The following is a 140,776-nucleotide window of genomic DNA, read 5'->3' on the forward strand; positions in this document are numbered from 1 at the left end:
TTCTCATCAACAACAACAACAACATGGGCTGTTAAAGTGTTTATTTCACACTAAGTATTAATACTTTTAGGTAAAAAAAAGCATCTTTAAATGTAGAATTAAACTTGTTTGCCACAGTTTGCTCTTGTTTTACCACCACAACTCGTTTGTCTCCTTCCAGTTATACAAAAAAAACAACTATTAGGGACGTTTCCTGAAACAGATATAAAACTGTCTGTCCTCATGATTAAGGTCTGGATAAGAACAAGAAGGAGTAGAATTTCCAGAGATGTGCTGCCCTCTCGTCTCTCGTCTCTCGTCTCTCGTCTCTCGTCTCTCGTCCATTTTTCTGATGCATGATGGTCTATATCTTTTGTTTGGGATACGATGAGTCCAGTAGGATTGTAAAAAATTCACTCACTCGCTCTACAAAACGATGAATTCACTGTTAGTTTGTCAGTTTGGACACAGCCTTTAATTCCAGAGATTGAATCCACACACATGAAGGATTCTTTTGCTTCTCCTTCACTAGCGTATTATATTCTTCATATCTGTGTAGCTCAATGGAGAAAAACAAGTAATAAGCCACTGGACGATCTGAGAGATGAATTTTCGCTGAGGCTACAGACACTGAAGGTTCTTTACAAATCACATTAACCTGCAGCAGCTTGAACCTTTGTTCAAAACCGTCTTTAATTACAGCTCATACGCACAAGCTGAGCTAAAGTGTTTATTATCATAATTTCTTTGTCCTTTCCCGTCTTCGGCATCATCTGCCGTATCATCTGTGTCAAAAAGTTTGGACTTCAGAGGTGACAAAACACACAATAACACGAAAAGGCACGGAGACGAACAACGAAGCTCAGTCGAGCTAAAGCGGCGTGTCAGCAGCCCTCACCTCGAAATAAGAGCGCCGGGTAAATTATGTGTTTTGAGCCGACGGGGGTTGGAGTTAAAATGCCGTGAGTGAAGCTACAGTAGCTCGACCTCTGGTCCCCGTGAATCAGGAAGAAGATCACACGTGTCAACAAGCGCCATCGCACGGCGGCGAGTCCTCGTCCGGGCACGCAGGTGTGTATTTTCATCTAAAAGCAAAGCAATTTGCAGGGTTCCTCCCCTTTAAAAGCTGACTTGACATTTCCTGCCATTATGACTACAATGTGCTCTATTATAGAATGAATGGCAATTAAGTATAAGGGAAAATGTCAGGTGAATTCCGGCTCGCGGGGGAGGACCCGGTGACACGAGGCCACCGGCGCCCACTTTGACCCTCGCTCACCGAAACACATCAGCTCCTCAAAACCACCTGACAGCAGCACGGTTATCTTTCAGAATAAAGTTTCTGAAGGAAGAAAACCTCGTGAATACACTTTCTAATACTTAATATCGTGTCTGACGTATAATTTGCCTGTTTCATGTGTGGATACAAGAACTCAAATCAAATTAAATTGAAATATTTAGTTTTTTTGGCGCCAATTTGTCGCTGACTTTGGGATAAAATGTGCTTTAAATAAAGATGGACGACATGACAGCTCCCTTAAGGTTCATTCAAATCATCCTGCTGTCCCCCTGGTGGCTCACAGCAGTACAGGTCATGTATCCTACCTCCTCCATGGTAGTGGATGGGACATGGACCAAACTAGAAAACTAACTGACACTGATAATTTTTCTGATTTAGTTTTTGATTGACAGCTGAGACAGACACGGGCTCCAGATGACGTCACCAGTAAGATGGCAGCGTCAGGATCCAGGACTTTATTCATCCTTAAGAATGAACAGTTTTTCAGGAGGTAGAGCGAGTCATACACTAACTAGAAGGTTGGTGGTTCGATCCCTGTTTCGTCCAATCTGCATTCTGAAGTGTCCTTGGGCAAGGTGCTGAACCCCAAGTTGCCCCTTTATGAATGGTGATGGAAACATAAAGCGCTGTGTGAATGTGACATATTTTTAAAGGTGCTTTATGAATAATTTTTTATTACTGGACGATCCTGGACACTTTTTACTGTGTTTACGTACACAACACACACCTTCGTCTTCTTGTTTGGTTTTTATGTCTGTTGTATGTTTGTGTGTCGATTTTAGGCCTTTGAGACACAACGTTTCATTCAGCTGTTGGATTTCTATGAGGATGAATGACAGTAAAAGTAAACTTGAAACTCTCCGGCACGAATACGATCTTTCCCGACATGTCAAACTCTTCCTTGAACACAAGGAAGCAGCGAGCGCTCGACCGGCTTCGACTGATCCTCAGATGTGAGTCCAGGCTCATCTCAGGTCTGCTTCATGTCCTAGTATAGACTCAGACAGAAACTGATCAGGAATCAGGTTTATCACTTGTTGTCTCTGACGGCCTCAACAAAAATCTCCTCTCTTCTTCTTCTTCCTCTCACTTTCCCCGTCTCCTCTGGCGTCTGACCCTCAGGGGCCGGCTCGTGGCGTCCCTCTGCCGCCGGTGTAGTGCCGGGTAAAGTTTTTCAGCCTTAGCAACAGTAACCGAGTGGAGCAGAGAAGTGAGGAATGCCAAATCTCTCGGCTGGAGAAGCTCGCTGCCGTTGGTCTGTGCAGATCCCCCCCACCCCCCCCCCACCCCCCCGCTCTGCTGCAGCCTCCTTTGTTCAGAACGACACGTCATGCAGAGCGAAGAATACCTGCACCGCGTTCAGGGCGGAATTCTGACTGATGTTTTTAAATGTGTCTGACAACTACTGCTCCAAAATAACCGGAAGTCAGTGAGCGCAAAACTTCATGTTTATACGTCAATCATTTTTAGTCTTCAGTAATAATTTCTACATATATTTTGTTATGTATTCTAGATGTTTCCTGTTTCATGTGTGAATGTGTAAGATCAAATTGTCCGTTTTGGGATCTGCCGTCAAAAATCCAGTGGCAAAAATAAGTGTGGGTCTAATTTTAAATCCCATTAGAATCTGTGTGTGGATCAAAACACACAAATCAGCAAAAACATTTTTAAATCAAGGGAGTAAAAATTGGAGAATTGGACCAAAGTGTGAATAAGACTAAGAGTCTGCGGACACAGTGGTGCTCTGAGCTACATGCTAACATGCTGCTTACATGTATGATCGTAGTGTCATGTATGAGCATGCAAGCATGTGCAAATGAGCACGGAAGCGCAGCTGCAGTTGATTAATTATGCGAGCATCTAATCAAACTAATTAAAACATTGGGCCTGATGATGGCGCCGGGACAAAAGGTGAAAGGGAGCAGGCGACGCTACAAGGTTTCATCTCGTGTCTGTTTCATGACAATCAATCAAATTCCAACAGTCCTGCTGCAGAGATGATTCATTCTGAACTGACGTTAAACGTCCACGAAGCAGCTGACGTCACGTCTTCGTCCACACCACAAGTAAATCAAATGTTTCTCAAATTTACTGCTAAAGTTGCATTTCGTTTTTTTATGAAATATGCTTCTAAATAACAAAGAGAACCATATACTGTATGTACGTATGTATAATCTATCGAACAGAATTACACAGGGGCAATTGTAAGGAGGCTAAGGCAGACTGAACACACACACACACACACACACACACACACACACACACGCACGCACGCACACACACACACACACACACACACACACACACGCACACGCACACACACACACACACCACTCCTAAAAATAGGCGATGCCTTCATCCCTGCCTACTTACCTCAGACTAACTCACTCATCATCAGCGGCGGATTTCCAATGCAATCTGCCCGAGGTCATGCCTCTTTAATTATCCAAACAGGTCAGAGGTCACAGACACTTATCATGTGGCGAGGGGTCAAAGGGCAGCCGGGGGGGTCACGGGGGTCAAGGCAGTAGCAGGGCACGGAGAGACCGTGGCAGCAGATCCTGCCTACTAACCAGACGTGATTAGTGTCGGCCGTCAGGGAGTCGCTCGCTGAATCCACTGACGGACCAGAGGAGTGACGGTGAAGGGAAACAGTTTCTGGTTCATTGTTTTATACAGTTCACTTTTCTCAGTGCACATGCAGGCGTGTCTTGATTTAATTGAACCAATCAATATGTTCAATATATGTACCGTAAAGTACATTCACAATAAATAATCATTCAATGTTTTAACACATGTATAATTTATGAGATTTGTATAATGTGAACTTACTGAATTATTCAATTTCAGGAATGATGTCACCCACACCCGTGTACAAATATTTTGAAACTTCGAATTAATGCACGTTTGCATCCACTGCTGTTATTTGAAGATTTGAATTTTTTCAGCATTAGGTGGGTTGAGTCTCCAGTCAGGTGCTTTTATTATTCCCCTGCAGAAGTGGAACAAGATGACGTGAATAAACGAGGACCAATCAAAGCTCAAAGAAAGGAAAAGCATTTAAATGTGATGGAAAGCGCAACATGTTCTCATGTGCATCTCTAACGATGGCCCGTCGGTCCGCTGGCGTATTCGCCTCGACATTTCTGGCATCATCACAAAGTTAGAATTGGCCAAAATGTTGAACAAAACTCAAACTGGTTCTAATAAAGATACACAGACAGATACAGAAGGTGTGTGTTAAATGAAAGAAAGAAAATTAAACGTACGAAACACATTTACAAGTGAAAGTAATACTATGTAGAACAAACTAGATAAAATATTCTTTTATTTTAAGCATTTATCACAAAAGCTTCTGTTTCTATTTAAAACAAAATTTGTCTTTTGCATTAATCACATCATCTGTATGTGTTTTAACTGTTAAAGGTTCGAGCTACAGTGGATTCTCACACAGGCACTTGAACACCGGAGGAGGAGTGTGTGTGTGTGTGTGTGTGTGTGTGTGTGTGTGTGTGTGTTTCACTGTCTCATGTTTAAGCCGTCAACAGATCTAAACAGACCAAAATGTAAGCAGGCAATTATTAGTGCGTGTTTCTTTATTCTGTCTGCTGTCAGAGAGATTACGGGAATAATCGGTTTAATGAGCTCAGAACTAAAGATGGGATCCAGATTCCCCAAAGGAAGGGGGTGCACGGTGGTGGTGGGGGAGGATGGGGGGTGGTGGTGGGGGGGGGGAGCTATTGTACAAAGGCCACAGCCTCTGCATGGCTGCTGTGTCAAACAGCCCCGCTGCTCAAATACCATTTACTGCTACAGCCATCACTGCAGTTCTCTTTGTTGTTTGTGTGTGTGTGTGTGTGTGTGTGTGTGTGTGTGTGTGTGTGTGTGTGTGTGTGTGTGTGTGTGTGTGTGTCTGTGTGATGACAGTGTGATCCTCAGAGGTAACACCCACTGTGGTTTCCGTCCTCTTCAAAGACCGGTGTGTGAATAACGTACCTGAACCGTGCTCTGCGAGGATTTTCTGAATAATCCACATTTTAAACACATTTCATGTTATGATCCCTGATATTTTTATTACATTTCAGCAAATAGCAGTTTAGAACATTTTCTGCCCCACGTTGCAGAATTGTTTTGGCCGAGATTGACGCACATGCGGCAAAGATGTCACTTTGATGGTCTGCTCCTGTTTGTCAGATCTGGGACACAAGTAACTCACTTCCTGACTTCTCTGTCATTCCTATATGATCATTGATTGATATTCAATTCAATATAACCTTCAATTAAATGTCTACAGTCCCACAAAATGCAGTGATACTGAATAAAATACACTTGTGAACTATGCATGACATCATTGTCTAACTCACTGTCTCTCAAGCCCCATTTATTTCGACAGATATCTTGCAACTTGTGTTTTTTTTTGGACCATATTTCTGTTGACCTTTATCTGATCAACTCCAAAAGTTAATCATCTGGACATTCTCACTGGAGTAACATCCCCACAAAGTTTGGTGAACGTCCAACCGTGTGTTTTGGAGTTGTTTTGTACATACACACACAGACTGGGGTGAAAACAACACCCAACTTGTGTGCTCACGCATTTACGCAGGGTAACGAATCAGAGATAAACGTTTTATTTGAGTCCTCTGTGGCAGCAGGGAAGCTGTCTCATGATAATGGACAGTATGAAAGTCTTATGAGGATTCATGATAAATCTCAGCAGTCTGCATGGGTCTCCATTCGGGGGCTGCATCCTCTGGAGGCTGCGTTTGGAGACCGATTGTGTCCCAGCTGACGTGGTCCATGCAGCCCGTGAAGGATGCAGCCTGTGTAGACCAGGTGCTCTGAAGGATGTGGCCCCTGAATCCAGTCACAGCTAATGACCTGAGTCCATTGAGCTGCAGCGGCCTCAGGGTCCTGGTATCGTGTTCGGGGGATCTATGAGGCTTTATGATGTCACACTGGCATAGAACAGAGCCATTGATCACAGCATTAGTGTAATCTGTATCCGCTGTGATTGAAGAACATCTGACCTGTGCACCTCCAGCAGCTCCGGCACCAAAAAGGCACCAAGTAGGAAACGGCTTCGTGTGCCGCCGGCCGCTGTGATCTCCGGCTCCTCTGACAGAGCTGTCAGGAGCAGCTGCATCCAGGCCCACAGCTCCGCACTGCATTGGCATGTTATCGCGGGCAACTCGGATTACAGCGGACCTTTTATTTTCTTTGATAGTTGTGACAGTCTTGTGACATTTCCCCTTCACAGCTGAGAGACGCCGGCACACGAGCCCAAACCTGAGTCTCCTGGGGGGGGGGAAAACACGAGACTCAGATATGAGGTTGCAGTTTCTCCTCAGGACAGGTGGCTTTTAAACATGACGACACCGACGCTGTTTCCTAGAAGAATTTCCACGACCGGTGGGCGTCTAGAAAATGTAGAAACTTCAGGATCAAGACGAGGTTCATCTAATGAAGGGCTGGATATGGTTAATGTGCAAAGTTAGGGACAGAGTTGAAAACGGTTGTGGTAGGTGTTCATTTATATTAAATTAACAAAATACCAATAAAAGACCACCTCTATTTCTGGTTAGAAATCCCTGAATATTAAAATACCCATGAGCCTCAGCTGCTGTTAGCGTGAAGAAGAGTCCGGCTCCAATGCTCGTCAACACAGGAGTGTATCTCTCCACTCGTGGTTTTCATCTTGTCCACTTTCCGCTCATCTGACAGATGATACGCTTCAATTTTCATCATTTGAAAATATCCAGCAACGAGGCGAAGCTGGAGACCACCTCGTGAGGTAGTGAGACGTTTCATGATCTACGCCGGCTAATCACCTGTTTCACCGCGGGTCAAAGGTCACAGCTCACTTCAATACTTGGTGCTTTACAATATACTGATGTGTCCCGATGATGTCATCTGACCCTCTGACCCGCTCAGTGTTTTAGAGCTCTAATTAGCCGTTGACCTCGTCTCCTCCCACGTCTCCTCCCACGTCTCCTCCCACGTCTCCTCCCACGTCTCCTCCCACTTCAACCCTTACTCCCAGCGCGACCCGGCCGACCTCGGTGGTGAGGTCATGCGCCTGTTGACATCAGCAGTTATCGCTCTTGTCTTCTGTGCGTCTCTGAGTGGTGGACGTCATCGAGACAAACCCGGGACTTTTCCCAAAGTTCCTGAGAGTTCAGAAAAGACGACAGGACGACAGAACTGATTTGATCTCTCTTTCTTTTTTTTTTTTAAAGAAAGAATAAAGAAGACCCAAGAAAAGAAGAAGCAAAGACCATTCATTAAATATTTTTTCAAGTTGTGATCTTTAAGATTTTAGTGGTAACAACAAGTGCAGTTTGACACGACACAGACACTGACACAGACACAGACACAGACACTGACACAGACACAGACACAGACACAGACACGGACACAGACACTGACACGGACACGGACACAGACACAGACACAGACACTGACACAGACACAGACACAGACACTGACACTGACACAGACACAGACACTGACACTGACACAGACACAGACACAGACACAGACACGTGACAGGTGCAGATCTCCGCCTTGGCACATTCATAGAATCACTTCCCCTGAGGTAAAAGCACAACATCTGTTTGTTTTGCTGGAATGCTTTATACTGGGCGGAATTACAGAGCTTTTATTTTGAAAAGTTGCGAACTTGGGTCTGAAGAATGTGTCGGTTGTTTAATGTTTGAAGACGTAACATCAGTAAATCATTCAAACGTTTATATAAACCACACGTGAACAGTAATAAAGTAAATTATGTTTCATTTCACTAAAAACATTTTAAAGGGTCAGTGCAGATTAACCAGGCAGGATGAACACAAAGTTTTTTAATGTCACTCTGCACCATCGACTTTTGTTTTGATTTTCACTAATTTCCCAGAGAATAATTCACGGATCTTGATTTAAATAATAATCGGACACATTTAGAAGACTGGTGTCTGTGAGTGTGTGGAACGTGCTGCAGCTTGATTGAATTTGAGGGACTGTTTGGACTTGGCAGAGGTATAAACTCTATTTAACGCTAAGTTATAATGAATCATTTTCCTTTCTTGACTTCTGATAAACCAGACTTATCAGCTCAGATGTTTTATGGGGGGTTAATACTGTACATCTTAAGAATAAAATATAAAAACACACAGCAGAATGACGTATATAAACATTTTTACAAGTCACGTACCAGCACATACCAGCACCATCACTGAACAGTTGTTTTCCTGGGCACAGGAAGCCAGCGCCCCCCCCCCCCCCCCCCCGCTAGACAGCGAGATATAACTCGACAAAGGCGAGTCTGTTTCCCCTTCGTAGCCGGTCCGACAGGAAGATGGGGACGGACTGACAGTGAGCTGCCTGTGCATGTAAGACGATCGCCTGGTATTCAATGAGAGGAGATGGGCAGATGGGTCGTCCATCTTCGCCCTGACATTACAGAGCCAGACCCCAGCAGAGAGGAAACGTTGGATTAGAAATACAAGTTCTCTGTCTGGCTGTCGGGGGGGTTTGATGGCTGGAGATGTGGCGGAGGGTGACAACATCAAAGCAAAAACTGTGGATAGAGTCATTTAAAAAGAAATTCATGGTGTTTTAACATCATTTAAAGAAACCAAATATTCCACCTGTGTGAGTGATGTTCCTGTTCAAGTGGAAACTAGATTTCTATTGTTTTTATCTTTTTTAACTTTTCTCACTGTTTTTCGAAAAAGAAAGTGATGTCATACATAAACACGCACCAGCAGAAGTTTACCAGAGTTTTAAAGTCATAAATACTTGTTTTTATCCTAAACTGATGTTTGCTTTAAGATCTAATCTGCAACAACTCTTCATTAAACTTTTGTTGACTTCTCCAACAATATTCAAACCCAAAGAATTTGGCCAATTTTATTCAAGGTAAAACATTTTGTTCACTTTTAATTGCATCATCACCTCTTTACCTGTGGCTCGGTCCGTCTGGGTTTTAACTCCCAGTGCAAACTGTGTATGACCAAGTAGCCGGTCAGCTGTTTATTCCCTCCACTGTTTGAATCCATCACCTATTGTGGATTACGATAACGAATCACAATTATTCATTATCGTTTGCTGCGTAACGTGAATAAAACTTTGATACGTTACCTCATCCGTGAACATGTTTTGCATCTGAGTCGCGTCAGGTGGTAAAGACAACGACTCAAAGCCTCTTGTCAGTCGTGCTCCTCTTGTTCTTGTGTGTGAAGAGTTTACATGTTTGACGTTCTAACCTTCAAACTCCTCTAATGTGTCTCCTGAATGCTGAGATCACTCCAACACATTAAAAAACGAACTGGGAGCAGGGAGCACGTTGAGGGGATTCGGGCTCTTCATAACGACCTGTGCAGTCGTTTCTCTGCACGTCCAAGTGAAAAACGACCCGTGCGACAGGCAAACATGTTGGAAAGATTACACCGTATATATCCCTGTGAACAGCTGACGTTCCCCCCAAGAGATCCTGGGAAGAAGCGGCAGAGGAGGAGAACGTTTGGGCGTCTCTGCTTCATCCCAGCTCTGTGATTATCAGGTTTTTATTATTACATGACAGAGTCGGAACAGTTCAGAGACTCAGAGAGAGTTTAAACTGGAAACGTGGGCAGGAGCACGGGGACTCGTTCTGTGGTGGAACCCAGTTACTAATGAAAACCGTTGACTGGACTGGAGAGGCTCCGCAGACTCAGCACATAAAAACAAAAGTAAGTGAGGAGCCGACTTTTCAAATGAGACTTTCACACGACGACAGAGTGAGACACATTGGAACAGCACGAGTAAACCCTGTGTAGACATATTTATTTAAAGGCTTCTGCATGAGTGTGAACGTCATTCGAGAAGCTCAATGAGAGTAAATGTGCGTCTCCACTTCCTCACACTCTCCAGAAATGAGGCCATCAGCTGCCATCTTGTGTCTTTAACATCATCAGGAGCCAGATTCTGTGCAGTAGCGATTAAGGGGGAGGAGCCACGGTGTTAAAGTCCCAAGGATGAACCCTCCCGACCAATCATGAGTCAGTCTCTGCTGTCAATCAAAGACTTTTAACCACATTTTTGTATCATCAAATAACAAATTAAGACCAAAAGAAATCTACAATCTACATGGCGTCCGTCTTCGTTTACAGTCTTTGCACACACACACACACACACACACACACACACACACACACACACACACTCACACACACACACACACACACACACACACACTCTGCCCCACCTGCCCTGCATGCCCCCTGTGACCTGAAGCCCCGATAGAGCGCCAAAGTTTGGGAACCGTGCACTGCACTGTGCGTGTGTGTGTGTGTGTGTGTGTGTGTGTGTGTGTGTGTGTGTGTGTGTGTGTGTGTGTGTTGGGAGGTGAGGGGGGTGCTGAGTTACACTGTCAGGGTCACCTCTGCAGCCCCTCGTGAACACCCCTCACAATTCGCCACCTTGAGGTAACAATGACTCCATTGTTCGTCCAGACAATGCTGTCTGAAGGACAGGGTTAGAGGGGCGGAGGGGAGAGGAGGGGTGACGGAGCAGAGGGGACAGTGGGGGGGGCTCAGCACCTGGTAAGAGTGTATGGATGGGAACTGGAAGTGTGTGTGTGTGGGGGGGGGGGGGGGTCGGACACAGTCCATCGGTCAGCTATGGCAGTGCTCAGGACGGGAACACGCAGCACTGATGTCGGGCAGGACCACTGACCTGGGGAGAGGATTCCTCCAATCTGTGGTCTGGGAGCCAGCGGGGGGGCCTGAGGAGGGCGGAGTCAGAACCACGGTAGGTAGGTTTGAAGAAATCATGAAGCCAAACACAGACAGAGACGCCATATGTTCCTCCAAGTGGAAGTTTGGAGACAGGGAGGGATGGGGGATGTTGCTGCAACATGGTGGACATCCCAAAGCCGAACACCTTCCTTCGACAATGTGCAGGAACTTTCATGTGTGTGTTTGTTTCTGCAGAAGATTCTTTCACCACAACACCCACTGCAAACCACCGTTGCTGTTTCCCTCCCAAGCCACAAGGGGCAGAAGTCAAATACAGGGTTCAAACCAAACTTCAGAAAAGATGTTCAGGGCGGACGTTACAGAATATTGTGTGTGTGAAGATGTGTGCTTCAGAAGAATCTACGTACAGTTGATGAAAAAACAAAGCCTTCGTTTTCCTTTTCAAAGGCTGACGCAGCCTGTGGGTGTTGTGCTAAATGAAATGTGTTCCTGTGTTTCTGTGATGAAAACACTCATCCAACTCTCTGACTGCAGATATTCCCTTAAAACATAAAGTCTCACTATTACATTCCAGGTTTAACTGAGCAATGCAAACAATGATTCCATTCAGTCTTCAATCGATATCAACGCGCTACAAAGCCGTGAACACGCAATCAATTACGTTGTGTATGTGACTCACTAACACACTCACACACACACACACACACAGACACAAACAGACACAGATGCATACAAACCCACTGCCGCTACACTCAGGGCCAAAAAACAAATACATCCCATTATTGCTGGGATATAATGGGACCATTTTCCTCTCCCACAGTGGTCTTTATGAATAGTGTATAAACCCAGCCACGCGTTGGGTCCTTGGGGGTGAGGGGGGGGGGGGGGGGGGGGGGGGGGGGGGGCGGGGGTGACACTGCCATAGGAGGTGGGAAGAGCTTGAACACATCTCCGCCTTTTAACCCCCTCCATAAAGAACTCCCAGACACACACGGCGAACACACACGCGCACACACACGTGCACGCAGGACATGAGAGTGCTTAAAAGCTCTGTCCAAACAGAGACCCAAGGCCAACAGTGAGTGCTGCGCTGAATAGAGCTCCGCCATCGCTGCACTCTGCCGCCTGCGTGGCAGAGGAATCGGCCACAGTAGCCGTTCTGTGTGCAGGAGGAAAAGCCGCCATCGTGCACTTCCTTGCATTTTTTTAGATCAGCCAATAGTTTTATCATCAAAACGAAACCAAAAAAAGGCACAAATTCCATCATGTGTTATTGCGTCTCGTCGGTCAAAATGCCGTCTGACAAGTAAGATGAACGCACTGCAGGTCTCAGGGTTTCTCGCTCCGCGTCTTGTCCGCCGTGTTGTAAAAAAAAGGCCTTTGTTGTGCTCTGCAGTATAAATCATTTATGGGCTTTGCATAAATTTGTGTAATCTCCTTCATGGGGACTGGGCAGCCTATCGGATTCACTGGAAACCAGGGAGACAGAGTTGGTGGTGACAGCGTGTGCATGTGTGGAGAGAGAGAGAGTCTGAATTCACTTAGTTGCGTTATATCACACGTTTTACACGCAACATGTGTGAGGAGACACAAAACCAGTGCATCTCAATACAAACATCGAAATGCAGCATGTGGCCTGATTCCAACTGCATTAAATATACATCATCTCAAAATGTCATCAAAGGAGAAATCCACCAAACAAAGAAGAACTTGCATCGTGTACGATATGTTATAAAACAATAACACACATAACTGTACGTTTATTAAATTCATTTAGTCACTGGATTCATCAAAATATCCAAACATAAGTAAATAACTTAGTTTTAAAGCACTTTTCAAAAGTTAAGTTAGGTTAGGGTTAGGATTAGAACTAGCGATAACCATCTTCGGGAAAAACATTGTTAGGTCCCACCTGCTAACGTGGAGTTTACACGGCCTTCACTGTCGCCAGCCACCAGGGGGCGATGAAGATAGTTTGGGCTTTACCGCCATGTGGTCCATCTTTATATGATTCAGGCTTCTGGGTGAATTAAACCCAACTGAACCCACTGGCTGATATCACCGTCCCCACACACACGTCCCCCCTCAATTCCGTCCAAGTGAGTTTTATTTGAATGGATCCCAGTAAAAACCACATCGGCTGCTGTCACCGTGCCCTTGTTCCCCCCCCCCCCCCCCCCGCCCCTCGAGCATGGAGGAGCTCCAGGATTTTTGTGTGTGGATGACATCATCGGTCGCCACAATCCGTCCCCTCTGTCCTCAAACATCTTAAATTCAGTAATTATACAGTAACAGATTCAAAACTATATTCTAGAACTGAGCCGAGGAGTCTCCGTGAGGGAGGATCTCCTTCTGTAACAGCATGAAACTAAAACTCTAAGTTTATCCAGAGTCGTACGAGAGAGTGAATGTTTTATAGATGTCGATTGAGTGAACTTTTTTTTGGTTACATAATTAGTTTTTCCTGGACAGACACGTTGTACATCATTCGATTCCCATGTATCTCACACCATCAATTTCTGCTATGGCACACACACACACACACACACACACACACACACACACACACCACACAGACACACACACACACCACACACACACACACACACACACTCCCCCTGTGCAGTGACGAGGCTGCTGTATGACAGTAAATCATTGAAAGGCGGAGCGCAGCACTGAAAGCTCGGTGACAGAAGATAAAACACGGAGCGGCGGGCGGACTCTGCACACCTCCACCACTTCTCCCTCTCCCCTCCGCATTAAGTCAAACGAAAAAAACACCATCCACTCCATCGAGGGACAGTTATTTCATCCTAATCACCTCAAGCAAACACCTCATAGCACAAGCGCGTGCACAGTGTATGAAGTGAACTGGACTCCCCCCCCCCCACTCCTGTAACCAAGAGCAGAATCCAGCAGGGTCCAAACTGACTGGATCAATCTGGTCTATGTCATATTTAACTCTTTGATTATTTGTAGTATTCATAACATGGACGAAACTGATGATTCTTGAAATAAAGACACAACAAAGCTCAACATTTTACACCTGACAATCTAAACTTTTAAGGCTGCATCCATCTCCACAGTCTTCATCCCCCCCCCCCCCGTTTTAGAGATGCTAAAACAAAGTTTGGAAACACTGTTGGCCCCGTTTTAATCTGGATGTGCCGACACGAAGATGTTTGGAAACCATGACACTCACGACCTCTTGCTGATTGGATCTCCTCAGTCCTTCGCCGATCACATGACCCCCACCCTCAGGAAGAAAACAACCAGCACCAGGCTCGGCCACCAGTGCAGAACACGACACGGAGAATCAAAGTGTTACTGACCCAGTTGTCTTTGCTGACAAATGTTGTGCAGTTGAATTCCCTGTTTACACGTGTAGGAGATGAGATGTTATTAGAGCTCTTCCAGTTTACAGTCCAGTGCGTGTAAGTGGTCACGCTTATGGATGGGGATTAAAGCTGAGACTGTTTTCATTTCATCGTAGTAAAGTACGGATGTAGCCTGAGTTTTCACTGGTGGATAAACTGGTGCAGGAGCATTTCAATGACCTGACTTGCCCCAAGCAGGAGAAAGGGACCTTGGCGACACTTCTATGCACCAAATCTCCCAGATCAGACGCTGCATCACATGATACAGACGCCACGGTTTCTTCTCAGGTTTCTGCCTCTTCTGCTCGAGACTCTCTCCTGTTTGCTCTGCCTCAGATTGTCGCCCGAGGATTTCCTGGCTTCCTGCCGCGCGCTCGGCTCCGTTTGTATCCTGAATTACCTGAAGATTCAATATCTCTCCGGAGAGCTGCCATAATTCACTCCCGGCTCAGCGGCCCGTGCCCCTGCCTGCCCCGCTCCGCCAACAAGGATTCACTACCTGCACAACTTTTTACAGTAAATCATCTTCTTAAAACTTTTCCTTGTTAGAACCCTCGGGGTCCAGTGAAAAGAAAATATACATTAACGATCTGCTAAAGGACAAACTAACGTATTTACATGTGTGCCGGGAATCAAAGTTTATCAAGCTGCAACTTCTATAGACTATAATTTATAGATTTTTAATTTCATTTAGAAATATGTTTCCATTTGAAATTAAAAATATTAATTTGTGTCTATGTGCACAAATATATATCATTGATATTGGTACTGAGTGATTAGAAAGTTAAAATAATATAATGTATAATATTATAATACAAAAGATTGTAACATTATAGTAAAATGCAGAGTCTGCATCCTTTGGACGCTTGATAGAGATCGTCCCATTTCTGTGGCTCCTTCAAATGCGTCATCACATCCCGAATAAATCAAGGCTGCACTCCCCCCCCCCCCCGTCCCCCCCCCCCCCCCCCCCCCCCCCCCCCCCCCCGTCCCAACCTTTCCCAGGATTCATTGCACTTCGCAGATTGACCGTTTTTTCAAAGAGGTTGCGGCGCCAGGAAGCGACGAGATCTGGCTTCAGCTCAACTGAACAGCGAATTGTACACGTTGGAAATCCAAGGGGGCATTCAAACTTTGTCGTCGTGTCCAACTGCAGTTCTGTTGCTAGGAAACAGCAATAATAATAATAATAATAATAATAATAATAAGGGACAAGCTGGTGACATGGAAAGTCTCCGTCCCCCAGACCGTGTCGTTTGGGTTTGGCCTTCGCGGTCTTGTGTGCCGGGTAGACTGCATCCTCTGCAGGAGACAGCGCCTGAATTGGGACACAGCCATTGTTTACTCATTTTACAGCATCACTGATGAACATTTCATGTCTCCACGTGTGTTCAAGGATTTTAAACCCCCTCCCCCACATTGTATTTATTTGCCCTTCGACACGTGACTCCCTGCATGTGTTAAATATGTGCTTGAGCTCTTTTTGGCCCATTTGCATACGTTTATGTCAGTTGCAGCGCGAGCCACCTCCCGACAGGACGGCGTGAGAGATGTCTGACCGGAGGAAAGTAGAGTTTAGAAAATTGACAGACCCTGAATGGAGTCACACAGCAGCAATCAAATGGGTTTCCAAGAAGTTGTGAGGTAAAATGAGAGCCGCAGCGTGAGGCCGCACCGCCGGGTTTTCAATCAGACTCGCCTCCTATCTCACCTGCTCGAGCATAATTGTAACACACACATAATGTCAGACTACACACTATAGTCTGCTCTCTCTCTCTCACACACACACACACACACACACACACACACACACACACACACACACACACACACACACACACACACACACACACACACACACACACACACACACACACACACAAATCACTTGCCAGGATCATTTCGCACGTCCTCGGTGGGAAACCCCATCAACTTTCACAGCAGGGAACAGAGCAATGATACGCATCCTAGACTGCTGTACGAGGCTCACACACACACACACACACACACACACACACACACACACACACACACACACTGCGGATACATTTACTCAGAGAAGTTGTGGCATATCCGAGCCCAACATGGCGGCCACATTCATGCACGCCACACAGAGACGTGGCGTCCTGCAGGAGGTTAAGCGCTGCGCTCTTCTGAATCAAGGCCTGAATCAAGCACAACCAACGGCTCCTGCAGGTAAATGCTCATTCAGGCTCTGGTGGAAGATACTGACATGGACAGTTTGCTGTGTTTATAAATATCGATGCTGACAACGATGTTCAGTTTACTTTCTTTGAGATGAGAGTCAGATAACGATGTATCCTGTCTCCCAGAACGTCTTGGCAGCAGAGGGGGGGGGACGTCTGGTTCGATATTTGAAAGTTTTGTCAGAATAAAATGTGCACTTGTTTTCCAAATCATAGCACATATAAATCATACATGCACATGAAGAGCCTGACTCTGCAGAAATGTGTTTGTTGGTACAACTTGCCTGAAACTGGACTCAAACCATGACTTGTATCATGCAAAGGGGAAACACAATGAGAAATTGGAAACACATCCCAATGGGGGAAAACAAATATATGTATTAGTCCATATCTGTATTTATATAAATGTGTGTGTGTGCCCAGGCTTTGCAGTAGCCCCGAGAAGTCACAGATGAATATGAGCTGCGATTGGAAATGCTTTTCGGAGGAAATGCTGTTTCTGAGCGAAGAACCACTGAGTCAGAAGTGGAAGCAAATGTTTCCCTGATGTGGTTTCCAGTCGACAGGAAAAGTGATAAGTTTCTCATCCTGTCCAAAAAAAAATCATTGAAGCAGTTAAAAAGTCGGATGCAGCAAAACAAACATAGGTTCCTTGCAAAATGTCCCTAGTGGGAAAAAAAGGGAATTGTAACTGATAGATTTCCTCATAGACCAAATAAATCCCACTGTTATAATTCCTTTTATTGTGAAATTGGAAAATCTTTCTAAGAAAAACCCCACATTTAATGATTTTTAAGGTCTTGTGCGACACTGAAGTAAGAGTTCAGGGTTAATAATGAACAAAGCACAGGACGTCTCCGATCAGGACCCAGAGGTCGTGCACACATCCCATCGAGTGTCGAGCTTCTCAACCTTTAACTGGGTTTTCTCACTCAAGTCACTTTTTCAATATTAAACCAAAACCACAATCTTTCTGTGGCCACGGTCAACGCAGCCATTTAAACAACAATTAACCATCAATCAACATTACATCACCACAAATTAATTAACATCGTAATTAACTGGAGCGCCGTCTTCCTGATTCGTCCCGTAGTAACATTTGTGCAACTCGCCAGACGTCTTGATTAAACGTATCCTCATTATGGAAGAAGTTGTCCCGACAGTTCTGTGCTTCCTTTTAGAATTTATTCAGACTGTTCTCCAGACTGTGGCTGCAGCTCCCACATGTGAGTGTGTGAGTGAGAATATGAAGTTCTTTCAAAAGAACACGTTGTTCTCAATGAAACTTAAAGGACGCACCGAGGTTTGGGAAATAATCGATGACATCACTTTGCATTGGCTATTATATATTATCTTTAGACAATATTTGATTTGTTTCTATGGTCTTTATGTGACATGTATGAAGCTGCAACAGCCTTTTTGGTTCATGTGAAGTATTTGTCTGTCTGCAGTTTACAAGAGTTTCTGTGTATTTAAGTGTTAATTACACAGAGTACAGAGCACTGAAGTGTGTAACCATGGGACTGAGTTCAGACACAACGCACACTCGTCAGTGGTCTCAAGGCTAATGAGGTGTTTTTTTTTGTTAATGCTCATTTTTCTTCTTTAAAATTCACAGAGAAAGTCAGACTATTTGCACTGAAAAGCCCAAAATACAACAAATCCCAAAATGCACAGTTCATGTCCAGTATCTGACTTGAACTGGGCGGCTCGTTCCTGTTCTCCAGTTTGAAATGTGCACGTTTCCTCTCTTCTCCACCGAGTGTCTTCTCCTTCTCGTCTTCTCTCTCTCTGCCCGTGTGTGGTTCTCTGTCTTCTATGTGATGTGTTCTGCTCGCTTTCTGTCGCTCTCTCTTCTGGGTGAGTGTCTGGGTCCGGAACTGACCTCCTCACACACACACACACACACACACACACACACACACACACACACACACACACACACACACACACGCACACACAGACACACACACACACACACACACACACACACTCTCTCTCTCTCTGTCCTTGCCTAAACCCTTTCCTTAAAAAATGTCTCCACCTGAAAATGTAATGAATTGCATTATGGGACTAGCCCTGTGTGACACTTCTCAGTGTTGTGTCTAAGATGAACTAACTCCTGCCAATAGAACGTGTGAATTAAGAACTTGAATTATCTTGATTTTAATCCTAAAAGATGGAAACACAGTTGGGGTATTGAGCGAGGAAATGTAGAGCAGTAGTATAAATATTGATAGAATTTATAAATTCAGCTGAATTCGTCCTGCACCTTCTACACTACATCATTTCCACAAATTCTTCTCATGTGTATTTTTTATGCTGTTGAAATTAAGGGCATAGCTGCATCCCATTTCCATAATACACGTTGTACCACCTAGAAATACTACCCCCACTGTATACATTCAATATTCTACATACTAAACGAACACTATAGCCAGGTAGTATGAGAGAAATCCAAATAATCAGCATTTTGCACAAAAAGGAAATGTATAAAGTTGTGATGTGGCAACAAATATCAATCAAACTGTAGCTTTGTACAAGGAAAATGAAACTAAATTATTTTTCTTTAATTTTATATTAATTTATATTAAGTTTATATATCTACTGCCAATTGAATCCCTGTGGATTCGCTCTGCCACGGGAGGTGAATGTTTTATTCACCCGCCTCACTGGCACGTGCACAATGGAGGTGTGTCAATGCCCTGAAATCAACGAGGTCAGGTCAGAGTATCAGAGCGACCAAAGAAAACAAGGTGCACTTCCTGATGATGCAATTTAACTTTCATTTTGAAAGAGCAATGGCCAATGGGAAAGCCCGATACTCAGCCAGTCGACCAATAGCGTAACTCAGTCAGTCACAGACATTTGCAGATGGTGCCTGGAAGTTAAAAATCAAGTACAGTTAATTTTTCTCTGACTTTCTCTGAACTCACACGCTTGGAGCTGTTGCCCTGCAGGTGGTGATTCCTGCAAACACAAGCAGAGGACAGAGAAAGTTACCAGAGCAATAAAAAGCACCGACAGTGTATTAATGGTGTCGTCGGCGTCCAGGTCGTCACCTGAAACGAGCTGGAGCCACTTTAACAGAGCAGCAGAGGACTGAGTGCAATCCAGTGTTGTCCTCCTCTGAACTTCAGCTAATCAATTAACATGATTTAATGCACGGGCACTCGGCATCGGAGGCCGGCGCGGCTCGGCGTTCGCCTAATTTATACTGTTTCGACCGTTCCACACACGTGCAGGGAGAGAGGGAGGAAGTGGAGGTGGGCAGGCTGTGCTGAGCAGAGCCGGATCTCAGGGGAAAAGGAAGTGATTGTTTTATTTTTACAGTTTAACATTGGCAAAGTTTAAAGAGCTTGGGGGGGGGATAAGAGAGAGAGGCAGAGAGAGCCTGACTCAGTCCTCTCCTGTGAGCCTCCGTCTCGCCTTTGGCATAAAAAGTGAGCCTGCATATTACTCAGTCTATCACAACACAGCAGGAGAATGGGAGGAGAATTAATACACTCTGGTGCCAGTGTGGTCTCTCTCTGCCTTTCTTCTCTCCTGCACTCCTGCTCTCTCCTTCTCTTCAAGCTCCACTGGACAAAAGCACTTTATGTGCTAATAAAATTAACTTGTATATTGCTTTGATTTTTTTTTTTTCTTCCTCCTCGCCGATAACAACCAGGCTGAGGGGGAGAAGTGAAGGAGGGGAGGGCTGGAGGAGATCTCCTTGGATCTTCTCCTGGATTGTGTTCATTTTTCCGTTGGGTTCCCGACGTGCGCCCGGAGCGAGCGGCGGCTCGGGCGTCGGAGTGCTGCCGTGGCTCGGGGCGAACACTTTTTCTGTCTGTGTGCATTTCAATGACATAAACAGCATCGAGCGCTCCTCACCCTCAGCAACCGTCTATCTGCCTCTCATAAATCTGAATGACATTAACATTTAAAAAACCCAACTCCTGCCTGTCTGTGGCTGGGCCTCTCAGACAGACAGGCCTCCATTTTATTTATCCACTGCACGGCGGGCAGGGGAGACAGGCATCGCCGCAGACAGGCATAAATCTGTGCAGGTTAGAGCCTCAGCCGGCGGGTTAAGTGAATATCAGCCTCTGCCTCCTGAAGCAGCTCACACTCCTATTTCACACTCCTATTAAATATGTGTTTCATTTCTGCCTTATTTGGATGGAAAGTAATTTTGCTCTTTTATAGAAGGTCATAAAATATATAGTGTTTTTTAATACTCTGCATAACATTTACATTTTCTATTGTATAAATGTGATCGCCGCGACACGGGGCTGAATAAAACATTCATGGCAAAAGCCATTTCTTCTCTGACATTTGGTCCCCTATCTATCATCAGTTTCCTATATGCAGCCAGGAGAACAAACGCTGGTCAAATGTTTAAACGTGGCCTCTCCACATAAAATTTAAACCCTGCCTTCACATTAACAGCCGCCGGCGAGTAGATGGAAATGCCTTTTTTTTTTTTGGCGCAGATAAGAGAAAAGTCAAATGGAAATGACTCGTAGGGCTGTTGTGGCATCGGGGAGCGCGCCGATGGCCCTGGGAAATTGAAGCATGTCAGTAAAATTAGACAGAAAAAGAAAAAGCTGGCGCTGCCTCGACCAGCAGACATGTAAATGTGGCAGAGCCCCTCAGATGAGTCCATTATGGAGCCTTTTCTCATCAGAAATCCCATCAGTGTATTAAAAGGTATAGCCTTGGCACTGACAAATTAATTCTTTCATTCCCCCCCCCCCACCCCCCGACTGATTTGAATCGCTGCTGAACTCGGGGACGGGCGGCAATTCAACATTATCATTCATCTTCATTCAGCAGAAAGTGGTGCAAAAGAAAAACACGGAAATGATTCATCATGATACACAACTGTGTTTTCTAAATTAATGATATTATGTAAATGTTGTACAGGGCACGTCTCACAAATTAGTTTCATCACACTTTATTTAGTGTGTGAGTTGATGCTGTTGATGTCAACGTGATTATTTTGCACATTTATTTATTCTTTATGCCTCTGAACACTCCTGTATTTAAGACTTTATACTGGAGTCAGCCAAGGCCACAAAAAAACACAAAAACACGCAGCGATATTTAGTAACAGGTTTTACAGGATTAAGAGATTACAGCCGAGTGGAGGGAAACAAGCTCCGTGTGTATGAACTAATGAACAGAGTCAGTTTACATCTGAGTGTTAACTGAAGGTGATAGAATATGAAAAGGACGTTAAGGTGTGGATGAAGAGAACAAGCGGTACTTCCTGTTTACAATCGATTCTTTTCTATATCGACTCACACTGATAATGACGGTAACTCTTGAGAGAAAGGCTGAGGCAATATTCACATCGGGTTTGTCTGTAGCGACGAGGATTTCTCCAGAAAACTGTCCATGAATAGTTCTTCGAAGATTCTTAACTTAACTGTACTTTAATGTTTCCTGCTTCTTACCTTCCGGTTTCTTTGAGTTCCTGTGCCACAGTCAATGCAGGTCGTTTTTGTCTCTATCAAACTGCTTCCTTCACTAAGAGGGTAACAGTCAATTAACCAATTAACCAATTAACCAATTAAATACTTAAATAACCTATTAACCTATTAATCACTTATATTTGTGTAGCTCATAATCACAGATCACAGTTTGCACAACCCCGTGATGCACTGAAAACTATATTCCGCTCACATAGTTGATACCAAAATACAACAGCTAACTGAGACTAAAACTGAAGCTGTGCTTCAACATAGTAATATAAAGTTCAATGAAGACATTTACATGGCAGCTGTAAATCCTTATGAACAATAATGGGAACACAAGCCCGTTGTGTAAATATCCAGACACGTCCAACCTGATAATTGACACAACGAAACAAAAGACACGTGAGACACATGAGTTCAGGTGTGTTTGCTTGTTTGTTCTTCGTTATAATTCAGTGAATTGATAATCAGCGACTTAAACCTTATGATCAGGACACGTTTTTTTTACATCCAATCATCCGATTTGCTGGATTCTCCCAGTTTGGAATCCGTGTTGCCCCAGTTCAGGTTGTGTGAAGCTCTCCCACAGGTACTCATTAGTATTGTTTACTTGCGAACCCAAAGGGGCAGTGCTTTCCTCTAATCAGAGATTTCACAACACCTTCTACACTCTGCCACCATTTTCCCACACATCTGTGATCTCACGGAGAAATATTCCAGGTCAACGATTTGCACCAAACAGTTTCCTACAGAGGAGCATGCATGTTACCTTGTGCTCGAACAGAGAGTGTGGCCTCCAGGTGTCACAGTTATCCAAGGTCCAATTTACTAGTAAAAAACACATCCCCCGTTACTGTCTATTATCATCGAGACGATCAATTGGTTCCAGTGCATGTGAACGCTGGTTTACAAACAAGGCGGTGTGTGCATAGTTCAAGGTGCAGCAACCACATTATTGAATTCTGCATAAGATTTCATGGGATGGAATCAATACGCTTCTTTTTACGCCATTGACATGAAGCCTTGCAGCCTGAAGTCAACCTGTCACAGTGACACCTTTTCTTCGGGGCCGGCAGAGACACACACAGAGAAAACAATCGATTCAAAAGCATGTAGGTGGATGTTCCTGTTCCCCGTGTCTCCAGGAGGTGGAGGAGGAGCAGGGCGACGGAGGCTGGGCTTTGTTTTCCAATCGGAGAGAATTCAAAACCTCATGAATGCGACCAGCTAACTTTTTGAACAAAGTGCAAATGAGGCCAGTTAGAAATGTTTGAACCGATTTGGTACAATGTGAATGAAGATGGACGACATGACGGCTCCCCGTAAGTAAAACATCTCCATTGTTCCCCTGGTGGCCGGCTGCAGTATAGGTTGTAAATCCTGTCTCCTCCATGTCAGTGGATGGGACGTGGACCGAACTAAAAACTGAACGTCAAATACATGTATTTTAAAGATGGTTTCTGTCATTTGAGGTGGTTCTTATAACACCGATGGCAGCTGAGGTCGGCGCAAGATGGCAGTGTTCGTATCTGAGATGTTTTGGGCTTCATGTCTTTGAAGCTCTGGATCACTAGGAGGATGATATCAGAGGATATTTAGGTTCCGAAACACGGCGTCAATGAGGCCGTTTCAAGTCGAATGTGAACGTTGGTTCCTCCGGACACTTGGATGACACAACACGAGCGGCACAGAGGCATTTTGTGTGTTTTTCTTTTCTGTTGTTTTTACTACGTGTGAAGAATCGGTCACCGTTTACTCCATCGGCATAATGGTGAGTAGATAAAGAGGGAATTCTCATTTTTGGGTGAACTTTCCCCTTTAAATGAACGTGTGGAATTAAACTGTTTTGGTAAAACTAAAATCATCCCTGGACGGTTTCCTGCCTGTGACTGTGACACTTTAACTTCCTGTGGCAAATAACTGAACTTTGCAAAAATCCAGTCTCTTGTGTTTATAGTATTTTCATATGTTTTATACTTATACTTGCAAAACAGCAAATTCCTTGTAGGCGTAAACCTGCTCGGGCAATAAAACCTGATTATGATTCTGTATATAATGTACATGCTCAGCACTTTTAATTTGTATTCTATTGCCTTTTTATAAGGTCATATCTTATCTTCTGATTCTGAAATGTTGACGTGGTAAAATATAGAAATATAAAGTGGATTCCATTAATACGTGAATATAATTATTATTTATATTAATTCTATACATTTCTGCTTTGGCATTATTTCCTGCATGTTGAATACTGAAGCATTTATTAGTGTGTGTGTGTGTGTGTGTGTGTGCGTGCGTGTGAGGTGCATGTTATTATTTCCCACAGCACGTGAACGCTGCACGAACTCCTCCTCCTCCTCCTCCCGCGCCTCCTCGCCGTGCGTGTGCCCGCCGGTGAAGGCGCGCGCACGGGGAGGTGGCGGGGGGTTGTGCTCGCTCCCGGCTCCCGGTGCTCTCTGACCCCAGCGGCGGCTCCGTCTCACTGCACCGAGCCTCGCTCTCCTTCTCCCCGCTGTCCGCCTGCGTCTCTCTGCCTCCTCTCCGGTTCTCGTTCTCCCTCTCTCTCTCTCTCTCTCTCTCTCTCTCTGCCTCCCCCCCTCCTCCTCCTCCTCCTCCGCTCTCTTGTCTGGTTCCTACCCACAGGAGAGAGGTCCCGCCGGGTCGAAGGTTCTGCCCTGCCCGCCCAGACTGCCGCAACCTCCGGCTTCTGCTGCCGCCGCCGCCGCCGCCGCCGCATGGACCCGCGTCCCTCCGCCTCCACCGCCGCGTAGAGGGCGACCCCGACCCGACACTCCACCTCCGGGCAGATTCAAACAAAAAAAACACCCGCTCTGAAAAAGCAACCACCAAAGGTAGAGCAACCTTTCCGCCTTGCTTGCTTGTTGGGGTGGGGGGGAGCACCGGGGAGCACCGGGGAGCACCGGGGCCGGGAGGGAGCGGACCCGGGAGGAGAAGGAGGGATCCCTGACACAAAGCCGTCGGTTGAAAGGTGGCTTGTCATCCGGGAGGGAGAGCAGGAGGTTAGCCTCCCCGGCGCTGCGCTGCATTTCACCGGGGGAGGAGGGAGAGCATCGCGCGGATCTTTCTCTTTTTCCATCCTGGGGTTTTTTTTTTTTTATAAATCTTTTTATTATTATTATTATTTTTAATTTTTTTTTGATTTGTGCAGGCGCGCGGCGCGTCGCTCTCGCACCGTGTAGCCGACATGCACGCTACCAGACGGGGTCAATCTATTTCGCCTTCGCCCCCTCTGCTGCACCGGAGTGATCCCTCCGCGCGAAGTTAGCTACACGGTGTGGAGATGCAGCCACAGCACTGCCTGTGTGTGCGTGTGTGCGTGCGTGTGTGTGCAGCCTGGTTGTGTTACAGCAGCTAACCCGTGCATAGCAATAAAAAAAACTATGATAATAAAAAAATTAAAAAAAATCTATTATTGCCAGGGCAGGTTTAGCAGCAGGCTAAGCTAGAGAGCTAGTTGCTGCTACTGTAGCCATAAGGTAGGTGCAAACAGACACACACACACAGACACACACGTGCACACACACAGACACACACACACACACACACACAGTGAGGCATGCTGCACACAAATCCGTCCTCAGCTCTTTTTTCGGCCTGCATGTGCAAATAAACTGCACATTTTCCAGGATCCGCAGCAGTTGCACTCCAGATTTTTTTAGGGTTTTTTCCTCAGTAGTGAAGTGATCCAGGGACAAGTGTGTGCAGGGGGGGAGGGGGGTTAAATTATTGTTTTTATTAATTTCTAGAAGGCCCCAGGAAGGATTCACAAGAGCTGGACACATGTCATTGGAACTTTTCAGGACTGTTGTGTTGTGTTGTGCAGCTGCTTAACACTCACTTTGTTCTGTGTGTGTGTGTGTGTGTGTGTTGGAAATGAGTTTACCTACCTTTCTATCTCGGCTGGCATAAATCTTTCACACTATAATTCATAGCACACGTCACAGAGAGCAGCAACCGGTTGACCCAGAAAACATGAATCAATTTTCTTTTTCGGTGGAAATAGGACATTTTCTTTAGCTCCACGTTTGGGGGGGCGGTTGTTCAAGATATTCATCCGGAGGTCAGAGCTGTTTTTTTTTTTTTACTCAGCTCGTCTCAATGAACTCTGGAGCTTGCAGATTTCCCTCCAAAAAGAGAGAGATGACAGATTTGTAAATTTAAAGTGCATTTTCTTCCTCTTCTTCTTCCTCCTCCTCCTCGTGTGGTGGCTGTGGCGGCATCAGGAGGTCTGGTATATAAAGCTTGTCAAAGCCCACAGTGGCCACTTTGCTATCAGTCAGGGAGGTCAGACAGGAGGAGGCTCAGGGAGCAAACAGCCAAGTCCGGTGAGTGAGCAGCCTGGAAATGCAAAACCTACACAGCTGCTTTTCCTTTTTCTTTAACATTTTTTTTTTACTGCTTCTCCTGAATTTAAAATTTTTTAAAAGTGCATCGTATTCTATTTATTGCGAGCGCAGTTCAGTTGGGGGATTTATTGCGGCTGCACCAGGCCTGGAAGGAACGCAGCACATCCTTTTGTTTTTCTGTTTTTTTGTTTTTTTTGCGTGTTAGAGGTAAATTGTCAGCAGGGAGGCAGAAGCTGTTTCATGCATGGGTTGTGGAGAATTTCATGTTTTATTGAAAGGCTTTGCAACAATTTGATCACCAGCAGAGACGCTACCTGCAGCGCCTCTTTCTAGGTTTGTTTTAATTCCAACAGGCTGATGCCCCAGAGGACATGCCTGCAGTGGGGGTTTTTAATTTTAATTTTTACATTTATTAGTTTGCATTAAAAAAAACCAAAGCAGGTTATGAGCAGCAATTTAAAAAAAAAAAACGTGCCTTGGAGATTGTAATCTGACGCCTGAGCAATCTTAGTGTGAAGTTGTTCTGAAAGAAGACGATTGCAAACCTTTTAACAAGCTTTTAAATCCTTTTTAAATGAGCAGAATATTGTTTGGAAAGGTTGAGTAAATGTGCTAATTATGCTTTAGCTCACTTTACTGCATTTCGTATTAATTAGGGTTTCACCAAGAATGGTTAGAGGTTTTGTTTAAGGTGCTGCAGGGATGTCTTGCAAATTGAAATGGTGGCACGACATGAAAAGGAACTTTGTGTTCTCTGAAGCCAAATAAGAAATGTGTAGATGCATATTTACAGAACACATGTTGTGCTTATTGATTATTAGAAAAAGATCCCCTCCTTCACTTGACATCTGCTCTGTCTGTGTCTCTGCCGCAGCCTCAGGGTCGTTTTCCTCCTGGTTTTTTATTTTGTGAACAGTTTAAATGTGTGTTAGTGGGTTGACCCGCTCAGTGCATGCCTCCTGTTTAAAAGCAGCTGATGACTGTGTGTGTGTGTGTGTCTCCCTCCTTTCGGTGCAGACTGCAGCTTGTCGTGGTCGAGTCGGTCGGCCGGGTGGCTGCTGCTGCTGCTGCTGGGAGACTCTCCCTGGGCTCGTTGAGCGGCGCTGAAGGATGACTGCTGCACGGCTCGCTGCTGAATCCCGGTGAACGAACGGCGTCTCATGTCCAAACGGCGGAAGGATGGCTCATGGCAAAGTGACCATCGCGGTGGACGAGTACAGCTCCAACCCCACACAGGCCTTCACACACTATAACATCAACCAGAGCCGCTTCCAACCTCCACATGTCCACATGTAAGTACACACACACACACACACACACACACACACACACACACACACACACACACACACACACTGTGGATCACCTACGACGAACTTGTCAACTAAAATCAAGTTTACCTGACTTTCCATTCATTGCATTCTGCCTATTTTCAATTTAAAAACACATTTGATTTATATTTTAATTCAACTTTTAGGGGGTTTTATATGAAGTTTTATCCAGAACATCCGGACACTGAAAAAAAAAAAAAAAAGCAGCTTTGCAGAAATTATGCACTGCGACAGGAAGCCAATCAGGAGCCTCTTTGATGCAGAGTCTTTGTTTATACTTGAATTTAATTGGCTCAAGCTCAGAGAGGGTAAGGTGGCTCAGAGAGGACAAAACAAAGTTACAAATGCTATTGTTGAAATTGAATATTACTGTTTAAAAAGTTTGTGGCAAGTGAAACATGTCGTTTGAAAGACAAAGAGTGAAAGCTCTTCAGAATGTTTCTCCTCCCTGCTGCGCCTCACGGACGGCGTGCTGCCGCTTGTCGTGGTCGTATTACGAGGCCGTTATCATTTGTGCCATGTTGTTGCACGGATACTTTTTTCGCATTAGGCCGCTCTTGTTATTTATTTATAAGACCAGTTGCTTAGTGTTGCTCTTGTCTGATGTGGTTATGCTCTGCCTCTCATTAGTGGGTCAGAGCGCTGTGACCCATCAGCCCTCGACATGCAAACACTCATCAGAGCGCCGGGTGTTTTTTATCTCTGGACCGATTTCTAACTCGGAGCTGCCGCTCGCTTTGTGTCTTCTCACAGTTACGGCGGTTTTGAGCTTTTGATGAAAGGCCTGTGACTGCTTGTTGTTGTGGTTGTGGTTACATGTGCAGGTTGTTTGAGAGCTTTTATATGCACTGAGAGCGACGAGTAAAAAGTTAACCTGCAGCGGTGTGTAGTGTAGTGTCGTGTTGTGTAGCTTGATTGAACTTTTATTCTTTGTTGTGTAACTTTGGTTGGATTGGACTCTTCTAGATGCTTGTTCATTTGTTTTTGATCACCTCTACTGTCTTCTCACTTCCTCTTTGGCATTTTCCAAATTGCAGCTGCAACAAATCAGGAATCGATAAAATCTTTGGCCTAAATAAATGAAATATGAAGCTTATTTGAGCAGATTTTATGCATCAGAGCAACTTGAACTTAAGTTGTGCGAAGTAGACGCTGGATGTGAAAATGGAGCCCGAGCAAACACTGTGCACTAATTACGTGAGTGCCATTGTTCTCTTTGTTATGGATTTGACACTAAGATAAATACAAATCTGCCATCCTGACATATAATTAAATTGTTAAGGGGAAAATCACAGTTAGGCTCATTCCCATTTATCCCCCTTTTAACAAAAGGCCAAATGGGAATATCACAGCGTGTCAAGTCTCAAGAAGAGATGCAAACTGTTTTAGAATTCACTAAAATAGTCATTTTTCTCAACTATATGTTTTTTTGAACTCCCGTCAGTTTCTTCTGAGATCTTTCCTCAAAACAGCAGAATTATCAAAAACCTTAACCTTAGGTCTTGTTGCATAAATTCTGGTCGGACTGAAGTTAAAGATGAGATTCAAGTAAAGACAACGTCACGAATGACGTTGGAAAGACTCTGAAGTCGGGTTGAACATGTGCTCAGTCACCGTGTTGCGTTCAGGTGCAGGGAATTTGCAATCCGCACCATGGTTGAACCAAGATGGCAGCTATAGCAGGGAGAGTGACGTGATGCAGGGACAGAAGCATCGGGAATTGTTGGAGAAAGGCCGGATGAATCCGAGCTGTAGAGGAGGATTCGGGCAGCGGGGCGAGATCTCTCGAGAGCTGCAGACACCACACACACACACACACACTGCTTCGCTCTGGAGACTCGACGACATCTGCCAAACAAGTTGTTGTTGTTGTTGTTGTTGTTGTTGTTTCATCTTATTTACCTCAGACACTCTGATTCCCACAATTCTCTCTGGATGATCACATTCATGTAAACAGGATTATTTTGGAGGTGACAGTCAAATCGTGGACTTGTGTAAACAGCTAAATGGGACACTCACCTCCCTCCCGGTGTTGGCAGCGTTCACATTATTGTACCGCCGTGTTGTTTTGGGATTCCTCAGCTGTGAGCGGCCGGGCTGCCAGCGCAGCGAGCGTCGGCGCCACGGATGTGGAAAGAGAGACAAGGTCACCTCGCACTTTGTGTTACGTCAGTCTGTTTTAATGGTTGACAAAGGCGGCAATAAATCAGGCCAAATGCTTCAATATGAATCAGGGTAGACACAGCGCCCGGTTCATCTGAACAGATTCTAGTTTGAAGAGGCTCCCTCGGTTTTTCTCTTTTTTGATAATGAAAATACGAGACGGTACAAAAAAAGCTTTCAAATAAAACGTCCTCCATAAAGTTGTTTTTCTATTTCTTACTATATAATCCTGCTCTGAGGGACATTGGTGGCTTTTATTTTCAGTTCCCTGGAAAGTCCTCTTTATTCTGAAGTGCTGCACCAGTTGACCATAAGCAAAGTTCAGCGGATTAACATTGCATAAAAGAAACATTACGTCGGGAAGTGGAGGAAACAAGCAGAGTGGGAATGAATGGATCTACCTGCTGCTTTGGAGGAAAACCCCTGAAAATGAAAGTCTCATATAAGTGGATCCTCATCTGGAGACGCTTTAGTTTTATTCCAGGTGTCGACAAACAAAAACATCGCCGATGATTTCTGCCTCTGTAGCTATAAAAAGCAGCTGTTTATTTAGTAAGAAGGAGTCGGAGCAGGAGGAGTCTTCTAGCATCTGCTGCTCCAGCAAATGCAGCCATGACAGAGTGACTGTGTTTAAGGTGCAGAAATGCAGTCAAATGTCCTGAAACGTGGAACAAATAATCCAAACGTTCGTCCAGCTCATCGGTATAAACGCTTTTTGCCCGTAATGTGCGGCCCTGCTGATTTTCCCATCTTCACTGTGGTAGTTCGTGGAGGTGAAGCCCCTGTAGGAAGGGGATGTGTTGGAGCCGCGGGGCCTCTCAGCAGATATGTGTTTGGATAAATACATTAGGCTGTTTCCTGGCTTCCACAGAGCCTGCAGTGTTTTACTTTGTCATTCTTAAACTCAGACTGGGAACCCTGGGATCGCACACACACACATACACACGCATACACACGCACACACACGCACACACACACTCTCTCTCCCATCCCCCCACTATGTTGAAGTGCTTATAGAATACAAGCTCTGTTCTGGGAAAGTAAAGGCTTGTTTAGATTGGAGAGATAATGATCCGACTTGTTCTAGGTTCCTCTCTCACTGCATCCACAGTATTTGGGCATAAATAAAGTTGTTGCTTCTCTGAAAGCAACGCAGGAGAGGGAGGAAAAAAATAAGTCAAGTGAGGCGGTCGCTGCGCCGTTTGAAATACTATCCGTGCCTTAATGGTTCTTCCCCCCCCCCCCCCCTGCCCTTACACAGATTATTTAGATTTGTGTGATGGAGTACAGCAGTACCTTTTGTGCGGTGTGGAAGGTTTTGCTCTCTGAACCACATCTGAAAACATTCTTGTAGAGCGTGTACACACTCCAGACTGACACACACACACACACACACACACACACACACACACACACACACAGACACACACACACAGTGGCAGTTACAGGCTAATGCTGTGGAACGTGACCCTGGAGTCAAAGTGGCCCTTCTTCAGAGCATGGGACGTCTCACTCTTGTCTGTGAGTGAGCGACAGACTCAGTCCAGCCCTGTTTATGTCTGGTTTATTTTTCTGCTCCGTCTGTGTGTGTTTTTTTTTTTTTTTCTGTCTTTCTCTTCATTCGTTCTTTCTTCAGCCAGCTCGTCGTCGTCACGTGAAACGAAACGCTCAGCAACTTGGAACAGATGCTTCGAGTTGGGACTCCTAATGGCTTCGAATCCAATTTGAGCCGGATCGAGGCCAGACTGTGGGAAGGCCCGACGCTCGCATGCAGACGGACAAACCGACAAGAGCTGAAACTAGAAGGACTTTGAGAGCGTTTAAATAGTTCGAAGACGTCTTGACTGAAGACGCTTTAAAAGGCCTCAATTGCCGTTATCGGTCTCAGGAAGAAGGTTCGCGACGATTCGCTCGAACCATATTTTGATCTCAACAGTTGAACTTTGCTTCTTCCTAACATTTAATCTCCGGGGGGGCCGTGTACAATCCCAGTACGGCTGCAAGTTGTGGTTATTTTCATTATCAGTTTCTCTGCCGATTCGTTTTTTCCAGTTTGGAGACATTTTGTGATTATGGACCTTGGTGTCGTCTGTTTTTGCCTTTTTATTTTTTTGGGGGGGTTTTGGCTTTAAAATTGATCTGAATTTCAAATCCAAGTTTTGTCGACATGGTAACGAAAATCACTTGAACACCTCTCCGTGCTAATGCCAGGATGCTGTAACCCAGTAATGCTTTAAGTGCCACACTTTCAAACTATTGTGAGATTGTTAATCCCAATTTTCCTTTTATTACCTATAGAAAAGGGAACTTACTACTTCTCATAATAACATAAAATTATGCACTCGTACTTGCCACATAAGTGGGCCGGTGGATTTCTTTTTTTTACTAGGAGTGTATCATACAATAACCAGCCACCTCAGGATGTGTGGTGTTTTAATTTGTATTCTTTTGTATTCAGATGAACCAGTTTTTCTAAAATGAATTTCACCTCTGGGAGTAAACTGGAAACATTGCACCGAGAGAGAGAAGTGCAGTTGTTGTGGTTACCTGATTTATTAAGGTAAAAAAAACAACAACCGTCTTTACACTTGTAAACAAAGAGGAGACGCCTCCTGAAAACACTGTTAAATAATCTATTCCTTTTTATATATGGTTATTTATTTAAAAACATAATTCATCCCAGACACCTGAGCTCAATACATTAATTTTACTCCTGGTAAATGAAAATTCTTTAACAACCCCCCCTTCTCCCTCCACAAAAAAAAAAATCCACATTTAACAAACTCCTCCAGATGCCTTGTTAATTATTCCCGCCTTCTGAATAATTGAGGAGCTCATAAATATGAATCATTTAAAGACTCCGCCGCCTGCATCCATACACGTGGATGTTCTGACACGAGCTGGCGAGGAAACGGCACCAGAATCACACATTCATCTTAACAGCGTCCTGGTTTTTATTAATGAACTCCTTCAGGACTTTTTATGTGCCTTATTTCCATGTCTTGGTACATTGCAATAATGCTGTAAAAGTGGTAAAGGAAATAGTTTGGAATTATGATTTTTATTGGACGTGTTTCTGCACAGCGAGAGGAACAGATCCAGTTTCACAGCTCACAATGATACATGTTCATTTTTGGCACAGAAATCTGCATTTTCTTGCATCTTGTTGTGGAAAACAAGTTAAAACTTGTGTAGTCAAACTCCTCCGCAGCTGTTTTAGAGATAAAATATTGCTCAGATCGTTAAGTTGTTGAAAACATGAGTTAAAGCTCCCCGTGTCAGTTTCTCACCCTCCACTCGCTGCATCGAGCCTCTGATGGAAACATGAACAAGGGAACGCTCAAAGTTTCATTTAGCTTTTCGTGATTTTTGGAGGGAGAACCAGTCATCTTGTGCCGACGACGCTCTGCTGCGTCTCCACCTCCTCCACTTCTCCTTCTGCTGAACGTTGTCATCGTAACGACAGATAACACACATTTGTCTTGGCTTTTAGAAATATATATAACTGTCACATTTCACGTTTGAGCCTGAACATTTGTTTTTACTTTTCTCTTTTTGCAGTTTTCCAAGTAGCAGCGGGTACGAGGCCTGTGTCTGGCTTTTACTGTTCTGCTGTAATCGTTACAATACAGTTGTTTTATTAGTTTGTGGTGCGGCGAAAAAAAATCTGAGAGTGAACTCCATCTAGGGTCTGTTCTTGTTTGTGGTCGTGTCTCCAGAAGACAGACGATGAGATGACGATGCACTTTCACAAACCAAAACGTGCTGAGGGGCCTTTGACTGATCTGTGCGTGTGTTGCATGTGGCCCTGATTTTCCACTGTGAGTTTTCTCTGCTGCTTCTGCACCTCCTTATGTGTCAAGCCGTCAGGATTGGTCAGTTGCACGTTGTTGCAGGGACTTTTAAATCTCGACCCACATCTTCGATCCCTTTTTATTGATTCAAACGGGTCCAATAGGTTGAAAAAACAAGCGATGCAGTCGACTTTTTGAGCCGGATTAAGGTTCCTGTGCTCCAGTGCCAGGATACACACACCGAACAGAAAAGGGTGGTGGATGATTTGGGGCGTTTTCTGAGCTGAAAGTCTGAAACAAGCCCGATTGTGTTCGTCCAGTTCTTTCCATTTGATCTGGTTACTTTGGGTTTGATGTTGTAATTTAGGGAGCGCACGGAATAGTTTTGTCTGTGGGCTGCGTCTACCTGGACCTGACTGGTTTTATTCTTTCTGTTTGAGTCGATACCACGAGTGATCCTGGTCATTTAGTTAATTTCGTTGCCATGGTAACATGATGGTATTACTATCAGCATCGCCGAATTCAGTCGCAGTAGTTCAAATGAACGTCCTCGTGGCTCAAACATATCGTCGGAGGGGAAGACTCCTTCCTCTTGTTTTTCTTCTTCTTTTGTTTAATGCTGTCTCTACTTCCTGCGATTGATCGGAAGGTCTGAGCCGAACCATGGTTCAGTCGGATCCAGGGTCGAACTCAATTGAAACTCTTAAATCTACATGTGTTCTTGGTAAAAAATAAGTAACGCGAAGTAAACAGAGCATTTTTTTGGGGGGGGGGGACTGAAAACACCTCAGTAGCCTGGAAATCAGTGATTAGTGGTGCATAAGAAAAGAGTGTCCAATCAGTGCAGCCTCATGTTCACCTCGCACTTCGCCTTTCCCTTCCTTTATTTACTGGCACACAGTTAATGGAGGCGCAGCAGTCAGACCTTCTCTCTTGAGAACAAAGAACCAGTCCCATGTTGTGGCCTTTTCTTTCTGTCGGCCTGCTGCTGCTCGTCGGCAGGAGTGAAGGGGCTTTTGTAACAGGAGAACCCTTGATTAAGTTCCCTCTCCACCCCTGACCTGCCGGTGGAGCCCGTCGGGATGGCGGTGGCGGTGTTGGTAGTGAGAGTGGAGTGGGGGGGGGCGGTTAAGTGACAGTTGACATTGGACAGGTCTGCTGTTTTTCAGATTGAAGCCCTTTTGATGTCTTTGGGATTTTGGGCCTCTCAGCCTCCAGAGCCTGGCATCGCAGGGCACGATCTCCCGATGATGTAATTTCCTCCCTCGTCTTGTATAGCCGGGCGTATCTCCACCGCGCTGTGTCAGGGACGGAGAAGGGTCTGGCTGCTCCTGTTATCATTATGCCATTGGGGGGGGGGGGGGGGTATGCTGTGGCGTGTTTGTGTTTCCTTAAGCCACGTCGTCCCGGGCCCTGGATGCAGTGGTGACACCCCTGCTAAGTGGTGCTGGTGGAGGAAGTGATCACTGACTTTAAAATGACGACAGAAAACTTAGTTGGATTGCACAATCTGAATCTTTGTCAGAACCTGCCGTATCCAGCGTGTAGTTTTCCAACTTGGAGGTTGTTGTTTCTCGTAGCGAGGGGGCTTTTAAAACAGTAGCGGGCGGAGGACTTCCCCTTTGACATGAACTAGAGGTGGAGTGATCTGATTCTGCAACTTCTTCATGCCGCAAGTCCTGGTTTATGCTTTTTAAAGAAGTTTTGTGTGCAAATAGACACGAATCATTTCTTAGCTTAACTCCTGATGGAAGCTTGAACACTGAGACGCTCCTTTTTCCTTTCTGCTAGAATGCACCCCCCATCTTTAGAAAATGGAAAACAAGTAGTTTAATTCCTCTGCGAGTAAATCGGTGGACAGAACAGCGTTGAAGTACAAAACGTGTCCATCAAGAGATCGATGAGCTTCGCCTGCCGCGGTGCTGTAAAGTGCAGATGCCGTGGTTTCTTTGTTTATAGCCGTGTTGTCTGTGCAGGTGAACATTACTCTGCCAGGTAGTTTTTCTTCCTCCTCTGGAGCCACTTGGTGCCCATCTCCCCACTCTTCCTCCCATCAGCCCTGCAGCCAGGCAGACTGTCAGCAGCACAATTAAGGGCTGAGCCATAATGAAAGGGGCATTAGCAGAAGCAATTTATTTCTCAGCGCAGCGCCGGAAGGTTTCTCCGCCGCAGATATTCCAGCGCAGGCTTTGTGTGCTCGTAGCCGTAATGAAAGAAGTAACAGGACGAGGACGCGCCCTCCCCGAACAAATGGGGGAGTGGTGTTGGGGGGGGTTTGGATTAAGACAAAAGGGCGTCATATTTTCTTTTAAATCAATTAAATCACCTTTTTTTTTATTTCTGAATTCTTGTGTTTCCGCCTCCTTTTAATTTTCTGTAGCATTCTACATTCTGTGTGCCCCACTTGTTCCTGTTGGGTTTTCTTGTCTCCCACCTTTGCCTCGCTCTCCGCTCCCATGTGCCCCCCCTTCCCTGCCACCACCACCACCACCACAAACCCCCTCTCCGTTATTCCTGTGTTCATTTTGTTCCTCTGAAGTTTATTGAATTAGCGCAGACAGCTGAAACGCAGAAGATAAGAGAGGCGCTCGCTCTCTGCTCCTCTCAGAGAAATGGTATTGCACTGTGTGTGTGTGTGTGTGTGTGTGTGTGTGTGTGTGTGTGTGTGTGTGTGTGTGTGTGTGTGTGTGTGTGTGTGTGTGTGTGTGTGTGTGTGTGTGTGTGTGTGTGTGTGTGTGTGTGTGTGTGTCAGTCTATAGGAGGGGGAGGGGAACCGATGCAGAGGTTATAGAAAGAGGAAACGAGGAGCATTGTGTTTTGATGTTCCTCCTGAAAGAGCGTTGAAAAGAATCCGTGAGCTCAGTATTTTATATTTTGTCTTCAGTTCGGCTGTGATTAGCTTTGGAATTTGTCTCTTAGTGTTGTGGACGCACAAACATCACATTTTCTCTGACACTCTTTGTTGTGTATTTCAACGCTGAGGGAGGCGTTGACGCACACTGGTGCATTTACAGTTATTTATCAGCGGTTGAGATTTTAGTTCTGATCATCGAAGGCACGTTTTGTCTGGAAACGGCTCAACAGTCCAACAAGACCGATTCAAAACCAGGAAACTTGCTTTAACTTTTTAACGGATTGTCTGAATTATGATATTTGCCATTAACTATTAACTTGAAGAGCACAAATAGTTTCAGGAAAACTTGCTGCAGCAAATGTTTTATAATGAACAGATCAATCTGTCAGACGATCTCTTTGAAAGTAGTTTAACGCAGTAAAAGTACATGAATAAAAGTACCTTTCTAGCTGTAACACTGCAGTTCAGCTCTAGTTGATTAGCCGGCTCTTTCCACATTCCCCCTTTGACCCCGGAGGTTTGAGGTGGATGTGCCCTCGCTGACGTCCTCATTGATGAGAAATCATTAGCGGGAACTCTCCATTAACAAAGAAGGAGCAGGAGGAGGAAGAGGAGGAAGATGATGAGGAGGAGGAGGAGGAGGAGCTGGTGGCTAATCCTCTGGCAGCAGGTATAAAACGTATAGACACACAGACCAAACTGTGATTGACGTGTATTTCTGTCTGAGACAAGTGGGCAGCTGAGAGGTCGTTGACCTCATTAACCCTGTCAGGACTGAGGTTGGGGGGGGGCTTTAATTAGCTATATTAAACTACAAGTAATGTCGGGACATCGCTGTTCTTAGGGTGGAGAGGGGAATCTTAATAGTTGACCACTCTAATATGAATAAGGTTCATAGTTAAGGTTTCAACAGTTTGCTCAACCACGTTTTTTTTTCCAACATGATGCACAAAACCTGCTCCATAAAGAGTTCATGTCTAGTTTGTTGAGGTGGAACTTGACCGTCCTGCACGGAGCCCACAACCCGACTCACGTCCGGCCCCTCGGGATGAACTGGAACAACAAACACAACGCCATCACCCGGAATCAGCCACCCGACCGCGGTGACGCTCGCGTGGCTGAACGGGAACAAACTGCCAGGTTCAACATCTCGTAGAAAACGTGCAGGCAGGTGAAGCAGCGGATTGATGCTCATGTTTTTGGTCGTGTGGGGAACACTCAGACACATAGGAAACCTGTGACCTTAAATATACTTCATGGAACAACGTGTCTCAGACGAAATCTAGGTTTTGTCTTTCCCAAGAAGAGACGAGTGAGAAAAAACGATTTAACAACTGTCCGAATCAATCACATTCTGCCAAGTTAATAGTTTTATTATTCATATGAAGTAATTAACAGCAGAATAAATGAATCTTAAAACATACTGTTGATTGTACAGTCATCCCAACGCTGGTCATTAATGACATTCAAGTTATGAATGGGTTCGAATCTTTAGAGGTTTTTCTTTTCTAACAGTCACATTTGGAAAGCGGTGACGTCACAAGCTTTGAGGGACGTCCAGCCTCACCTGACGATTCTCTCTATTGGCTTTAATCCTTTACTCTAATAAAATCTTACATTTCAGTTATGCACAGATTCCTGTTCTGCAGTGATTCCTGTAGCCAGCCCTAGTTATACATGTATCTCTCCCGGAGTGATTGGATGACTGAGTTTTTCTACGAACACTGAAGAGCTCTGTAGTTTTTGTTTTTTCCCGGTACGAGGGTTTTTTTTCTTGAGGGAAAAAAGAAACTTGCAATCAATCACGGTGATTATGTGGCGTCCTCAAAGAGCTCGACGAGTCCGAGAGTGACGGCGACGGCAAACCTTCTTATCTGCTGCGAGTTAAGTGTCGTGTTTGAAGAAGCAAGCTCGGGGTTGAACTTTGACCCCATTTGCTTGTGTGTTTTTCCAAAAGGCCACGGAGCCAAGTGTGCTCCGTCAAACGGAATATCCTCCCACAGACATCACACAGCACTCCTCTCTCCCACACTGGGCTCTGCTCCTCGACACATGTAACCAGCAGCTGTGTGTGTGTGTGTGTGTGTGTGTGTGTGTGTGTGTGTGTGTGTGTGTGTGTGTGTGTGTGTGTGTGTGTGTGTGTGTGTGTGTGTGTGTGTGTGTGTGTGTGTGTGTGTGTGTGTGTGTGTGTGTGTGTGTGGGTTAAACACACACTGCTGGGGGATTTTCATATTTACCTTTTGTAGTTTTCAGATCTGCAAGCGTTTTTTTTCAGCCGAATCGACTCGAGCTCGTCAGGCTTATTTTGACATGGATGTTAGAAATGTGCTATTTGTGTGAGTTGTGGAGGATGCAGGTTTTTTTTAATTTTTTTATTGTGTAGCTGCAGGCTGTCGTGTTTATCATCACAACATAGCATCATAATGAAGCGTTAAGTTTCCAGTTGCAATAAAAAAATCCCTGTTGACTTTGCCCTGTAACATTCAGTGACTTGAGTAAAGCAGGAGTTCAGGTGTTCGGGCTGCGGAGACGCTTCCCCCGAACAAATGAAAGAACAAATTGGATTTGTTTTGAATTTTCATTTTCATTCCCGAACGCAGAACGTCCTCTGCCATCTGTGGATTCTTATAATGGGAACACAGGATTTCCTGGCTGTTGTAAGCTTAAGAACTACTGCACCTCATTATAGTGGTTATTATTATATTATAGGGTATATTATGTGACGTTTAATAATGATATTTTTTTATCTTATTCTTTTTTTAATGGTGATAGCAACAGTATTAAATCATATCCTATTGGTTTATTATAACCATTATCGTGATATTACATCATATATTTATTATCACTGTGGTATTAACGCCACATCTTTTCCTCTCTCTCCGCTTCCTCAGACATTAACTTGTCCAAGGCCACTAAAGATGGACACGTATCATTGTCTCACCTCTCACCCATTATCCTACATCATTATCATATACATCATTCTGACTGCTTTATGTTTTATGTCATCTCATTATATGCGTATTTCTCTCTTTGACACTATTTTCACACAAGAAAAAGAATGAATGTGAAGTTGCACCAATGCAGAAACATCATTTTTTTGTTTCCCTAAAATGGCTGCAGATAAAAGTGACTAACAACCATAGGGTCTGCAGAGTTCCTGGAGGGGGGGGGGGGGGGGGGGTTTGAAGTGGACGCTCTGAGGTTTTCTCCGCTGAATGATCACAGACGTTTCTTCATCGAGCAGATATTTCTGCAGCCACAGACTTGGTTTTTGTGTCAGCTCCAATGTCATGGCGGATTTGAGAGTGTGCTGCTGCCCTCTTCGAGCGCATTAGCATTTCTCCTCCCCCCCCCCCCGCTGCACTCTTCTCCCTCTGCAGTCTTCCTTCTGATGTCACGCCGGAGCTCAGACATGTTAACACGAACCTTCATGCTAGCGCAGATCAGGCCGTCGCTGGAGAATATTCTTTTACCTGCTGCCGCAGCACAGGAAGACTTTTTCATTTTCACCGTCTCCGTTTACAATAGATCAGAGGCGTCTGCTGCACGGCTGAACTCCTGAACCCCTGTATACATTACTAATGAACCTCTAGATTGTTATACAGTCGTATGTTAACAGGAAAGACAGGGGCCCTCTGTCTCTGTGTGTGTGTGAGAAGAAACCGACGCAGCACCGTTGTGAAGGCTTCTTGGCCCGGGCCTGCTCTAATTGATAGGGGCTGCTGGTATTTACTTACATTCTCTGGGCGGATTAAATCTCAAAGGAATGAGGTGGAGATGGAGATTGTTTGTTTTTCTCTCGACTTCGTTTTTAATATGCATGAATATATCTGTGTGTGTGTGTGTGTGTGTGTGTGTGTGTGTGTGTGTGTGTGTGTGTGTGTGTGTGTGTGTGTGTGTGTGTGTGTGTGTGTGTGTGTGTGTGTGTGTGTGTGTGTGTGTGTGTGTGTGTGTGTGTGTTTTGTCATCCTATGCGTCTCCTCATTTGTCCGTCCTCCCTGACGAGAGATGTCCATGCAGCAACAAATCAAATCAGCAGCTGCACTGCAATGTATGTGCTGCTCTGCTGGCTTGGGTTAAAGTGTGTGTGTCTGTGTGTGTGTGTGTGTCCATATTTGCTGCACACAGTCAATAGTAAATATTATTACCTCTGTAGCTCCTCTTTCATTCAGTCCAGTTTGTTTTAATACGGAGGCCAGGACGTTCTGCTGAGATCTCCCTGCTGAAGCTGTGAAAGAGCTTCGGAGGAGAAACCGAACCAGTGATCAACAACTACCGATTACTGACCGACCGCAGGCGGCAGGCGAGACGATGCGTTGTTGGAAATGACCGGAAGACCGAAGGCCACAGACACAAAACTGAAAGCTCATGATTACACTCACCAATGTGAAGACGGGGGGGGGATACACTCACCACAGTATGAGATTACAAATCCTGTCTAGTTACCATGCTCCGGCCGATTGGAGGCTCATCTATACAACCAGTGTTCAGGAACTTATTTTTTTTCACTTGCTTTCATGTTTTAAGATGGGGAATTTGACATATTTACCAATTTTCCCAGGAAATAATTCATGGATTTTGATCTTGATTCAATCAAAGAAATCAGACCTGTTCAGGGTTTCTTTGAGAGTGTGCAGTTTGCTGCAGCCTGTTAGGCCTCGATGAAGCCACGTGCTCTAAGTGCCTGATGCCGAGCTAGTTTGGTCAATTAATCAAATTTGTCGTTTGCCAGAAACCAGTAGAAATTTCCCATCCAAGCACTGGAGGTGACAACTTCAAACACGTGATTTTTACACCACCGACAGTCAAATGCCCAAAGACGTTCAAGTCACTGTCGTAGAAAACAAAGAAACCCAGAAAGTATTGTTTTCTAAATTGATGAAGGGGTTGTGTAGTTTTTTCTCTGGCTGTGCCGCTGTCTCCCTGAACGCAGCGACGCAGCCAGTGTGTCAGTCAGATTTCCAGCTTCCTCTCGCTCGCTGTTTCAGATTCGTCCGTTTTTTTTGCAGAGGCAGAAACAACAGCCCCCCCCCCCCCCGGGGACTGAGATGCAGCGCGTGTGCAGCTGCTTCACAGGCTGCAGACAGCGGCTACCGATCACAGATGGTGACTTACAAATGGTGGTTAGACTTCGGAGTTGTGGGACACGCACGGCAAGACGACACTAATTTGTCAGTTTAATTTTGCATGGCCGTTTTTACTGAAATGCGCCATCAAGCCCTTTTTAATATCTCAGGGCGTGAGGCGTTCGGTGTCAGGGTCGTAAATCAGTGAATTTGAGTTTTATGCGGCAAAAATTTCATTTACACGATTTTTGCAACTGTGACTTTTTAAGGGTGTAATCCTGGATTGATCAGAAACAGACACTGACGTCTGGTTATTTATCTCTAGAAAGCGTCTCTCAGTTTGTCCGAAATTATTCTGTTAATTACGACATAAAGACGGGCGACAAAACAAGAAGAAATGCAACTTCCAGATTCCTCAATAATGTGAATCGTGTGGCACCAGATCCGAACCCAGTTGAAAAACCTGTGGAGGATTTCTTTTGACGTGTTGGGAGGCGCTCTCCACCCGCAGCGTCCAAACTGAGACCAAATGTGGGACCGTCCTCAGAAGAAGGATGTTCGTCCCTCCAGTAGAGTTCAGAGACGCACTGAGGCTCACGGTGGATTAACATTTTACTTACACTCTTCACTGCGGCTTCTCCTTTCATTTCTCTCCCAATTGTGAAACATAATTAAAGATGTTATCCTTATTGCCCACCCCTACTCCAGACTTCTGGCCACAGTGAGCACAGATGCTGGGTGGAGTTCAAACGAGGGTTTCCGTGTTAATCTGAATTTTAGGCTTTAAAAAGTCTTAAATATGACGTGCTAGGTCTTAAATACGTTCCGGTAGGTCTTAATTATGTTAACGTTCATTTAACGCTACTTGCTTTGCAGTTTAAAATGAGTTTGAATGTTTTGCCTCCACAGTTTGTGATCTCTCTCTCTCTCTCTCTCTCTCTCTCTCTCTCTCTCTCTCTCTCTCTCTCTCTCTCTCTCTCTCTCTCTCTCTCTCTCTCTCTCTCTCTGTGTGTGTTGTTGTTCTTTCTCAACGATACAGATATTAATTTGCGATAATAAAACTACAAACAAGACCAATTTGAAACGGAGAACTGATTATCCACAAACACCTCGGTCAGAATACATCTCGTTCCACTCAGCTCGACTGTGGGGGAAAGACCGTGGACACCAGCGGTCTCTGTGTGTGTAGATAATGTGACGTTTCAACAACCTTTCTTTCAATTATAAGGAAGTATAAGTAATTCTGGCACTATGATATTCCTTAATGTTTGTTGTACTTGACATAGCTCCTTTGAGAACTTGTTGAAACCGGCAGAAACCTTGTGAAACAGCGGTTGCCCTCAACACACTGAGCCAGTGTCATTGACGTGACCTTACGCATGATTGTACAACTCAAAAAAAACAAACAGCAGATTTCAGGGCTCTTTTATGAACAATTTCCACATCTGATATTCTGCTCAACAGAGGCACAGAAATGGGGGAAACTGAAAAATCGCTTCCCGGGAACGAGACCCTTAAAATGCGACGTTGCCCACCGGCCAGGGAGATTTTTCCTTTTTGTGCCGAGGTGCCTATTTTCTCCATCTCCGTTAATAACCTCTTCCTCCAAAAACCTTTTTGATTTCATCTGCGTCCGTGGCTGTTTTCACGCCATGTTTGTGCACAAGTGCGAGTTAACTGCGTGCGTGTGTGTGTGTGTGTGTGTGTGTGTGTGTGTGCACGCGCTTGTCAGGTCGGAGATTGCAGTGTTGATTATTTGTCTGATGTTGTCGACAGAGTGACATCCCTTCTAATGAAATAATGGTCTAGTGGCAGAGTGCTGGAGAATTGCACATTGTAGACTTCAATTACAGACAAGATGATTCCCCCCCCCCCCCTCTTCCCTTTCAGTCAGAAAAGTACAGGTTTTCTTCCTTTTTACGTGCTCACGCTGAACAAAGAGGCCGAATAAAAAGGCTTTTTTTCCAGGCAGACTTGGGTCTAAGTGTTTTTTTTTTTTTTTTCCTTCAGATAATGGATAGAATGTACAAGGCGAGCTTTAATTCACCGTCTCTTTAGCCAATCTGATGCCACAAAACAGCCATTGCCCTCCGCGTGTGCACAAATCAACCCGAGTGCTGGTTGTTTTCTTTCCAGCGCAGAGGACACATTCATCACCGTTGTAACGTCTCCTCTTTTCTCTCTCGGATGCTTCTGTGCTCCTGTTGCACGTTTTTGTTCTCTGGACCTCGGGATTTATTTTTGAACAACAAATGATTTTTCTGCGGCTCCAGTTTGCAGCCGAGCGCTCCCTGCACGAGTCTGACATTAGCATACATTACCTAACAATGTGCTTCTTTATCGAGAACACCTTTTTAAAACATAACAAAGGGGAAAGGGCAAATTCTTTGACTCCTTTTTTTTTTTTTTATAGAGCATAATGTTCAAAATGGCTAAATAACAGCAAGGGCAGACACCACAGGGACATTTCTCACCTCACAGACGGGCAGTGTTTAGTCCTTTTGTTGGTGGCAGTACAGAATTAAACATACCTCACTGATGTATAAATTCATGGGTCAAGAATTTCTTTAAAACGGTCAAACCCTTTTCAAATCGATATCGTGAAGCTCAGAGTTACGCTGCTGCAAACAGTTTTTTAGCGACAGTAAGATGATGATGGAAAATGTTCATGAATCAAGCTCTAAAGTTGAATCTGGTCAAACGCAGGGTTAACAGTGACAGGGCGTTCAATTCAATGGAAGCATATCAAGAGCCAAATGTATTTTTATAGTTTCTTGTATAGTTTATAGTCAAACTTGGGGAAACAATGTGGTTTAGGTTATTCCAACATGACTCCTATCAATCATATTCTGTCTCGTCTGTCAGATCTCTGTTTTGGCCGATGCCCACGCTGCTCGCTCACACCTACCCACAGATTTTCCGAATGTTATACATGCAACTTGTACAACCTTTTAAAGAAAAAAGGTTTTCGATGAATTTTCACCGAGTTATTAAAAAGAACATCAGTGTTCACAGTCACCCAATTGGCTCCGAGTGCTGACGTGAAGTCAAGAATCTGTAACTTTAACGTTGTTCTCATCCAGCGCAGCTTTGACCAACTCTCTTTCTGTCTCTGTCTCTTCAGGGTGGACCCCATTCCATATGATACCCCCAAGCCGGCGGGACACACCAGGTTCGTGTGTGTGTCCGACACACACTCGCGCACAGACGGCATCCAGATGCCCTACGGCGACGTGCTGCTGCACACGGGCGACTTCACCGAGCTGGGCCTCCCCTCCGAGGTTAAGAAGTTCAACGACTGGCTAGGTACTAAGCTGCTGAACACTCGCATTCATCTGCACACACACACACCGCTTTCACACTTGTACGTCAGAGGTGTACTGAGGATGGGCAGGGGGGGGGGGGGGACAGAGGCACGTTGACATGTTGCATGTACAACATGTAGCTGGACCACACAATGAATACCCCCCCCCCCCCCCACACTTCCCTGGTGACCTCACAACTGCTGCGCTTAAGTGTCCAGTTTAACCTTTCTGACCTTACACCCTACTCCAGTTAACCTTTGACCTATCCTCCTGGCCCCATGCTGTGGGAGGGAGCTCTGGGCTGTGTGTGTGTCTGTCTGTGTGTGGCTGTGTGTGGCTGTGTGTGTGTGTGTGTCTGTCTGTGTGTGTTTTCACTCCCAGCAGCCAGTGGTTTCATCTCTGGACTCGCCAGTTTATGAGCAAATTGTTAGTCTTTGTCCGTCGCAGGTGAAAATACAAACAGCCTCTTTAAACTAATGAAAGAAACACGATATCTGAACGACTGAACAAAAAGTAAATTTCGTTGTGTTAGCATCTAAAGTTGTGCATATTCAATGTGTCTCGCTGTCTGATGGGCGGCAAATAAACGTGGACTGTAAAAAAAAACGGATGACAGGAGAATTCACCGTGCTGTTTATGCTCAGATGAAAAGAAGGCGGCTCCACACGAAATGTGATGTTGTTTGAAGTAGAAGGAATTAAAGATGTGAGATTGGTGTTTATCTAAAAAAAAAAATCTGTTATTTTTCCATCTCGTTACGAACCTTCTCTGCACGAAGGATAATTATTAACATCCAGTGAGAAATAACTGCAACAACACTGTGGAAATTATAAACCTGCTTTTTTTTTTGTTGAAAGAATCCGTTATGTTTTGGACGTTTAGCTTTTACCAAGCTTGAAGTTGAACTCCTCTCGAAGTCTATGTTCTGGGAATCAAACACTCGCCCCCTGTCAAGATGAAAGGTGGCTGTCAGAGTTTTGCCTCTATAGACGACAGCAGTGGCAGTCAGCCTGGATTCACTGCGGCTCCGCTGGATTTCCAGCACTGACCCACTTTTCACAGCCAGAAAGATAAAATTAAAATAATCCAGGCATCTATAGGAACTTTTCAAACCCCTCCTGCAACATAATCCACTTCTCAACCGTCCCTGGGTTTTGCTCGCTGTGTTTTGGTCGTGTTCAGCACAGCGTTTAGCTGAAAGCGCTCCCGCCCTGCTTCTCTGCCGAGCGTTAAACCTGAGGTTTTGTTGGAATTACAGCCAGGGCTCCGCTCACATCAGCGTTTTGAGGTTTGATTTACAGTTCACACGGAAACTGTTGAATCTCTTCCTCCTCCATATGTTTATGTTCACCACAGCTGCGACTCCTTTTGTTTTCACATGAATCTGCGCTGGAGGGCGTTTTTTAAAGAATACCAGCTTGATGTAAACTGATTGTTTAAAAGTTTTTGTGCCATATTGTTGACAAATATTGAAGCTTTGGATTCTGCCATTTGTACAATTACATGCACAACACTGAAGAAGTGGCACTTTGATTTGTCAGGCTATAAAGTGAGTTTTCATCTTGTCGTCTATGGTCTCAAAAGGGAAAACATCAATATTTTGCCGACTACTCGCTGTGAGATATTGACGCAGGTTTGCAGTGTGTGTATGTGAACCGGATTCATCCATCGCAGTTGCTGCAGGAGGCCCAAGAATACATGTCACTGCCTTGCGCACAGCAAAAGCAGCATCTACTGTTATTATTGAATTACAGAGGATGGTAAAAAACCTTGTGGATGTTTTTGACGGACCACCGATGCTGAAAGAGCAAGAAAAGTGGGAGGGACAGCGAGAGCTCGACGGCGGAGCAATGAACGCTGCACTGAGCTGCGTGAAGGAAGCAACCGCACAAAACAGATCCTCTGTGTTTTATTATGAGAAGCCGTTAAACTGTGGCAGGTTAAAGGTTGTCTGCAGCCACTTTACCAGGCCGGCTCTTCCCATTCCCTATTTCCTCCTCCTCTGTTTTCTACTGTGCTCTCCCAATACGGCACCTGACGCCACACTGGGAAGACACACAGTTCTGCTTTTCTCTCTGTGTGTGTCTGTGTGTGTCTGTGTGTGTGTCTCTGTGTGTGTGCGCTCTTTGTTAAGCCAGGGTGAAAACCCGCAATATCGCCTCTAATGGGAAATCGATGTAGAGCAAAGTGGAAAATGACTCGGTGCAGTTGGGAGCACCTGCCTGTTAATGTCCCAGTGAAGTCTGTGTGTGTGTGAAGCACCTGGAACTGGAACTCAACGCACACACGTTGTGGGTAAATCTTGATATTGAATTGATGTTCTTACAATTATAGTATTTATCCTTTTGTGAGTCTCCTTGAACTGAAGTGACTTATCATAAATGTGGAATTGATAAATATAGACATGGACATCTGTAGACATCAAATCCCAAAGGAGGTGTAGTGTCTTTAGAATCTAGTTGTTCCACAAAGGGTATAGGTTAAAGTTAGTTGAAGCGTAGAAGCTCACATCGTGGTTTGTATTGTGCTGCTGCGGCTTTACATTCAGACTCGGCTCTAAAACAGAAAGTGGTGACGTGTGCGAAGGTTTGATGAATCTCTCCAAGGCCGGGTTTTGTCCTCTCTAATGAAGGCAGAGATTCTGAGAGAGGAAGAGCCGGAGTCTGACGAGGTCGATAAACGGCAGCAGGATGAAAGTCACAAGGAAAAATTGCAATTTGAAGATGAAGTAGTTCAGCAATTTGTTTTGTTTTTTTTAATTGAAGAGGGTTGCAGCCCAAGGACTGAGCTACTCAGACAGGATCAAAACTTTAATATGCTGAAAAGCACTGGCAGTGTTCAGGAACAAACACAAATCTTTTTCTGTTATTGCTGAATTTGCACACTTTTCATTTTGGAAGTTTGTGAAGCTACATGTCCGTCAGTGTCGTTGGTTTTTAAGATCTGACTTGAAGAATTCTTTGAGAAATGCATCGTCTGTAGAAGTCACCCACTGGATTTTAAGTATTTTAAAATCTTCAGTTTAATATTGGGTACAAGAGAGCACAGAGAATTGGATATTGATATAGGGTAAGAAAATGAGAACACGTTCTAAATTATCAGAAGCATGGATTTCCTAAGGATCACGCTGTGATTTTCACTTTGCTTTTCTTAAACAGTAAAGTTTGGACCATCCCGGAGCTGTTGTGTGCGTCGCCCCCGTTAATCGTGCACGAGTGCTGCAAAGACGTACCTTCAGAAACATCAACAGTTACACGGCTAAATTAAATCGCTTAAAGGTGGAGGAGGTCGTGGTGGATTTAAAGCGCTTTTAAACTGAGTGATGTGTCCGTGCTCCTCCTGCTCCTCTCGGACTCTGGAGGAGGCAGCAGGTTGTCTGGCCCATTGACTGCTGTTTGGGTTCCTTGTGTGTGTGTGTGTGTGTGTGTGTGTGTGTGTGTGTGTGTGTGTGTGTGTGTGTGTGTGTGTGTGTGTGTGTGTGTGTGTGTGTGTGTGTGTGTGTGTGTGTGTGTGTGTGTGTGTGTGTGTGTGTGTGTGTGTGTGTGTGTGTGTGTGTGTGTGTGTGTGTGAGAGAGAATTCGTCCAGGCCCTTGTTTGGGAACCACTGCTTTAAAAAGTCTGAAAACATCTTAAATTTTCCAAATATAAGCGCTTAAATAAATTGAATTATCTTTAATTCAGATCGGAGGATAAGAAGAGACATTTTAGTTTTGCAATGAACTTGTTGTTTTCTGTTTTTCCTGCAGTAAACTGAAGCCTCTCTTGCCAGTTTGTTTATGAACATGTGGAAATGCAAGTTTAATAACGGGTACGAGCACTCGTGGCGGTTAAAGCTTTGCCTGGAAGTTTTTATGAAACATTTAACGACACGTAGTTTCAAAAAGCTCTTTGTTTAACTTGCTTACTGTATTTTTGTTGCATTCTGACAGTGACACTTTTCACACTTTTGTTAATTACAGTGTTTTGACTTCATGCGTTTTTGATTTTGTTTTTCCGAGTGTGACAGTTCGGCTATGAAGTTAATTTCAGGTGCATATTTTTACCTCCGGGTGTTTTCAACATCAACCAAACATCAAAATCTGGATTGATGTGTAAAGGCTTGTTTGACAAAACTAGTGCATATTCGCTGCTTCTGCACTAATTAGAAAAAGGTATCGATTCAGATCCGTCACATTTCCTCCAGGATTAATTTGTGGAGACGAGCGAGGAGACGGGCGGATGACATTTTAATTTAAAAGATATACGCCTCTTTAATTTACAGGATGTCATGTAGAGTGTGATTTTTTTTTTCCGAAACTTAGCATTTCACTGTGGAGAAACACGTTTTAATTTGAAATGTTTTGAATGTGCAGATGTTTAAATAATAAATGTAACTCTGCATTCTTGGGGTTTTGACAAATCATTCCTCTGAACACATAAAGTAGTTCTTGTTCCTCACAGCTTTGTTTCTGATTCTCTCTCTCTCTCTCTCTCTCTCTCTCTCTCTCTCTCTCTCTCTCTCTCTCTCTCTCTCTGTCTGTATTTCAAATCCCTGTATGTCGGCGAAGAATAAAAAATAAATCTAGGTGTATCACTCCAGCAGCCCTCGGTAGGACGTAGCATGGCGGCAATAAAAAGCAGTATAAAATCCCAGTAGAGTAATGGAGATGGAGTTGTTTGATGGTAATTATGTTTTCGCCACCTTTTCTCAGCCTGCCGGTGGAGAGGATGATTCGCTTTGAGTCTTCTGTGTGTGTGTCTGTGTGTGTGTCTGTGTGTGTAAATGGATGCGTGATCCAGTTAGAGTGCCGTGGGACTGCGAGGCGGCGCTCTCATATAAGGTTAGCCCGGAATTTATGATCCTGAGATGCGACGAGAGCTAATTTAGAGCAGCAGGAATGAAACTTGTAGACCGGGCGACCATGATTCTTTCATTTTCAGCATTAGAGAACACACAATCTCTCTCACACACTGGGCGCGGTGCATTTTGACTGAATGTATTCGGTTTCTATTAGTTTTATTTCACTTTTATTTCCAATTCTGAACTTGCGCACTTCGATTTTCCCTCTCGCCATGCGTCATAACCCTCTGCTATTACTGGCCAGAGCGATGTGGAGCGCGGGAACAAATAAGACAAAAGCACTTAACAAGAAAATGGGGAATCAGGTAATGTTGGAAAGCTGAATACCTTGATGGTGGCGGGTGGATGCAGGCGCCTCACTTGTAAATCGGGGCAGTAATTGTGTCGTGAATGGGAAAGATTTGACTTTGTTTGACGTTTTCGTGCAGTTTCTACTGATAAATGTCCAGGAAATCTGGAAAAAAATGTTTAAATCGTTAAATGAAAAGTTCATGTTGCAATTAAAGTGACCACAATCAACACGGTCATCAGTATTATGACAGTATGGTCACAAAAACATCAGGCAACATCACCTCCGGCTCTGGAAGAGTGTGACGGGGGGTTCCTACTGTTTTCTGTTATTTTACCGACTTAATGATCGATAGGGTAAGAAATCGGCATATTTAATGCTAATGAAAATAATTAAAAGTTGCAGCCCTTGCATTCAGGGCTGCTGCATCACCCTCGGCTCCCTGCGCTAACTCTGCTATAAATTAGACTGAAGACTGTGCAGCAGCTACAGAGGAGGATACAAGTCAGAAAAGAAGGAGCAGAGTCGGGAGGAAGCCTGGAAATGAGAATCCAGGAGCTAAAGGAGAAATATATATATATATATATATATATAGAGGGAGCGGGAGGGTGATGAAGGCCAGACCCTTTCGTTGAGTGCTCAATCGGCCGGAATAAAGCGGTAAGTCAGTCGCTTGATGGCGAAGGGGAAGGAGGAGAGGGAAAAGGGCACAGCAGAAGTTGAAGGATGAGGGGATGTGAATCGTAATAGGGGTTCCTCTCTATTTAGTTCAGGTTCATGCTTTTTTCCAGCCGCCCGGCAGAGATAGACGATGGTCTGATGAGGTCAAGCAGAGCCGTCAGCTGTGGGTGTAACCTCTCTGACGCTGTGAACGGAGGACATTTTTATCCTCTGCTTATCGGAGTTCTCCTTCCTGTCCTGATCTGTGCTCGGGGTTAGGTGTCCAGGGGCTTCTGAGGCTCCGTGCATCACAGAGTAAGACAACCTGCTGTGTCTGCAGAAACACACTGAGCAGGTGGAAAGTACGACTCCTTTGTGATTTCATAAAATACTTCTCCTGCTGAGAGAAAAGCTGCAGAAAGAAAGAGAAATATTTGTAGTGTAAGAAAATCCAGAATACTTTCTCGTAAATTAATGTTTGTACTTTTTTTTTTTGTATCAACAGTATTTTGACTGATTTGTTTGTATTATGCACGAACAAATCTGTTTCAGAATTCAGACAACAAGATGTCAAGTGTGTTTGACACTTTCTCTCGAATGCTGAACCACACACACACACACACACAATATTGATTTGATATTTTCTTATACATCAAACCCACCCACACTACAACGGGATAATGTGGATTTAGCTTCCGCTCACCTCCCTCTCCCTGCTTTCTCTCATCTCCTCTAGGTGGCCTTCCATACGAATTCAAAGTGGTGATCGCCGGGAACCACGAGCTGACCTTTGATAAGGACTTTATGGCTGAGCTGGTGAAGCAGGATTACTACCGATTCCCCTCAGTCTCCAAACTCAAACCAGAGGACTTTGACAATGTCCAGTCGGTGCTCACAAACGGTGTGTACCTGCAGGACTCGGACGTCACCATTAAGGGATTCCGGATATACGGGACGCCATGGTAAGAGCTGTTCTCCTCCTACACATTCTCCTCTCTCATCACATTCTGCCTCTCGCCGCCGCCGAGTCACGTTTCTGTCGTATTGTGTGCGGGATCCCGGAGGCGAAGGTGTGTCGGTGTCTGGCTGTTTCCCAGCTCCGCTCTCTGCAGTGACTCCGTCCTCTGCTTCACGCTCTCACTCCGGGGCCTCTCTTACACGCAGGGTGCTATTCCCAGCTCGCACATTTCTTTATGAGCTCAGGACCTTCGCCTGCTCCCGGGGCTTACGTTACACCTGTGTTTTGACACGAGGTTAAGTGATACGCGTGGTACCGTGACACTGTCAGGAGGCTCTCAGGTGTGGAGAGAGCGCTGGAGGGGGGTGTGAGCAGCATGTATTTGACACACAGAGGCAGGAGGGAGTGTTGTTAAAGTGAGACGTTTTCACGCAGAGAAAATACTCTCCCGAGGTCACTGTTGGGTTTACGGATGTTTACTCTCGGCCTCATGTGGGTTTTTTTATTCTGAAACAGCGAAACTCTCATAGACGGTGTGGTTGTGAATAAGTTTCAGGGCCAACTTGATTTCTGGGGTTGGTTCTGGAGCTCCATCGATTTATTGTGTGGCCGATAAAATCAGCTGATATGAGCCTTTCACAGACTTATTGGTGTCGGTGTTTATCGATATTTTTTTTAATATGCAAAATGGTTGATGGCAAGACGGTTGAGATTTTTTTCACAGGTGATTATTTTACCTGCGGCTGTGACACTTTTCAACCTGAAGGGAAATCGTCCTCTCAGGCATTTGAAACATGAAACTGATTTTTATTAAAGGTGCAAAAAACATGAGGAGAAAAACGTTACTCTATAACATGAAACGTCATCAACGGTTGGAATATCATCACTTTCACAATGAGCAGAACAGAAATGAATTTCAATAGATAATGAAATTAGACTTGGAACATGTTATTCTCTGTTGTCTCAGGGCCGCAGTGTACTGTTCTTAAAATAACTCAATTATTCTCCAAGACTGTATAATATTAAGATACGAGACAGAGAAACTAAGCAGCTTCTCGCATCAGTAAACCTAAAATATATTTTTCCTGAATAAGAGAAAACAAAATAAATCACTGAACAATTTTATAAATATTCCTATAAATCTATGGATCAAATTAAATGACAAAAAATCCCAGCAATATCAGTAGTAATAATGTAATTCGATTGCACAGATATTTGCGTGTGTCCAGTTCTTTCCAGCTGAGTTTCTCTCGATGCAGTTTGCCATCTGTGTGCTGCCCTCTCATTGCTTCATTAATCCTCAGCGAATAGAAAAACTCCGAACCGTCTGACGGAACTCGAGCAGTCTTGCGGTCTGACCTCGGCTCGCCGGCGCTGCAGCTGTGCGTTCTGCTGTGTGACGGCCGAGGCTGGAACTTCCCCTGTCCTGCTTTGACTCCCTCCGCCGAGTGCGCCCGCCGCACAGCGGTTCTCACAAGTCCGCTGCAGACTCAAAATAACTATTTAGGTCACATCTTCATCCTTTAGTGGCTATAATTAGCAGGTTTGCAGCCCGGCTTCAGAAGTGGCGGAGGACAGCGGCGAGGAGGAGGTGGGGGCAGATCCCAGAATTCCTCAGACTTCAGAGCGGCAGGGAGGAGAGATTAGCCTCTGTTTTCCCTCCATCCTTCCTCTTTTCCATCCCACTGCTTGAAAGAGGAAGGATGCTGCCCCCCCCCTCTCCCTGGTGGGTGTTTAGTGTGAGGATTGGTAAGTGTCTGTTGTGACAGCTGGGGGGGTCTCGTGAGAGGCAGAGTGGACAGCTCGGCTGCCCCTCCACCTCTCCTCGGCTTCCTCACCTCCTTCACACCCATATGCCACCGTGGCCCGAGGTCTGGCCTGCTTGTCCAGTGTGAGGTCTCACTTAGCCTCGCTGTGACCCCTCACTTCATCAACAGCTCACCAGCTCGCCGCCTGGGTGGCCGAGCTCCTCCGAGCTCTCAGCGGTCTGCTGCCGCGAGTCGGGGCGCGACAGCATCACTCAGGAAACGTAGCGTGTAACCAGCACCTGATAAACGCTGCTGTGGTCTGCTGCTGCTGCTGCTTTAGAACAACAACAAACCGTGGGGAGGTTTCAGCTGCCCGACCACTTCTTTGTATTTTATCACATGGGGGCAGCCAGTGGAAAGATCTTAAAATCCTACTTTCAATATTTTAATGAAGTAAGAGCTAATTTTAGACCTGATTTGACCCTTCTGACCTTCACAGGGTTGTTCCCGACTGGAGGTCACGGGGCCGATTATCTGCCCGAATGATCCTGAAGTGTGAGGGGTTAACAAAATAATCTTATTGCCACCGATCGAGTCGGAGCCTCTCCCATCTCGAAACGTAAATATCAAACATGCTTGATGGTATTTACGATAATCCGCTCTGACAGAAACCTGCAATAGTGCGAGAGAGTGATTTGACCGGGAAGCGTCACCAAGCAGATGCCAGATCTCATAAATGTCTGTAGCAGTCCAAGGGGACGCCGTCTTGTTCGTCCGTCTCATCGGACATTTCAAAACCCAAAGAGATTTAATTTACACAAAAGATTGCAACAAATGCACACATTTGAGACGCTGCGATTTCAAATTACTTAAATGATCAAAGCAATAATCACAATTCAAAAATAAGGACTTATTATTATTTTGTCAGGAGAATAATTGAGTCGTGTCTCTGGGGGAATTCTCCTGATGCGGTGTTTGAAACATTTAGAGTAAAACTCTGCTCTGACCCAGTTCAGAGTGAGAGCAACGTAGCATGAAAGACACACAACACACACTGTTTAATGACAGATGCTTAACAGACCAGATACCTGACGCTCCCCCTCCTCACACTCACAAACCCCTACACACACACACACACACAGACACACACACACAGACACACAGACACACACTGCTGCACCCTGTCAGTCAAACCTCTCTGAGAGTCTGAAGGTCTCTTGAAGCTGAACACTTTTTAACTCTTTCTGCTCAGGACAGAAAGACAAAGTAAAACTCAGAGTCCTTCTATCTGAACTTTAAACCCATTGTTTATTAATCTTCAATTTTTGATGATCTCTGCTGCTTTAATGCAGGATATGAATCTGTGCTGACCAACAGAAGAATCAACACAGTTCACGCTGACAATTTGTTTTGTCTCTTGTCTCAAACTGTCGTAAAGTTAAAGCGGATCGTGAAACACGGATCAGAGCGATGACAAATCGCTTCTGACGCTTCGAAACTTCAGTCCTTTGAAATGTTGGCACTGAACATCCACACAAAATGATTCTATTTAACGATCTATCTGTTTTAATATTTTCATGAGCAAAAAAAGTCAAATGTTTGCTGCTCCAGCTTCTCACGACATCTTAATATCTCACCTTTTAGATTCGGGGAAGCTTCTTTCACTGTTTTCTAAAATCGTATTGACAAAATAAATCGTTAATTACCTGTGAAAATATTAATGAGGATGAAAATAATCTTTTGTTGCAGTACATGGTACACGTTAAAAAGATTAGCCGATTGATTTTGTTAACTGATTAATTATATTTGAAGTATTTATTCCCAGTTTAAGCTACTCTGCTGCGTCTGGTTGTATCATCTTAAAGAAAATACATTTTCAGTTTGAAAGACACCGTTTAGAGCTTTAGTCATTATTTTACTGTCTAAATTGTGAATCTGTAAAAATAGAGAATAGAAATAACACACACTCTCTCACACACACACACACACACACACACACACACACACACACACACACGCACACACACACGGTCAGCTCAGTCCTAACTGCAGGAGGAGTGACGGCAGTGCAGGTCACAGGTATGTGAGGAATCCTGCAGATTTTACCAACTGTGATAAGCTGCTGACGGATTCTCAACAGAGACATACGAGCCGGGAGCGAGGGCGAGAGACAGAGACCTTCTGTGTCTCTCTCTCTCTCTCTCTCTCTCTCTCTCTCTCTCTCTCTCTCTCTCTCTCTCTCTCTCTCTCTGAGGGATTAACCTGTTTTTTTGATTCTGGACTTGACCACAACTTAACTCTCGGGTCAAAAGTCAAACCGTTGTTTTTCTATCTGCTTCCTCCTCCCTGATCCTCCCAGCCCGCCTCCTCTTCGCTCCTCCTCTTTGCTCCTCAACCACTGGCGGGAGGCTCTGTCCTCTCCTCCCCTCCTCTCACTTCCTCCCCTCTTCATTCGTACCTTTTTCATCTTCAATTTCTGTTTCTCCTCTTTCTTCGTACGACTCGCTTTGGTTCCTGTCAACCAATGAAATGACCATCGCTGTGTTGTATTCCGCAGCAAATCTTGCCTGTGTGTGTGTGTGTGTGTGTGTGTGTGTGTGTGTGTGTGTGTGCGCGCGCGTGCACGTACGTGTGTGTGCACGCCTTCCAGCGGTGGCAGATTAAATCCGCCTGCCCTCATTTGACTCTCTGAAGCTCACCTCAGGGGAGACCCGCAGGGCCAAATGCAGATTTGTCATTTGCAGATTAGAGTTTTATTCATGTATTCATATCTTTTTTTTTTTTTTTTTACTGCAAAGGTCATCTGTGTGTGTGTGTGTGTGCAGAAAGAGAGGCATTGACATACTCTGTCCGCATAATGTGACCAAATGTGTATGACACTGTCCACATGCTTTTCTTTAACAAAATCAGGTGAATCTGATTTCTGGGCCCTACAGTTATATTTCAGACTCTATGGTTGGTTTAATGTTTCCTTCCTGTTCATTTCTGCCCTCGTGCTGACCTCCACCCCATCCTGCACCTTTGACATGAACTAGAACGAGTCGGACTTTATCAGCATTTGACTCCCGCTCCTCTGTCGGCTGGACAGACTTCACAGAAGAGCGGAGACACAGCAGCACAGTCGTGAGCCTGGTTTTGGAATCACATCTTTCAAGCATCACATAAGGTTTTGTCCCTGTAGTGTACGGCAGGAAGGACCTGTTACGTCCCTCCATCTCTCACAGGAAGTGGCCTTTTGTTGAATGAACATCCTGGTGCCGTAAAAACGAGGACCACCCCTGACCCTTCACACACACACACACACACACACACACACACACACACTCGATAGTTCTGAATAGTAGTTCTGAAAAGACAGATTATTTTATATTAACGTCCTTGATTCAATTAAAATCTTTGTACTTGTGTGAAGGCTCTGATCACTCATCTGACAATAACAAGTCGTGTTTCATTATGAACAGCAAAAAATATTAAAATATGAACAAACCTGACGGAAACAAAAAACTCAAAGCCACAGAATTAGATTTAAAAAGTTGACATAATTTGGACCTTTGCCTTTTAAAGGCATTGAGTGGTTTCAGCTTTGTTAACTTTTCTTTTGATTTAAAAGTGAAAATCACAGACCAGACAGATCTGCCTGAACATGCAAGTCGTCTTAAAATATCTTAATTTACAATAATATTTAAAAAAAGAAATACATGTTAGACAATAAACATGATCGGGTTCAAAGTATTTTTTTCTTTTTGTTGATTTTAATCTTCATTAACTTGCTTCTTTTTAATTTTTGATGGGATATAAAGTTGTCTAGAGCCAAACATCCTGGTTAATAAGAACAAAATTAAAATGGCAATATTCAAAACAACATCCCCTTACAGGGCAGAATATTATATCATATTTAAATGAAAAAAAGGAGCCATATAACATTGAGGCTTTTTTGTATGTGTGTTCTCATTATATTTACCTTGTTTATTTCATGAAATCTGTGAAAGAAACATGAGAATATTGATATTAATAATTCTAATAATCCCAACAACATATCCCAATGGAACTGAAAAGAACATTAAAAAAAGGATGAATTAATAATCAGCACGCCATCCACACTGAAATACGTCACGTGCTCCATTTACTCGTGACTCGCTTCATTCATGTGATACCTGCAAACTGCTTTAAAGTCCCGAGCCTGACTTGTGCTCCAGAGAAAACGTGTTCGACTTCTTCAGCAACATCGTCTGTTCTCGTCTATTCACAGCTTCAGTCTATTTAAACACCTCTTTAGCACGTGAGTGAAAGTGAATACAGGAATTTTAAACTCGACGTTACTTGTATTCACCCGTCCGTGTCGCGGAGGTCTGACATTCGTGTGTCGGCTGCTTTTAGCTTAATCACCCCTAAGTCACCTCTTCGCTGGCGCCAGCCTCCGTCAGTTTATGTTGGCTGTCTGCCCACCACACACACTCCCCTCCCTCTCTCTCTCTCTCTCTCTCTCTCTCTCTTTCTCTCTCTCTTCCCCCCCCCCCCATCAGACTGCGAGCACATGGCAGCGTTACCTCCGATGAGGCAACGGACCCTGACAAATGTCCGTCACCATAAAGTCAAGGGCTTCGTGTTCGCTCTGCCCTCGTTTCCTTCGCTGGCTCCGAGGTGTCACGTGATCGAGACCAGGCAGCCATCGGAAACGAGAATAGCTTCCTTTCTTTCTTTAGGTCAAACATTCGACAAACATTCGCTTTTACATGAGAACTGCGAATCAATTATTTCTCTTGATCCCACATGGAGGAAAGTTTCACCTGCTCTGTGCCTCGAGTAACTTTTTCATAATGTGATCAAATAAAATAAAACGTTTGTCGAGAAACAAAAAGGTGGATTTCTTCTTCTCTTCTTTTAGATTGAATGTTTTCAGTCAGGCGGCAGTGTCACCGGTAATTACAGTAATATGTCAGAATTAATGAGATAATGATTTATTGACGTGAGAATGTGACACCTTTACTTAATGGAGCATAAAATAGAAATCCCTGCGCATCTGTTAACGGGTTCGGACTGTGGTGGACACTCCTGCTTTGTGTGTGTGTGTGTGTGTGTGTGTGTGTGTGTGTGTGTGTGTGTGTGTTGTTGTTGGACCTATGCAGTGCGCCCATGGGTGCTGGTGCAGCTGCAGGTATCGTCGGGTTACAGATGCAGGGAGGTTCAGACTGCATGGAGCCTCCCGCAGCTGGGGATGAAGGCTGAGGAGGAGGAGGAGGGGGGGGGTGTGTTAGTGATTATTCCTCGCAGGCCGTCCAGGTCCACAGCTGTAGCACGCTTGTGTGTGTGTGTGTGTGTGTGTGTGTGTGTGTGTGTGTGTGTGTGTGTGTGTGTGTGTGTGTGTGTGTGTGTGTGTGTGTGTGTGTGTGTGTGTGTGTGTGTGTGTGTGTGTGTGTGTGTGTGTGTGTGTGTGTGTCAGAAGGTTGAATGAGAGGGTTAAGTGATGGATTTGTCATCGCGCCCTCACTCTCTGCAGCGTTGAGGCTCAAAGCGTTCACTGCTAAATGAGTCACACACACACACACACACATACACATACATGCACGAACATATATGCACAAACACACACAGGCAAGTTTCTCAAATAGCAAAAATATGAAAACAGTCAAAATTCTAAAGTGAAACACACACACACACAGAGAGAGATGTGTTCATATACAGACTAAATGTTTCACATCTCCCTGTCTCCTCCTGGCGCACACACCCCACCCCCACCCCAAGATGAGACCCCAATATGTCAGAGGGAGACTGATGGGTCCTCGCCGTCGTTTAATAAAGCTCTCCTCCGTGGCCTTGTGTGCATCAGTCACCGGCCGGGCAGGCAGAGGTCTGCCACGCGCCGGCCGGCCGCTCCATCAAACACTGCCGGCTCGAAAATGGGCTGACGCAGCCGGAAAAAAACTCTGAACACAAGGTTCCCTGCGAAAAAGAGGGAAATGATCCAGTTTAATACATTTTCCTTCTTGTTGTTGTTGTTGTTGTTCTTTTGAAGAAGTTCAAGTTAAGTCAAGGTGATCTCATGTCAAGATTATGTTTCCTCTATGCAGGAAATTAAAAAGAAAATGCTCCAGCAGAGAGAAATCTTCACTTTCAGTCTCTTTCTGTCCAATTGCAAATCAGGACGCATTGAGAATTGCGTTGACATTTTCTTGACACTCCAATAAAAGACAGAGAAGTCATTTAGTTTGTTATTGATCTGGAAACACGTTCAGTCGCAGGATTTGTGGCCGTATTGATTGTTATTTTTGGGACTGAGGAGGTGCAGTTTACTTTCAGTTTGTACTTTGTACCGTTTTTCATCAGAGAATCATTTGATCTGTGAAGTAAAAACATCACACACCACATTTATCCCTAATTCTGACATTTGTAGGTAATTTGACCTCCTGCTTTGCCGTCTCTCGGCATTAAACGCACGATAATGAATCATTCTAAGTCTTTAATCTGTTTATTTCAACTGCACGTAACTTTACTTCTGAGGTTTCTCACCTCGACGACACAGTGTTGTGTGAATAAAAGTAATAATGTGAGATAAGGAACAGAGACAGCTGTGCTTCAGCCGCCGGTGTGTTTCCCGCTCTGGAGTTGTGTTAAAGCTGCTTTGAGGTCAGATCGGCGTTTGTCGCCGGCGGTGTGGACAGACTGTGGTTACAGTACAAACAGAGCCTCCAGCTGGAAGGTAATTGTTCCTGTCTGTTTGCATGTCTGTGCTTGTGTCTGTGCTTGTGTGTGTGTGTGTGTGTGTGTGTGTGTGTGTTTTCTTGGTCGACCGTGCCTGAGGTGTCGCCGGCCTCGTCCCTCTGGCGGAGACACTAAAGACAGACGACAGATAGACGACCACAAAAAGAATCTAATAACAAAAACAACAGGATTGTTTTTTTACCTAATGTTCTCGCTCCTAGTTTTTTTTTCCGCGTGCAGAACTGCTACTGATATAAGCCGCCTGCCTCTTGTCACGTAATATGGTTTCCATCTTTTATCTGGAAGCCCTTGGTTTTCTTCACAAGTGAGAGACGCATCCATCTGCAGCAGGGAGACGTGTAATGGCAGCGAAAAGGAGATGCTTCTCCTCTTCACCTGATTAGAGTTGCAGTGTGAACAGAGACGTTCACACGGTGTTTATCGTTCTGACAGGTTCCTCGTCTTGGTTTCAGGTTCACAGCTCGTTTTCCTGATCTTTTAGTGAAATGAGGTTTTCTGCAAGAGTCTGATTAATATAATTCAAACATTGATTATAGAAACAAGAGGAAACAGAACATGTCTTAATCATTAGATTAATTTAAGACTGGAAAATGGCATTATTACATTATTTTACATTGTGCATTCATGCTGATTCAAATTAACACAACAATTCCAGCACATTGTAGTTGCGTATTCACTTCCTCTCTCTGTGTGTACTTGTGTGTGTCCGTGTCCAATAAACCACACAAGGAAGAACAGCAGCACAGCTTTTGTCAGGAGTGAGCATGTAAACCTGTTCACCTCCAGGAAACAACCTCAAAGCTCCAGCGACTGTGAGCTGGAGGAGGAGGAGGAGGTGGAGGAGGAGGAGGACGGACGGTGACATCTGACAACCAGCGGTTCCTCGTGCTCAGAAAGCCAAGCAGCACAAAATACAGCCTGGAAACGCTGTAGATGAAGTTGCACTGACAACACTGTTGACTCGCCTTCTCTCCGCGCTGCAGCCTCTGACCTCTGGAGTTGACATGCTGCTACAACGCTGACCAGTGAACAAGAGACCTCCGAGTCCATGTGACGTCTGTGTACAGGCTCTGGTTCACTTGGACCAAACACATCAAGGGACTTTTGTTTTTCTGCCGCAAAGACCTTCCTGTTTTATAAGCATGATAAATGGATTTCTGTCACTGTTGCTCTCTCCAACTCAACCACCAGCGTCCTCCAAGACCTTTTTTTACTTTTTCATTCAAGAAAACACACCAAGGTCTGGTTCTACTTGGCGGACGAGCAAAGGTCAACAGCGTCTCTTTGTTCTGGGCAGATTCAAGAGATGCACCGAGACATTCACCTCCACCCATGATTTTCATTTCCCCCCCCCAGTGATTTGTTTGGCCCTGCGATGATGGCCTTGCGGTTCGGAGTGGCATCCCCACTCTTTTCATCAGACAGAAAGGGAATGAAGTGCGAGCTTCCTATAGACGTTCCGCTGCCGCTGTTAGAAACCGTCTCCTCTTCATCCCCTTCGTCCTTCCTCCTTTACGACTGTGGCTCTCGTCTTTTCTCTCCCCGGTTATTGAATAGATAAATGCATCTTTTTTTTTCCCTTGAGCAGACAAAAGTTGGAGGGAGGAGGATGGAATTGGAGGAAAGAAAAGCGAGGCAGCGACTAGTGAGGGAGGAGAACTGGTTAAGGAGGTGTAAGAGGGGTGGGGGTGTGGGGGGGGGGCAACCTGCCGACCAGCACGTTTTACAGTGGCTGGCTTACCTGCTCCTGTCAGCGGTTGCATGGTGACCTTTGACCCTGAGGCTGGCGGGGCTTCAGTGGCAGCGTCGGCTTTAATTAGAGAGCAACACGACTCGACGCTCTGCAGAGCCTCTGATCCTGGTCGGGGCAGAAGGGGGGGGGGGGCGCCAGATGCATATAATGACAAAGCCACGCACACACAGGGGTCGAACATATAGCTCACATAGAGGGGTTTGGTTGCCTGCTTGTCAATTCTGGTTTGAATTCTGCTCACTGACTTCTTGTCCTGGTCAACTGTCAAATACACAAGATGTTTTAGGTATTTAAAGAGGTTATGTTTTAACCCCTTGTCCCTTTGTTTGTCGGGTCAGTCCGTCAGCAGGATTAACGCAAAAACTACTGAACAGATTTGCACGAAACTTGGTGGCAGGAGGGGACATGTCCCCAGATAGAGGACATTCAATTCTGGCATGAATCTGAGAATATATTGTCCCTTTCTTTGACGTTTTTTTTTTTGACATTTTCACCAATTTCCCAGGGAATAATTCATGGATTCTTGATGAAAGAATCTGTCATATTTAGATGACTGATATCAATGTGTGCAATTTGGTGCAGATCTAAATAAGAATCTGGATCGAGCAGAGAGGGCAAGATGACCTCAAACTGGGAATTTGAGAATATATTTTATTGTGCTAGCAGATTGGAGAGATTTCAGGTATTTTTCTGTGGGAGTGGCTGAAGTGTGAGGATTTTGGGTTAACTAGCTCAATGCTCTGAGAGCTATAACGTTACCGCTGTTGTCTTCGGTCTTTGCTGAATCTTCACTCTCAACCTAATCATGATGGATGGAAGGAATTCCCGCAGCAGGAGAGCAGACGGTGTTTTCGTTGCAGTGTTCGACTGAAGGCGTTTCAGACCGTGTCCAGTCTTCCTCTGGAGACGAGGGTCAGGTTTGGTTTGGCTTCTTTCCCAAAGTCACAACTTGTGATATATACAAGGTTGCTTACATTGAATTATGAGGCAATGCAGTACATTTGTCTTTTTGTCTTTAGCGTTCAAATATTTGAATCTGCAAACCCTGGAAAAAGCCATTTATTCTACCTTGTGTGATTCTTTTATACTTCAAATGGGAGCTTCAATGTTTATCTGCTTCATCCTTGGATTCGTGACATGAAGATAGTTTGGGTGTCTTGGTCCTGTGTGTCTAAGCTGTGGAGAGAACTGTTGGCAGGACCCGTCTCTATCTGACCCACTAAACTTCCTGTCTGCTTTCCTCTGCGGTTCAACTTCTGCAGGTTTCCTCCAGCGGCTGCAGTCGGCCTTCACTGTGTGCTACATTTCCAAGAGGATTAATTAGATTAAACAGTGTTTGCTCGCTCCTTAAAGTGTTTGTGTGTTTTCTCCTGCAGGACTCTTGTTAATAAGAAGAATAATCAGTCGCATTAAGGAATAATAGAAGGATTGGTGGGTGGCTTGGAGTCTGTGGGATCAGGTTCCTCTTTGTGGCTGCAACGAGAATCCATAGTGTAGGTTTACAATGTGTGCGCGCATGTTAAATGTGCCCCCCCCCCCCGGTCCGTCCATTAGATCTGACCCCCTGTCAACACCGCTGTGTTTGGCTGCTATTGCTCGACCGCAGCACGTTCGTTGTTTTAGGTCTTTGATGGTTAAAATCCAAAAAACGAATGGATTCTGTCAGTGTAATTAACTAAATTCGGCATGTGTCCTTGTTAGCCTCGACAAATCCCTTTTGTTTTCCAGTTTCGTCATTTCTCTAAAATCCTCGTAAAGCTACGTAATGAGTTTTCGCATTGTGCAAGCCTTTTGTCTGTGATTCCAAACCTCCAGCCTCTGTTAGCCCGCTGCACGGTGACGACCAGAGGAGGTGGGATTGCCAACCGTTAAACCCCAGCAAGGATCAGCTTCCTCCTGCCAGCATCACCTGGGAAAGAGAAACTGGCATAGCAGCAGGTTTTAAAGGTGGAAGAGTCGCACATTGAAAGACTGCAGCGTTTGTAGGCACTCGTTTGAAATTCTGCGTTTCATCCGAGTGTGCTGGTTGAACAATATACTCAGAACGGGAGGAGGGGGGGGGGGGGGGGGACAAGAAACCGGGAAACACTGGTGCAATCCTTTTAATTAAACCGGGAAAGGATTGTTGTCAAACAAATGGACTGAGATGTGAGAGAGGGAGAGTGAGCGAGGGATGAAGAGAACGCCAGTGTTAGGAATACAGCAGGGGATTAAAGACAGTGAGCGAGTGTTACAGACCCCTGGCCAGCTTGCTGCTGTAATGAACATTAGGGCTGCGGCATAAATTTAATGACCTGTGAAACAAACAGTGTGGCTGAGACCAGTGCCTCTGAATGCTAAGTGGCTCTATTATTAATACCAGCTCAGAGATGCCACTGTGTAAACACACTGTAAGTCTCTTTTCCCCTATGAGGCCCGTTAAACACACGGCGGCCGCGGTGATGGCGGCGCACCGGCTCATCGCAGCTTTCTGAAACGGGGTCACGTCTTTCTTTGTACCTTCAGAATTAATGGCACGTCGCCCGTTAACAGCCGACCAGCGCTAACTAGCGGGTTATGAATAGCATCACAGCTAATGGCGGTGGAGGTTAGTCACCTTGATAATAGTGACGGGGCAGGTGAGCGAGCGGTAATGAATGGGTTGGCGAGTGCGAATGAAAGGCAGAGTTCACTCTGCGCTGTTCGGTGACACGTCGTCAATCTGTGCACAATGTGAGCCGCGACCTGAACAGAGACTCAACCGGCGGGTGATTTAAAAAGATTGTTTTAAACTGGAATTTGATTTCAATTTATTTTCACAATTTAAAGTCGAACAAAAGACTTAAACATAACATGGAAATTAGCGAGCAGGGAGAGAGAATTCGCTCAGGAAAGGTTGATTCATTCCTTCAACCCAAATAATATGAAATTATTCACAATGTCAAAGATTCATGTATAACTTAAACAACAAAATATGAAACAGAGCTTCAGTATTTGAAAACCTACTGTGAAGGACACAAATGTTTTGTGAATCGATTAAAAAGTGGATCTGTGGATTTGTTTAAAAGCTTTTTTCCTTCTGTCTGAATTGCTCATTTGAAAAATATAAATAATAATTCAGTTGAACTTTCGGAGATGATGATCTCGCTGTTTAGAATCTGTCTCACGGGACATGATGCAAATTACATTTTAATGTTTGCTTTGAATCAGCAGAGGAAGACGGACGAGGACGAACACAGCAGTTTCCTTTCAGTGGATTAAATCTCTCTCCTTGCTGCTTAGAAAACGACCTGGTGCAGTTATTGTGTTTCGTTCAGACGGGCTAACTTTAGGTGGGTTCAGTTATCTTATCAAACTTTCTGAAAATGTCAACTTAGCGAAGCGAGACTCAAACTGCAGCTGTCACATGTGACATTTATTGCAGTTGTGCAGTCTGCAGGTATTGGGGGGGCAGGAGCCCTCAGTCTGATTACATGCGATGCAGGCTTAATCAAACGATCCAGGACAGCAGGGTGCACAGGGGAGACCAGCAGAGCCCAGAGCTAGCCAGATGTCTGCGACATCGAGGAGGGATGCATGACATGAGGAGTCTGCTCGAGGCTATAAAATGCAATCACAATTCCCTGGAAGGGAGAGCAAGGCGGCTCAGGAACCAGGCGGTGAGTAGAGTGAGGGTACGGTCCCCCGCTCTCCTATCAATTCTGTGGTCATGGTTACTAAGAGAGCATGTGTACGTCTCTGACATCCGAATCTGCCCATCTGTTTGTTTTTTCCCTTGCCGTGTTTGTGCTGGTGTGTCTGTGTGTGTGTCTGTGTGTGTGTACACTGGCAGATCCAGGGCCCAGCAGGACTCCATCTTGTTTTCTGTCCCACGCTGTGTCGAACGCTATGAGGGGATAAATATTTGAAAAGCAGAGGAAAGCCCCCGTGTCCCCAGCTGCTGTGGCCTGAGGTGTGCCGGCCCTGCATTAGCTGCACCTTTTACCCCTGACTTACTTTCTGCCTAAACATAGACTCGGCTCAAAGCGTTCCTCACTGTCCCGCCCCTTAGCTTCCGTAGAGCTCGGTGTGAGAGGTCGCCAACCTAAGTGCAGGCGCTGCTGAATTCAGCAAATGTGAAAAGCTCAGATGAATAAGTAAAACCATCAATGACAACGAGTCTGGACACGACATTAGAGATGGTGAGTGCTCAGAGGGTTGGTTGGTTGTTTTTTGATCAAGAGAAAAGTGGTGAAGGCTCGGCTGAGTTTTCGTGCGAGTTTTAGAAAGGAGGGAAACATTAATGATTTAAGACGGAGGGAAATGGAACAAGATGAAGCGGAGGCTCGATCCGACTGTTCAAGGTGTTACTTTTTGTTCCCGTCGTCTGAAAGCAGCCAACACCTCTGGCTTGGTACAGAGACTATCACAGAGAGGAGAAGGCAGTCTGGATGTTTCTGTTCACACAGGTTCGGTTACTTTGGATCTGGGATCTGTTGCTCGTGCTTTGGGTCCCTTCGTCTACCGCGCTGCCTTTTAGAAGTTTGAGTTAAGGGAACTAGTGCTCAGTAGTAGTTTATTTAGGTTTGATTGAGTTTTGTTTATGATCCCTGTCCGGTGTTTGGTTTGTCGTCAGCAACGATTGTGACAAAAACTGCTGAACGGATTTGCACACAATTTGGTGGAAGGATGGGAAACGGGCGGAGAATGAACACAGTACATTTAGCCGTGGATCGGGACAATGGGGCGTATCCAGGAGTTTTATCACTTTCTTTAACATTGCAGGACGGTGTTATTTATAACAATTTCAATCAAACATAGCAGATTTGGTGCAGAGACTAAGGGACTGGGCGAAGGTCTAAGCTGAGACCCCTACAAGTTTGTTCTGAGATGCTTTTGAATGTAAAAGCTGAATATTTTAAACATGACATGAAACTTCAAACATATCTAATTCCACAGAGTTAATGATAGAAAGATGTCTTTCTGAATCTATATGCGTTTTGCTGGATGTTAAGTCCGAAAATGGATTTAACATCCACGAAGGCTGAAGTTTTTTTTTTTTCCTCCTCGTCCTCGTCACACACAAACACACTTACACGCTTCTTTCCCATTTCGTCTCCCACGACGCCACATCTCTCACGAGGCCGATGTGGATTGTCTGTAGCGAGCCATCAATCACCGCGGTAACGACAGCTCCATAAACAGAAGGGCAGCCTACCTACTGCTCTCTGCTTGGCCGTGATAGCATTCACATCATCCTGCAGCACTTCCCTTCCTTCCTGCTGACCTCTGCACAGTTTCAGTGGCAAGGACGGGACTCTGCTTATCGCCACTCGCTGGATTTAGCCCCGCGACGGTCGAGGTAGCGACACCCAGGTGTCAGCGGGGATGTAGCGTCGTAAATAAAACGGTGGGCAAACTGTGACCTCTGATCAGTGTCAAGCAAACAAACAACAGTAGAGACAACAACTCTGTTATAATTAGAAGAACGTATGTTAGGGAAGATGTCCAATTCATTCATAAATCAAATCATACATTTCCATTATTGACTCATCTTCTAATCTTCATTCAGTCAATTTCCAGATAGATTAAAATAGTGAAATTGCCATTCCCGATTCCCTAGTGCTTAATATGATGATGGCTTTAAATATTCAGTTTTCTTAAAGATTTATACAACAGGGAAAAGTTGAAGATGAGTTATCAAATATCAATATGATCAGTAGCACTCGGGTTTAACTCCCATTAAAAACAGGATATTTCAGTATTTTGCCCCCTAAAAAAAAAAAAATGCATTTCATATTAACTCTGTATTTTTTATCTTTTAAAGTTGCATGTGCACGACTGCTGAGCTCCTTTGGGAGCGACTGCCCTGTGCAGCCCGGTGTGTTTTGTTTTCTCCAGGTTCCGGCTCTTTATATACAAAGCCACGACACTAACAATGCCAGTTTGTGTGCTTCCCTGTGCCTATTGTTGCCACAGCGTCTTTGGGTCCTCGCTAACATCCACTCGTTGTAAGGTCGAGACAATAACCATGAACCGAGTGCCACAGCTCTGCACTGGCTTGACCCCCGTGGCCCTTCCTGTTGCCTTTAACACCCCCTCCTCGTCCTCCCTTGACCCCTGACCTCTGCAGTAAAGACTGGCCGGGCTGTCATGTCAGGACAAGGCAGGGTGTGCTCCCGGCCTTTTGACAGCGCGATGAGAACCTGCTGCTTTCTTTCTAATAATCCTCAGGAGGAGAGTAATCCCACTCTGCAGGACAATCACCTCTATGACCAAAGCCTTCATGTCGTTAAACAGCTTGTAGTGCGCTTTAACAATGATTTTTAGTTTTCTTTTCATCTGACTGTGGTGAAGAAAGAAACCAAAGCCATATTTTCAAATAGTAATCGCATACAAACCTCTAAAAATAATTTATTGACGCATGAAACTCAAATTACCAGCTCAGAGTTCAGCCTCATTACTGACCATTGCTCAACAACTGTTTTTACATGTACGCTGGTGAATTATCATCAGTACGTCTTCAACATGCCCCACCTGACCCGCAGTTATGTTAAATTTGAAAATATCTTCTTTCTAGAGCCACAGGCTGCAACGGACAAAGGAATCAAAGAGTGGGAGTCAAATAGCAAACAGCTGAGAACGCAGTTAAAAAGTCACACTTGTGATGCGTGTGCACTTTGCACTGAGGGCTCCCTGTGACGACGTAACGACGAACTAAAATATGATTTTTAAAACATAACAGAATGCTTAAAGGTTTAGGAATCAGCAGCCTATCTGAACATGTATTAACACACTTTTCTTTAATCTTTAGTTCTGGATGCACAATTGCAAGAAAAAGAATTTGAACCCCACAAAACACGATCGTAACGGACAATTATAATCTTTTGTGTCTTTATTGAATTCATCCATTAAACGTTGGCCCTGCTGATGGATAAGAAAAATGAAACGCTGGATTCAAAGACTCGTTCAGGATCACGTCTACTGGTTCAAGGTCTTGGCTCAGACGAGGCCCACTCCAGAAGGTAAATTGTCTTTGCTTGAAGTTGTTTTCTTGTAGATTTACTAAAATGTTAAGAGCCATAGTTCTGCTACGTCACCGAACATCTGCAGAGCGTCAGCTGTGACATTATCCTTTAAGATACCTCCGATGATGGGAAGCGAGGCAGCCTCGTATCATGACGCCCCCTCCACCAGAGCGTTGGTCTTTGTGCTGTAGAGGAGAAGCAGTGGGAGGCTGCAGCTTTGAAAAGGCCCAGAAGATGCACCTGTGCAGCCGAGTGCGTTCTTTCCATTTCCAGATCACCTTGTTCCCTTTAGAATGGGCTGCAGGCCCGGTCCTTGGAGCGGAGCTGGAAAATGAAACCTTGCCTGTCAGTTATTGTCACTGAGAAAAGCTCACTATTTCCCAGAGATATTATTCCCCCCCCCCCCCCCCCCCCCACCCCCCACCCCCCATGCCTCCCTATACGCTCCTTTCTTCCCCCTGTGTACATTGTTCTCCAGGATCAAGTTCATGGGGGTTGGGGCTGGAGGAGGGTAATGGGACCCTTGTCCCTGTGTGTCAGGGCAGGTTGAATGGGTCTCGAACCCCCTGCCCCCAGCCCCCTGCCCCCAGCCCCTATACAGGCTCTGTGAATAGCTCCCAGATCCCCCCCCCCCCCACCTCTGTTTATTAGTCTGCTCTCCAGTTTCTCTGGACCTGCTTCCTGACAGATCCATATTTCAAAGTGTTTTCTGTTCCGTGTTCACATGTGGACGTATCCGTGTTCCGGTAACAGCTCGCTGCTCCTCCTCAACTGCACCTGCCACATTGGTACAACTTCTACACTACACTACACACACACACACACACACACACACACACACACACACACACACACATTTATGAGTTCACAGGCGTCCAGACACAGATCATTGAAGCTACACTTTATTGAACTGTTAAATATTATTATTTAAAATAGAGCTCACGTGATACTGGATTTCTGATATTAACCTTTTATTTATTTTCAGTATAACATATATAACATAAAATATATTCCCTCAAAATTTGTAAACGAAGAGAAATGGCAAAGATATTGTGTAGAAGGTAGTTTATACTTTAAAAATAAAAAAGCAGAAAACTAAGCATGTGATTAAAAAAGGTTATTTCTAATAACGACATCTGAAACAAACTTTTGAATGAAGCTGAAATAAACAGGTGATTGAAAGAAAAGTAATTAGCAACTGTTTTGAATCATTAACTAATTATTTAGCTTTAAAAATCTGATTTATTTATTTTTGTTTGCTGCTTTTTGAATGAGAGGATTTTCTGCATTTCCAGGTTTTTTTCCCATGAAAGCAAATTGAATATTTTTGGGTTTGATTTTAACGAGATGAGGTCACCGGAGGCTCCAGGGAACTATTCAGGATGTTTTTCACTTTCTTCTCACATTTTTCAGTTGAAATGTTAATCAATCAATCAGGGAACATAACCAGCTAATGAATTTGCAAAGGAAATAATTAATTGCTGCCAATGAAGTCGATTTTTGCAAAGGAAAAAAATGAATTCCATAAACATTTTGTCATTTGGTTTCGTGTTTATTACCATAAAAACCCACTTAGACTTCAGATGCTGTGAGCGTTTAACCACCAGCTGAGACTTTCAATTTCCCCATGTTATACTGGTCCGTGCAGGACCGGGACTAATGCTCCTAAAACAGAAATGTTGGCGGACTGGTTCCAGGAAATCACAGATATCTGGGCTCTGGATATCCAGTCAAATATAAGGTGCTTATATAAAAGGATGAATGAGCAAGTATTTGGTGCTAATGTTGTTCCGGTTAACCTTGTTATTTCTCTCATAATCTTTTTTTGCATGCAAATAGTGGGTTTTTTCAAATCGCAGTGTGTTGACAGTCGTCTGCTCGTGACACACACACACACACACACACACACACACACACACACACACACACACACACACACACACACACACACACACACACACACACACACGAGATCACAGGTTTTACTGTGGTCCTGGATCACTTTCATGCCTATGAGCTAATCCAGCATATCTCCTGTGAGTGTGTGAAGAAGGTCTCTCAGTTGTGATGATGGCAGCGGATATACACTCGATCCTCTCCTCGCTCATTTGGTTTCCTGCTACAATATTGGGCACTTGCCCTTTTCTCTTTCGCTCTCATCGTTTCTCTGTCTGCGCGCGCACACACACACACTCACACACACACACACACTCACACTCTCACTCTCACTCTCTCTCTCTCTCTCTCTCTCTGACCTGTATGTAGTGAAGTGCTGGGAGCTGCTGGGTCGTCGAGAGCAGCTGTGTTTGCTGTGAAGCATCTGCTGGCTGATGCAGCGGTTGTTTTACATTAGCAGCCTGCAGGTCAAACTGCAGCTGGCTGCATCTTAGTGTGAGGACAAACCCTAGGGATGGAGTGTGTGTGTGTCTCTGTGTCTGTGAGTGTAGGTTTGTGTGTGTGTGTGCGCACCAACCCGTCCCCATGGTTGTAGCCTTTCCTAAGCGGGCTAAGTCTGGTGGCTAACCCTTAGCGCCTCGGCATTTGGCAGCATGACTGCAGCGAGATTAATCCATTCCACACTCCATCAGTCACTAGGCACAGGTTATTAGTGCGGGGGCAGAGCACACACACACACACACACACACACACACACACACACACACACACACACACACACACACACACACACACACACACACACTAACATTCTCGGCCCCTTCACCCTTGTGACTTCGCCTTCTACCTTCGTCCCCAAAGTTTGCAAAGGTGGCCTTGGCGTTGAGAGGCCATTTGTCAAAACCCAGCCAGACTCTCCACTTGGCTCCTTTTAATAAGGCTACCTGGGCTCTGGGATTACACACACACACACACACACACACACACACACACACACACACACACACACACACACACACACACACACAGGTTATGTACTCTGCTTTGGCACATACTCATACAGCTTTGAGTGTCAGGTGGTACGTCCCGCGGGGCTTATAAAAGTCCCATTAACATGGCCTTCCTCATTGGTTCTGACAGGTTGATCAATTAGACCCCTCCCCCCGCTGATCCCAGGGCCACTCTGACTCAGAGGTCAGACACGATGGATCGCTGGACCTGCACACACTCTCTCACCCCCCCCCCCCCCACCCCCTCTCTCTCTCTCTGCTTTTATCTGCAGGCTGGTTACAGTGCAGTTTCTCTGATATCCCAGGGTGCAGCCCTTGTCCGGCTTTCAGGTGGTGGGTCCCACTTCACACACGCTTCGATCTTATCTCCGCTCTCACTACGACACATCACATACATGGTGCTCTGTCTCACCCTGCAGAGGGCTGTGTGTTTGTGCGTCCCTGTGTGTGTGTGTGTCGGTGTGTGTTTGCTCTTTTGCAGAACAAATGTGTGCATGGGAAACGGAGGCTTTCCTCTGATGTGAAGGTTTCCCAGTTCTCACTTTATTAAAGGGTTAAGCAGGTCTCCTCTGTAACGTTCCCATACAACAATCCAACATTCACACCCACTTCACACCACGGTGGGGCAGCTGTATGGAGGTTTTTGTTACACAACAACTGGTGCTTCTCATGTGAACCGAGGGCAACACTGTGAATGACTTCCCGGAGAACGATGCTACTTCTCCCTCTCCTCTTGGAGTGTGGCCATTCAGGAGGACTGTGAACACAGACGGCGACATCTTAAAAACCTGTTATGTGAGCAATACGCTTTCAGAATCGTTTTCGTCCATATCTATTGGAATGTGGCCGTCTGCCGTGGTCATGTGTCTCGTTGTTCTACCCACTTGCGACACTGAGGGAGCTGACACCGGTCTTTATCATCGAGGGGCAGTCGGGTCTTTTCAGGTTTTTGTGGGTCTCGTCACTGAGTTCTCAGGCTCAGGAAATAAATAAAGTCAGTGTGTCTACAGGTGTAGTGATACAAATACACAGAGATTGTATAGATACACAGTGAGGTCCGTACTGTAACGCTGTATGTTGAAAGAAACATAATCGGAGGTGGCTGAGAGACGTGTGTGTGTGACAGGATAAAAGAAAGAGTTTTTTTTTTTATTATAACGAAACAAAGAGAAAGTCTTCACAGGGCCAACGACTGAATAAACAGCAGGTTTGTCAAAGAAGAAAGGAAGTTATTGGAAATGTGTGACTCCGTTTATTGGGTCATTCCTGTATTATTCATCAGAAAATACCCGATTGACTCGATGACACAGTCAAGCAGTCGTTGAATGTTAAAGAAACGTGTTTAACAAATTGCTGCTTTCTGAGCCGACTATCCACCGACAGGATCCTGTGGTGAGAAGCGTTGGCAGACATCGCCGTAATCTGACAGACTTCAAATTTACAATATCAAACATTTTTGATATTCACAACTGGAAAATCCGGTCACATGACAGGACTGTGATGGAATATTGAGCTTAAACCGGCGATGGCCAATAAGGGCGAGATGACCAGGAAGCTTTAGAATTAATATGGAACAGCTTCATGTTTCTTAAGTCATTCTTTAGTTCATCTTTTAGTAGAATAGTCTGGTGTTGCCCGGCTTGTTATGATTAAAATATTAAATCTGTTAAGGCTGTCATGATGTCTGTGGTGTCCCACATTTTTAAAATCCCAGGAGTACAGAGGTTCACAAACTTTTCAAATATATTGAGAATTGTCTTTAAATTGTATTTGGTTTCTGGAAATCATCTTGACCCTTCTCTGTCAGGGGGGGGTCACTGCACCAAGTCTAAGGTGTTATTGATAAAATTGGATAAAACCTGAGAAGATACCAAAATATTTTGGGGGGGGGGGGGGGGTCAGTGTCACAGAAACGTCAGAGGAGCTTTGCTGATCCAGTGAAGTGTGAAGATGGTCACGATGATCCATTAAGAGAGGGAGGAGTCTGATTAAAAGGTGTAATGAGAGGAGTGAAGCGTTAAGTGTGTGTGTGTGGGGGGGGGGGGTATTCAGGGGATATCATAGCCTGTCTTGGGACCCAGAGAGCGCGGCCCGGGGGAGCAGAGGGGTTAAGAACAGTGTCACGTCCAGAGAGACGCAGCGCTGCCGTACTAATGATGTCCAGCGGCCTAATTGAATATTGACGTCCTGCACACGGGGGCTGAGTGGCCTCTGTCTGTTTCACCTCCGCTGGCTTCCTGGGCTGCTGGTTTTTAACCCGCTTCAACCATTTCATTACCAGGGGCAGGGGGGGGGGGGGGAATCCTTCAATCCTTAAATGCCCCTGTTACCATGGTTACCTGCTCTTCATCCCTTTTGATGCAGCGTTTCACTTTGTCGTCCGAGGCTAATGTTGACTGTCAAAGACTATTTCTCCTCCTCAGTAAGTTTGCTGTTTTTGCTGCAAACACTTATTTCCTGGAGTCGGCAGCTGTAACGCATACCTGTGACATCTGGGGGGGGGGGGGGGGGGGGCGTGAAGTCTCCGTCTTACAGTTCCACGTCCTCCCTCGCTCCGTTCTGCACAACTCCCTCTCTCTCTCTCTCTCTCTCTCTCTCTCGTTCTTTTCTCTGGTGTCACCTCCTTTTCTTTTTCTATTTCTGTGTCTGTGTTTTACTTCCCACTGTGCCTGCCTCCAGACGCTTCCCCTTTGTTGCCACGGCGACGTGCTCCAGATGGCGAGTGTCAAGCCAAGACTGGGCTCTGAATGTAGTCTGATCGCAACACACACACACACACACACACACACACACACACACACACACACACACACACACACAATGGTCCAGATATATACACTCTGAGAGCAGACTGAGACACTAGCACCGCACATTCTGTTCAACACTCACATCCTACTCAGAAGCTGGTGGACCTGCCCGACACACACACAGACCTACACACACACACACACAGACCTACACACACACAGACACACACACACACAGACCTACACACACACACACACAGACCTACACACACACAGACACACACACACACAGACCTACACACACACAGACCTACACACACACACACTCAGCAGTACAGTATAATAAAACCTGTGTTGCAGCCACACAGGAAACAATCTCTCCTTTATGTGACCGGGATGTCATTAATCTTGGCGGAGGTTAACAAATGCACTTGCATGGAAGGTATATTTCATAGGCAGACAGCCGACAATGGGGCCATTGTGGCGTCGAGCCGCAGCGCCCCGCTCTGCATTCAGTCAGGACCTTTTGCTTGGCTCTGGATCCTCGCCTCATGTCAGGGGTTATGTTTCATCTCCCAGACGAATGTGTTTGTGCAGGAGAAAACATGTGAAACACGGAGCGAAATCAACGCTGCGGCTGTTTATTTATTTTCGCTGCATGAAACCTCCATTTGTTTTTCCGAACGGAGGGAAAATAAACGCGTTCAGCCATTTTTCAAAGTTTGGCCTTGTTGCTATTACTCAAAAAGCAGAGCCAGACAAATACCCGGGCCCCGGCTCCTCCACAGCTCCGGCAGCAGCGGTTGTGCTTTCGCCATCCGAGAAGTGGCGAGTCGTCCCAGTAATCCATTAGACTTCCATTAGCTCCGATTTGTGTGATTAGTTCTAATTAATCAGTTCAGTCTGTGGCCTTCACTCCCCTGTGTGCTCCTCACATTTCATTTTTAACCTCATTTCTCAGCTCTCCACCGAGCGAGAGAACGAGGCAACGACTGAGCGAGCAAATCAAAGAGCGCAGGCATCAGGTCTGCCGCCGCCGCCGCCGCCGCCTTCTTGTCCGAGAGCACTCGATACTGCTCAACCACCAGATCCAAATGGGTTGAGCCGGCGCTCGGACGCCATCATAAAGCTTTCACCTGGCCCGGCTGAAGTACTACTCTGTTTCTCATGTCTTGTTTGATGCCGTATGAGCCTGGTTGTGGTTTTAAAATGATCCGTGAGGGATTGTGATCTCGTGTTTTACACATCTTCAGTCTGCCCCGGCTCCGGTTAGCCCCCACTCGGCACCTCCCGTGGAGCAGCGAGTATTGATTAGCGCGGGGCGCGTCCATCCCTCACTGTAACAAAGCGTATTGATGTTTGTGGAGCCCTGATTTCCCCTCGGCCAGATCCCAGACGCAGCACCGGCTCTAAGTGCCTGGAAGCTGCTCTGAACTTTGCCGCCCGCCCCCCCCCAAAGTAACCTGGGAGGAACCGGCGGCGGGATCCTCTTTTCATCAAAACCTCAAAGTGAAATTAAAAGATGTTTTTGCGGGGGTGCAGGAGTCAGTCGGTTTATAAACTGAGGTATTATGTGATGATAATCTATCTTCGTTTCCTCTGTTGTCAGCCTTCTTCTGCCATTACTACTATTGTGATAAATGAAGGCTCAATTTATCAACTGGCCTCTGCTCGATTTCTTTTTTTTCTCCCCTCGGTTCCACCCCCCCCCCCCCCCGCTTCGACATACAACCTCTGCACGCTTCGCTTTATTTCTTCATCTGTTTTCAACCCCTTGCATCCACCCATCCGTCCACCCGTCCATCCATCCCTCATTCCCACTCAGCCGCATCGAGTCTTTCTTTGTGTGTGAGGGAGGGGGGGGGGGGGGGGAGGCTGAGATGCTGCCTGTCACCCCCGAGCTGCAGACTCCCATCCAGCTGCTGGAGGTGGCCGGGCTGCTGTCCATCAATCTGTAACTGGGAAGCAGAGGGGATCGTGGGGGGGGGGGGTTGACACGTGATGTTTAGACATGTTCCTTTTCTAGTAGAAGCTGCACATCCGGTCGTAACGTTTTCGGTTTCTGATTGTGAAACGAAGAGTTCTCAGTCTGAGCTGCAGTTGTTACTCAAATTGTTTGTTCCGATGCATTTTACCTGCACACGTGTGTGTAACCTGCGTGTGAACAGTCAACACATAGATTCAGTGTTTCGTGTGTCCTGTTTTAGGGATCATCATTGTTTCATATTGTTTGGCTCAAGCTTTGAATTTAATTAGTAGATTTAAATGTATAAAGGCATTCATATTCCCACTGTAGTATAGCAACAATATTTCTCATCAGTTTTTTTTCTAGACTTAATTAGAATTAATTGCAATTAATTGTAGAAATATTGTAATTTAATGGTATTTCCTGATTATTTTGCTCTGTGAAGATCAGTCGGGCTCAAACTGTAAATAGATAACTAACCGTTCTATAAGGTGGAAAATAGTGGATATCAAAGTTGTGTTGACGTCGGGTTGTTGTACCATTTAAGAAGCCAAACACTCAGAGTTTTAAATCTGTATTAACTGATTTAAAACTCACAGACATGTTGCGAGTTTGACTTTTAGCCCAGACTCTCCAAACTGTTCCAACAATGAGAAATCAAAACTTAAATCGTAAAAGTATTTTACTGTGAAAGAGTTAAAGGTGCATGAACCTGCCTGCAGCGCTTTGTGTTACACACAGCGTTTAATTTACTGTGGTATTGTTTGTATATTAAAGTCTGTTAGCTCCTGAACATGCATCACTGTCAGTCATGTGCACACTTTGGTTCTGTTTGTGGTTATTTGGATCAAAACACAGATTATGGCTGAAGCTATGAATATATAATATACGTCTGTGAATATGTGGAGTGAATTTATTAAGGAGCATTAAAAGAAAACCTTGCTGCCACTGCAGGTTTTAGAAAAGATGTCTGGTTGAAGAAAAGCTGTATAAATGTGATAATAACCGCTGCTTCCTGATAACGATTTTATATTTTTGCCATAATCACGGTTGGTCTCCTGAGCGTCGTTAATGTGATCCCCTCCCCCCCCCCCCCTCTCCGTCTCCGCAGGACTCCGTGGTTTAACGGCTGGGGGTTCAACCTGCCTCGGGGTCAGTCTCTGCTGGATAAATGGAACCTCGTCCCTGAAGGCATCGACATCCTGATGACCCACGGACCTCCGCTCGGTGAGTCCAATTAACCAATCACAGTCCCCCTCATTACCATATCCAACAAGGACGGGCCTCATTATTCAGAATCTGTATGGAATCGCTGGGGGGGGGGCGTCAGCAGGACGTGTGTGTGTGTGTGTGCGCCTTACACCCTCAACATGGCCCCCTGATTCAATATTTGTTTGACTTTATGGAAAAGAAAACACATTTTCTCAGTCTTCCTTCACCACCGCTTCAGTTTTCCTTCTAGCTGTTGTGTTTTTTGTGTTCCATTTTGTTTTTGGTTTTTTTTTCTTCCCGCTCTCCATCTGGCTTTATTGAGTGATTTCCTTCCCTCTCGCCTACGGAGCGGTGCCGCCGCTGCCGCTGCTGCTGCTGCGGCGGCGGCCGCTGTGGCTGTTTGATTGCATGGAAACTCGATTTTGCAGCAGAGTGACAGACGCTGCAAACGATCGGAGAGAGACCATGGGAAAGGAGAGAAAGGGGTGGGGGGGGGGGGGGGGGGGTAGCTGTTGAGGATGTAGACACCAAATGGAAGAAAAAAAAAAATCTGTGCTGCACAACTGTGGAAGAAATATGAAGAGCGGGTTTCATTCACTGATTCACAGGGTTCCGTATCAAGAAGTTGAAACGAGGAATTTGTTTTAGTTTGTAAATTTAGATATTTGCTTTCAATAGAGGTTTGTTTTCTTTTCTCACACGAACAATGAGAGCAGAATCCGAGCAGGGCTGAATAAACACAATGTGAATCTGAGTCATTAAAACACAAACAATATCAGTAGTTTAGAAAGTAAAGCCTGTTCTTCAGAGAGTCGCAGTTCAGTAAATCCATTCCTCACGTCAGGACTGTGGAGGGATCTGACTATTAACTGAAGTGTGTGTGTGTGTGTGTGTGTGTGCAGGCTTCAGAGACTGGGTTCCTAAGGAGCTGCAGCGAGTCGGCTGCGTGGAGCTGCTCAACACGGTCCAGAAGAGGGTGCGACCCAAACTTCACGCCTTCGGAGGCATCCATGAAGGTACGGGGAGGGGGGGGGGGTATGGTCCCAGGGTTTAGAGGTGTATTAGAAGCAGGAGGATTGGATCCCACTCCTCACCTAAGATTTAGAAAAATAGTTTTTACATAGAAACAAGAGCCTCATCCAAAAAAAAGGGGATTTCAAAGGTAACACAACATTGTGTGTTGGAGCTCAACCTCTCGTCATGTGCACAGATGTAAACTGTGAGGTAAATCCTGCAGGGCGAAGGAATGAAGGTTTCCTGGATGATTTAGTGTCGGCACCAGATGCATCACAGACACTGAGCAGATGAGATGGGAGCAGTCGAGCTGCACTCTGAGCCTACAAAGTAAAGTTTGGCCACATTCCTTCAGATTAAATGTGGAGTATCTAAACCTTGGCTGGTCTCCTCCGTCTCTAAGCGTGTGTTCCACCTTCCACAAGTCGCCATCTATTTGTCCTCCAAACTAAACCTCGAGTCCAAAAGAGAAACTTTATATTACAACACTAACATTTTGGGTGAACTTAGATCCTCTTCTTCTGACCTCACTCTGTGAGCCTTTTCATATTAAGAGCTCAAACCTCCACCAAGGCTCGACTTAAATACTGTCCAGCAAAATTACACACACTCAAAGAAATCAGTTCCCTAAATATATCGGTTTTTCTCCATTAATTATTCTGTGAGAAACTGGTGAAAAATCCAAAAAGCCCAATTTCATCTTGATAATAAAACAACGATCGACTCTTGACATCTTCGTCAATGTCTTCTTCGCGTATTGCAACATTTTTTCATGCAGAGATATTTGTTTAACGTCGTTAGAAAATAGAAGGAAGGTTAATGTTTGAACACTTGATTGGAAAGTTAGTGGTGTAAAATTACACAACTGAGTCATAACAGTTATCAGTAGAGATGCTTGTGTTTAAGATGTTGACGGTAAGTTTCTTTGTGTGTCTCACTCCTGTGTCTCACTCCTGTGTCCTCCGTCCTCCGTCCTCAGGCTACGGGATCATGACAGACGGCTTCACGACGTTCGTCAACGCGTCGACCTGCACTGTCAGTTTCCAGCCCACCAACCCCCCCATCGTGTTCGACCTGCCCAACCCCTCCACCTCCTGAGACCAGAGGGGGCAGGGGGGGCGGGGGGGAGGGTCTGGGGCAGGTTAAACTACTTTTTTTTTTTTTCTATAAATATGTTGAGTTTAAAAAAAAAACAAACAAAAAACTTCTAAGTGTTTCTTTGCAAACTTTTGTTCGTCTCGACGCTGTTGTTGAGGCGGAGAAGATTTGGAGATGTGTGGGGGGAGGGGAGGGGAAGGGGGGGGGGGGGGTTCAAAGGAGAATATCGGTGTTTTTTATTTTTTTTAAAGTTTGTGCCAACGATTCTGGTTTCCCTCAGATTTAGTTTTTGTTTCTCTGCACGCAGTCCGTCTGGGTTTTAGTTTTTTTTTTTTCTCAGTGTTTAACGATTTCCACCAACGAGAGAGCGTGAAGCGGCGTCTGCTTCCTGCCAATCACACGACCGCCACAGGAAGACGTGGAAACCTCGTCCAGAAGAAAGAATCCTTCAAACATCACGTTGCCTCAGAGCAGAAAACTTTCATTTCTTGATCGTCTTAGTGACTCTTTGTTTATTTCTCAAGACAACAAATGTTGGACAGAAAGAGAAAAACTGTTTCCTGGTCCCAGATCAACAAACGCTTTTGTCCCCCTCTGGCTTTCCATATCGTCTCACGTCACTTTTGCATGTCTTTCCTTGGGTGTCTTTTGGTTCGATTACAGTTAATTTGGTTTAAAGTTTGTATTTAAAAACACACACAAAAAAAAAAAACACAACAAAAAATACGTGTTGAAGTCTCAGTAGTTGCCGCATGCGTTTCTAAACCAATTTGGAGGGAATGTGAAGTGTGAATGACGCCGGTATTCTCCTTTTCCGAGGGATTTTGTGGTTAAACAATCTTGCTCTTGATAAATATTGGTCAGATCTGTAAAATAAATGATGCTTTGTGAATTTGTACAATTTCTTTTTTGTTCGTTTTGCATTGGCCGGACAATGGATGCCGTTGTTTTATGTTGTGTCATCAGATATTTTTTGCGTTTTAGGTTGTCTTCTTCCTTCTTTTTTTTTTTTTTCGTCGGTTCCTCTTTTCTTATTGGCTGACAGGGACGCTGCCTTAAACTAGCTTTAATGTTCTCAGCTAGAGCCCCACTCTCTGCGAGCTCAGAGAAAAGTCTGTATTTATTCCCCATCATCCCCGCAGAACAACACCCGACCAACGCAGGGACAGGAAGCTGTCGACCTACAGCCCGAAAAATTAACTTTGTAACGTCCCGTCGTGGATTTCTGATCTAATTTGGAAAATGTATGTATAAAATATATATATATTATATATTCATGTTGTAAAACATCTGTACTAAAAGTTGTGTTTGACGAAAAAATAAAAATCTGGTGCATTTTTTTTTTCCTGTGTGCACCCGTATGATTGACATGTTTCCCATCGGACGCTCTTCTCGGTTCGCTCATGTTTTTCTATCGACTCTCCCCGTAGGGTAGACGCTCATTTTGGATGAGAGAGGAAAATTTTGCCAGAGTCACAATCCAACAGGTGCCGGTTGTTCCCGACAACACACCTGCCTAAACAATAAGTTGTCCTTTAAAGTGTAAATCTGATAGTGTTTGTGTTTTATTGCTTTTTTTTTCTTTTTTCTAATTTTGCACTGTGTGTAAACGCAATCTTGCTAGCACAAAAAAAAATGTTGCCAATAGTTGTCTCAACTTTGCCGCTGTAAATGCTCTTCTCGTGCTCTGCTCCTCTCTCGCTCTTTCTTCTGATTGTATCCCTCTTCATGGAAATGTTAGTTCTCTCTTTCAGTTCATTGTGATATATTTAGCTGCCTTTATATGCAAATAAAATTGCAAGATTTTTACTTATAACGCTCGCGTCTTGGTTTTTAATCTGAAGGATGTGTCCAGTCTTCAAATCCGGGGTTTAATCCCGAAGGTTTTTAATCCGACTGTCGTAGTCATGGTTAATACAATGCTTTTGTTTTGCAGGTACAAACCAAAACCAACAGCAGATAAAACAGTTTGCTTCTCGGCTGCAGCCACACTGTCTTTATTTTGAAATGCATCGCCGTTGCTACGGTTACACCTGACTTCCACAATACTCTGGAGCTTCCTGATTGGTTCTTATCAGACACACATCGACAACCAGCGGTGACACAAAAATACTGTAAACACAAACTGTCAATAACTAATAGAATATTCAATTACTCATGTGACTTACTTCAGGTTACATCCATGTTTCCATTTATAAATCACAAAACCTAGAATTAGCTCCAGCGTGTCATGTAAATATTGATGCTGTACAAGTCTTTACACTTTGACCTCTCCAGTCCTGAAGCCTGTTTGAAGTCTGAACATGTTTTGAAAGCTAAAATGATGGATTAGATGTGAAAGTGTAAAATCAAACAATGGGGAAAATGTGATGTGGAGGTGAAACTTTCCAGAGCTCTGGTTTGAACAGGTGCCACAATACAAACAATGTTTCCAAACAGGAAACATCGACTGATTCCACAAACGTGTTCCTGTCAGTGTGTGTGGGGGGGGGGGGGGATGTGTGTTGAACATGTCTTCTTCTACGTCCTCAGATAAATTTGTGGTCAGCAACTGGGTCAAAATCGCTGCTACGTCATTTTGATTATTTTGTTTATTTGAAGGAGTCACAGGTTCTGATCTCCAAAATTTGTCTTCAAATTAAAAGCACAATGTTTGTTTTCTGTGATCGTGTCGTTGCTCAACAAACCTAAAAAAATAACAGTAGTTCACTAAATCATTCAACCTTATATATAAACCACTCTCGTGAACAGTAACAAAGCAAAGTCAGTTCATAATAAGACTATTAAAATCTTCGTTGCAGATGAACCAGGTTGGATGAACACAAAGTTTTCTAACGTCGCTCTGCAGGCAAACAATAAAAAGTGACAGAATATTGAAGAAGAGTTTGAGGGTGAAGAAACACAACGTTACAAACACACACGTTTACAGCTAGTGTTTCAAATTTCATTGAAAAACACCACAGGTGAAACTCAATGAGATGAACGGTTGACTTGGCTCAGCAGGACAGAATGAAACCCGTGTTTCTCCCACACTTGTCCTCTGAATGTTCGCAGACCTGCGTCCGTTCTCATCGGCTTCATCAGGTTTCATTCCTCTTCACCACTTGCCAGCGCCGATCCCTCGCAGGCCAAAAATAAAATGGGCTGGGGTTTGTCGGGCGCCTTTCGCCAGTCGTTTTCCCACCGACCCCCTTCTCTCATCGCCACGACATCAAAGCAGCCCAACCAATTAACCATTCCCCGAAACGAGCGCGGCACCAGATCCCCCCGCACATTACCATAATCCAGTCTAATCATATTAACATAGGCCACAGATGAGCAGGAGGAGACACGGCTGCTCTGGCTCCGCTCGGCTCCAACAGACTCAGTGTGGGTGTGAACCGACACGTTGATGCTGCTCTGTGTGTGAAGGCACATGTTGTTTCTCAGACCTTTAATACACAGAGTCCCTTGGAATAACCATATATTCAATATATGTTAAACCTTATGTGCTGAGCGCTTATTCAATCAGTCGATCGACAATAAAATAATCGTTTAAAACAATAAAAAAAAACAACCCTGGAGGTCATGAGGCACGGAGAAGATGATTTCCATAAATCAAAAGTATTTTAAAAACAATTAAAACCTTGAAGTTGAGCAAATAACTCCACCAATGACATTTAAAGTCACTAGATTAAGATTAAGATTAAAATAAAAATAGAAGTAAAGATCTGGATCCTCACCTAAATCATGTGTTTCCTGCTAAAAACAAACAAACGTAAACAACCTTGGTGACGGCAATGATCACAAATAATATATTTTAGCCATCATTGTTACTAAACATTTAGGAAATATCATTTAAATGTATAATAAAACTATGCAAATAAAAAATATGCTAGTGGCCGTCCACTGTCCTTCACCCCCACATGACCCCTGAGGTGATTATAACCGATTAGCGACGGCATCAGTTGCATTAAAGCGTCAATTCACAGCGACACAGGAAACATCGCAGCCATGGAGCTGATTGTTGTTGTAACTGAGCTCTAATCAATAAGCTTTAGATTCATCAGGGGCCCAAATCTCGGGGTATTTTCAGGGTCAGGGGCCGAAAAGACAATAAACTGAAAACGTTTCGGTTCTGACGGTCGCACAAAACAAGACACGGGAAGATTCCACCCTGAGATTTGAGGTTAGAGATTTTTAAAACAAAAGAAAGTTAATTGAACAATGAATTCGTCGATAGTGAAAATAGTTGTCGTTACAGGAAGCCATGGCCACGGTGAACTTGGCGTTTCAGTGATTGTCATGAGAACGCCGTTGCTCGGCAACGACAACGTGGACGATAATGTTGTTGCGTCGTCCATCTTTATTTACGTTCGGTTGTCTACACAGCGACGTGATGATGATTGTTTCCATGAAGACAAAAAGTTCCTCTCGTGTAAATCTTTAAAATTTAAGGTGGAGACATGTTTTGAGCTTCTTGAGGTTAAATTCAGTTAAGTGGGAGTTTAAGGTCAGAATAAGTCTCCAGGAAATGAATGTGAAGTGTGTGTGTGTGTGTGTGTGTGTGTGTGTGTGCGTGTGTGTGTGTGTGTGTGCGTGTGTGTGTCTTACTCTGGTGCCAGCTCTCTACATGCAGTGTTTATAAGGACTTAATTGCTCGCCAGGGGTATTATTATAATCTGGAGCTCATTTGGCACGACTGGCGTTAGTATGAAATGATTCTCTGGATCACAGTCATGCAGCCTCATGCTTTCCATGCGCTCATCTCTCCCATGTGCTCTTGGTTAACATCCTTATACACTAAATATTTCATTACTATATTTAACATTGTTTAGTGTTCATATTTAGATGTTAAAAAAAATCTAAATTGACGCTGGATTCTCATGTTTTCCGGCAGACACGTGAACAAACTGTGGAAAGTCATCGGCTCAGTTTTAATTTAGTCGGATCCGAATGTAAAACTTGATTAAATTAAAAGTCCAATAGCCGACGAACGGAGCTTTTCTAATTATTTCTCTGTGTAATTATTTCCCCTGTTGCGTGGACTGACGACGCCACGTCTCTTTACGCTCTGAGTCTTGACAGAATCTCTGATTGAAGAGAGTTGACCCTCCAACCTCGCCAACAATGCGCGATTATCACGAGTGGATCAGCCGAAGCGACGGGAGATGATTAGTCGCTCCGCTCTTCCTTTACATCAGCCCGGAGACAAAAGCTACATTTGCCCGATGGTATGCAATTTACCTCCTTCCTGATTCTCGCTCTTTTTCTTTCCGCCGGTTTGAAAGCGCCTCCTTAATTACTCCTGTGGAGTTTGGAAAATTACCGTAATAACAGTCGTTGGGCCCCATTGTCCCATTATTCACTAATCAAGAGCGTCGCTCGATGGACGATCAGGATCCAAGGCGACGCGGCTCATCAGCGGAGCTTCTCCTGCGAAGGTTAAAACTCCACATCAACAAATTATAAAACCCCAGGACTCGCTGATTCATTAATTAGTTTGTACATCAGCAGATTAATTATAAACATAAATGTTTTCAGACCAGTTGTTGTTCCAGAACAAACAGAAAATTTGTTTTAGTGCAACTAACTAATCTCAACTCAAAGGATGCTGTGTGTGTGTGTGTTTTTGAATATTGGTCTCTAGTTTCTTTTAGATTGTGAGAACTAACAAACAAAAAAACTTCAAAGCTTTGAATTGCTTGAAACTTTATAAGCGATAGAATAGAATAGAAAGTTACTTTATTGTAATTGCAGAGCACAACAAAATTAAGGAGCAATTCTGTCGCTGCAGCCACACAAGTCAGTTATCAGTTAAAAAAAGAGAATAAGAAATCAACAGGTATAAATAAGGTTAACGTATGAAAATAAACATGAATCAGTTGTTTGGCTGGAAGTTCTACTCATAAACTGTGAAAGCAGCTGAAGTAAAGTTTAGACGCTCTCCTAAATTCCTCAGCTCACTCAGACTCAAAAACCTTTGGAAACCCACTGGAAAACATCAAACATACGTTATATCATAAATGTGCAGAACCTGAAAACATACACGAGGAATCTACGCAGTGGAAATGCACTGAAACAGATGAACCACATTTGCACTGAAATGTATATTTTTGTTTGTATCTTCATGTAGAAAAATCTGCAGCAGCTTCAGCGTTTTCTCACAATCAGGAGATTCTCAACCATCAAACCCCCCCCCCCTCCCGGAGCAGCAGGTCGATACGACTCGAGACGTAAACAGCAGCAGAGAGCAGAGGTCAATACTTCATTAATGTCTGATTAATGTCTTCAAGCTGATTAATTCAATTGAGCCCTTTATTACACTGTGTGTATTAATAGGAGTGGGGGAGTCCCTCAGCAGGAGATGCTGTCTGCCATATGGGGGGGGGGGGGGGGGGCGTTATGTTTGGCTGCAGCCAGGAACCCACCGCAGCACGGGGAGGGTCAGGGGTCACGCTGGGAGATTCTGGAGGTTTGGCAAAATAACTGGGTTTTTTTTTTTAAATACTGTCTTTCCCATGAACCGCTCACCCTGAATCAACCAGGGAGCCGGGGGTGCACGCTCCGTACGACCAACGGCTGGTCATCGCAATGTGCTCTGGGAAAATACCGCGGACATACAAGACAAACATTTGGAAGAAATGTATTAAAAATTCCTTCAACTCCCCCAAAAAAAGTCACCAGACAAACTGTGAAACTTCCCAGAGCTGGAAACGGAACCATTTATATTGAGTTGTTTTGTTTTTCATTTGAATTTAATACTAAAAATAAAAGCTGATAAATTATTTCCAAATTTGTATTTTAAGAGGCTTCAGCTCCACATCAGACGACGTGAAATGACAGATTCTGTCTTTGACCCCAACGACCGTTTGTTGGTTTAATTGTTTGTTTGTTTTTGTTTGTTTGTTTGTTTGTTTGTGAAAACCTCTAAAACTGATTTTCCAGGAAACTTGGTGGAAGGACACATTTTTCATGTCTTAGTTTAAAAATGTCATTTATTTCTCAGGGACTTGATCAAGTTTGATGCAGCTTCTTTTTATTCAAAGTGACTCTTTGACAGCTCAATATCACCCCCTGGTGGCAGGTGGCTGGCTGCAGTATGGGTCATAATCTCCACCTCCACCATGTTAGCAGATGCGACACAACGACAAAACAATTAAAGTCCATGTTAGACACAGAAACAGGACGTTATGATTGACAGCTGAGACTGACTCCTGATTGGTCGAGCACATGTGGCGGCGGGGACGTCAAAACAGCGGCTCCAAATGACACCAGTTCAAGATGGCCGCACACGTATCCTGTGTATTTTTGGCTTCATTTCTCAGTAGTGGGAGGAAGTGAAGACGCCTTTTTTAAATCCAGTCTTTGGTCGAGTGCTCATTGTGAAGCTCAGATGTCTACGAGCTGTCACGTCTACAAAAGAGGGATTTTAATTTACAGTTTTAAGCAAAATATCACGTTATTTTACAAAAAAAGAACGTTTTATTATAAATACATCTTTTTACAGTCCAAACTTCAAGTACATTTGGTGGCTTATAAATGTGTCCTTTAACTTAAAGGATAAAAACGTGAGACTTGTGGAACCACAGTGTGAAAAATATTCCATTTCAACTCCAGGTCAGTAAAGTAAAATCTCAAAGGCTTCTTTTAATTAAGGACCTTTGTACATGTTCTGGGAGCCAATAAAAGTAAAAAGATTAAGAGTCAAAAAGACAAAATGACAATTAAAGAACCTTTTAAACGGAAATTCAGTGTTTTTGGTTCAAAATGACGAGGTCAAGTGAAACCATTTCAAGACTTTCTCCTCGTTGTTCATGAATTCCACGACTGTGTGAAAGAAACAAACTATTCAACAAAGAATTTATCAGACATTTTTAACAAGCTCAGCAAACACGGCAAATCTGTTCTTCAGAAAAACTGCAGCAACGACGTCAGGAATCAAAGAGATTCAACGGCGTGAGAGAATCGGATTTTTTAATCCTGTGGAATTTCTCCTTCTGTGAAACACTCGGCGCCAGCGTTTCTTCCTCTGGCCCGGTGACGCAAACCCCTGGCACGCACACACACACACACACACACACACACACACACACACACACACACACACACACACACACACATGCCTCGCTCAGACACACTACAGCTGTTATAGTTGGCACACAGTGTCAGTTGTGTTTGCCCTGCGAGTTAACAGCAGCCACTCGACACGAGACGCCGCCTCACCCCCCCCCCCCGGCCGCGTCGCCGTCACATGACCAAATATCTGTTTCTATCTCGGCGCCTTAATTGAATCCGGTGTCACAGTTGTTTGTGTCCGGCCTCGCTCACCGAGTCGTGGGTCGAGCGGCTCTTTAATCTTCAGCTGCTCACGACGCACACGTTTAATGAATATGTTCATTTTAACAGCCGGATGTAAATAAAGTTGTTTGTAAAATGGACAGAGAGTGAACTATATGAGTGAGTTCGCCATTTTGTACTGGTGTCCGAATGTGAATGAATGAAGCTTTTATCCCCCTACATCGTGCACTCGTTGTTTCCCATGATGCATCATGAAAAAATAGTCCACGACTGATCGAGCAATAATATCTACCATGATGCATTGCGTTCGCTCGCTCAGAGAGACGAGAGGAGCATCAAACAAGTTTATTTCTGCATTCAACATAATATATATATATAAACTATATATAAATACTAAGTGTAAAATAACCATTTAAAATGAATGACTTGCCGATGCTGATGTTGTTGCTTCACGTCTTAATCCTGCGACAGAAAATGCACCGAGTAGTGTCTTCAAGTCTTCTTCAACACAACATGAGGTTTATTTGGTAAATTCGGATCCATTTAGACAACGAGCTGCAGGAAGCTTTTAGTTTCTTGGAAAAAGTTCCTCGACTCCTCTTGGAACCAGATACGTGGATCATTTTAGATGCTGCAGACAAACGACCCACCGCGATCCCACCTCATCCAGCAGCAGCCTCCACAGGACCGTTGGCCATTTTAAAATATGCAGGAAAAGAAAAACGTACAACAAAATGAGAATATTTTAAAAGTCTGTGTTTTCACCTCCTCTTGTGTTTCAGCTCCGCGGCCTCGAGTCCAGGGTCGAATCATTTAATTAGCCAGGATTCTGTTTTGTTTTTTTGTGTGTGACATGCATGTAGGTGCACGGCCTCCTTTAATTGAACGGCCTTCTGCGTAATTACTGTCTTTGTCAAGCGGGAGACTGCGTGAACCCCCCCCCCCCCCCCCGCCTGCTGTGAATCTCAGCAAAGGTGAGGAAACACGCTCAGAAACACCTGAAGGTGGTTTTATATTACTTGCATTCGAGGATCTGCTTCCCGTCTGTGTGATGAGCACAAGCATCCTGAACCCATGTGAGCGGGTCGAGCTGCTTTTGTTCCCTCACTAACTAACTCTCCTGTATTTATAGCCGGGCCGATGCTGTCAGGGGAGAAAATAGACGAGGAGAGATTCAGGAGAGGTGTGGATGTAAATGCATGCAGACAACATTCATCGCATATTTATAGAGGCGCCGGGTTACGGGTGGGGGCGGGGGGGGCACGGTGTTGGTGATTTGATCGGAGGTTGTTTTCTTTTTACGGCTCATTCACAACGTTCACCTCCGAGGTTCACGAGCAGCAGGAGCTCAAAGGGTTGAGGCGGCGTTCAGCGTTGTGCTGGTTGCTATGCAACTAAGTAGCCTTCACGAGGTAACCTGCAGACACAAAGGAGATCGGGACGTTGAAAATAAAAATGGAGTAGAGGAAGTTAAGTTATTGGTTTTTTCCCTCTGACCCCAAACAACCAGTCGGAGGTGATTCTTTTTTTCTGCGTTTAAAAATATAATCCTGCCACAGATGCATGATTGTTTTTACGTCTGGAGTCTGAACTTCAAAAGTTTTTTAATCCCGATTCTTTTGACTTCAAATGAAACCGACTTAATGTAAAAATATTTTTTTTTTAAGTTTGCCCTTGTTGTCGTTTTACACAGTGAATTAAACACAGATGGAGATATCTGATATTGTCTCTTTCTGTTTCGTCTCTTGTCCTCCACATGACACTGTTTCACAGTTTGACTTAGAATGTAGAGTGCAAACCTCCTGATGAAACCACAGTTAAATCCATCTAATTCCACACACTCCCAAGCTGGGAGATGACTTTGCTGTTTGTAAACTAAACTCAAAGCTTCCTCCTCTGACCAGGACGCTATCGATTCCTCACATCAACGTCATGGTGGCAAATACCGTTCTCGTATGAGACATCCGTCTGAATTCATCTTCATGTTTCAGTTAAACCTCTCAGCATCGTCGAGGGAGTCGTCATCAGAGGCCGACGGCGACGTCCAGCCTGTGATGAATGAACGTGAGAGACATCGGGGGCGGGGATGAAAACGTTGGACGGACAGAGGAGTCAGACGGCTTCTTTCACTGCAGTCGGTTGCAGCTCGATCTCCGGAGGCAGAGACGAAAGACACGTCCTCAAAGATCCCTCCATCACACGGACACTTCGTCTTTTCTCTTATATTTTACTACATTTTATATTAATGTCTTTGAAAACCTGACATTATTAAATCAGTTCTTGCACAAGAATGTTGCAACTTTGACAAACTTTGACAAAAGAAAAGAATAAACTCACAAGTTCGGTAAATACAGTAACACGGCTTCAGCTCAGTGATCTCACACAACATTCGTTGGCAGATGAAGTGAAGCCATTTGTGGACCTGACAAAAGGACACGGTCCCATTGAAACACACCAGTTTGTTGTCCTGCAGCCACGTCCAAAGTGTTTACAGCTATTTCCAATGGCCACACTTGTAGGCGGTGTGAATATCATAGAGAGACGCGAGACACTTTCATATAGTTTAACTTTGAAGACGTTCGTGGCGTCGCACTTTTTTAATCTGACGACGTTCTCGCACGAAGGTGCAGACCAGTGTGAGCGTCAGTGTGAGGCCAGAACACACTTCACAACGTTAGTGAGGCACTCGCACGTTTCGTGCACGTGAAAAGTGGCAGAAGAGAAGCTGAGAGGTTCGAGCTGTGGTGACCAGTCGCTGCAGAAGGTGGGTTTGAATGTGAGCTGTTTGCTGGTTGTTTTAGACTCTGTTAGAAACTGGTGATACTGGAAAAAGAAGTAGTTTGTACGTCATGTCGTCCGAAGGTGTTTTCCCAAACATCCCATTAGTGGGATTGTTTCCACCATGTAAAGCCTCTGAACCCGAGGTCAACCTCATCTTGGCCTCAGGCTGGTGTTTCTTCTTGGATCTGTATCAACACTAATACAATTTAATTCATAATGCAGCACTGCTGCTCTGTTCGCACCACGTGTCCACACAACTCTGGAGTTTTCAAGCCCCTAAAACAGAGAACTTTGGAAAATCTGCCAACACTTCAGGGCTGCGTTCGAGTCTGGACGGAAACGATGGAGGATTGAAAACGAAGACACAGTCCTGATTGATGGTGACAGTCACGACTTGACTGTCTGTAAAAGGTTCGTCTTTGGACCAAGACGAGGTGCGTTCATTCTTGTTGTTGTCTGTTGTTTTCTGCCGTTTCAAGTGAAAACCGGTTTGTTTGCTTCAATCACTTCATCCAGAATTTGCTAAATCCTCTTATGGCTCGTTTATTCTGTGCGTATTCTCTACTTACATTTCAAATGATGTAACCGTCACTGTGCACATACTTCCACGTGACCTTTACTTAATCAACAACCAGTTTGCTTAACGTGGCACAAAGACTGGAAACAGGAAGAAGTCTGACTCTGTCCACCGGTGTAAAATCTGCCGCTGCAGCATCACTTCAGTCACGTTGACTCTCCATTAGGAACAAATTGACATTTTCCAGTACGTCACATGTTTCCTTCACTCGTCCACCTGCACGTTGACTTTCACGCACGCCACCGTAAGACAAAGAAAATCCGTCTTCTCCTCCGACAGCGCAGGTCCAAACACGAGTGTGTCGGTCCGAACACGTGACCCGGTCTGTTGCACGCAGAGTGAAACAGAAAAATAAGAAATTCACCTTCTGAGCTACAGCCATGAGGGATATTTGTGCATGTGAGTGCATGTGAGGAGTGATAACCACCTGCCCTTAAATCCATTTCAGGCTTTCCTATATGTCATTAAGAATGAGGCTCAAATACCCAAGGCCACTCAGACCGCTCTGTGATTGGTTGATAGTCTTTGTTCCCCGCAGCGGTCCTTTCCGAGGCCACGGAGGTCGGGCTTGAAAGCTCTCGTTGGAAGCAACAAAAAAAAACAAACTGGAATGATGAAAGAAGGACAACAGGGAGAAGCCCCAGATTGATGGTCTCCACTGCGCAGACACAGGAGAGGGATTGTGTCCTCGGGGAGAAAGAGACAAATGTTGAAAGAGTTGTTTGTTGCAGCGATTGAAAGGAGCGCGGAGTTGACAGAGCATTCGGTGCACGAGGCTCGCTTGCCGCCTGCAACTGGTTAGTGGCTTTAAGGCCCGCTTCCTCTGTGTATTGATTTAAATTATGTGCAAACACAGGAATATGCACGGACGCTGGCAAACACCGACACACACAGATATACACGGGCGCCGCTCTCCCCGAGTTTGACATGTGTTTTTATTAAAGTAAGCAGCTGCTCGATAGCGCTAAGGAGTAATGGGGATTGACTCTGGCATAATTATACAAACCCCTGCATGAATTCGGTCCTAATGGAAGCGGAACACTTAACCCAGACTAAATGCAGAAGGGCAGATCAATGCTGAGGGGCTTTTTTTTTCCTCACTTGAGCAGCAGCCAGCTGTCTCCGAAACAGGACATTTACATATGCAATGCATCTCCTTTAAGACAATCACGGCGAGGCAGGAGCTGCGGCGCCTCGGGACCAGTCAGATGGTGATATCGCCGTGGAAATGAAGATGCATGTGCGAGAAAAGCTTGTGTGAGGGAGCTGTACTCAGAAACATGCAAACACACGCTCCTGCTTGCATGAAAAGAGCCCATTTCTCTGGTAAAGACAATTGAAGTGACACATGATGAAGCCAGGAGCACAACAAGCGCTCTCGTGTTTAATGTGCGGGGACGCGGCCAGAATCTGTGGGCCTCCGACAACAGCTCAGCACCCCCCCCCACTCATCTTCAGCCAACAATCAATATCTTTAATCCCCGGCTTGACCCACATAACAGATACTGTGCTCCAGCCAAGGTGGATTTTATTCAGCTTCAGTTTTCAGATACAGGTTCTGTTGGTTTTCACTCGTACTTCTTTCTCCTTCGTCTTCAGTCAGTGTCGAGTTTGGAGAGACTGAAGAAAACGTTAAAAAAAAAGAGAGAATAGTCGTAACGTTAAAAAGAATACATTTTAGAAACGTAAATGATCTCCGTCCTTACTAATGTTTTAGCTCCGTATCAGGATTATTCTCCATCCACACAAACACTTATCACGTGACCATTCACGTGCTCTTAGCGTGTGCGTGCCGGTGTAAACAGGAAGCAGGAAACAGCGTCCGTGTCAGGTGAGTGAAAACTGTGGCCGTGTGATATACGTTTTAAAACTAAAACGCTTCAATGTGGATGAAGCCACAGTCACTGTCCTCCATGAAGCTTTCTGCTGTTTCCCGGCTTCGTCTTCTGGTGAATTAGCGACATCGCACTTTGCACATCAGAGAGAAAATGTCTCAAACTACTCTACTGGTGGTGGGATAGAAGTTTCTCAAACAGAAACACTTTCTGTTTGAGAAAATACAGGAAACTTTTGTGTACTTATACTACTACAAATAACAAACCACACATGCAGCACTGTCACCTTTTATTCACTTTGATTGTGCTCTTATAATAATAACAATACAAATGTTATATTTATTGCATTTTTAGCGTCAAGGTACTTTACAAGAAAAACGTCATTAGAGCTGAGCACAATATTAATAAAGGATATTAAAACAAAAAACAAAATTGGGAACGTAAAACAGAAAAACATGTAATGGGAGTTTGTTGCAAATCTCTGCTGTGGAACTACAGAAAAATGTCTTCACCTGATTTTTTTGCAGTTTGTATGAGACACGTTCGGTTTGAAACTCGCTCCGTTAAACAACCTGAAAGACAAGATGGCGACAGGCCTGCGGTGGTGGAGATTATTAATCAAACATGGTGTCGGTATAATCATTGGTCATTTTCTTACTTTAGTCTTTTCTGTTACACGTCGAATGTTTGTAATGTTATGTATTGCAAATGCAAAAAAATGCTGAGACGCAGTTTATCTCCGGCACCAACAGCCGGTGCAGCTGTTTATATATTAACATTCTATTTACCAAACCAAGGCTGCGGCACACAAAGCGTCTTTGTCAGCACAGGAGCCACAAATTCAGTGTTACAGCCACTGTCTTAAGGACACGGGAGCGGCCGCACTCTGCCTCTCTTTTGTCTGGCCCATTGACATGTAAATGTCCTCCTGCTATAAGGCATCAGCGCAGAGCAGTGAGAGAAAAAAACACACTAAATTGAAATGTCAATAGTAATTTTTGGCATGCAGGGGACATCTGAGAGTCAGGGGCCGCCTCCCCGGAGAAATGTGGAAAGGAAGAGAGTGAGGGACGCACTGAGAATGTGGAGGGAGGACGGTGTGCGTGAGAGATGGAGAATTGGCAAGAGATGGAAGATGTAATAGAGGGGGCAGATAAAGTGGAAGACAGTGTGATGGAGGGGAGGAAGAAGGGGGAGTAATAGCAGTCAGGAGGTGAGCTGTCAGAGGAGACGGAGGGCAGGGACGTCCAGGAGGGAGGAGAAGGAGAGGACAGAGAGAGATAGACTCATGGAGGAAGGATGGCCGAGGCCCGGTGCTCCTCTGGGGAATCTCTCCCCATCCTCCTCCTCCTCCTCCTCCTCCTCCTCCGCTGATGGACAGGCAGAAATACCACAGGAGCCACCTCCCGTAATGACTTGATGAATGAGCTTCTCCAACCGGCGCCCGCCACCCCCACGCCACCTTCACACCTCCTTCCTCCCCCCCCACACGCTCCCTCCATCCCCCATCACACGCCTGCAGACCGACAGGATCTGCATTTACACTGAAACATATTTACATGCGACGCTGAAGAAGTGTTGCACCTGTAATTCTGCTTCAGTGTCATTTACAAACGTGTAAGTGATGCCACCACACAAACCATCGCGCCGATATTTGTCGTATGTATTTGAATGAATTCATTAAAACTGAAAGTCGCTGAAGACAAACTGTGTTTGCTTCTGTCTGATTTGATTCCTCTTGTGACTCTGCAGCAATAACACAGCGCTCCGTGCCCAGCAAAGTCATTAATAGTGGATTTTCTAATCAATGGCTCCGGCTCTGTCTTGTTTGTCGAATCAATGTTATGCTCTGATGCTGCTTTTACTTTATCTGACATGTCCTCTGTGTCCCTTCGTGTCTCCTACTGTCATTTTCTCCTCAAGGCAAAGAGAGAACGTTTCTGACTTTCAACAAAATACCAATTTCTGCAAAAAATGGGTAGAAAATGTTGGGATAATGAAATAATTCTGGTGATATTGAAAAGCTTGAATAGACGCCCTGCGATGACCTTCAGCCTTCACCCAGGACGGGCTTCACTTTCATGCCGGCAGTCGGGAAAGAAAATTTGGCAACATATTTAAAAATCTAAATGTTGAGTTGGAAAATATTCAGTTCACTGTTGGAGAAAAGGGAAAATATGAAAATGTTGATATTGCACCCTTAATGGAAATAGTCTTCGTACAAACCTATTGCAAAATTGAAAATAGCAGATGTGTCATCACTTCATCCTCTGGAGTTTGAAAATCTCTCTCTCTCTCTCTCTCTCTCTCTCTCTCTCTCTCTCTCTCTCTCTCAATAAGTGATTCATACCTCTGTGTTTACTGTGCATATATATAAATGCAGTATTGCAGGATGCTCGTATGAAACTGATCAACTTCCCTTGTTTTAGTGACCAAAGCATAACTTGTCTGCTTTTAATTTGTGGAGGTGAAAGAAAAGTTTGATTCGTTTGCCATTTCAAGTTATTTCTTATTTCAATGTGCTTGAATTTGTCAGTTTGGTAAAATGAAATCTATTTCTCTCTAGTTGTTTCACGGGAGAAGCAGAAATAGATTCAATATTACTTTCCTAGAAATAATAATCATGACCCGTTGAACTGGTTGAACAGCAGGTAGCTGCATATATCTGGTTGCCCTCAGGCAAACACACACACGAGCCATGCTAGAGGTTAATTCCCGGAGGAGAGGGCAGGGTAGAAAGTCCACTGGACAGGACGACACACACATTACAGGAGAGTGGACGGCTTCCATGTGGAGCAGCTGGTGCTCAGCCAGGCTGGGAAAAGGCCGGAGATGAGTCTGAGAGGAAACGAAGGGAGCAGGGAAAAGACAAGCAGAGCAGACACTGAAGAAAAAACATGCAGCCGGGATGGAGGAGGCGCTTTAGCGAGAGGGAATTACAGAAATAGATATGAATGGAGAGGAGCGGAGGGGAGGCAGGAGGAGGTAAAGAAAAGGTGAGTGTGTGTGTGTGTGTGTCTGTGTGTGTGTGTGTGTGTATGCATGCTGTTATCTCCTGGTAAAGCAGATGTGCTTTATCTGCCAGGAAACAGGAGACTGCTTCTACAAAAGCCTCTTTTCACAGGTGAAGCCCGAGTCTTTACTTACAAGACTCTTACTGCCAGTTTGGCCCTTTTGAGATTGAACTTGAAACTGAGATTACACACACACACACGCACACACACACACACACACACACACACACACACACACACACACACACACACACACACACACACACACACACACACACACACACCTAGGAGGCTACATCCACACAGCTGCAGAGTTTTAGAGCCGCTCAAACAGAGAAGTTAGGAAACATGTGTGAAACGTGTTTTGGTTTGAAAACTCCAGGGTTGTGTTTAAGTCTGGACGAGCAGAACCTGCGATGTTTGCAGATGGTTACATGTGTTTTCAGGCATGTTAGTATGGACGGAGATTAAAAGTGATACAAAGCCAAAATGCTTGTTGTTATGGTTTGGAAAACACCATTTTGAAATGAAAACATAGTGGCATGGATGTGGCCTGAATCCGTTGTAATGCATCCTAATGGAAGCAAACCTCATTTCCTGTCCACCGGGGTTATTTTCGCTCGCCGTCCCTCCAGGCCGCTGTTTTTGCTGCAGCTGAAAGCAGAGACTCTCTCAGTGATGCAACACTGGATATTTGTCATTTTAAAGCGCGCGTCAAACGGCCTCTCTGGCTATTGATTGGATTGTCCTCCTCTATTACTCCTGTGTTATGTATTGCGCCCTTTATCAGAGCTGCGACAGCCACAAACACATTAAGCCTGAGCAGCTTCGATCCGCCATAAAGTGCCACAGCGTGTCGGCTGGCGTGCCGCGCTGGGTGGAGATGAGGCACCGATCAAGGACGAGGCCGCGGTGCTATCGCCGCTCTGTTTTCTGGAGTTACGACCCAAAGTCACAGAGTCGTGGGCAGACTGAGAATGTGCAGCTCCCCTGACTCCGCAGAGACTCACCTCATCACACAAGGTCGCTCGCTCCTCTTCTCGAGAGGAACTGGCCGCACATGAGCGAGCTGATGTGTTGTGGAGCCGTGTGGAGCACGGATAGAAACCTGCCGCCAAATTATCTCAGGACTTTACTCTGCAGCACAAAGGGTCGTGCATGGACGTGGCAGCAGGTTAAAGGTGACAAACAACAGGTGCCCTGAAAACACAAAGCACTGAACAACTTTCACTGGAATGAATGGGGCGCCCTCTTGGTGCAGAGCGGTTTGTTTTCTCTCTGAAACTGTAAAAGTGACTTGCTGTAATCGAGCTGCAGCGAATAAAGAGCTGCTGCTGGACTCAGTCTGCAGAAGCCGTGTCACAGCTGCTGCAGAAGAGCTGTTCTCCTGTTTATTCAGACTTCAGTGAACCTCCAATCAGGACGCAGAAGCCTGAACTGGAGAATCACTTGTGGTTGTTGTGAACACGCAGTTGTCGTGATCGTCTGTTAACGTCTCTTATGTGGTTCAGTCCCAGCTGAGCACTGGTCGCCTGTTTATTCAAAGTTTTTTCTAATATTGAATGTATCACGTGTTCAAATTGCACCAAATGAAACATTCCCAGCTTTTACTTAACCGGAAAAGTTAAAAAGTAAGTTATTGTATTAGTCAAACTCGAGATAAGATAAGATAAGATAAGGTAAGACAAGATCAATCCCACACCGGGGAAATTCAGAGGTAGACAAGAGAATGAAAAACATATATTTTTGTGTAGAAATGTACTTGAGTGAAGTTCAGTGGCTCAGGATGACTACACGAGGATGTAAAGTGTAAAGATTTAGAATAAGGAGATGTTGAAATAGACGCAAACATATTCCCTGACGCTGTGAACACTCATGTAACGCACAGAAGAAAGATGAAGGGTCTTATATTTAAATTCATTACGTTTAAAGCTGAGATGAAAAGCGTCGGCCGAGTTCTCTTTGAGTTGCCAAACCAGAGCCTCCATGTTTTTGTGGGCGAGCGAATCCCACGAAGACGGAAAACGTGCACTTGTGAAATCGTTGGTTTTCATGTGAGGAATCTGAATAAATCACTGAGCTGCATCGGCGCGCTGCGTTTGTGGCTGCGAGCAGATGGCCACAGCGACAGAGTTCACACGAGCAGATTAAACACAACTTGAACGCCGTCCAGTGAAGACGGTTGCCAAACCTTCGCTCAGATCCCCGAGCTACGAAATTCCTTTATCTCGCAGTGGGCGTTTAAACGCCTCGAGTTAAGCTCACCTCACACAGAGTCGGCCGCGCCACAGACAATTTACGTTCTCGTTTTCTATTAAAGCAGTTGTGACAGTGAGCCGGCGCCATGACAACAGCTTCATGTGGTGACACGTGGTTACCTGTGAAGTTCATCTGTGGCTAACGTCAGTCACCACTTTACCCAGTAAGTTCCCGTCCTTCAGGTTTGAGCTGTTTATCAACACAGGGATTTAATGTATTTATTTAAACCCCGACTCCTCCATGTTAACAGACGGGACATGGGCCAACACATTGAACTTTTATTGCGGAGTCTTCATGTTTCTGATAAGTTTAGTTTCGATTAGTTATTTGATGTTATAAAAAATTGCTGTGGAACGTTTTGGCGTCTATTTAGTCTCAAAATCCACAAACGTAAGAAACCACGCCTGAGCATCTTTACCCCCTTTGAACTGCCGTCGACACGTAAAGACCACGTTACAAGTTGTTGTTATTATTTACTTGTGTGTCTTTTTTTCTCCAACTGGGACATTTGCCCGAGGTCAGAAGATCAGAGAGAGGCTGGGGACTGGCGAGCTGAAACCTTCATGCACGCCGTGGAGGGCGCCCGACGACTGAAGTGTATTCTTTATATTTATATCTTTATATTTATTTATAGAATGAAACGATTACAGTCCTGCAAACATGTCTTTTCCTTCTTTTTCTGGACAACTTTATTTATTGATGGTTATCGGGATTTCAACAAGTAGATTAAAAGTCTTTCAGAAAAAATTAATCAACCCCACAAGTAATGGTAAAACATTTATGGGTAAATTCTCCTTTTTGAGAGGAGGATGACTGGAGGTAAATGGAAGTGAAAGAGAAGGCGAATCAATATTTCTGCCCCCGTCGTCCCTGCCTGACCCCGGAGTCGTGTCTGAGTGGGTCCCAGTCTGCGAGTGTTTACTGTCCAGACAGCACAGGGCCTGTTACATAATACATGACCCCCAGCGACACAGCAGGACCAGCTCTGCTGAATCAGCTGCAGAAAAATGCCGCGGCTGCTGCTCTGGAGCAAACGTTCGGCCCACGGCGGCGGCGGCGGCGGCGGCTGGCTGAAGAATCGGCAGCCCGGGCCGCCCTCCGCCCCCGAGAGGAGCCCTCGATCACCCAAGTAACCTTTTGCATGAGTGCACTCAATCTGCCACTCACCAGAGAGCCACTGCAGACAGGGGGCATTAGGTGGGATTATCACCCCCGCTGCCCTTTGTTGTTTGGACGTCCGCCTCTCTCTCTCTCTCTCTCTCTCTCCGTCTCTCTCTCTCTCTCTCTCGGTCTCTCTCTCTCTCTCTCTCTCTCTCTCTCTCTCTCTCTCTCTCTCTCTCTCTCTCTGGCTCCCCCCTGCACCCCCTTCCCCTCTCAACTCCTCACCCGCCTGTCCAGCTCTGGCACTGCTACAGAAACCATGAAAACCTGCCCTCAGGAGCACAAGCAAACACAAACTCACACGCTCACATCGACTGAACACAGTAATAGGTAATATAATATTAACGTCATTATTGTCCATTGATTTCCTTTATTAAATCCAAAATGTAATCACAGATATTCATGAAAAGAGGCAAAGAAGCTCTGAGCTGAGTCAGACATAAAAACTAAATCTGTTTGGGCGATTGCATGTTTGCAATGTAGATTTTTCTGTCTTCCCAAAAAGTCAGTAAAGTAACAAAAAGTTCTGAAAGTATCAGAATATATATCAGAAATATAATTTAGAGTAAGACCTCAACCTCCACCAGTGCAGACCAAAAAACACCAGAACACACCATCACTTCAACTTTTAGATTAAATCAGCTTTGAGGAAGAGAGAGAGACAAACTGAATAGTTTCTTCATTAGTAGAATGAAAAGACAAGAAATGTATTAACTTAGATATTTTAAAACTGACCTGAGTCCTAATCAGACTTTGTTCTGTAACGTAAACAGAAATATGAACAGAAACTAAAAGCAGCTAATGTAATATTAATCTAAATAATGTCTTATTCTGTATCCCAGTGTTATATTTTGGAAAATCCACGCAAGGCTGTTATTGGTTGAGAAGACAATAGACATGTTTATATTCTGATATATCTCTGATCAAGACAATAGTCTGAATAAGACATTTTCACAACTTCTTATAAACTTAACCTGATGAAGGTATTACTCAGAATGAGCAGTGATCAGATGGAGACACATGGAGAATTCTGACCTTCGTCACATTCACGTCTGAATCACATGCAGCATTTACCAACTGCTCGACAACACACGAGTGGCAACGAGATGTAACACGTAAACGTAAACGTCAAATAAAATTCTATTAACAACTCATGTAAACTAATAATAATTAGAGTAAAGTCTCTTTCACAATAAGGTCAAGAGACTTCGATTATATAGTTTTATATTTGCGTTTGTCGTCTTATCAGCGACTCAAAGTCTTATTCCCACTGCACCCACCACCCATCATTCACACACTGCCTGTGCAGCCATCAGGGTTCAGTGTCTTGCCCAAGGACACTTCGGCATGTGGACCGGAGGAGCCGAGGATCGAACCACGACCTTGTGGTTAGTGGACGACCCGAGCTCCAGCTGCCCTCAGTGACTCAGTTTTGTCAGTTCGTGGTATATATTCTGCTTGTGTCGGCTGATCACCTCCTGGTGGTGGGATTGTTTTCTCCACGTTTTATCTTACATGTTCTCCTGGTGGACTTCGGCTGTGACGTGTGCCTCTGCACCAGCGTGAGGATCAGCCGCCCGTTAAACAGGATTACATAATGCACTGCTCTTTTATCTGTTGCACCGCGTTAACCTCTGCTGACATGCTGCGGCGATTCTGAGTTAACTGCCACATTCTTTGTCTGAGCCTCTGTTGCCTGTCGGCTCCCTGACCCGTCCGCTCCCGGTGCGTCCGTCGTTTGATGCTGCTGCTCGACTCCGTCCCTGAACTCCGAGAGCGAGGCGACAACACAACCCTCTCCTCTACCCTGAACTCTGACCGACGTGTACGGCGGCGGCCTTAAGTGTCTTGATTTCCCAGCCTCTTAAATCTTTCATTCCACACAGACATAACTGTCAATATTCACACTGATTTACTCCCGCGTGTGTCTGTAAGTGTCTTTTAAAAACAGACTCATTTCAAACATCACACTCCCCCAGCCCCCGCCAGCCCTTTAATAGTATTACCATGCAGAGCAGTAAAGAGGTCAAGCGGGGTTTGAGTTTGTGACCCTCGCTGTTATAGGCGGCGGCGTTCGGGGTCGACCTTTAACCCTGAATACCACCGGTCCTCTGGTTCAAATGCAGACCGTGACCCTGCCGTTGAACTCCCGGAGGGGGGGGAGTGACAGCGAGGGGAGTGACAGCGAGGGGCGGCGACAAGAGAGGGACAGACGAGAGTACACGCTTCATTTTTTTGGGGTGTGGTTTGATTTGACCATATTAGTTTGATTATCCAGGGAAGCGGCTGTAGTTGTTATATTTAGTTTGTGTATTTACAGGAGGACAGAGACTCTGAAGTGATGAAGAGTTGTGGCAGATGAAGGGCGGCCTCCTCTGTCGTCATTGTCTTTGTCTTTGTTTTATTCGCATTTCACCAAAAGTATAATCTTTCCCCGACTCTAACCGAAGGGACATAGGTCCACCAAGGACCAACCAACAGACAGAGGAGAAATCATCTTAGCTGCGGTGTATTTATTATATAAAACTCCTGATTAAAAGACTTAATTCTTTTATAAACTCTTATTCATTTTTATTTGATTACAAAACGAAGCTTAATAAGCAATTTGAGTCTGTCAGTAAAGTTTAGGCCAGTTTGTCACTGGGAGTTAATAAGTTGACCTGTGGGGGCAGCACTGAGACACACGTTTTATCTCAGACATCTTCTGCTTTAAATATGTTTATTTACAAAGAAAAATTATTTTAGCTTCTATCGATTTTCCCCTTTACGATCAGATAAGAACAGATAAACCTCAGTGACTCATCTCACGGAATCTAACCTGCATCGTTTAGGTTCAGCAAAGTTTTGAGGATTTCTCTGACGTTCAGTCTTCCACCTTCTTCTCCTTCTCATATTACCTGAATCACATGATCTCCTCCTCCTCCTCCTCCTCCTCCTCCTCCTCCTCCTCCTCCTCTGTTGTTTAAAGAGGGAACCCGCAGAGGATCCAACAGTCGGAGTCCCACCGGCAGCCACACACTTTATTACCATAATTAACTTCCTGAGCTCAGGTCGTCTCACTTTCATATCTGCAAGCACCTCAGGAGAGTCAGAGCAAAGCATGCTGGGAACGCAGCAGGTTGCTCAGCATATTACTCACTTATTCATTCTGGTTTTGATGAGGCGGCCTGGTGTCGTGTTCAGGATGAGTTCTCCAGCAACACTGATCCGTCCGTTGGGACGTTTGTCTTCCTAAAGCTGCAATACTCAATATTTTTCATTTTAAAGTTGAATCAAATCACGACTTCTCTCAACGGCCTCATTTCCAGCTGCAGCCGAGACAAACCTCCGATAAAATCCACTTTACTTCCAACGCGATGTTGATGTTTCTCTGTGTTCGCTCTGGACAAACTGCTGCATCAGCTGTTGTTGTGTCTCAGCTTATTTCTCCCCTGTTTCCCAACTCGGGTGTGACGGCAAAGGAAAAGTGGACGGACCACGTTTTTTTTAATGAGGCAGATCTGAAGACGACTTTCACAGGCAGCAACTTTATGGGCCTGTTGGTTAAAAGTTGATTTACATTGTTTTTGTTGTTTTTGGTGAAGATTTGTTTTAACTCTAATATTGAAATTAGATTGAAGGGAAAACCATTGTTTTGTTTATTTCAACAAATGTGTTTAAATACAGAAAATAAAGTAAGAGTACAATATATTGATATTCATATAGCCTGTGATGACCTTACCTCAACTCTAAACTAATATAATAATAATAATATCAACACTAGAGCCTTTCAAAACCAGCGTTACATGGTGCTTCTGAACTGTATCACACAATACAGATGCTAAAATATAAAGAAAAGCTGAATGAAACAAGAAACATGACAAGAAAATCCTCCATGAAACTGGGATTTTGAGAAGTGAGGTGGATGAAAAGGAAAGATAATCATGAAAGCATTTTCAATTTCACGTTATAAAATATTCTGCAAATGTCAATGTGGTTTCTTATAAAGTAAAAGCATGATCTCCTCTTGTTTTTAAGACTCGACCATGAGATGATCAGAAAAACTCTGCTGTTCAGGACCGAAGAAAACGTTTCCTCTCGTCTCGTCTCGTTCATTTTTATTTGGAGAAGTTTTCCAGAGCCCAGCGAGTTGTACTTCAATACCTCAGATAGAAGTTACGAGATTTCCACACATCATCGGCATTGTTACGTTTCCACAAAGACTTTAATGAGACCAAAGTCCGTCTGCCGCAGAATTACCAGCGTCAGAAACACACGTCCTCTTGTTTTCATTGGACGGCCTCGCTTCCTCAATCACCTGCTTTAAAATCAACAGTTCAACACGTGGGTGACAATGTGCAATCCTCCTCTTCCTTTCATAAAAACACTGTAAGTCCTCTTCATGTGTGCTTCAGCTCTCCACGTCCCATTCAAACCAGAGTGATCTTGACCTTTAGTCCTCTTCGCTGTTATGACTTCCTCCCGACAGCTCAATTACTTCTGTTCGGGCTTCGCCAGCACAGATTTGGCTCGTGCACTCAGACTACGCTCATGTGCCCAAGCCGCATGTGTTTGCATGAATTTCATGTATTCTACTTTGTTATTCTACTGAATTAAATCAATAGAAATCAAACTTATTTTTATTTGACAATTAAATCAAACATTTTCTGAGACGTTTGTTTATACAAAACATTTCATGGGACGAGCACAGACTCAATGCGCTTCAAGATAAAAAAGAAAACATGCATGACATGAGGGAACACGTCGATGGAAAATATATTTAAAAATATATATTTTAAACGTGAGGTAAGAATATAAATTGAGATGAAAAATAGGAATAATCAGAGTGACTGGAAAACATTTTCTAAGTGTCAAAGTCTGAAGTTTATTCCAACTAAAAATACATGTAAGACAAAAAAAACACAGAAAACTATTAACCGGCAGAACAACTTGATTTAGTTTATCTGATTACATTTACTTCTTTATCAAGACTTTACACGAGGAAATATAAATTCATCGAGCTTCAAGCTACAGTTTGTATTTGTCATTTCTCAGACGTGAATACTTGTAGCTGTGTTATTTATGCTCCTTCATTCAATGCTCAGAAAAGTCTTTTAATGTGTAATGTTACCTGTTTGCGTTTCTCTGACTTTATCACTCGTTCTACACGTTTCCTTTGAGGCAGAAGTTTGCGACAGACATGCAGGTTATTGAGGTTTAAACTGGACGGTGACACACGTCTGACATTATTCATTTGTTATAATTAATAATTTGCACATGATTAAAAATCTGTATAGAGAAAGAAAGTCCTGCACATGGACAACCGATGAACTCGTTTTCAGGAGGAGGACGCAGATCCCTCTGATCACGAGTTGAGTGGTGGGGCCATCTACTGCTTCTTACCTGGAAGTGCAAGCTCCCTCTATTTCTGTATCAGCCTGATTATTATTTGGAGATTTGGTGGAGAGTCAAGATTTAAGGGTTTAATTTAATTGAACTGAATATAATGGGAATTGGAATTTGACCGTAAATATGTTTTCTGTGTTAATTCTCCTTTGCAGTTTACAGACTTTTTATCTGAACTGATCTAAAAAAGACGTGGGTTGGAATAAAACTCTCTTTTTTTTATTTAAGTTTGCTGCTAAAAGCTCCAACATTTTACTGATGGTATATGTTTCGATGCCGAGTTGAATATTCTGGTCTATTATGGCTGTGTAACGTTGAGTATGCCAGTTATGTGGATTGTTTTTCGAGTTTAAGAAGATGGCACCTGATGAAATCACGATCAGGTTTTTATTTGGTTCAGAGGCGTCTTCATAACCAAGAATAACGTTTGTGTTCCCTTTCACAGTTTCAGCTTCTCGGCTCTGAACTGGAGCTCAGACGACCGCGCTGACTTTTCAACAGTTGTTGCTTTGCCTGTTTTTCAACATTTCTCTCAGGCCTGAATACGTCATGTAGGGTTTGCTTTACACATCAGGCGAGACAAAGAGCGTCTCCGTCAACTATCTCACATCTCATCTCGTTTTCACATCTGAGTCAAATGTTACGCAAGCATTTTGATTTTCTTTTTGGAAAATAACCCAGGTTTCATTTGCAGATTCAGCGAATATCATTTCATTTCTCCAGGAGCGAGAATATTCAAATAAAATCATCTTTTATTCTGTTTATTCGAGACATAAATGAACCTATTTCCAGTATTATATCTAGTTTTCTACTTTTCATACTGTTTTGATAATTTTTTTTATCAATTATCTGCTCATTTAGTAACAGCAGCAATTTATGGAACAGTCCCCCGAGTCTCCCCGAGTGTGGATCTCAGGTGCAGTGAATTTCAGTTTCTGATATTTGAACATGTCCTATTTGCTTTTGTTTATCTTTTCATACAGTTTTGTCACAGATTTATTCATTTTTCATGTATGTGCATGTGCTTCAGTGTGTTTTGTCATGTGTCTCTGTGTTATTCATGTTTTTAAGACCTGCTAATTGATGTGCATTGTCCTTTTTTAAATGAATAAACTTAAACATAAATGTGAAGTTAACTTTAATGTGTTAAGTTTTAGATTCAACTCATCAGACTCAGGTGGTTGGAAATGTGAGAGGAAACATGTCTGCAGCACAAAAGCAGCTTTTCCCGGTTTAAAATCCAACATGTCTGAATTCATTAGAAGCTTGAGAGGCCTCGTTTTCTTTATTAAATATTCATGTGTTGTTTCCATCCTGACACGTGTTGTTTTTCTACACTGATGCTTTAGAACAGTTGTTCTCTGTTGATGAACTCAGGAGCCGGAGCGGGGCCTGTGGGCGGGAGGAAAACCAAACTGTCCAATCACAGAGGGATCTGAAGGAAGAGGAGGAAGTGAAATGAGTCAAGGTAACGAAAATGACCAGAAAGAACATTTCCTGTTTAACACTTAAGGCTTCAACGTAAAAATATACAGGTTTTAATGTAACAAAAATACAGTAGGTGCACTGGATAAATAAAGAATTCTACAGCAATCAGGGCAAAGCAAAGAAATAAGAAAACATTCAGTTTAAATTGACTTGTATAGAACCAAATCACAACATGACACCACATCAAATCTCATTTGGAAACCAGTGGCATTCATCTTGCTCTTATCCATTTTTCATTAAAGGCATTTTGGAATATTTTGGGACCAAATATTCAGATTTATACTGTGTGAGTTTAATGTGTTTCATGTTCATATTATTATTAGTAGTAGTAGTTTTAGTAGTTGTATTGTTATTGTTATTGGTAGTAGCAGTAGTAGTCGTTGTTATTGTTATGGTTATTGTTATCATAATAATAATTATTGTTATTATATGTGCAGTAACGAAATGAATGCTTTGACTTTTCTAAGACTTTCGCCAAACGGTTCGCTCGTAAATTGCGAAAAACAGCGGGAAAAAATTGAATGGGAGTAAATGGGAGCATTCATCAAAGGAACAAGTGAGAAAATCAAAGCCACAAATGGAGGTTGTCAAACATGATTTTTACATCAAAGCGTAGGAAATCTTGTTAGCTACGCAGACATGTCACTATGAAATCTATTAGAGCTAAACCTTTGGCTGTATCCATTCTCTCTCTCTCTCTCTCTCTCTCTCTCTCTCTCTCTCTCTCTCACATTAAAAATTTCTAGGAGGGATTTTCTAGTTATTATTATTGGTGGTAGTAATAGTAGTAGTACTGTTATCGTTGTCATTTGCACTATTGCACATAATTGCACCATTGTTTTTCTTTTCTTTTTTTTTTCTTTAGGTGTATATATATATATTTAGATACATATAATTTATTTTCTATTTTAAACTTTTGATATTCTATTTTATATTATTTTATTCAATATTTTGCCAGCGACTGCTTAATGTAATTGTTGTGCATTTGACATTAAACTCTTGAATCTTAAATCTTGAATCTTGAATTATAATTATTATTATTGTTATTATTATTATTATTATTATTATTATTGGTAGTCGTAGTAGTAGTAGTAGTAGTAGTAGTAGTAGTAGTAGTAGCAGTTATAGTAGTAGTAGTAGTAGTAGTAGTAGTAGTAGTAGCAGTTATAGTAGTAGTAGTAGTGGTAGTAGTGGTAGTAGTTATTGTATTAGTAATAGTAGCATTTGTTTTGAAAAGCGAGCAGCGGAAGTTGCACGTTGATTGTGGCCCGTGTAGCATCAGGAACGTTTGTTTTCGGTTCCCCCTCACGAAGATGGACTGGACCGAGAGCAGCACCGTGAGTCTCCTCTTATTTACTAGCTGCTGCTGCCGTCTGGTTAGCGGGGCCAACTAGTTAACCCGGGTCAGACGCTGCGTTCAAACCCGGGTTCACTCCCTCGTTAGCATTAACCAGCTAACTCGCGGTTAATCTCGACGGTAAGTTGCCCAAACGCGGAATTAACCTGCGGAGTCGAACCAGCTGTCAGCTCGTCCCTGGCGGAAGTGGGCGTTGCTAACGTGCTGCTAGTTACCTGTGGTCAACCAGGCGACAACTAACTAACGCCTGACTCGTGTTAACTCAGTCCTGTGCAACTAGCTAACTAGCTAACTAGCCAAGTACTCAGCGTCCAGGTCCTGGGGAGATTCGTCATGATGATGATTTAACTGTTTCATCGTTTCCTCCATTAAAGGATTTAGTCTGAGGTTCTCACGTGGATCTGATGACTTCCTGGTTTTACTCTAGTGATAACTAAAAACCTACAGAACCCCCCCCCCCCCCCCCCCAAAATACTGATGTACTACTCATATATTCAAATATATGTTAGGTTTCAGTTTCCCCGTTGAGCTGCAGAAGGAGGAGAGACGGAAGTTTAGTTGAATTAATGATGACTTTGAATTATTTTTTATTCTATCATCCTCCAGAACACTTTGATGTGAAAGAAGATCAAAGCACCTCGCAACACAAAAAGCTCATTCAACTTGTAAAAAGATAAAAAATAAAAAATACAGAATTTAATTGTAGGAAAAGTATAAATATTACGGGTTTACATGAAAGAATGAACTGGGGAAAATATCAGAAGTGTAGTAGAGAAGAAATGTTTAGAACATGTGACTTTACTGTAGTGATACAAATAAACCTACAGAACCCCCCCCAGTGCAAAAGTATACTCAATATATGATTTATGATTATATACAAATACTGATATATTCAAATATACTGAGTCTACCAGATCAACTGGAAATTTACCAGAGTTGGTTTCAATTTCCTCTTTGTGTTTCACCACATCGTGTTTCCTGGTGAGACGGAGGACAGAGCGACTTTCTCTAGTCAAATTAAAGATATTAATGATAGTAGTAATAATAATAATAAGGCATTTTTGTTTATGTACAAATACAGTTACAGCATCTGTTGCACTTCTGTCCGTCCTGGGAGAGGGATCCTCACACGCGACTCTGTGGTTTCTACGTTTGGTTGTTTCTCATTGCGGGTTAAGATCAGAGGAAGTGGCACCGTGTTAAGATCTGTGAGACAAATTGTGGTTTGTGAATAAGGGCTTTACAATGTAAATTAGATTGATTGACGTAGGACTGAGCGACATGTCCAAAAATCCAAAAGTGTATGTGTGTTTTGTGTGTTCTTGTGTGTAGGTGTGTTCTGTGTGTTTGTGTGTTCTGTGTGACTGAGCCTAACGAGTCATACTACTGTAATCTGCCAGGGTGATGTTTCCACATGAACCCTTCTGGACCAAACCTGTGTGTTTCCCTTGTGTGTTCTTGTGTGTAGGTGTGTTCTGTGTGTTTGTGTGTTCTGTGTGACTGAGCCTAACGAGTCATACTACTGTAATCTGCCAGGGTTTCCACATGAACCCTTCTGGACCAAACCTGTGTGTTTCCCTTGTGTGTTATTGTGCCAGGATCACGGCCACATGCGTGACGGCTGTCACCACGGACATGCGGGTCACTCTCACAGCCACGGGCCGAGAGCGGCGGCGTTCGGCAGCATGCCTCATCCCTTTGCGCCGGCTTTTCAAGGGCCGTTTGGCAAGAGCGCAGATCAGACGATGGACCTCACTCAGCAGCCGAAGAAACGCTCGCACATGGACGACAGCGCCAGCTGGGACATCGTGAAGGCAACACAGTGAGTGGTGGATCATGGAGGATCTGTCTTTTCCGTTTCATGTCAACAGTCAGAGAAAGTATTACTTGTACACAGGTGTGACATCAAATCACCTTTTTGTTTTCCGGACTGAGAGGATGGAGCAAACCACAACGGGTGATGATTAATGATGTTTTAATGATTTTTATATTCAGTAACATCACAGCCTCTTCCTTTCATATGTAATTACATTATTACATATTGCTCTATTACATTTAAGTTTGGCAACTCCTTCATCCAGCACATTTCTTTCCTATAGGTTTGCAGTTGCTCCTATAAAACCTATACATTTATTTTTCTTTTACTCAGATGTTTTTCCAGATGTTCACTGCCTGAGTCCTCACCGTGTTTTCACAAAAGTAAAACAGAATGACAACAGACAATTTTCAGGAAGATCTAAGATTCAAATATGTTCAAAATGTAGCAAAGAGGTAAACACACACCTTGTCTCTGACACGGACAGATATTTGATCAGTGCGTTTGTGCAGGAGGTTTACAACTGAACTGCAGGAACGTAGAACTCTGTGTTTACTTGGCAGTCAGAAGGGGATGATTCATTTTTTTTTGATCAGATTGAAATTCATCTAGAAAGAAAACCAGCCCGAAGAAGTAAAGGCTTCACAAACCACAGGAGTTGCTGCTCGGCTACTTTCTCTAACCGATCAGGCAGCTGAGTTGCAGAAGAGCGAAGGTCACTGCTTGTTGTACGAAAAAGAAAAGATGTGTGGAGCCACTCCCTTAAACCTATGTCTGGAAATATCTTTCAAATAGACTGAACCTGCTTTTCCACTTTCGGGCAGAGTTGACAACTTATTATTTTGTCTCATTGAAAATATATTTTCAAAAATGATTTTATTTAATGCTCTGTATTAGATCTTCTTGTTGTGTTTTTAATTATGATTTCGCAGCTCATGTGTGCACATTAAAACCTTTGTCTGGAAGCTATGACAACCTCCACCCAGGAGGTTGTGTTTTCACCCCTGTTCATTGTTTGTTTGTCAGCTGGTTCATGCAGAATGTATTTCTAACAAACTTGGCTGAAGGTTGAGACACGAGCCAAGAAAGGACTCGTTTAATTTCAGCTCAGAATCAGACAAGGGGACAGATCCAGGATTAGTTGCTAAAACTATGTGAGATCGAGCGTTTTAAATTGTTTTTCCAGGGAATAATTCATGGGTCTTGATGAAAACAATCAGGCGCAGACTGGTTAGAGGACTGGTTCATGTGAATGTGTACAATTTAGTTTGACTGTTGGGCCGTGGCGGAGGTTCGAGCCCCACTGGGTGACAGTCTAGCTATCGGTGTGTTTTGTAAAAGTCTTCTCCTCTGTGTGATCCTCTGAGGTTCGGTATCCTGGAGCGCTGCAAGGAGCTGGTGGAGGCAGGATACGACGTCAGGCAGCCGGACAAAGAGAACGTGACTCTGCTGCACTGGGCGGCCATCAACAACCGCTCCGAGCTGGTCAAGTAAGACGTGGGAATATCATTTCTGTCTGAAACCTGTTGTTTAAATATATATATATATATAAAGAGTCCACTGCAGGTTACTACCTCACCTGACATGTCAATCAGTACCTCAGTCATTCTCCTCCACACTTCACTGGGTAAAGGTTACTCGAGAGCTGTGTTAGCGTTTCTGATTCAGGAGATTATTCACAGGCTCATATTTAAAATCAGTCTTTGGATTTTATTCCTTAATTTAAGTGAAATTAGGCAAAATATTGGAACTGTAAATGTTATTCTCGGGTAAACGTGATATTTTCTGTCCTTAAGTTTAACATGACTTTAAATTAGAATCATTTAAAGTAAGGTAAACCATAAATAGCTCAGTTTTGCTGGGGTCAGTTAAACATCACATTAAGAAACCAGCTCAGGGTATTTTAAATTTTCACCATCAGAAGAATCCGCCGCATCATCGTGCTTTGTGTTTATAATACACAGCTCTTTTAAAAACATCCAGCGACGTCCTCTCTGTATCTGCTCTTTGGTTTTCTCACAGGTATTTCATTTCTAATGGGGCGATAGTGGACCAGCTCGGGGGGGACCTGAACTCCTCTCCTCTTCACTGGGCCATCAGGTGATTGGACCAGTTACATCGTATTCATTCAAATTTAGACACAGGTTTTTATTAATCAGCAGAGAAACAAAACACTGGGATCAACAATCATTTGTCAAATATTACAAGTTGTTTTATTTGTTAACCCCCCCCCCCCCTCTGTGAACAGGCAGGGCCACCTCCCCATGGTGATCCAGCTGATGAGATACGGAGCAGATCCCTCCATCGCCGACGGAGAAGGTTACCGCGCTCTGCACCTCGCCATCCTCTTCCAGCACATGGCTATAGCTGCTTATCTAATGGCTAAAGGACAGGTCGGCGCCCTCAGGACACTTTTTTATCTTTTCTCTTCCTTTTATTTTCCTGGATGTAAATCTATCTTTGCCTCTTGGTCTCCAGGAAGTCGATGGGCCGGACTGCAACGGACAGACGCCGCTGATGTTAGCAGCTCAGAAGATTATTGGGTAAGTCCGCTGCTCCTTCACAGATACAGATATATATACTTTAAACCCCTCTGGTGTTTAGTAATTGTATAAGTGGCTGAATATTATTTATTTTTACTCTAAATGAGACCATGTCTGTGATTTATTTGTTCAGCTCATTTTGCTTCTCCTGAGTTATATTGTTTGATTTCTTCTTGTTCAGTTGTTGCGTTTTTTCCCACTCCCAGTAATTTTGTATTCACATTTAGAAAAACAAGGTTCCAGTATTTAATAATAACTTTCCAGTTTATATCAACAATTTAATCAAACTTCCTAAAAAAACACAGCTGAAGTAAATCCCTGAGACCTTTTTCTTTTCGTGCGTTGAGTCTATATCTCGTTGTTGTTCTGTCCCAGGCCGGAACCCACTAACTTCCTCATCAAGAATAACGCTTCGGTGAGCGCCGTGGACAAGGTGAACAGGAACACTCCGCTGCACTGCGCCGTGCTCGCAGGAAACGTAGACGCTGCCCACCTACTGCTGGACGCTGGCGCCAGTGTGGACGCAGATAATATCAATGTGAGCTGCACAACATAAGAAAAAACTTAAATTAGTGCAATGAGGAAACTTTCAAGTGAAGCAGGAGACATCTTGTTGTTGAACATTTGAAATTAATGAATATAAATGTATTCCAAAAGGCCGGATCTTTCAAAGAGGGAGTAATACTATAGTACTATTACTTCTGATTACATTTTCTTTTTGAAAAAACATGTTTTTGGGGAATCTTTGATTAGCAGTTAGTGGCTGAACGGCACTGAGATGATATTACTTCTAAATGTTGTAGGTGGAGACTGTGACACAGATTAAACGTGACAGACGTTAACAGAGCTACACTTTGGTTTCAGCTACTTGCAGTGGGAGCACTGTTTCTTAAACACTAGTTTTTTTACAATTGGAATCCCGTTATTGATGCCCGTCTTCATGTTGTGACTGCGTCTTCTTCAGGGTCACACGCCCATTGATTTGGCGCACCAGGTGCACAGCCCGCTGCTCATTCACATGCTCAACCACGTCAAGCAGGAGAGGATCCGCTCCAACTCGCGCTGCCTGCGGATTGTCAACAGATACAGGGTACACAGACACCGAGGAGCTCACACTCACCCACCAGCTCAAATTTACAGATTTAAAACATTTTCTCTGCCTCTAAAATCCTCCTCTCTGCACGTTTTTCAGGCGATTCTGCAGTTTCTGCTCTGCACGACCATGTTCGGGTGTGTGGGCGCAATAGTTGATATGAACTCAGACTCCTGGTTGCTCAAAGGGGTCCTGCTGGTCTGTGTGATAGGTGTGATCAACCTGGTCTCAAGGTGAGGACACGGTTCTATACTGGGGCTACATCTATTCTCCGGAGTATGGTTTTCAAACTAAAACAGGTGTAGCAGCGTTTTTTTTCCCAAAGTTCTCCGTTTTAGCCGGACTAGTGTGGACATCAGGCATAAACGTAGCAGTTGGAGTTTTAAAATTAACTTGCCTGACTCTTCTAAATTAAAAAGTAATTTACACTGTGTGTTTATTTCATTTTATGATAAATTAATATTTGTGTCTTAACAGGAATTTCCCGAGTCCGTCCTTTCAGTCTCTCCTCCCGGCTGCATCTCTCATGGCCTCTGTTTTCTGGATGCTCGTCACCTGGTTCCTCTGGTTCCTGCCAGATATCCTGTATTTGAAGAAAACATTATTCCTACTTGTGTCTCTGCAAATCAGGGTTTGATCACTTTAAACTTGGCAGATGCATCTTCTTGATTCTGAATTCCTGTTTAATATTTGAGCCTTTTGATCAAACGAATGGGCAAAGAGTTTCTTAACACTGAACCCCACATGGACCCAGCACCACAGTTCAGGTTCTGTTCACCCTGAACGCCACTGCTCTGCTCTACTACTACCTCCGCACCTGCAGGACGGACCCTGGCTTCGTCAAGGCAACCGAGGAGGAGAAGAAAATGGTGGGATGGCTATTTGAAGGATGTCTTACATGTGAATGTTCTCTGCAAAGCTGAGCTAAGTTTTTGTTCCGGTGTGTTGTCAGAATGTGTTGGTGTTGGCTGAAGCCGGCTGTCTGGACCCCAGGATACTCTGCACCTCCTGCATGGTGAAGCTCTGAACACTAATACTTTACCTTTTCTACAACATTGTGTCACTGAGTGTTTAACTCTGCTTTGTTCGCAGATAAAGAAACCAGCGAGAGCGCAGCACTGCTACACGTGTGACGCCTGCGTGGCGAAGCAGGACCACCACTCCGTCTGGACCAACAGCTGCATCGGTACCGGCATCATGAAAACACTTCCATGGAACAATCTGATGATATTTACATTATAACTCAAAAACTTAATTTTAAACCAAGCTTTGTGGGAATATTACTTGGGAGAGTATTTCCAGCTGATTTGTCGTAGGAGGTGCAGAGGATCGTAAAAACTTAATGGATGATTTAAGTCTGACTGACAAACAGCTTTACACACAGCTCTACAATAAAGTAACGGCGCCAAAATACTAATTTAAAGATATTTTATTTAGTTAAAATTCATATTACGAACCAGTGGTGGAACAATTATAAAATATAGTGTGTATAGGCTGGTATGACAATGTGCATGCAGTGTATGCAACATTCCTCTGATACGTTTCATTCTAGAGCTGTAGAATAATCAGATTATACAGTAGCTTTGTATTTGAGTTCTTTAGTTCATGTGAAAATAATTCAAAAATGCCCCAAAACCCACAATTTTAACTCCTTAATAATTAAAATAATTACTTATTTTTCCAGAAGTCCAACTTTCCAGCAGATTTAGATGATGTCTGTCAGATTTTAAATAATAATAATTATTCTACTAATTTGGGTTCATTAACAAACAAGACTTCTCAGGAGGAGTGTTTTTTTTTTTTATCCTGTCGAACAAAGTAATTTTCTTTTACATCTACATATCTATTCAAGAAATGTAGACAATAGAAACAAGCATGTCTGCACTTCATGAATAACCTGTGTTCATATTAGAGTTGAATGAGCATCTGTTTCCAACCTCGAAGACTTTGCAGTAAGTTGAAGACGACCTGTCACGTTCCACGTCTTCTTTTGCAGGTGCGAGGAACCATCACTACTTCATCCTCTTCCTGTTCTCCCTGGTGCTCATGGGAGCCTGGATGTTCTACGGTTCTCTCGTGTGTGAGTGACTCGGCGTACGGTGTGATCGCCGCGTCTGACACAGTTTTGCGTCGGCTCTGGAGAGACTCATCCTCCGTTCTGTGTTTGTTATTTCAGACTGGTCGACTCACTGTGTGCTGCATTACGAGGAGCAGGGCCTGTGGGGCGTGGTCTCCGCCCTGGTCAGCTGCTCTCCCTGGGTGCTCAGCATCTTCCTGCTGGCCTTCTACCACACATGCTGGTCCAGCTTGATCCTGCTACTGCAGCTCTACCAGGTACCAGACTGAACCTGAGTGTCTGTTTACATTCCGATGATCTGGCTGTGTTTACTCAAGATGATCTCCTCTGCTCCTGCGGTGACTGATGTTTCTGTTTGTGTGGGAGCAGATTGCCTTTCTCGGACTGACCACAAGCGAGCGGACGAATCTGACGAATCACCAGATGAAGCTGCGGCAGTCGGTCTCCCTGAGACAGAATCCATACAAGTGAGTTTCAGTGCAGCTCTGTAACGTCACAGTTCTGTACGAGGACGTGTGGTTACCGAGGTAACGTGGTAACTAACTCTGAACTGCTGACCGGCTCTGGAAAAGGTTAAAGTTCAGATCAGAACCTATCAACAGCCGAGCTACCGACCAATCAGATCACTGGAAAATCAGAGTCATCTTTCTACAGGATCCTGACGGGGAGTTAGGTGACAAATAATAAAGAGCAACAGATTTTTAACTGATGAGGTGTGGATCACATGTCTACTCTACTGGTTTTTAAACAGAGGGAAAGTTTATCACATTAAAACAAATGCATCAGAACTAGTACGGCTTCATTTTCGATATATAATTCGTAAAAATGTCGACACCTATGTTTGTTGACTTGTGCACTTACGTTATCCAAACATATTTCCCACAAATCCACACTTTTATTGAAGGTAACAGGACGTTTCGTTCCGTCACCTTTTCACTGTCATATCCTCTCGTAATGGATCACGATAAATTCCTGTTTCCTGCTTTACGTGAATAAGAGTTCGATACGTGATCTAATCTGTGAACATGATATATGTGGGAGTCGCGTCAGCTGGATTCTCATCCATCGTGGTGGGGAAGTCGACCACTCCCATGATTCCACGCTGCTTTACAACGAAGTATTATTATTCATGTGTTTGACTCCGCTCCTGAATCTTCTCCTCTCGACCTCCTGCAGTTTGGGCGTGGTGCGGAACCTCGCCTCCTTTTTCCAGCTGCGTTGCTGCGGCCTCTTCAAACCGGCCGTCGTGGACTGGACGCAGCAGTTCCCTCCCAACCGCGAGCAGCACGTGTTCGGACAGGCCGACATGGTCTGACCTCCCCGCCGCCACTCGCTCAGGATCAAAGGTCAAACGTCTACAGTGGTTATGGACCAAAAAAAAGCACAGATTCTATTTATTTATTTTTTTATGTGTGGAGAGAGGGGGCGCGATGGTAGAAGCGACACGCAGATAGGGATTCAGTTGCTCTTTGTACAGACTGCTGCTGCCTTATACCCGACCAGTGTACGTGACATTTTCATTTGGGTGAACTGAACCTTTAAAGGCCTCAATTGTAATGGAAGATTTTTTTTTATAAACACGTTGAGCCTATTTTTTATCATCTGTCCTGAGGAAAGAAAAAAAAAACTCTTTGTACGTGTAAACGGTTTCTGAATTTTGTAAGAGTTGCATGTGTTTAATAATGAATGACCACTATATCACTTCAATAAAGACATGTTGTGCCTGTCGCTTCTCATGTGGACTCACAGGCTGTGAAATATGAAGGTGAACAAAATAACAGAAACACACGAGCAAGATGTGTGTTGATTTCAGAAAGGGAAGAAATGATTATATTGGTTTCTCCATTAACAGATTAGTCATAATTTTTTCAAGGTGGCGTTTTTAAATATTTAGTTTGACCAAATATACAAATATATTTCTGACATGAAACAGAAATATAAAAGAAAACTGCCTAATTGGTGGAATTTCTTGTTTTAAAAATGACTTGACGATTTATCGATGATCATATTTGTTGATTATTTTTCTGTCGATTGTCTCTTGCAGCTATTTTTATACTTTGTTGTCTGCACGTGTGACTGGAGACATTTTGTTTTCAGTTTGTCTGTTAGTCCCATTCTTGTAAACTATATTAATATCTAATGTTCTTTAAGGTAATTTCCTCAAATTTGGAACAAACGTTCATCTAGACTGACGGACAACCGGATTAGATGAAGGTGGTCGGACGCGACAGTTCGCTGTTACCTTCAAGAACATGTTATCCTTGTGAACTCAGCGTCTCAGGAACGCTTTGAGGACGTTTCTTTACATTTGGCACGAACGTTCACTTGGACTCAAGGACGACCTGATTTGAATTTTGAAGTCAAAGGTCACGATGGCCTCAGAAAACTTCGCCTCGTGAACGTGTTATCGTAAGAATCCTTTTAACTTTGCCACATGTGATCACTCGGACTCAGATTGATTGATTTAGATTTGAATGATCAAGGTTCACACAACAGGATTTTGGCCTCTTGAACATTTCTCAAATCTGCCTTTAGGGAATTTCTTCAAGTTTGAACCGGTTGATACTGCACCGGCTGGTGGACGCACACAACTTCAGGGCGGTAGTTGTTGTTTGCTCATGGTGTCACGTCGCCCGGTTGAGGTATCAAATCGTGAACCGCCACAGGAAGTCGTGTTCAATCAGGTTCGATTAGGTCACAGCGTGTGTGAAAAAAGAGAAGAAGGTGTTTCACTGTCACGGTTCGATGCTTTTCATCCAAACTGATTCAGACCCAAAGAATGAAATGAAACGAGTTCTGACTCGGTGTTTTATCAGCTCTAATTTAATAATACGAGACAACGGCTCTAATTCTAGTTACACGTGTAATCTAGTGCTGCTCTGCTCGGCTGCTCACACTTTATTGTTGGGGACAGACGCTCCACATTCCCCCTGTTAATCACTTGTTGCCTCAATTATTCTAATTAAATATTGCACTGAATTATGTATGAATGTGAATAAGGTTATAAATAATTAACTTTGACAAGATGAGGCTCTGTTAATTGCCTTTTCACAGCTGGAGGTAACTGGTGGAAACTCATTGACTTATAAACGGGGTCAGGAGTCGTTTTGCAGTCGTATTACAAACAAAATGATTTTCTAATTTTAGAGATACAGACGATATTGTGACAATATAATGATTATTATTTTTGAAAGTAGTAAGTGAGATGAAAGACGTTTATTTATATGTTTCCCTTTATTTATGATTGAGAAAGATGCATTTTAAAATATCAAAACATGTTTATGTTGGAATCAAGCATCATCCTCTGACATTCATCCAGTTGTTCTGCTGTCAAAGGAAGATCATGTTTCCCAGTTACACAGAAGCTTAAATGTCCAGTAAGAGCGTCTCCTTGTCACAAATCAGAGGAACACACGTTCACTGTCGTTCCTCCAGCATGGCCTCGTTCCCCAGACCGAAGCCTTTCGGGCCAAAGTTTTTAGCGTAGCAAACTGAAGAGATGAAAAGGAAACAATGCTGTTAGAGACGGACTCTGCAGGTTGGATTTTCAGTTGTGTGTGTGTGTGTGTGTGTGCGTTTGTGTGTTTGGTCCAGGTATCACTCATGTTGTGGGGCCCCAAATCTGTTTAAACAGTCACATTATGGGGACGAAAATCAAGTACACAAAACGTAAATTATTGAATTTTAAGGTGAAAACGTATTTTAAAGTTTATCATTAGTGTTAAGTTTAGTGTAATGGCAAATAAATATGGTGAAGGCCGAGTAATTCGTCAGGAAATCAATGTAATGTGATGTCATGGAGACGTGTGTGTGTGTGTGTGTGTGTGTGTGTGTGTGTGTGTGTGTGTGTGTGTGTGTGTGTGTGTGTGTGTGTGTGTGTGTGTACCTTTACAGTACAGCTCTCCATCCTTGTCGGTCACTGTGGTCGACTCGAGGCTTTTACCGCACAGTGCACAGCGAAAACAGGTTTTATGCCAGGGCTACACACACACACACAGTGAAGATAGTTATTTGACAATATTGTGAATTTTACAGTATTAGATTACACTAAATGACTTGATTAATATTATTTAGCACTAATGGCTCCAGTCAGAAACAGCAAAAGGTGCCAACTTTAAATTAGAGGTGGACACATATAGAAATTTCCATAAACAAAACTCGCGTGAATAAAAGGTTTAAGTGACAAACACCGTCCTCACCTTTCCTGCTCCCATCACCTTCTCCGCTGCGTACACGGCTTTAGAGCAGCGAGAGCAGCGAGAGCAGCGGTCCGACCCGCCGAACTTCTGCTGACATTTACTGGGGTTTGAGTTTGTTGCGGCGGGTTTGGGTTTAGATCTAAAAAGAACAAACACGAGACTTTCTCAAAGTTCACTCAAATCACCAAAGAACCTTTGGAAGGACATTTCCCAGATGGATTTCTCAAAGCCTCAATAACAATGTGCCTTGTTCCTCTGTGATTTGGATGAACTGACCCTTGGTGCGTCTTATTTGTTTGTTCTGTGTTTTTGTGACGTGTGTATTGTGTCATGTAAAGAGCCTCTGAGCGTGTTGAAATGCACATGTGTGATCTGCATTAATATAGTTGTTGTTACTCGTGAGGCCGCAGGTCCACGTTCTGTCCGGGAGGATCCGAGCTCAGAGCTCCGGCTCCCTGCCCGTATCCGTAGCCTTTGGGCCCATATTTCTTGCCGTAGCAGGACTTGCAGTAGATCTCGGACTCGTGCGCTGCCATCGTGGTGCTGTCCAGCCCTTTTCTGCAGCTCACTGTGCGAAACAGACACAATAAACCAAACCACACACACTTGAACCTGTTACCGTTCAGACTCTGTCATGGAGGAGCGATGGGGTTTAAATAAAGCTCCTGCACCTCGCTGGGTTTATCAGTCAACGGTGGCATTTACACGTGTTCACATGTTTCTATTTGTGGGACGAGAGGAGAGTGTTGGAGAAAAGATGAACTCTCGGCAGATGGATGAGGCCTCAGAGCTCCAGCTCATGACAGACGGCAGGGAACAGAAAACCTAAACAACATGGCCGCTGTCCGAGGCCTCGGATCAGACCGAAGAGAGGCTGATTGTGGCCAAACACGTTTTGACTGTAACACAACAACAACACAACTGAAATTCAGGCCACAGAGGAAGAGGAGGAGAAACTCAGAACAGTTTTTACTGTAAAACGACTGGAAGGTGAGAAAAGAGGCTTTTTATGGAGTGAATGTGAATAACCGCTGAGAGAACAGAACGATGAAGAGGAAGAGGAGTTACTGAAGAGAAGAAGGAGAGAAAGGAAAAGAAGAAATGAGGAGAAAGAAGCACAACAGATTGGAAAGTTGCAAGAAAGAGGGGATAGATGGACGGAGAATGAAAAAGATGAAGGAGGCAAGAAAGAAATGAAAAATCTGACAAGAACTCAAATAAGAAACGGGGAAAAGAAAATGCAACAATTCCAAGAGGAGGAAATGAAAAAGGCTGGAAGAAGCTCTTTGTTTCTGCTGATCCACCATGACACCAGAGAGACGAAGAAGAGGAGGTGAACTCACTGCAGATGAAGCAGGTTTTATGGAAGCTCCTCCCATTACACTGGATCTCCTCTGCATGATACACCGACTTCTCACAGGCCGCACACTTGGCTCCTCCTCCCCAGTTTGGCATCTTAGAGTGAAAAGATAAAAACAGAATTCAATCAATCTATTGATCACAAACTCTAAATCCATTTCCAGGATTTAGTGTTGGGCTGCAGCCATCAATTATTACCATTGACTCAAATAATAACATCAAAAACATTAGAAAATTATATGTTTATAATCTCCTGTGATGTAATGTGACATCTTAAATATTCCTCATGTAAATAAATCACTCAATTCATAATGTTATAAAACAGAGAAACAGTTTATTTTTAGCTTCTCAGCTGAGACGCAGAACCAGGAGGTGTTTGACAATTCCATAATCCAAACTATCTCCGATTAGTTTTCCAATTAATTCCAAATAAACTGATTTAATTAATAAACTAATTATTCTGCTGATAACTTAAAGCTGTTCAAATATTCAAGGATATAAAATGAAGATGAGAGAGGAACCCCATCTCCATTAAGCTCAAGAGTTCATCAAGACAAAACAAAACAATTTAATAATAAATTTCTCTTTTTAAACAAATAATCAACCTGTGATATTTAGATTTGAGCTCAAATGACATCGTCGACTACTCTGAATGATTTTTAAATTATTAATTATCATTTGATTTACCTTAGAAATGATCAATATCTATACGTCAGATGACATTAAGCCAAAGTAGCTGCAATAAAACTTTAGTGAAAAAGGTTTTTACCTTGTTTGTGCTGCAAATTAAATTGAATCAAGTCGATGAAACACTTTATTTTGGTTTATATTTTTCATGCAGTGTCACAGCTTGATTATTGGGAGGTTACAACAATTCTTTTCCTGCTTTAAATTAGGTCCCAGATAATATGTGATAACCTCACAATATGAACTCTGCCTTATGAATAGAGAAAAATGTTAAAAACATAAATCATCTGTACTTTCTTGTGTCTGTTTCCTATTTTAGACAAATTATTTATCCTTTTCTTGAACATTTAAACCCAATAGAGACACATTAACATATTTTAATAAACTAACTCATTTACAGTCACCTGATTAAGGTTCTCTGGCGGTTAACATCCTGTATCTACACAGTGTTCCTCAGATTTCCTTCCTCCATCAATTGTAATATTTTTTATTTTTCATCTCACTTAATTCTTTGACTGGTTTAATTTCAGCTTCAGTCAAAAGGAATCCTGCTGGTTCTTCTCTCTGTTGTTCCAGCTCCCTCTCATATCAGACGCTGCCCAGCACCTCACAGCACTGGAATGTGATGTTCCAGGAATAGAGGCTTCACTGACACATCACACACACAGAAGTCAAACTGTCTGACAACGAAACGCCGCCGCAAACTTCTGAATATTAATAATATCTCATGTGGAGCTGAGTCCTGATGTTGATGTTCACGTCAGAAAGGAAAAGAGTCTGATGAAGTTGATTTAATTCCACCTACACAAACTGAAATCAACAAAATAACCTCATCATATTCAAACATCAGCCTCGTGATAATAACACACAAACTCTGGAAATGAGATCTTACCTTGAATCACAGTCCGAACGCTTCAGTCCTGTGGCAGTGAACACGCCCGGCTGGTTTATATATCCTCCATCCCACCATCACCACAGTCCACCGGTGACACTGCAGTGAGAGCATCCTCCCAAAATAACCTGTGACAGAGCGGAGGCCCTCTGACCCTTCATCACGGCCCCGGAGACGCCTGAATGTCACAGACGCTTGTTCATGGGCCCACAGACACACACAGGAAACTGGACTGTGTGTGACAGCTGCTCGCACGGAGGCTTCGATGCTGGATTATCAGCAGAAACGACGGGAACTCAAAGCACGTAAATGACAACTGCAGACGCACCAGTGACCTCGTGCTGCTCAGAACACACCAGGAAACTAAACAGCTGGTTGGACGGACGCAGAATGCAGAGAATCTATTGAGCTGCTTGGTCTGAGGGAAGCTAAATGAAGAGAAGGTGTTTTTTTACTGTTTAAAATGTATTTATCATCTGTAGTGAAGTCATTTAAAACCTCTGGAGTCCATACGTGATTTGTCTTGTGTGTTTTTTGGGTCCAAAAGGGTTGAAAAATGTATTTTCTGAAAAAAAAGATACCGAACATCAGCAAACTTGTTGATGATGTGTGTGTGTTTTCAGGGAAATCCTCACATTTTATTGAGTTGATTCTAAAACATGACTCAGGACTTTTAAATCAATATTTTCTTAATAAAGATTTCGAGCATCAAATTTTAAACATCAAATAAAAATTTTCAATGTTTGGTGTTTGTTCCTGTTTCACAATTGTTTTGCTGAAACTTGATATAGATGATATACAAACATCTTAACTGCTGAAAAAAGTGAATTGATTTATTGATTTTCTTGCAGATTGTAAGTACATAAAAGCATGATGCTGCTCAACATTTCATTTTTCTTTTCTCTGAGAAGTTTCCTCCCGAGTTGCTTTTATTTTTAACTTTCAAACTTTCTCCGTCATCCAACTCGTCGTCCATCCATTAAAGCAGCTTCTCAGCTTGTGCATGATCGACGGCCTCAGCACTGATCGTTTTACAGTTTTGTAATTTCCCAGTACATTTCCTGGCAGAAGAAATGTAGTTATTGGTGCTAATTGTATGTGAAATAAGAATTTCCTTAAAAGAACCGTCCATTTAAATCAAAACAAATCAAATGAATTGTTTGTACATGTATTGAACTTTGTGTTTGCATGTGGACAAATTTTACATTTTAAATATGAATCTCGAGTTAACACTAGCAACTAATTGGATTCACACAATTGGAAACGCTCGCTTGCTGCCGGGAGACGGGGCTGCAGCGGCGCTCGGTGCAGCTCTACTGCAGCGGCAACGCAACCTGGGTCAGCTACAGCATCCAGGAGCCCACCGACTGCTCCTGCCAGTGGTCCTGAACACACACACACACACAAAGTACGATGTTCTGGTGCCTCTGCTGGCAGGGAGGTCGAACTGCAGCTTCATCTGCAGCAGTCGACACGTGACGACTTTATTTGTCATTTATATTTATAGTTTTGATTTCAGCCGTGAAAAGTTTTGATGCTGCAAGATACATTTTTTACAACAATTAAACCATCATCTGTATTTAAAGATGGACGACATGGCTGCTCCTCAAAAGTGAAGCCAGTTGATCTTGATCGCCCCTTGCTGGCTGGCTGCAGTATAATTCATAAATCTGGCCTCCTCCATGTTAGTAGTTGGGACCAGAGATATTTTGGCTTCATTTTTGATCAACAGGAAGTTGAGACGTCATCCATCTTTATTTTACAGTCCATGGTTCAAAGTTACTGTTCAAACTGCTGTAGCGCCACCTCCCTGTCAGCCTGCACACTCTCCACATCTCCTCCCATTGTGCCTGGTTTTTGTAAATAACTAAATTTCCTAATGTTTGAAAATGTTTTGCAACATCAAACACTTTGAGATTTCCCTCTTATTAAGACAATAAATTGTAAATGTACTGATTACACACATCTTTTAGATAATCAGAGGGAGTCAGGTGAATGAACTGATTTGAATCCAGCAGTATGTGGAGCACTTTATTTATTTATTGGAGTTCGATAGAGCAAAGCTGTTTTTATTTCGTGGAAACATTTGGTCCAAGCGGAGAAGAAACAAACCAAACTTTGATTTGGTTCAATTATCGATGACAGAAAACACAGGGAGAGCACGGTGGAGCGTTATAGATGCATGTTTCTCTGTGGACCAAACTTCTTTCTTCTTTGTTCATATCAAACACTGGATATTTTAAAGTTAAAGAGGATTTGTATTATACTAATGTACATTTGCATTTTCAATAAATATTTCCTTTTGAAAAACTAAAACAGGTTTTCGTTTGTTTATTAGATAACAGGATGCTGTGCAATATAGATGATGATATCCCTGGTTATTACTATTATTATTATTATTATTATTATTATTATTATTATTATTATTATTATACTCATTGTCAGGTTGTTCTGCTGCCCCCTGGCGGCCAAACATCGGCTGAATAGACAACAGGTCTTGATCCTGGATCAGTAACAGGAGACGCTCACAGTCAGGACAATGATCCGAAAATAAGTGTGAACGTGAACCAGTTCATTTTCATGTGTATGAACTGGACTTTGAACCGGTTGTTTTCAAGAGTGAACTGGTTCAACACGGAGGAGGAGCATGAGAACAGGGAGGTGTCAGACTCCATTTTCACTTGGATGAGCAGAAGGAAGAAAAGTGAGCAGGTGAGTGTGAACACAACTTTCTGAAGGTTTTACTGTCACACTGCCCCCCCCACAGCCGGCCCGTCCATTAGGTGGTACAGGCCCAGGGCCCTGACAGGGTTCAGTTTCTCCACGTTCCACACTAGAGGTGTGGAAAGGTCTCGATTCTTAGATGCATCCCGATGTGGACTCTGCATCGATGAAGAGACTGAACTCAATGACTCGTGTTTTCCAATGCGTTCACAGTGTCAGAGGTTTCCACCGCAGAATAATTCTAACACCGCTGCTTCAGGACAGACGAACATTAAAGGTCCGGTCTGTGTCCGAGTCTCTGTCCGAGTCTGTCTCCTCCTCTGACCTGCGCTCACTTTACACTTTAACAGAAACACGGATCACAAGTTATCAGGACACGGACAGGACTGAGGTTGAATGCATCATGAACTGTCACGTGACGTACCCACGTTTGGTTTGGGCGTTCACTTTGTGTTGGTTTGATTCTCTACAGTTTATGAGACACATGTTTAAACTTGCGACACAACACGGGACGTGACTCACACACACACACACACACACACACACACACACACACACACACACACACACACACACACACACACACACACACACACACACACACACACACACACACACACAGAGTCACGTGGTTTCCAGTAAATGCAGAGAGGAGGAGCAGCCAGTGAAAGTGGAAGTCTTTGTTTTAACTGTAACGAGCAGAGGGAGGAAACGTGAAGTCTGAGGCTGGTGAGTGTTCAGCAACATTAATATTATTCATTCATATTATTTTACTGTCACAGACTCTGAGTCAGTTTTCTACTCGTGGACTTTAGAGAGAAGAAGATTCAGGATGAACTTCTGTCAGTCAATCAACAGTTTGACTCAACGCTGTGATCGGCTGAGTCCAACACATTAAACCTACAACTGTTTCAGGTTACCGTGACAACAGGGAAACAGTGTAGGAGGGTTGACTCTGTTAGATTTGAAGAAACACTGAGTTTATGTACCTGGCTTCATTGTGTGTGTTTGAGCTCACAGTGTTTTTCCTCTCAGACTGAAGATGAGTGGTTATGAGGAGGAAGTGGAGGACAGAGCAGAGTCTCCAGTGTTCAGCTGTGTGTCTCTGAAGAGTGACCAGTCCATGGAACATCCTCTACTCTTCAGTAATGAACCTGGACCCTCAAACACAAAGTAAGAGACCTGCTACAAACATGTGAACCTCCAAACTGAATCCTCAGAGAATGAACCAGTGAATGATGTGTTCTGAATAAAAACATGTTTGTGTTTGCAGAGGTCAGGACCACAGACTGAGAGCAGAGTCTCCAGGGTCCAGCTGTGTGTCTCTGAAGAGTGACTGGTCCATGGATCCTCCTCTAAAATTCAGAAATGAACCTGGACCCTCACACACAGAGTAAGAGACTGTTTCTACTGTGACCTGCTCTGAAGAGGATTTAGTTTCCTCTAGTGTGGCCCCTGCATTAGGACACAGCGTCATTGAAGTTGGTGACTAATCTCTCAGAATCACTCAGAGAGCTCAGACCTCCACCAAGAACCAACACGCTCCTTATGAAACCACTTTGAAATTCACTAGAGACTCATTTTTATTTGGATCTGCACCAAATTCCACACACTCATAAACATCAGTCCTCTGAACATGTGACAACCTGTGACTGGGACATGTGAGTTATCAGGAAATGTCTTCACAGAGAGAGGAGGAGGAGTCATGTTTCTGAGGAGGAGCAGTCGTCCTGCTGTGCTTCGTGTCAGGACGTCCTGAAGGATCCAGTCTCCACCAGCTGTGGACACTGGTTCTGCAGACAGTGCATCACCTCATACTGGGACCAGTCTGGTTCTTCAGGAGACTCCTCCTGTCCCCAGTGTGGACAAAGATCCAGAACAGGAGCTGGAGCTCAGACAGCCGGTCAGAGCAGCACTGTACATGTGTCTGCTGATGTCTTCACTTCTGACAACAGCACATGTTGTTTTATTTTGTTCCTTCATACAGCATCAACATTTAACATCATTATAAAAGCACAAAGTTAAAAAGCTTTTATTTTCTGTAGTTTTTCTGGTGTTGTGCCATAATGCATTAAACGTGATACCATAAAATGGTGTGCCTTTCGGAATTCAATAAATTTGGTTATCAAAATTAAATATTAAATATTAATATTCTATTATTAATATTAAATAATAACTTTAATTTATTAAAGTTACCTCGGGGCACCACCCTTCAAAGGAAGGGAAAAGATAGCCAATTTATTGATTAAGTCTCATAAAGGTTCTAACTACAAATTTGGAACTCTGATTAACAATTAAATTAATAACTATAACCAAAATTACCATATAGATAGTTAGCTAAGTTGAAGGATATAGAGTTCTTGACAGTGTAGAGGTTGGCAAAATTCACTTATGCAACATTAATGAAAAAACATTTGTGAAAGAAAAACATTTATTATGAATATAATAAAGTATAAAAACACAACGGTCTAATTGCTAAACAAAGATAGGTATGTGTGTGTGTCTGTGTGAGTCAGCGTGCTTTCAAAATGGCGGCTGGCCAATTGAATATAACACCCTCCCCCCCTATTGGAATGTTTACGACCTGTAGAGATAATGAGGTGAAGAGTTATGCGTGTGTCTGTGTGTGTGGCAAATTAGAGAAGGTTGCTAGATGTATGCAAGGAAGGACTGAAGAGCATAACTAGCATTAACTTTCTCAACAACTTGTAACCACAATATCACAACACAAATCAAACTAAGAAACATCATACAGAATCGAATAAACAGTCTTGCTTAGCCTAGTATAATTATTAAGCCCAGTTGTGTTACCCGTCCGTGGAAAGGGGAAAAAGGAAGTTGCTGTGCAGTTCGAAGTTCTGTGAAGTCTTCTAGCTGGTTGTGGCTCCCGCCTTAGTGATTCTGTTGAGCTGTGCAGCTCAGTTGCTGGCTGAAGTTTGCAAGCAGGACATCGAGTCGCTGCTTGAAGGGTTGTTAGAGCTTGGAGTGCGAAGAGGTTTCCTTGGTGAGATGAGCTGGAAGCTGCACCTTTGTGCTCCTCTCGAAGAGTTGGATGGAAAGAGAAGATGTGAGCTGGAGAAGCCAGGCTTCCCTCGGCGATGCAGGGAAAGAGGCTCGACAGCCTTCTCTCCGTGGAGGGAGTGTAGAAAGAGAGCAGAAGAGACAGAAGAGGGAGAGAACAGGCCTTATATTGGCCCGGTGACCTCACAGGTCATGGGGTCCAGAGTGACCAATGGGAGTTGAAACCTGTGTCCCTGGGGGGGGTTTCACACCTCTTTGTGACGTTGATGCCCCCTGGGAGACTGAGTTCCTTGCTCTGGTTTTTGATGGCCCCTGGGAGACTGAGTCCTGGAGGAACATGCGGCTTCAGGCTTTTGACTGAACATGTGATACCGAAGTGTTGTCTCACAAAAACCAGGTCCCAACACTGGATCTGATGAAAACAATCAGCAGATTCTCAGATTCTCTGTCTCTGACATTGTTTCTTGTCTTTCAGCAGATCGTGGTCTGCAGGAGGTTTTAGATGAACATAAGCTCAGTCTGAGGAGGAGATGTGAACATGTGACTGAAGGAACTGATGAAACAGGAAGTAGAACCCTCCTCAACAGAATCTACACTGAGCTCTACATCACAGAGGGACAGAGTGAAGAGGTTAATACTCAACATGAGGTGAGGCAGCTTGAGACGGCTTCCAAGATGAAGAGCCTCCACGACACTCCCATCAAGTGCCACGACATCTTTAAAGCCTCAACTGACCAGCAGAGCAGCATCAGAGTCGTCCTAACCAACGGCGTCGCTGGCGTTGGAAAAACCTTCTCGGTGCAGAAGTTCACTCTGGACTGGGCAGAGGGTTTAGAAAACCAAGACGTGGGTCTGCTGACTGTGCTTTCGTTCAGGGAGCTGAACCTGGTGAAGGACCAGCAGCACAGTCTTCTCACGCTGCTCCGTGTTTTCCATCCAACGTTACAGAAGCTCACGGCAGAGACGCTCGCTGTCTGTAAACCTTTGTTCATCTTTGATGGCCTGGATGAAAGCAGACCTTCTCTGGACTTCAACCACAAGAAGCTTGTGTCTGATGTCACACAGAGGTCATCAGTCAACGTGCTGCTGACAAACCTCATCCGGGGGAATCTGCTTCCCTCGGCTCTCGTCTGGATAACCTCCAGACCTGCGGCGGCCAATCAGATCCCTCCTGCATGTGTTGACAGGGTCACAGAAGTACGAGGCTTCACGGACGCCCAGAAGGAGGAGTACTTCAGGAGGAGATTCAGTGATGAAGAGCTGTGCAGCAGAATCATCTCACACATCAAGACGTCCAGGAGTCTCCACATCATGTGTCAAATCCCAGTCTTCTGCTGGATCAGTGCTACAGTTCTGGAGCACATGTTGACCACAGACCAGAGAGGAGAGCTGCCCAAGACCCTGACTGACCTGTACTCACACTTCCTGCTGGTTCAGACAAAGAGGAAGAACAACAAGTACGGTGAGGGACATGAGACGACTCCACAGCAGCTGACGGAGGCTGACAGGGACGTTCTCCTGAAGCTGGGGAGGCTGGCACTTAAACATCTGGAGGAAGGAAACATCATGTTCTACCAAGAAGACCTGGAGCGGTGTGGTCTTAATGTCACAGAGGCCTCAGTGTACTCAGGAGTTTGTACTGAGATCTTCAGAAGAGAGTGTGTGATCTTCCAGAAATCAGTCTACTGCTTTGTTCATCTGAGCGTTCAGGAGTTTCTGGCTGCAGTCTACATGTTCCACTGTTACACCAAGAGGAACACAGAAGAACTCAACAACTTCTTGGGAACATATGGGAACACAGACAGTACCTTCTCCCTGGATGACCTCCTGAAGAGAACCATGGAGAAATCCCTCACCAGTACAAATGGTCATCTGGACCTGTTTGTTCGCTTCCTTCACGGCCTCAGTCTGGAGTCCAACCAGAGAGTCTTAGGAGGCCTGCTGGGTCGGACAGAGAACAATCCAAAGATCATCCAGAGAGTCTTAGGAGTCCTGCTGGGTCGAACAGTGAACAATCCAAAGATCATCCAGAGAGTCATCAACAACCTGAAGGAGATGGAGAGTGGTGACATTTCTCCTGACAGAAGCATCAACATCTTCCACTGTCTGACTGAGATGAATGACCACTCAGTTCATCAGCAGATGCAACAGTTCCTGACGTCAGAGAACAGATCGAAGGAGGAACTCTCTGAGATCCACTGCTCAGCTCTGGCCTACATGCTGCAGATGTCAGAGGAGGTTCTGGATGAGTTGGACCTGGAGAAGTTCAACACATCAGACCAGGGTCGACGGAGACTGATCCCAGCTGTGAGGAACTGCAGGAAGGCTCGGTGAGTCCAGACATGATCAATAACAGACATGTAGATCGGAGTTAGGTTGATTGGAGACTGAAAAACAGTGTCAGCTGAGATTGGCTCCAGGCCCCTGAGAACGCTAAAGTATAAGTGGCTACTGGCTGGAGTGTGTGTGTATGTATTTATACGTATGTATACTTAAATATATGTATACATTTGGTTTGTATATATACATTCTCATTGTTCTCATTTACATATAAGAGCAACTCGATCAGATGTGGAGAGTGAAATCCAAGTGATCACTGTGCTGGAGTTTGCCGTATATTTATTTATTTTATTATTCATTATTTTAACGCATGAACGCAGAATGAGCCGCTCCATGAACCATTTAAACATCATGAAAATGACTCGTCAACATGTTGTGCTCAGTACAACACGAGACGCTCACAGTCAGGACTCAGTGTTAAAATGAGCGACACGCAGACATGATCCGACTCCATCGATTCAGAACCAAACACATGACCGGACGTTTGTCACCTGAATCATCCCAATAAAAAATGAACTATGAACGTGAACTAGTTCATTTTCTTCTGCATGAACTAAACTTGGAACTCGTTCTTTTTAAGTGTGAACTGGCTCAACACTGCTTCTACAGATGGGCTCAGATTCAGATTTCACATTCACATTTAATTGTGTAAAGGTTTGGTTGTTTGTTTGATTTAAAAAAGAAAAGAAAAAAGTTTTAATAAAAAAAAGCAAAGGCTAAGAAGCCCCGATTGTTTAAGATAAAGGTTCTTTTAGTTTGATAAAAAAAGTAAAAAAGTTCAAAATAACATCATCCTATGTTTGCTCAGAGGCAAAGCAAAGAGACAGACACATTTAATTATGGTGTGGTATGTTTTAGTTTGATTTTATTATATTTTTCAATCTTAATAACTATCATTTGGACTTGTCATCAATAAAAAAACTAATGTTAAATGTATATATCCACCTTCTGTCATTTATCTTTCTGTTCCCACAACAATATACAGAGATAAAGGGGATTTTTCAGTCATTTAGAAACGGTGATTAATCAGATAAATCACAGCTTCTCTGTGTTTAGGATGAGAATCACTGACTGTTCCTTTAAACTGAAGAAGCAGAACTGGAAATATCGTTTATTCTTCTTTCTGGTCAAACTAGAATTACCACCCTGCGTTTGTACGCCACCACCAACCAGTGCAGTGTCCGTCCCTCCAGGTTCCTGACATGTTGTTTTCACAATAATATGAGGTCACTGTAACCTTTGACCTTTGACCACTGAAATCTAATCAGTTTATCTTTGAGTCCAACTGGTCAAAATGTGAAGAAATCCCCTAAAGACAGACTTGAGACATCATGTTCATGTTGTGTGACCTTGACCTTTGACCTTTGACCACGTGAATCTAATGAGTTCCTCTGTCAGTCTAAACGAACGCTTGTACCAAATCTGAAAGGATTCTCTTGAGGAGTTTTTAACATGTTCATGAGGCAAAAAGGGGATTTACCAGGGTGAGGGTCACATGATCACGTTTTGTATGAAAGTTGTGTTTTCTGATTTTATTCTAATAGATATTTTCTTCAATCACAGACTTGATGGTTGTCGACTCTCAGAGACTCACTGTGAAGTCGTGGCCTCAGCTCTGAAGTCAGACCCCTCACATCTGAGAGAACTGGATCTGAGAGGAAACACCCTGCAGGATTCAGGAGTGAAGCTGCTGTGTTCTGGACTGGAGAATCCAAACTGTCAACTGGAGACTCTGAGGTCCTTAAATCCTTCTTCACTTTTCTAACTTTCTTTCTTATTCGGTCATTATTTCTTTAAATTGTCTCAGTTCTGCTCTGCTCACTGTCCCTCAGTCATCTGTCACTCACCCAGCCTGTCAGTCACGTCCACCTCATCAACTCCATTCACCTGCACTCACCTGCTCCTGATCACTAAGAAAGTGTCAGTAAATAACATGTGGACTGAGGCCGAGCACTCGTCCTCCTCAGGTTTTCAAAATAAGACACATTCTTATTGAAACACGTTGGACAGTTGATAAGTATAGAAACAAACAGGAAGTGACTGACAGGAGCCATCCCTACTTTAAACAGTGTTTAATTACACAAACCTGCTCAGTGACCAACACACAGAGAAGAAGGAGATAAATGAAACAATGGTCCAACATGTCTGATCTGATGTTTATCTTCAGGTCACAGACTGGACTGAGGTCAGCAGCATGTTGAGAGTCTGTGTAGACATGATGACGATCCACAGCAACAGGTGGACACATTCAAATATTAATATTTCTTTATCCAGGTTGAATCTCTGCAGTCTGTCAAAGATCAGCTGTTCTTCTCTGGCTTCAGCTCTGAGGTCAAACCCCTCTCATCTGAGAGAACTGGATCTGAGTAACAACGACCTGCAGGACTCAGGAGTGAAGGAGCTGTGTGGTTTTCTTCAGAGTCCAACCTGTCGACTGGAGACTCTGAGGTCAGACATCATGTTTTATTGTTAAAGGTTCAGTGTGTAGAATTTAGTGACATCTAGTGGTGAAGTGTCATGTTGCAGTTGAACACCCCTCACCTCACCCTCCTCTTCCAAACATGAAAGAGAACCTGTGGTAGCTTCAGTTGTCATAGAAACTCAAAAGGTTTAGTCTGTCCAGTCTGGGCTACGGTAAAAAACATGTCTTCCTCTGTAGAGAGGACCCGCTCCTGAAGTAAATATAAAGTATGTAAATATAATGTAGTTAAATATAAAGTATTTAAACATAAATGTCTCTTTATAAAGTAAAGAAAACAACAATTTGTACAATTTAGTGTTTTTCTTATGTGCAAATGTTAAAAACAGATTTTTACTTGCTCGTACAATCATCCTGTGCCACTGCACTTTACTTATGACGTTTCATACAAACCACTACTCTGAAAATGTGAATATAATGTAATATATTAATTCATTAATTAAAATATTTTTTATTATGAGGCGCATTACGCCACTGGTCAACAAGTGACTCTGCTCCTCTGATGTTTTCTAATCACTCACACTTAGAACTGATCTTTATAAAAACCTGCTGAATTCATATTTATGTTCCTGGATAAACGGGGCGTCGCTTCTTCTGCAACAAAGAAGTTCAAACACTGCGTTACGTCGTAATCTGCAGGAGGAACTTCTGTCTGCGGGAGCGTGTGTGAATGTGTGTGTCTGTCTGCTCGTCTCTGTCCGTCTTCACACACAAACTGATAATCACATGTATTGAGTTATTAATGGATGATGTCATGACTCCAGATGGTTCCGTCACTTTAACCCTGATGTCCTGACTGTGTGCGTCACGTCACGTGTTGTGTCGCAGGTTTAAACATGTGTCTCATAACCTCTAGAGAATCAAACCAACACAAAGTGAACGTCAGTCCTGTACGTGTCCTGATGACGATCAGTGCTGATGTTTATTGTTAAAGTGTAAAGTGAGCGCAGGTCAGGAGTGAGGAGGAAGCTCCCACAGAGAATCTGACACAGGACGACCAGACTTTTAATGAGCGTCTGTCCTGGTCCTGATGCAGCGGTGTTATAATTATTCAGCGATGGAAACCCACTGAAACTGTGAACGTAGCTGAACACATGATTATGTTGTGTCACTGCATCGATGCAGAGTCGTCCTCCTCACTGCAGGAGCCCAAACATTAACACATGTGCTGCTGCAGCTGCTCTTCCGCTCTGTGCTGTGTGCGTCAACCTAACCTGATGTGGGTATGACTCTATTCCAGACACATGATTGGTTTGTGTTGTCTGTCAAAACATGGACAGGATGAATTATATCGACGTGTCTTGAATTTCTATCGAGGAAAAGTTATATCTGATATCTGTTATAACTGAGCTGAGAGATGTTTGTAGAATGAGCGCTGAGGACCGAGTCAGGCGCAATGTGACTGAAGTTTTACTGACAGAGAAACAATCCAATGCTGGACAATGAGTACATGTAATGTTTCTGTGGAAGCTAACCAGGACTTGTCCCGGTGGTCCTGTGGACTGACCACATGACAGCGTACTGCGTTCGTGTTCTGGGCTCATTTCAAACATGAAACCCTTCCTCTGGTTTCAGGACTTACACGGGGTCGTCCATGCCTTTATCTCTTCACCACTAGATCTCTGTCCCGCCCTGTACACACGTGTTCCTCAGGCTCCCTGCACCACTTTCAACTGGTCAAACTGCTGCTCAGATCATCGCCACTTCAAGAAAACATGATCATAGGACTGCTCGCCCTCTTCACACATCAACTGTGGAACATGGTCAGAAAAGTGGGTCGGACATTTTCTGGAGCTGAAGCAGCAGCAGGAGATTGTCCGGGTCCGACTCGTTCACAGCAACAGGAACATGTGGGAACATTCAGACGAGGGGCGGAGCCAAAACACATATCTCCATGATAACCATGGTTACGTTAAGTTATGTTAAGTTACAGGTTCACTGTGAAGGAGTTAGTGACGTCTCCAGGTGTCGTACATGTGAACGTAGTCCACTTGTTCACATGTACGACTTCTGAACATGTCCAGCAAGATATTTAGAGACATCTAGTGGTGAAGTTACATATTACAAACAACTGAACCCCGAGGACACGAGGACTTTCAAGCTGTTTTCAGTCATGAACTCTGTAAAATAGTGTCTGGACATTTTCTGGAGTTTGACTTTCACATATGAAGAACGGGTGGAGCAGCAGGAGGCCGGACATGACGTATAAATCCTGCTGTGGAAAGATCAGTGTTGTTGTTTACAGCTCATCCACACCGGCGTCAGCCCTCATCACCAAAAGCTCTGGAATCTCCTCGTGTTTCGAAGTTGACGTCTTCGTCTTCTCCGTGTACGGCTCCTCTTCTTCATCCTGAGATATTTGTGTTCTTCTAGTTTCACGTCCGTCACGTGTTTGTGTCATCAACACGTCCACTCGCTCTCTGTGAATCCTCTGGACATTCACCTGCTCTATTCTCACATGGACTCACTCAGAAACTTTATTAGGAGGCAGAAAGGAAAAGTTCCAGAAAATGTCCAGAACAACTTGACTCAGACTTCAATGCAGGTCTGAAAACAGAGACAGTGATGTTTAGTCAAAGTCATTTATTTTCACACATGGGCTCAGTTTAATTTACAGTGAAGTTTAATCCTTTATACTTTATACTAGTCTTCTCTAAAATGGACGACTGTAACTCCCTCCTCTCTGGAAAAAGCCAAAAGTCACTCTCCTGCCTCCAACCAGTTCAGAACGCAGCAGCTTCTCACTGGTATTAAATGGCAACATCACATCTCCCTGATCCTCGCTTCTCTCCATTGGCTCCCTGTCCGTTTTTAGAATTGATTTTAAGATTTTACTGATCACTTTTAAAGCATCTGGCCCCAAACTACATCACAGAATTATTGAGCCCGTATGTTCCTGCACGCAGCCTTAGATCCTCAGGTGGATCCTGCTGTTCCAAAGTCCAGGTTGAAAACTAAACCGTGACCGTGCTTTTACCATCAGGGCCCCTCGGCTTTGGAACGGCCCCCTGAGGAGATAAGGCGGAGTCAGTGACTTCTTAAAACCCATTTTTATAGACTTGCTTTTATGTGATGTTGTGTTTTTACCGTGTTTTTATAATTTTCACCTTTTATTTACTTGTTCATTTGCCTCTATTGTCATTTTACTGCTTTTATGGGTTCAAGTTTTTATTTACTTTAATTGCTTTGCTGTCAAAGCACTTTGTAAACTCTGTTTTTAAAAAGTACAATATCAATGAAGTTTATTATTATTATTTATCCAGGTTGGAGAGCTGCAGTCTGTCAGAGATCAGCTGTTCTTCTCTGGCTTCAGCTCTGAGGTCAAACCCCTCTCATCTGAGAGAACTGGATCTGAGTCTAAATGACCTGCAGGACTCAGGAGTGAAGGAGCTGTGTGGTTTTCTACAGAGTCCAACCTGTCGACTGGAGACTCTGAGGCCAGTTCACTGACTGACTTTTGTAGATCTCATATCTATAATACAGCATTGATACACAATTAATCTCATTTAATCCTAATTTAACATAATTCTTCTTCATACATAATTTTGCAAACTCTGGTTTTAAAAAGTACTGTATCAATAAAGTTTATTATTGTTATTAATTATCCAGGTTGTATCACTGCAGTCTGTCAGAGATCAGCTGTTCTTCTCTGGCTTCAGCTCTGAGGTCAAACCCCTCTCATCTGAGAGGACTGCATCTGAGTAACAACAACAAGCTGCAGGACTCAGGAGTGAAGGAGCTGTGTGGTTTTCTACAGAGTCCAACCTGTCGACTGGAGACTCTGAGGTCAGTTCACTGACTGACTTTTGTAGATCTCATATCTATAATACAGCATTTATACCCAATTGATCTCATTTAATTCTAATTTAACATAATTCCTCTTCATACATAACTTGAATCCATTCATTAATTAATCTGTGACATTTTAAATATTCAGCTACTTGTTAAAACACATCTGAGTTTAGTTCTGGATTTCCTAAACTGATCTGCAGGACAGAGACCGGGTCCAAATAATATATTTTTACTGAATCAGGACTCGTTTTTAGTCCAACATGTCTGATTTCATATTTATCTTCCATGTTATGAGTCTGTGCTGACATGAATATTTGTATGTTATTTTCACACATGAACTCAGTTTAATTTACAGTTAAGTTTTATCCTTTATTCAGGTTGAGGAGCTGCAGACTGTCAGAGATCAGCTGTTCTTCTCTGGCTTCAGCTCTGAGGTCAAACCCCTCTCATCTGAGAGAACTGGATCTGAGTGAAAACAACCTGCAGGACTCAGGAGTGAAGGAGCTGCTTGATCTAAAGCAGAGTTCAGGCTGTCGACTGGAGACTCTGAGGTCAGTAGATGGTTGGAGTCAGTCCACGCTGCTTTCATCAGTATGTTACTAAACACAGTCAGTATCACAGGACAGATCCAGGGTCTGTGCTACCAAGCAGGATTTGTGGTTATCAGGTTAACTTCAGGTTTAGTTTTTTCAGTCCTACGAAGCTCGTTGACTTCTTATCGAGGTAAATCACCATGTTAACTTATGATGAACGGCTAACCTGCTCCAGGTTAAGTTGGAGATCAACCCGTATAAAAGCTCCGCCCACTGACCACAGTGACTCTACACTGTTGTGTGGTGCACACTCTCCTTAAAGGGAAGGATAAGGGAAGTTTAAATCAACGTCTGGTTGGTTCAGTTGATCTCTAACTCACCCAGAACATCTCAATCTCTCCAGACTCATCCTGTCACCAAAACACCAGATGCACTCAGTCAGCTTCCTGAAGATAGGTCCATGTGTTTCTATTGAGTAGTAATGTTAGAAGTTTCCACCACAGTGTGTGTCCTCAGAGTCAGTGTGTGTCCTCAGAGTCAGTGTGTGTCCTCAGAGTCAGTGTGTGTCCTCAGAGTCAGTGTGTTTCCTCAGAGTCAGTGTGTGTCCTCAACGTCAGTGAGACAGTGTTTGTCCTTAGTGTCAGTGTGTGTCCTCAGAGTCAGTGTGTGTCCTCAGAGTCAGTGAGACAGTGTGTGTCCTCAGAGTCAGTGAGACAGTGTGTGTCAAACTAAAGCTCATTATCGAGACCACATCCTGGGATTCAAACGTTTCTCATCAAGAAACTTCTTCTCTTCCACTCGTCTTGTTAGTAAACAACAGATTCAGATCTCGTGGCCCCAAGTTATTTATCTCGTTCACACACGTTATTATATCGTGGTCACGTAATATATTTTTACCAAATGCCACCAGGGGGCGCTGTAACTTACACATTGACACAATCACAGATGTTTTACCAGCTGTTCTTCCTGCATTTAGCAGCTGTAACTGAGTTTCTTTTATTCTGGATCATGTGTTTGTTCTCCTCTGATTTTTATCATAGAACAGTTTGATCCTCGTTGTGAAATATGAGGCTCTGCTGTCAGTCAAACTGTCCATGTCTGTGATTGGTCATACACAGTAAACCCCGCCCCTTTTATGTGCACGTGCTCACACAGTGAAACATGGCTTCACCTGTAACAGCAGTAAATCCACCCCTCAGGTGTCCACTCTGCACTTTGACATGCAGAGGAAACACACTTAGCTCTTAGCGTGTTCATTCCAACACGTGAACATGAAGCAGAGAGGAAGCTGCTCCACCTCTGAACAGGACTGAAGTCCCTGCTGCTCTTTCTACTGGATGTGCTGCATCACTGACTCACAGCTGATGAAGTGAGTCTCTGGAAACACTGATGTCTTCTTCTCTCAACAGATGGTGATGGTCTTTGTGGAGGTGAGTGTGAAGAGGACAGTGTGTGTGGACGGAGGCTGAGCTGTGTCCTGAGGATCCAGAGGCTGAAGCAGCAGCAGCTTGTGTGTAGAGCGGCTCTGACTGGGCCTTGTTGCTGGGAGGCAGAGTGGAGACAGAGCTCCAGAGGAATCAGAGGAGGTGAGCTGCTCTGAGATCAGCTGTCACACAGTGTCCAGTCCACCATCCTCCCTGTGTTCCTGTGGATGTGACACAGCATCAGTGGATCTGCTGCTGCTCTGTCCTTTGACTCAGTGTCTGCAGACACACTCACGCTCCTCCACCTCCTCCACTCTTTTATTCACTCACATATTCTGAACACAAACACAGTCAGATTATTTCTGTTCACGACGACATGACTGCAGATCAATACTTTTCTAAATCTGTTTTGACGTCATTTAAAACCTCTGGAGTATTTACCTGATTTGTCTTGTGTGTTTTTTGGGTCTAATATGTTGAAAAATGTATTTTCTGAAATAAAAAAGATACCAAACATCAGCAAGGTGAAACTAAATTTATCGTGGCATTTAAAACTAGCCGCAGTAGCCGAGGACTCTAAAGGATTCAGGCACTTTCATAATATATCATAGAAATAGTTAATTTGCAGTTAAATGATGGAGACGACTGAACTAAGTCGTCTGAATCAGGAAACACATTTCTGATTTATTCAAAGAGGAAGAATGAGGTGAGAGGAAATGAGAAATCGTTTTAATTATAAGGGAAGAAAACCGTTTGAATGGGAGAAACTTCATATGTTCAGCAGTATGTGGAGCACTTTATTTATTTATTGGAGTTCGATAGAGCAAAGCTGTTTTTAAATTGAGGAAACATTTGGTCCAAGCGGAGAAGAAACAAACCAAACTTAAATTATCGATGACAGAAAATACAGGGAGAGCACGGTGGAGCGTTATAGATGCATGTTTCTCTGTGGACCAAACTTCTCTCTGTATTTGTTCATATCAAACACTGGATATTTTAAAGTTAAAGAGGATTTGTATTATACAAATGTACATTTGCATTTTCAATAAATATTTCCTTTTGAAAAACTAAAACAGGTTTTCGTCTGTTTATTAGATAACAGGATGCTGTGCAATATAGATGATGTTATCCCTGGTTATTACTATTATTACTATTATTATATTCATTGACAGGTTGTTCTCCTGTCCCCTGGTGGCCAAACAACGGCTGAACAGACAGCAGGTATTGAAGTAAGTGTGTGTGTGTGTGTGTGTGTGTGTGTGTGTGTGTGTGTGTGTGTGTGTGTGTGTGTGTTTGTGTGAGGCCCCTTGGTTTGTGTGCAAGAAACATGGTTGAAACCAAATGTGGACTATAGAATCGTCAATTATACTGTGGTTATGTGTGATGGGGGGGGGGGAGGGGAAAGAAGGAGAAGAAGAAGAATATATTGTGTTAGAAATATGGACAAAAGCAGGACAGTGTTGGGACATGGTATTTGCAAACTACAGTTCAGCCTACATGTGTAGTCAAAAGCCTAAGGCCGCATGTCCTTTGTTCTGGAGAAAACCAGAGCCTCCAGAACTCACGTCACACAGAGGTGTGAAAACCGACCGGGGACACAAGTTTCAACTACTATTGGTCACTCTGGGCCCTGTGACCCGTGAGGTCACCGGGCCAATATAAGCCATGTCCCCCCTCTCTTCTGTCTCTTTTCGACTCATCTCTTTCCACGAACTCTCTCAGAGGAGAAGGGTGGCTGTCCAGCTCACTCTTTTATGGAGGAGAGGTGCAGCTCGTAGCTCACCTCACCAAAGGAAACCTCCTCCCAATCCAAGCTCTACCACC

General features: G+C 44.0%; 4 protein-coding genes and 1 long non-coding RNA gene across 8 annotated transcripts in view; 3 read left to right on the top strand and 2 right to left on the bottom strand.

Moving 5' to 3' along the window:
* The first annotated feature begins 24,371 nt into the window (after positions 1–24,371).
* On the top strand, positions 24,372–80,185 carry mpped2a (metallophosphoesterase domain containing 2a). 4 transcript variants are annotated; one of them, XM_034569575.1, is made up of 7 exons: positions 24,372–24,911; positions 27,444–27,718; positions 44,759–44,940; positions 51,465–51,690; positions 77,624–77,739; positions 78,627–78,740; positions 79,718–80,185. In XM_034569575.1, exons 2-7 carry the CDS (start codon positions 27,606–27,608, stop codon positions 79,834–79,836), a joined length of 870 nt encoding a protein of 289 aa, XP_034425466.1. In that variant the 5' UTR covers positions 24,372–24,911; positions 27,444–27,605; the 3' UTR covers positions 79,837–80,185. The 4 variants fall into 4 exon arrangements, with proteins under 4 accessions (XP_034425466.1, XP_034425461.1, XP_034425465.1 ...); XM_034569570.1 differs by having other exon boundaries at positions 27,451–27,718; XM_034569574.1 differs by lacking the exon at positions 24,372–24,911 and adding an exon at positions 26,124–26,405.
* Positions 80,076–81,661, bottom strand: LOC117752741. The gene is made up of 2 exons (XR_004612130.1): positions 80,363–81,661; positions 80,076–80,332 (listed from the first exon to the last, which is right to left on the bottom strand). It is a non-coding gene; the product is annotated as an uncharacterized LOC117752741 (long non-coding RNA).
* A 26,213-nt stretch (positions 81,662–107,874) lies between these two features.
* On the top strand, positions 107,875–117,238 carry zdhhc13 (zinc finger DHHC-type palmitoyltransferase 13). The gene is made up of 17 exons (XM_034568743.1): positions 107,875–107,953; positions 109,572–109,795; positions 111,157–111,279; positions 111,812–111,889; positions 112,038–112,182; positions 112,268–112,332; positions 112,708–112,870; positions 113,297–113,422; positions 113,525–113,658; positions 113,903–114,003; positions 114,170–114,294; positions 114,378–114,440; positions 114,518–114,611; positions 115,422–115,505; positions 115,602–115,759; positions 115,872–115,969; positions 116,679–117,238. Exons 1-17 carry the CDS (start codon positions 107,930–107,932, stop codon positions 116,815–116,817), a joined length of 1,944 nt encoding a protein of 647 aa, XP_034424634.1. The 5' UTR covers positions 107,875–107,929; the 3' UTR covers positions 116,818–117,238.
* Positions 117,239–118,721: 1,483 nt separating this feature from the next.
* Positions 118,722–121,162, bottom strand: csrp3 (cysteine and glycine-rich protein 3 (cardiac LIM protein)). The gene is made up of 5 exons (XM_034569854.1): positions 121,045–121,162; positions 120,098–120,269; positions 119,702–119,840; positions 119,389–119,482; positions 118,722–118,993 (listed from the first exon to the last, which is right to left on the bottom strand). Exons 1-5 carry the CDS (start codon positions 121,154–121,156, stop codon positions 118,920–118,922), a joined length of 591 nt encoding a protein of 196 aa, XP_034425745.1. The 5' UTR covers positions 121,157–121,162; the 3' UTR covers positions 118,722–118,919.
* A 10,993-nt stretch (positions 121,163–132,155) lies between these two features.
* The window catches only part of LOC117759329 (ribonuclease inhibitor-like), an 11,247-nt gene continuing 2,626 nt past the window's right edge, over positions 132,156–140,776 (top strand). Inside the window, exons 1-5 of the mRNA XM_034581394.1 lie at positions 132,156–132,461; positions 132,999–133,172; positions 136,467–136,640; positions 136,813–136,861; positions 137,395–137,546. Of these exons, the coding sequence (XP_034437285.1) occupies positions 132,220–132,461; positions 132,999–133,172; positions 136,467–136,640; positions 136,813–136,861; positions 137,395–137,546 (791 nt within the window). The 5' untranslated portion in view covers positions 132,156–132,219. The remainder of the gene's footprint in view (positions 132,462–132,998; positions 133,173–136,466; positions 136,641–136,812; positions 136,862–137,394; positions 137,547–140,776) is intronic.

This window comes from Hippoglossus hippoglossus, chromosome 3, assembly GCF_009819705.1.
Source record: "Hippoglossus hippoglossus isolate fHipHip1 chromosome 3, fHipHip1.pri, whole genome shotgun sequence".
In the NCBI taxonomy this organism is placed as follows: domain Eukaryota; kingdom Metazoa; phylum Chordata; class Actinopteri; order Pleuronectiformes; family Pleuronectidae; genus Hippoglossus; species Hippoglossus hippoglossus.

Coding starts and splice junctions, on each gene's coding strand:
- mpped2a (XM_034569575.1), top strand. CDS start 27,606: ATGGCTCATGGCAAAGTGACCATCGCGGTGGACGAGTACAGCTCCAAC. Junction 77,740..78,626: donor GACCCACGGACCTCCGCTCG/GTGAGTCCAATT, acceptor GTGTGTGTGCAG/GCTTCAGAGACTGGGTTCCT. Junction 78,741..79,717: donor CTTCGGAGGCATCCATGAAG/GTACGGGGAGGG, acceptor CTCCGTCCTCAG/GCTACGGGATCATGACAGAC.
- zdhhc13 (XM_034568743.1), top strand. CDS start 107,930: ATGGACTGGACCGAGAGCAGCACC. Junction 114,612..115,421: donor CTGGACCAACAGCTGCATCG/GTACCGGCATCA, acceptor CTTCTTTTGCAG/GTGCGAGGAACCATCACTAC. Junction 115,506..115,601: donor GTTCTACGGTTCTCTCGTGT/GTGAGTGACTCG, acceptor TTGTTATTTCAG/ACTGGTCGACTCACTGTGTG.
- csrp3 (XM_034569854.1), bottom strand. CDS start 121,156: ATGCCAAACTGGGGAGGAGGAGCCAAGTGTGCGGCCTGTGAGAAGTCG. Junction 120,270..121,044: donor TAAAACCTGCTTCATCTGCA/GTGAGTTCACCT, acceptor TGTTTCGCACAG/TGAGCTGCAGAAAAGGGCTG. Junction 118,994..119,388: donor TGGAGAGCTGTACTGTAAAG/GTACACACACAC, acceptor TCATCTCTTCAG/TTTGCTACGCTAAAAACTTT.